This window comes from Accipiter gentilis, chromosome 8 (assembly GCF_929443795.1).
Source record: "Accipiter gentilis chromosome 8, bAccGen1.1, whole genome shotgun sequence".
NCBI lineage: Eukaryota > Metazoa > Chordata > Aves > Accipitriformes > Accipitridae > Astur > Astur gentilis.
The window spans coordinates 19,516,597-19,644,387 of NC_064887.1; the positions used below are offsets into that span (position 1 = coordinate 19,516,597).

At 38.1% G+C, this 127,791-nt stretch overlaps 3 protein-coding genes and 1 non-coding gene across 11 annotated transcripts; 2 read left to right on the forward strand and 2 right to left on the reverse strand.

The window, feature by feature from the left end:
* Positions 1-548: 548 nt before the first annotated feature.
* EVI5 (ecotropic viral integration site 5) lies at positions 549-93,802 on the reverse strand. 7 transcript variants are annotated; one of them, XM_049807292.1, is made up of 21 exons: positions 76,483-76,530; positions 75,252-75,303; positions 74,763-74,992; positions 69,954-70,143; positions 66,803-67,027; positions 65,703-65,777; positions 64,917-65,042; positions 63,961-64,104; positions 62,840-62,929; positions 62,632-62,729; positions 61,136-61,196; positions 59,376-59,429; positions 56,915-56,947; positions 56,203-56,349; positions 48,911-49,045; positions 46,563-46,703; positions 45,867-46,025; positions 44,052-44,198; positions 38,691-38,786; positions 24,735-24,830; positions 549-1,815 (listed from the first exon to the last, which is right to left on the reverse strand). In XM_049807292.1, exons 2-21 carry the CDS (start codon positions 75,258-75,260, stop codon positions 1,510-1,512), a joined length of 2,562 nt encoding a protein of 853 aa, XP_049663249.1. In that variant the 5' UTR covers positions 75,261-75,303; positions 76,483-76,530; the 3' UTR covers positions 549-1,509. The 7 variants fall into 7 exon arrangements, with proteins under 7 accessions (XP_049663249.1, XP_049663250.1, XP_049663254.1 ...); XM_049807293.1 differs by lacking the exons at positions 75,252-75,303; positions 76,483-76,530 and adding an exon at positions 93,779-93,802; XM_049807297.1 differs by lacking the exons at positions 75,252-75,303; positions 76,483-76,530 and adding an exon at positions 87,600-87,725.
* On the forward strand, positions 90,552-97,910 carry RPL5 (ribosomal protein L5). The gene is made up of 8 exons (XM_049807300.1): positions 90,552-90,661; positions 91,626-91,695; positions 91,781-91,896; positions 93,358-93,492; positions 94,073-94,275; positions 95,206-95,383; positions 97,046-97,134; positions 97,747-97,910. The coding sequence occupies exons 1-8, from the start codon at positions 90,659-90,661 to the stop codon at positions 97,844-97,846; spliced, it is 894 nt and encodes a 297-aa protein (XP_049663257.1). The 5' UTR covers positions 90,552-90,658; the 3' UTR covers positions 97,847-97,910.
* On the forward strand, positions 94,929-95,025 carry LOC126042405 (small nucleolar RNA SNORD21). The gene has a single exon (XR_007507134.1). It is a non-coding gene; the product is annotated as a small nucleolar RNA SNORD21 (small nucleolar RNA).
* A 729-nt stretch (positions 97,911-98,639) lies between the features above and the next one.
* Positions 98,640-119,074, reverse strand: DIPK1A (divergent protein kinase domain 1A). Of its 2 annotated transcripts, XM_049807298.1 has the most exons (5): positions 118,750-119,073; positions 104,183-104,317; positions 103,784-103,891; positions 102,901-103,077; positions 98,640-101,546 (listed from the first exon to the last, which is right to left on the reverse strand). In XM_049807298.1, the coding sequence occupies exons 1-5, from the start codon at positions 118,801-118,803 to the stop codon at positions 100,734-100,736; spliced, it is 1,287 nt and encodes a 428-aa protein (XP_049663255.1). In that variant the 5' UTR covers positions 118,804-119,073; the 3' UTR covers positions 98,640-100,733. The 2 variants fall into 2 exon arrangements, with proteins under 2 accessions (XP_049663255.1, XP_049663256.1); XM_049807299.1 differs by lacking the exon at positions 104,183-104,317 and having other exon boundaries at positions 118,750-119,074.
* Positions 119,075-127,791: the final 8,717 nt, after the last annotated feature.

Sequence of the window (127,791 nt, forward strand, 5' to 3'; positions counted from 1 at the left end):
ACACATGTGCTGACTATCAGTTCCAACTTATGCATGGCTTCTTTTTTTATTAATAGAACAGCTGCAAACATTGCTAAAAAAGAAGTCTTAAGGATTGTTTAATTATGTAAGATGGCAATAATAGCAGCTATTAATATTCTTGACTAGAATGTGTCTGAGAGGGCAAGTGAGTGTTCATATGACAATAATAGAGTATCTTGCTCTGTTCAAGAAGCTAGGGCCATTTTACTGGATCTCAGTTTTCAGGAGTGTGAAAGCAGAATGCTCAGCTCAGCTCTTAATGCTGTGGTGAATCACAGCTATTTGGCAACAGGACCAATAGCTTATTTCCTAGATAGCTCTGCAATGTAAAACTGTAAGAAGACTGAGCTTACATATTTTTACTGCACTGACCATGCTTTCATTAGAACTAACTGTAAGACATGAATAATTTTTCACCTTATTTGAACTACCACTCTAATCTAGAGCCAGCAAGTAACTATGCAGTAACAACTATGCAGTAACCAAGGGCTGTAGCTTAGGAGTGACTAAACAGTAAATGCTGCAACCTTGTTAAATCATGAAAAATTTATTTTCATTACATATATATGAAGGTAAAAGATTTCAGTCAATAGTGTTTTGAACAAGCGCTTCCGACATGAACCTGTTAGTGTAGCTAGGCTGAAACTTAATGTAAAGTTAGTGTTTTGCCTTTTAGTAATTCATTTCTAGTATGTATATACAGAATTCATTTTCCTGTTAGAATACCAGAGACAGTAATATTGCAACATTTACATTCCTCATATAAAATGGTGTCATGTACATTTTCAGCTTGGTGTAGATATATAAATATGTACAAAATAAACATTATTGTAATTAATATATTCAGACCAGGTATTACTTAGCAACATTAAAGCAGATGCACATAGATTTAAGTGAAAATGGTGAAAAACACCTTTATGACATTAGTGACCATTATTTGTATATATAAAGTAGTACAGATAAAGGCTCCTCTTTCAAGCCTTCTGTGGGCATCCAATAACTTCAGTAAAAACAAAAGTAACTGAGAAGCATAAGATAATTATATATATGTGTCTCATGATCAGATGGGTTTACTAGGTTCCATCTTGATCACAAATGGATAACAATGTAAAACATACACATTTGTTCAGAGCGTAAAATATTGCACAAGAGCAATTTCTTTTGAGGAAAATAATTCCTGTGTTTGTGAATGGCAAAAATGGTTCTTATGCATTAAAGAAATTATATATTTGCAGTTTCTAAACCAAGGAACATTCAGTAATACTGTCACAACTGTCATCCATCAACTTCTTCCCAGTCTGTTTTATGGCAATGGTTTGTCATCAGCAAGATTTGGCAAAGAGAGAAGGAAGATAGACAGTACATGTATGTATTTGTCACAGGCCAGACCAGATCCAATAGTAACCTAAACCAACTGCTGGATAGTTTCAGTTACCTGACAATTTCACCCTTAAATACAAAAGTCTTCAATGCTAGTCACAGTGATAATCACACAGTAGTAGAGTAAGATTCCATTCGTCTCTGCTTGGAAACCATCTTGTCTGAATTCCCAGTCTGAAGGGCACTTTCCTCGGTATCACTGTCACTGCTGTCTACAACTGTGTGATCCAAAGCCATCTGACCAGTCCTCCTGTGTAGATGAAAGTTCACCCCACTCTCCTGTATGGAGTTAGTTATAAAATCTTCATCAGAAGAATGAAATGATTCATCATCTCCTGTGAAATGGTTGACAATGTGAATCCCATCAAAAGTGGGTTGGTCTGAGAAGTCTCTCTGGCCTTTTAGACATTTGATCTGTTAGAAAAAGCAGAAATTAACAATTAATCAGACCTGAAGAGTCCAGCAGCAAAAAACCCCACATTCCAAGAAATGTCTCATTGAACTCCTACTAAATTAAATTAAATGCTAGATCTAGAAGTAGCACATTTGATGATCACTTCAAAACTCAGCTGGAATCAGAACAAAGTGACTTCTCACTTCTGGCTGCCCAAGCAGAGACCATGAAAGAACATCTGAAATAGTACTTGGAATTTTCCAAAATTCTCCTTACACCCTGTGCTGGTTTAGAGTTAATTTTCTTCATAGTAGCTAGCACAGGCCCATGTTTTGGATTTGTGATGAAAACAGTGTTGATAATACAGGGATGTTTTAATTATTGCTAAGCAGCGCTTAAACAGAGTCAGGGCCTTTTCTGCTTCTCACACCACCCCACCAGTGAGTAGCCTGGTGGTGCACAAAATATTGGGAGGGGACACAGTTGAGACAGCTGATCCCAACTGACCAAAGGGATATTCCATATCATATGATGTCATGCTCAGCATATAAAGCTGGAGGAAGAAGAAGGAGGCAGGGGGACATTTGGAGTTAGGGTGTTTGTCTTCCCAAGTAACCATTACACATGATGAAGTCCAAGCCCTGCTTTGCTGGAGATGGCTGAACACCTGTCTGCCAATGGGAAGTGGTGAATGTATTACTTGCTTTGCTTTGCTTGTGTGTGTGGTTTCTGCTTTCCTTATTAATCTTTATCTCAACCCACAAGTTTTCTCACTTATACTTTTCCAACTCTCTCCCCTATCCTGCTGTGGGGGGGCAGTGAGCAAGTGGCTGTGTGGTGCTTAGTTGCCAGCTGGGGTTAAACCATGACACACTCCCAGAGTATTTCAGTTTTAAGGCTTAATAATCAAGGTACCTAGAATCGCTAATGACAGATTCCTCCAGGCTATTTACTGCATCTTTAATATCCCCATGAGGATGGTTTATGGTTAGTTTTCTAGAGTGGCTTATTTGTTTTGACAGCACTTTTGGCCTTCACATCTTACTTTTCAGCTCCATTCTTGCCCTTATCACCTAACTTCTCACTTGAGAAAAGCTCTCCCCAATCCCAAAGAGCAGGGTCCTAAGTGAATATTGCCAGTTTCACACAGCCACATTAAAAAACAGAGATATTCTTAGTTCTGTCTACACTGCAAGATCAAGTGTCTTTTCATTATCTAGTTTAGACCCAATGAGATTTCAGATTAAGAAGTATGAGAGAAACTTCTCTTTGTATGGCATAAATAGATTGCAGTTTCAATTTTAAGAGAAAATCAAACAAGACAAAAATGATTGACCAGACCATGGATACGACAACATTTTAACTCAAAATGCACTGTGGAGTGATAAACTATTACAACCATGTATTCAAGTTATTCAAAAGTAAAACCTAAAGCTCTGAAGTGTGGCAAGTCCCCTGTTAATTTAGTGAAAATAACTGCAACTCATGGAAGACATTCCCAAGGTTATTTTTTTTAGAATTTCACTTTAGCTAGCTTTTAGTAGCAACTACCCCAGGATCAGTTTGACAGTCGAAGAGTATTAAGAAAAAAAGTCCTAAGGATGCAGAAAACCATTAAAAATGCATTACAGAAACTTCCTAATGTCACTCTGGAAGCTTAAAAGGGAAGATGTACCAAGTGGTATTTTGTAAGCCACTTTTCACAGTAACAGAGACATTTCAGAAGTCTGAAGCAATATTCACTTTGATAAGTAAAAGGTGCATGTAGGTCCTTGCTATTGAAACCAACAGAAGACTTTACATATCCATTTGGGGAAGAAGGAATCTCCGTAGTTTCCATGGGCTTGTGCAAAAGATGAGAATAAAAAAGGGGTTGGAAAAAAGATCACAAGTCATAATCATGCTAGAAGCCATCAAGTCAGATATTAACAGCATGTAAAAGCTCCAGCTTTTAATGCATATCAAAACATCTCTGTTACAAATATGGGTACGTGCTGGAGATCTAAACCTTGCTTATAACTACACATAGTAATGTTAGTTTTTTGCATTTTCTTCACATACACATAGGCTGCAGTTGTTTCATGTGAAACTTGCTTGTGTAAAGGCAAGCAAAACTAAAAGTTCCATACTTTCACAGCATAATTCATGATGTAAGCAAAATCAGCTTATGCCAAATATTTAATACTGGACAGTAACATGTATCTGGAATAAATAATTTTTACTAGCTTATATACCTAGATACAGAAAGCCTCATACAGAGATTCTTGTATTTAGAAATATTATCCCTAAAAATATTCTGCAATACAGTCAGATTAGCTACCACATGAAGTTTCCAAAACAGCTATCAATTTTAGTCACTAAGAAAATAAAACACAGAAAAACAAAATGAAACCCAACAATTTCTCTCCACCCTCACCACAAAAAAAAAAGCCCTGCTGTACAAGTGACTACAAATTTCATATTAGAGTAAGAAATAAGATGCTTTTAGGTCTACACAGTTAAGTCATTGGTTCACCTGGAATTATAAAGCTGATACTCAATGTTAGTTGTTTTGAATATTCAGAAAGCCAAGCCAATGACCTCAACTGTTTTCCTGAAGACTTCCAACATGATACATTTACATGAATGTATTTAGGTAACATGACAAAATCATGGCTTCATGGTTTTAGGCAGTAGCCTTTCCAAACACCAAATGAGAGTCTATGGAAAATGCTGTTAGTGAAAAAATCATGAATAGACACAGCCTTTGCCAATTTCTAAAGTGAGTCTGAGAAAAAAAGTGTGTTATTTTTTGTTATTCTAGTGAAAGGATGCACAATCTGTGACCTTCCAGAAACTCTGCAGCTTTACACTTGCCTGCCCTTTTTCTCAAGTACTCCTCACATCCAAGGGGACCAGACTGGTAGGAAGAAACATGAATGTACCATAGAGAATATATGCCACAAGTCTATCGATGGTCATACAGTTCCATAACTTCTCTGTCTGCTTGAAAAATGGCCGTCTCAGCCAGAAGCACAGACAAACACCGTAGCATAGAATTTGTATTATGGGGATTGACAGGCTGGATAGCAACACTGATGAAGAGGACATGGGGGTCCTGACACACAGGAGGCTAACCATTAATCAGCAGTGTCCCCGAACAGTGACAAAGGCTAACAGCATACTAGGCTGTATTGACAAGGGCATAGCCAGTACATCATGGGAACCAATTCTTATCTGGCACTTCTTAGACTGCATCTGTCCTGTTCTGCACTTGCTACTTCACTCCTTCCTCAGTACAAGATATTCATGCATAGGTTTAGTGGAGAGGCACCAAGACATTTAGGGGCAGGAGCTTTATGCCTTAAGATAGCAGAAAACTGGTTCTTTACTGAAGTGCATGGTGGGAAAAGAGACATTGATCATAACACAAAACACAAGGTTGTGTTTGACTATGAAGGGAAAATAATTGCTACAAGGCTAGTTAAGAATTAGAACAGGTTGTTCAGAGACTGGGGACTCTCCATCCTCAGTGGGTTTCAACACCCAACTGACAAAGCCCTAAGCAACCTGCTTTGAATTTAGCGTTGATCCCGTTTTGAGCAGGCAGTTGACTAGAGGCCTCCCAAGGTCCCCTCCAACCTGAAAGACAGCTTACAATTCAGTGAGATGTGTGAAAAGCATGGGCAGTGGGATGCATCTTACAGTTCTTACGGCAGCCATTTTGAGTTTAAGAAATTGAAATACTTTGTACCCGCCAAAATTACTGTATTTAAAAATGTAAATGCTGTCATTTGAATCCAAATGCCTTTACATTAAATGTCGGTACATTAATTTATCACAAAACCTAGTATTCAACAGCATGTTACTTTTATTTTACAATTAGAAATCTGTCACTTTAATCTTGAAAATACTTAAACCAAGTTGTTTTTCAATTGAAGGTAGAACCCGATTTGCACCTTAATTTTTTTTTTAAACATGAATGTTGATGAAAGCAACTAATCTTCAAAAACTTAAAAGTATCCAGCAGAATAGGTTGGTAACAGCTGTGCACTATTTTCAGTTTTGTATATTTTCAGAGCTGAAGATACTTCAGGGGCACCCCAATCTAATATTTGTTCAGGAGCATTTCTGAAGAAGCCTTATTATCTGCCATTTCTGTTGCAGCAGAAAGGCTTTGCAAGGCTTCTCAAAGCATTTGGAACAACTTGTAGACAGCATGCGCTCCAATACAATTAGATACCAGTGGCTAATGGCAGCCTCTAAAATAGAGGTTTCTTAAAATGAAAAGTTTTGTACTCTCACATAACTTTACAGTCTAGCAAGTGAGGCTCTGCACTTCTAATAGACAAGCAGTATCTTTTTTTCAAGATGGGAACATAAGAACTATCCTACTGGCTCAGGGCAATGGTCCATCAGCCTAATACTCTGTCTCCAATGATGACAACAGGACTTCCATGTTGTTTTGTTTTTAAGGGAAAGCATGTGAATATGACCAATTTTTGCAGTCCATTCCCTTCATATTCCCAAGCCCCCACTCACTTGTCCAGAAACTGTTGTAGCAGATATGAGAGTACATCTCTTCCTAGCTGTTTCAGCATCCATTTATAGATCAGTTGTCCATGACTGATGATTTATTTGCTGTCTACCTCCACAGCTTCCTGTGGCAGCAAGTTCCAGAAATTCTTTTGTTTTAAACTAACCTCCTACTTGTTTCAGGAATTGCTCCCAAATTCTAATAATGCAGGAACAAGTGGTGAAAAGCAGTTCTGCAGTCATGATTCTGAAACTTACATAAACAACACCTCCCTCAGCCTTCTCTCTAAAACAAACTAGTCCCAAGCCTTTTTAGCCTCTCATGAACAGGCAGTACTCAAGACCACTGATCATTTTAGTTGCCCTTTAACCTCCCTACAGACCCTTCTTTAAAATCTCTACATCCATCTTGAGGTGTAGAGACCAGCCCTGCACCAAGGTTTTGTAGTGGCAATATAAACCACTTTATTTTGGTTTACTTCCTACTGAGGCCCAACCTTGTCTTGTCTGTTTTGGCTGCAGATGCACACCAAGCCAATGGTGTCAGAGGACTCTCAGCAAAAACTCAGAAATATCTTTCCCGATTTGTAACTACCAATTCTGTATTTGCCATCATGTAGGTATGGCTTAGATTTTGCAGTTGATTCATTACCTTATTCATACTGAAGCTTATCTGTCACTTTTTTAAGAGGGACTTCTTGAGATTCTTGCCATCAGTGTTTTATTTGAACATGGAAAAAGCTTGAAGTAGGAAGTAAAGCATTATGTCAATATCTTGTCATTCGTGTAGCCAAGCATATCAAGATAATGGGAAATCTGACTAAGGACTTGGAGCGGGGGGGCACGCTGACCCAACCCAAACACCTCCCTACCCTCCCCCTAAACCCTAGTTCTACTCTACCCTTACCAGTCCACCTGAAGGAAAAAGAACAGCCTTTTTTCTTGCAGCCATGTTGAGCAGAGTATGGACTTACACCCCAGGGTCTGTCACTTCTGTTCTCTTTTGTGCAAAGAGCCAGTATTGGTTAAAGCCCTTCAGTTTTGGATCTGGCCCTCCTTCATGTGAGGGGAATTAGACCTCTGTCACCCCAACAAGTGACATTCAAATGAACCTTGGCTGTTTCTTACTGCTTCAGTTTTGCAAGAATCTCAAGTCTTATCACATCTGTAAAAAAACCCAGTCTGGTAAACCCACATGTTTTGCTTTTAATTCTCAAATCCAGGTCGTATTGTCTAGATGACCGCAGCTTCAACCCAGTTTTCACCACAGCACATTCATGTGATCTTCAGGACATTTCAAAGGGTTAATAACATTATGTGACCAAAATGTACATCATCATTATCCCTTCAAAAGCCAGCTGAATCAAGAACAGAATCTTAATAATAATGTTTGCATTTATGTACCTTCTTGTACCTAAAGAATTCAGCATTTTCAAAACAAACTGTATATCCTACTGGTCAACACATGAAAAGTCGTTAATTGTACATGCTCTTAACGGGTAACAGTGTACTTTCACAAATTCAGAAGAGCTGAAAAAAGTCTAACAATCAGATCCTCAGAATAAACTTTCTTACCTGATGCTGACTGCCTCATCAAGCCAGGCATGAAGGAGAGACAGTAAAGAGACATTTAGAAGTTTCAGTACATTTCAAAAGTTATTCCATGTTAAATCATAGAATCATACAATAGTTTGAAGGGAGCTAGTCAGTTCCAAGCAATTTATATTTCTAAGCCCCTTTGTTTTTTAAATAGGGAACATGAGTAAAATTTTCAAGTGCGACTTCGTGAAAGAGAGTTCTACTTAAGCTCTGGGAGGCATTTTTATGTTGTAACCTGTGAGGTTTTTTTAAAGCTAGGAATTCAGTGGTGGAGTGAAGTAAAAAATGCTACTTTCTGCTCCCTTTAAAAGGCTTCAGTAACTGATTCCTGAAATTTACTCAATTCTGAAGTAGTAAACAAGAGCTTTAAAAAGGTTGCCAATAAACATTCAATCTACTCACAGTAGGATAAGCAACCAATACACAAGTGAGATCAAAATATGACAAAAATATGACCACTGCCTTGGGTGAATGAAATTGGTTTTGGCAGAAGGCAGTATGTTAAATTTTTATTTAAAGAATAAAGATACTGAATTCTCAGTACTTCTAGCAAGAGGAATCTAAAAATCAGAGTTCCCTCTTTATTTGTCTCCACCTTAGTAACAGTAGAAAGTCTTTGTAAGATTTCCTGCTTAAAAACCAAACACGATTCAAAAGAAAACTACATTGTTGCTGAAAGTATGATCTAACCACGTTAGCTGAAGAGAAACAACTCATAAGCATTTTCAAATACCCGTCCTATAATTCAGAAAAATATTGTCAACTTGGCAACATGAAAAAGAGAGATTTAGAAGTCAAAATCTAATTACAAGCCAATTAAAAATATCAGTTATTATCTATTAAATTATAATAACATTTAAAATGAATAAAAGCAATTTAATTGGCGTTCTTAAAAATTCCTGAGACCAATGGTCCACAGCATCTAATGACATCCCTCATCATACAGCAGTCAACAGCTGACTGCTGCTTACTGCTGACTCTCTCCCACTGTGATGAGATGACTCCAGTTTAAGGCATATACTAGTACACTATCACTTCTTTAAAAAAGCTCCCAATAACTTCTTTTGGAAAAACATTTATCTCAGAAAATGAAGTAGCTGCAGCATCTCAGACTGAATGAATGGAAAATATGTTGTCATTTGGGAGACAAATATCAGTCCAGACAAATATTATGTCCAGTAGGTACTACAATGCAGAAGGATTTCTGCACATGCACACAAAAAGAATGAACAATGTTAAGGTTGCAGGCCTTTTCATGCTACTTTTTCACTTCCATGAACACAAGCAACTCCTTAGATATCTTAAGCTCTCCAAAGCCCATTTTTAAATATATGGTTGTACTTCCACAGTGAGCCACATTCATACTGAAACCATCACAACATGAATACTGCACAAAGGAAGATATCATGAGCTAAACAAATAGTTGCAGAAACTAATATTAGCAATCCATCATCTAAAAGAATTCTTAGCAAGTTTATTGGCTGTACAGCTACAATGCAAATCGAGTTTCTAAAGTTCCCCAACAGAATCAGCTTCCTTATATGAAAGGGACTGCTCGGCATGCATTGTGACAGAACTGCATCAGAGCATTCTAACAAAAGCCATTGCTTATTGATCTTTGAAAAGTCTTGAGATTTAAAAAAACCTTAAATATGGTTTAATATATCCTGCAATAAAGAAGTTTAATGCTAAACCAAACCAACTTTAAAGACATTCTTGCATTTTCCTCAAGCATGAGACAGTTTTTACCCAAATATGTGGATCATATGCAAAAGACAGAGGATAGTCTTTTGAGAGCTTCCTGACAACTTGTATGGCTCTCAAGATTACACGTAAAATAAGATGTTGTGTAAAATAACTCCACAACCCATACTGCATATAATACTACAGCATTCTTTGTTTAGAAACAGCGCCACATTCTCTAACAAATTTAAAAATAAATTTGAAAAAAAGATATGTTTAATTAGAAATGTGTTATCATTGTAACTGTATTAGGACAAAGCTTAAAGCTGTGGCTTTTATTTCAGTGTCAGCGAATTTCCTGTTTCACTTCAGTTAACATTAAGTTTTTTTTTTCTAAAGCCATAGCTATAAATGCAGCCATAATTAGGATTATTAACTTGTAAGTAACAGACATGAGCAATGCCAGACAAGTGTCATTCCTGGAAATTGCTGATGATTCAAGAAGCCCAAACCAACCAGATGCTGAATCCAGGAACTCCCATTTACTCTGCTTGCTCGCATTACCTGATCACTGTTTTCCCTGTTGAGGAAGAGGCCCTAATACCATGGACTCACTGTTTGAAAGATAACAGTCGAGAGGGACTGCATGGGCTTCTCCTCCCTGAAATCCATATGAAAAGCTGCAGAGGGTCATCCCCACATCTCTTACCAAAGCCATTTTGGATTCTCCCATGCCATATCTACCTCTAGAGATATAAAAACTGAATTAGAATACATCTTGTAGACCTCAAAAGATATGCAAGGAATATGTTAAAAAAAAAAAAAAAAAGGAAAGAAGGAGGGGCAGGGAGGAGAAAAATCACAATGAGCCTTCTTTTCCTTTCACTGTGAGGCAGACATGTAAGATATATGCAACAATCAGAGATATCCTTAGTAGAGAAATTCAGGAAATAAGTTACATCTTCATTTATTGCTTTCACATAGTTGTCTTCTTTTTTTTAATTTTTAATTTAAAAATACTAATATTAAAACTCTTCCAGCACAACTTTGAGTCTTCTCAGATTTCCTAAAGATGTTCCGCTTCAGCTTAAGATCTAACTAATTTTGAAATCGATACAATAGACAATCATATTCTCAAATAGGAAGTGTTACTATGCTGTTCTCTTTACTGCTCCTTTCCCTGAGATTTAATTTTGCATCAAAATTGAAAAAATCCCAGCAAATTCACAAGATTTTATTGAAATCAAGTTGTTCAACACATTCTAATGGGTTGTTGAAGAGTCATGGACATAAGGAGGAAAGTGAATACATTAAAAACTCTGGAAAACTATTTCAGGGAAGTTTTACTACAACACTAACATGGACAAAAATACTTTTCCCCCTTGTAGTTCACCTAATCCACAAATATTAAAGTTAGCCTGAAGTGTTAAGGGTGGGGGTTTGACATAAATTTGGGGTTTAGCAGATTGGAATCACCATTACATTGCTTTATGATTTGTCTTTGCTTTTGCCTTCCCACCACCACCAAAAGCAATGTTTGAAAGGCAGTACTCAAGATTCTAATCAGAGTCTAATTTAAGAAATTAGACTAGTTAAGCAAAATCAAGCAAACCGAAATTGCTGTTTAAAAAAATCCAGCGCATCAAGTACTGTGACTTAAGAAAGCAGGAAATGTCTTGATCATGCTTACAAATAACATGCAGTGAGAGCATTTCAAAATCTGTTTGCAAAATTGCTTCCTTTGCTTAGTAGTTAATAAATCGCTTTGAAACATTTAACTTATCACAAAGGTGTATTTATTTTTAAGACTAAGTTTTGTCTTTGATATCCTTTAAATGTGTAAATTCATTTCCTCATCTAAAAATTTTCACCCAACAGAAGTTCCAGTCAGATAAACAAAATGCCAATTTTTAGGTAGTCTAGCAATGACCTCTGAAATGAAGTTGTTATCCAGTCCCTGTAGGAGGAGCCAAGCTGCCCTCCAGCATACTCAAGACTGTCTGGGACCCACCTTAGCACATTTGGCCATTTGTTTGGGACTGAGTTTAGCATGACTAAAATGGGAAACCTGCACAATCAACAAACAACCCTGGTAAGAGTTAATGATTCTAGAATAGTGCAAGTTTAGTGGTTTCTATAAAATAGTATTTTTAAAGAATATAAACTATAAAATACTTTCCTAAAGAAAATTAACTATGCTTTGTATAGATGAGTTCCAAGCTGTATTTGCTTCCTGCTAGCACTACCTCGTATGCTCCCCAAACAATTTTATAATGCTCATATCAAGATAAAAATCAGTTGACAAAAATTCTTAGAGGACTTGGTGGAGTATTTGGCTCCTTATTTTCAAGTGTAATAGAATGAATCTTGGAAAAAAGTTGATTTGATTTGTTAGGGTTTTTAGGACAAACAGAAAGAAGTACATAGAGAATATTAATTTTATATTACTTTCAGTATGGCAGAAGGGCTTAAAGAAGGCTGATTTGCAGTATAACTTAATGGTAGGACGACTGCAACTGTCCATATCCAGTTGTCTCCAGGGTCTATGTGTCTGAACTTCTTGATCCACACTTATCTCAAAACAGTACAACTGTTTCTGGAGTTCATAAATTGAATTCAATCTAATATAGTTGTAGTATGCTCTATCCACTTGTTACAGCAATTGCAGCAAAATACCTTGAAATTGTCAACAAGAGAAGCTGATCAGAAGTCAGAGCAAGGATTAAACTCCCAGGCATGTTAAGCCTGTTGTGGGCCCAAACCAGAACAGCTGTGAATGACAATATTATATACCCAAAGAGATCTAGGCTGCTTTTTTGGTTGTACTGATATGGCTGCTATTGTTAAAAGATAAAACCCCAAAGAGCCTCCAGACTAAGAGGGTTTTTTTTGTTGGTTTTTTTTTTTTTGGCCATCTATAGTGGGATTAAAAGCAACAGTCATGAGGTAGTACATTAGATGAATCTGCCCACTCACCATTATTAACTCTTTGGAATCCAAGCTCATGTATGTGACTAACTACTGAATTCTCCTGTTTAAGGAAAGAATTACCTTTGTTTTTGAAACTCATACTTTTAAAAGGATGACCCAGAGTAACTGGTATACACTGGTATACAACCTGAAAGATTTATCTTAAATGAACTTTGCTGACCGTATCACTAGACAGAGTTCAAACCACTGCAGTGTGTCACAAGTGAAAAGCAAAAGAGCAGCAAGAAATTTCCAAGACTGACTCATTTCAGGCTTCTGGTTTTTTTAATAGCACTTAAATATTTGGCCCCTGTTTTAAACTACCAGCTTCTGTAAGTCATATTCAGTCTCACAGTAACAGAAAATGCTTTACAAAAATCCCCATAGATGTCAGGAAGTTTAAATAAAATCTATGAAATAATTTTAATGCATTAAAGAAACCTCATCTCCAGTTGTCCTGCTATTTATTTCATATTGCTCTGAACGTACTCTTACATTTCCTGACAAGTTTTTATAAAAAGTGTTTTTTCAACATTATCAGTTAAAGAGCACTTGAGCCAAAAGGAAATACGATGTTAGATGTATGTTGTATATCAGTTTTACCATAGATGAGTCTGCCGTATTGTAAACGTGACAAAGATTAAAACTAGCAACAAGTGTTCAGACCAGAAGGTTTCCAGTGAATCAGAACAGGAAACCAATAAAGCGATCAATGGGAGGTCATGACTTTTTGATCACTGCACTGTATGGTTAAAGAATCTGGTTTTGATCTAGTGCCGTGTAATCAAATTAAACTTTGAAGTTCTGTATCAAATATGCAATTGAAATAGAAACAGTGCTAAGGAAGTACCCAACTTTTAAACTATTTTCAAAAGAAATCAGTCTTTGGTAACTATAAGTCAGATTTTATCTATTGAGGGAATTTTTCTGAGATCTGACAAGTTTGTTGTAGTGAGATTGTATGCAATTCCAAAAAAAGTTCTAAGATGGCTTAGCCCTGGGAAGTTTCTATAAATAGCTAGTTAGTAGGTGGAAGGAAAGTTCCCAGAAACTCTTCCTACAAGAAGTTCTAATGAAAGTGTTTATTCGGAGTGAGGACACAGCAACAAAAATATTTTAAACCAGCAGCATGATCACACTGAATGTACTGCAAGTATTATAGCCAAGGAACTACCTAAATCTCAATGCTCCTTCTCCCTAGAGCATGCATCTATAAATACAAAAGTTACTGAAACCTCAAGCATTAACTAGAATGTACTGGCTGATACAGAGACCGAAAACGTACCCATTATGGGCAACAGTTACAGGAAATGATCATTTCGCACTTTTACTCTGTCATCTTAAAGCAGGAGTTAAACTCAGCATTCTTAAATGGACTAAGTAGCATTTGTTTTTGCCTCTGACTGCAGAAATTACTTCCATCTGTGTTGGCTGCCATTCTGAGAGTGATAAAAGAATTTTAGGAGGGGTTTCCACCACATTTCCACTGTTCGCTCCACTTATATTCAGGTAAATTTACAGAGACATATTACAAGCTAATACATAGCTCTTCTGAGCTTGTTTCTCGCATAGATGGCACCCGTGTATGGTTGCTAACAAATTTTTTTGCAAGGAATAACTACTCAGATAAATTCAAACCAGTCAAACCTCAATCCCTCCACTTTTCTATCCCCCAAACTTGATTTATAGGCAGAAACACAGGATAGACCCTGACATAGCTCTAATTAGTACAGCAGACAAGTCACGCAGCTTCAACACTCAAGAGAAGAGCATTATTGCCACGATAATGAACTAACTTTATCTATTATCAGTTTACTTGCTTTGGCAGTCCAGACAAACTCTAAACAGAGACTTAATATAGTTAATTCATCTCTAATGCTGCAATCAAGAACTAGTATATTGCTCAGCAAGACAGATCTGGAGCTTTGACACAGTAGGATACAGTCAGGAAAAAAAAGCGGGGGGGAATGCTTGTAAAGAGAACAATCACCAATCTTCATTTATTTTATCACTGAATCTGTCGGTAGTGGCAGTGAAACAGTTAAGATTCATATCTAAAACTGTTGCCCTTATTGAAGTGAATAAAGTCATACCTATTCCTTTTGAGGACAGACTACATCACTGTCCTGATTACACTGTTCACATTTAGAGGTTTCTTTCACTCATGAGATATGGAAGATACTTTGTTGATGGTGGTGTTACTGGGGGGAAGGGAGAGGAATCAACTTTACCTGATGCAAAGATGAAGATGAGTTTGTGGCGAGATTTGTGGAGTAGAGTACCATCATTATGGAATCAATCCTACCTTTTTGGGCAAGTGTAACATGTCTGTGTTAATTACACTATGAACACCCATTCAAAATTAATTGAACAACTGATGTTCATAAAATATACAGGGATTCCATTGTGCAATAATGCTTCTGCCTGTTGATTGCTTAGTTAAGCCAGATGGTTTCTAAAGCTGGTTGTTTTATTAAGGGCAGGGTAACTAAGTTGAAGACAGTTACTGGAGAATTAAGACTCCTAATCTGTTCAGTTTCACACTTCTGTAACAATCTTGGTATTACCAAGCCAGTTTAACATCTTTGACTCTCAAGGACAAGCTAAATTAAAGGAATAAAGCAATTCACTTTTCTAAAGCATACAGTATATATTTAACTATCCTGTGTAGACAAAGCTGCTACATTAGATTGGGTGTTTGCAAACCACATGACTTCACAAACGCTATCTTATCACATCACAGGTTCCTCAGACTGACCACAACCACTTAAATCAGACTCTGCCAGCACAGAGGCTCTGTAACTTTGACACATGCTAGTAAAGCAATTACATTTTTAGCTGTCCAGCAGCCTTGCAAGAACTTTACTTGTGGGGAGGGAAAAATCTGATGGTCTCTTGTCCAACTGTGCTTGCAAGATACGGTAAAAGAAAAGCACATGATTTATTGTGCTATAAACTTCCACCACAAGTTGAAACGCTTACTTTGTAAATCTGAGAGCTAGCATATTTCCTTTCAGGGACAACATTTTTATCAAGGAAGAAAACATTTATAGAGAGCCACATACTTTGAAAGCATTTGTCTAGTACAACAAACTATTAGAAGGTGTTAATGTGATTCTAGTCCGTATTGAGAATCAGGTGCTTTGCAACAGTTAATACAGTACTTTTAACAAATATTACAGTTTTAGTGAGAACTATGAAGTGAAAACAATGTAAAAATTGACTGAAATAAATCCCACAAAGATCAGCTGGTTTTATGAAAGCAAGTAAAATGACAATTGTCAAGAGATAAATATACATCTGCCTGTACTGCATGGAAAGCAAGTAGTACACTCCTTCCAGATGAAAGAGAGGAAAAATAAGTTGGCAAGAGACTGAGTGGAAGAGCATTATATCTAATTTTAAATTTTATAGGAAGAGTACTAGGCCTTTTTGGATTTGCTGTTCTCTCCTTAGTTCTGATGAAAGAAATGTTACCTATTTCTGTTTCCAAGATACACAAATGCTGATAAATCTGGTCTTCTCTCATTCTCATTTGTTCATTGATCTGATCCACTCTTAGCCATCACCCTATAAATGCCTTCAGAGGAGAACTTTTAAAAAAGTTCTAGTAGGTTGAACTTTAACTAGAATTCACTTCCCATAGTTAATCCTATCTCCATCATGTAAAGATACGTACAACTTATTCATAGCTTTAAAAGTTAAAGATGTGCCAGCACTGCAGTCATGACTGCAACATAGCATAGGCACATCCAAACCAAGCAGCTGGACACCAGCAGTCTGAGTAAGCAGGATGATGCTCAGAGTTATCTACTCTGCTTCTGAATGTATTCTAGGGGTGCTTCAGATAAGAGAACATTTGATTTGGTAAGCAATGAATTTGACTCAAAGGAAGCCTAGTAATGAAATTAACAGAGGAAAGGAATAATGCTTCCTGCTGGTATTCCATGATCAAGCCCAGATGCTATTATTGTGGGAGAAACAGAAGCTAGGAAAGCTGCTAGAAGTGGTCAACCCATCTTTTGCTACTCCGGTGTGCCACCAGCAGCATCCTAATTTTGTGCTTATCTATGGCTGATGCAGGAGTCATCATTTAGCTGCTCATAAAGATAATCCCTCATCTTCTCAGGGGACAACCTGGACTAAACTGTGCTGCGGACCATAATTGCTCACTGTACCATACTGATTTAAGATTATTAACTAATAATAAAAAAACAAGGAAGAAATAATTTGGCAGCTTTAAAACACAGCTTACCTACCATAGAAGTTTTTGGTATTTAAGACTAAGGTAACTTTAATGTGGTTTAAACTTTTCTCCAGCGTACTATAGTGCACTGAATTTTATTCAGGTCTTCTATTATGTGGCCTATATAGGTGGGGTTTCTTTATTCTTCACACTGATGGCTGCAGTTTACTTTCCCTTCTCCATTTTAGTTTCAGCAGTGAAAGCATAGAAAGCTAACCCAAGTTGCAAAACGTATCCTTAATTCAGCCATATTACCAATTACTCCTTTGGTCATAACTTATGCATTATTTATCCTCAAAGTAATTACTTAAAGTGTCTTGAATTTTATTTACACAAGCAAAATCTTTTAAAAGCACAGTATTTAATCTCCAACTTTTATATCTCTTTTCATTAAGCCAATCTTAAAATGTTAGCTCATCAGGAGCAAGATCAGACCATGAGATAACACCTATATCAGAATCTTACTGACTGCATTAGGTTCTTAAAACATAATATCAGATCCATTCCTAGATAAACTACATGTATGTGGGAATGGAAGAGTAGTAAACTAGTGGTCACTACTTCTTTGAATAGCCATCAAGTTTTCAGATACTGAAAACGCAAAATACTGCAGAAAAATCCTCCCTTTTCTGCACTGTTAATATGCAAGAATTTAATCACCAGAATTTCACTTAAAGTTACTATTATAAAGCCTTTTAAAAGCCTCAAAAAATTATTTTGGTGAAATAATAATGCTCCAGTCATCTGTCATCTTGTTCTTTTCCATCAGCCATTCTTAAATATTGTTAACATGGGCATTTTGCAGAGGGTTTTCTAACTGTTGGAACAGTGTGCCACACTAACATCAGGATTTTGTTTTGCATTCAAATACCAAAACCACATGCGTAAGATTTGCACAGTAGAAAACAATCTCATCGTTGCCTCCTCTCAAAATATTTCAAGTAACTATTTGTTAAGAGTATACCTCATTGCAGAGGAACAGGTAGGAGAAAACTAGCTCCATATTCTGTCTCTGACATTGGTCAATAGCAGATGCCTGGGAAAGAATGTAACAATAGGCAAGTATACTTTTCCAGAATGTTCTTCCCAAACTTGGGCAAGTAGCCCATTTTTCAAATATACATGTGACATCTGTGCATCTCTGGGGATTATTTTTTTTTCCCCCATGAACTTAGGCCGTTATTTTTTCCAATCTGTATTAACACAGATTTTAATATGTGGAATGATTTTGGATCTAAAAGAATTTAATCTTTTAAATTTGCAAAAATCATATGCTCTAGTGTTTTTTCAACATACCTCCAGTTTCATTTGAAGATCCTAATCCTTGCACTGGAAGAGAAGTGACAAATGCTCCCTACCCATCTTCTTCACACCACTTACAGTTTTGAGTATTTTATATCCCCCATTCAAATTCCTCGGATGAAAAAATCCCCAGCCATCTCAATTTACTAATGTTGTCTAGACACCAAAAGTAGGTGAGTAGGAATTAGCTGATCCTCCTCCTTAGGGAGGAGTTGCACCAACTGCTGAAGATGACTAAACAGCTAGAACATTATGAGAAGCAAAAGAAATGGCACAACGAAACAAGTCAGTTAATTTCAAAACTTTCTATTTTGCTTCAATTATCTTCCTGGGTAACTTTGTGTTTATTATGCTTTTAGCATTAGTTCAGCCAAGTCCTAATTCAGTCAGTTTTTTATCCCCTGGGAATGGCAAGAGATAAAGAAAAGAAACATCCCAATATCTTTTGAAAGCTCTACTCAAATCTAAGACAAAAATTGCAGATAAATTCCCAGAAACCTCCTTCTCTCCTCCACCAGTCTCCTTGACTCTATAGACGTCTGAAACCTTTTATCTGGAAATCTTTTTTTTTTTTAACCTAAGAATACAGATCAAGAGCAAAAGGTACCAAGATTATTAAGAATATTTTGTATGAAAAAAAGCCAAATAATTTAAAAAAACACCAAAACAAAACCACATCATTAAGCTCTGAGTATTCTTCAACTGCTTCCAAGCTAGAAAAAAAACCCAAAACCAACACTGGATCCCTCAAGTATTTGAAAATGTTATTAAGAATGGATTTTAAAGAGGTATCTTCAGCATCCATACTCCTGCTTTCTAAGGAAAAAAATGCGTGCTAAGTGAAGGAAGCACTAAGTTTCTGTTAGTTGCTGCTCCCCTTCATAAAGCTGTCCCTTAACGCACATAGTAGAATCATAGCCTCATGGAATAATGCTCCGCAATCCCAAATTGTAGAGACTACTTGCTTTTGTGGACTTGAATACATTTTAATATGAAAACTGTCATAAGATTAAAACAAACCTACATTTGAAATACTGTAGTAATATAAATAAGACTGAAATTTTTCAGCAAAACAAACTCATTAATGCATTCCAAGAGACACAAAAATCAGCTAGCAGTATGGCAAACAAACTTTACAAAGTTTCACTTGAAATACAATTTAAACTTAAGCAATTCAGTCCTAAATCACAATGTATGTAAGACTGGAAACCACTTGCTTTTGTCTCCAAAGGTGTCTTGTGGTCTGCCAGTGTAGTTTGTGGGTAAGCATGTCAATTCTAATCTTTTGTACCACTCCTGTAATCTAGGTAACACATACAAGCCTTGCAACATCCAACAGGAAGCAGACAGCTGCTGTGTAATATATATAAAGTGACTGCATGTACAGAGGGGTAGTGCATGAAATGCAGAACTTGAACAGTTTATAAATCATTAAATTCCATTCAGTTTGAATTAAAAGTAAAAAGTGGCAAACTAGAAAGAACCTCCTCCTTTTTCCCCCAGTGATTTATGTTGAAATGAATAACAACTAGTTCAAGATTTATCTTAGTCAGTTTTTCTTAAGCCTTCAACTTAATGGAAACTCAACAGTCCAAACTTTCTACATATTCTTTTCCACATACAGTAACTGCTTTACTTCAGTACTACCTACTGAAATGGGATACTCTCTTGAATATTAAAAATGTTTCACAAAAGCTGCTTTCACGTAAGATTTCGGTGTCTAATCAAAGGCAACTTCTGTGAAGTACTAGCATTCCTTGTGTAGTTCGAGTATGTAACCCACAGTACAGATCTTGCAGTGCCTGTATACTCATGCCATTTATGTTACATCAGTTAAAGCACCTTAACTGTAAGGTCAAGTGACAGAGTATAGTGGTCAGCACATGTTTTTTCTCTTGCGTCACAAGACAGGGCAAGCAACCTTGGGTACTTACTGACAAGACTAACAAAGTTGCTTCACAGCAGCTGCAGCCTGTTGGGTCTACACAAGGGAAAAGCCTTTTAGATTAAAATCCTACTAAGCTAGAAGTCAACAATGCTGCAGAAATAGCTTTAAGAATGGAAGGAAAATGGAGGAAGGAAGGAAATGCTAGGTAGAAAGACTTCAATTAATGAAAAGGAAAATGGCAGTGCGACACAAATTTCTGGAAAGGTAAGCAAAGTGTCTAAGTCTAGTGCATATTAAAAGCTCTGAAATAAGTTTACATCATAACTTCCTGTTTGTGACAATCCTCAAAATTTCAGGTTTTCACACTAGTTTCAGCCTTCAACAACAAAGCCCTAAGGCATAAGCATCTAACAGCTTTGCACCCAATAAAGCAACTCAGCCAGTAAGGATGAAAGGAAGTGCAGCACATGACACTAAATATACACAACTTTTCACAGGATTAGCTGTTGGCTAACTAGAAATACTGCAGTCTCTGAGTGTCCTTTCATTATGTGCCAGCAGATCTTCAAATGTTGATAGGTTGGGTAAAAGATTAAAGCACAGCTGTCAGTAACTTTCTAGGGAATTAACATAAAAATGACTGATGTATTTACTAAAGTTAAAATTGCAAGTTAATAATTGATCTACATATATGTGAACTCTGAGTGAAGTTACGACTGCACTGAGAAATTTAAGTATGAACTCAGCATTTTACATATTAATATAAATTATGTGCAGTATTTTGATTCTAACCCATATTTGGTTACTCAAGTTAGTGCAAAGAGCTGCATGTGAGCAGATCTCAGATGGTGTGCATAGAGTACAAGTCTACAACACAAGTCTTGTTACAATGTTCTCAAAGCTCTAGATTTTGTGTGTTTGCTCTCCTGAAGTGTTCATCAAATACAAGTTTAAGAGCTACTGTGAAGTAGTCAATATACAATTTACCTTACCATGCTACAGAAGTCCACTGATTAGTATAAAAGGAAGCAGGCAGGTATCTTGTTAGAGCAAACCAAAAATCCAATATAGTAATTCCATTTATAGTTAGTTATTTTACTTTATTTGAAAGGTAAGAAAAGAAGGCATAATCATTTCCTATTTAATTTACCTTGTACATTTAATAGCAGTGTGCCTCATTGGTTCAGTTTTGGATGCCATACTACCAATTTCCAGTATATGCAGTTTTACTCAGTAACAAGAACACAACTACTTGAATTTACTACAAATAAGTCTTCTTATAATATGATTTCAAGACTGACTGTAGCATTACTACTCCTAGATGAGTAATAAAAGCAGCTGCAATTTATCCTTTATGCAGCAAGCTGCACCATATTTAAGAGGCATGTGAAATTTTGAGCTTGGAAAAGGAAGACCAAAATTAATCAATGGACTCAGATTACAACAAAGGACAATTGGTTCAAAGTTTTTAAAGGTACAGACAAAACTTTTTTAAAATAAAATTAATCATCTGAAATTATATGCAGCATTCTGATATGTAGCTGATTTAGGTTACCATGCTGGAACGGGTGAGAGAAATAGCTGAAATCTGCGGGTCAAACTTTCCTCCACTACAAAGTCAAGAGGGGTCACAGCAGCAGCCTGTTGCACCTGTGCTGTAGTAAATCCCTCCTCCCCCTGCCCTCTTTTAGTGGGGAGGATTCAGCTTTAGATCCTGGGCAGTAATAGTAACCCTCTTTGCCATTCTTTGGTGTTCCTTATTGGTGTTCCTCACTGGTATTCTAGGTTTGCCCTGTCCCTGGCTACTAGCCTGGCTTGCAAACACTGATGGAACAGTAGACCTTTCCCTGGAACTCTGCAGTTAGGATGGATCATGCTGTTGACACATCTTGGTACCATCACCATCTGATAGATCATATCATAAGATAGAATTGAAGTATCTAGCTCCTCCAGGTTCCACTGATACAGGAACATATGCATTCAGATTGCTGGCCAAAGACATGAAATAGTTTATCAGAAGGCCAGAATATGGACTTAGTTTGCAGCTACTTATATCCAATATAGTATTTGTTCATTATTTTGTTCCATCCTTCAGATGGAGAACCTACAAGTCTTCTGATGTAAACTTCTGTAAAAATGCAGTAATGGAGACAAGAAAAAAAAAAGTTCAATAAGTGGAATCAACACTGCCATGCCAAGACATTTAATCTTGTTTCACACACACCCATCCCACCCCGATCTTAAACTATAATTTTTGCATTAATTTATGTCCAGTTTACAATATATTAGATGGTAACCATGCAGTCACCAAGAACTCTGTTCCTTTACCAGTGCCTTTTACATGTTAACCAGTTGGGAGATTGTGGTCAGCATGTCACGTACACTATCAGCCTATCTTCAGGAAGATGAATTTGCAAATTGGTAACGTTTCTTTTAGCTTTTGCAGAAGTCAAAGCAAAAAGCAGCTAGCCAAAAAGCAAAGAACACGGTCATTAATGGATCGACACCTGAAGACACTTCAGTGCAGATCTAAAAAAGTTGGTTTATTTAATTGGTATTGACTAACTTATACTAATCCTAACATTTAACAATTGAGGGCAAACATTTTTGCCTCTTTCTATTGCCATTTTATTCAGATTTTGCTGTTTCAGGAAGAACTGCAAGCAAAGTTCTTTACTTCGCAGCTACGTTAATCCAAGACTTAATTGTTATTTATTAGCAGCAACTTACCTATGAATACTACATACATTTCAGACTTAACCTGACGTTATCTCAAAATCAGCCTAGTGGGTTATGCTCAAAATAAAGGATTGTGCATGAAGTATTACTTTGCCTCCAAAGTTTTTGAATAAAAACTAGACAAATAGATATGTAATAATAAGGAAAAGGGAAAAAAAGAAAACAAGAAAAAAAAAGAGTCGTTAGTAAACAAGGACTTCCAGGCTTTAAGAAACTTTGTATAAGGAAGCATTCAGAAATGCTGCCTAGGTAGAAAATGTCTACTACATACAGAGTTTCCTCCTACTGTTTCTGTTTATCCTAGAGTGAGATACTTTGTTCCTATAGTGTTTACCTAGTTTGGAAATTAAAAACTAAGCCACAGAAAAAGCACATAGCTGGAAGAAGCCTGCTCTTCTACATGGAATTACTCAAACTCTGCTATTGTTGAAATTCATATTCTCCCTAGCTGGTATTTTCTTTCAATCAAATTGAAGTGCTAATAAAGATTTGTGTAGACTTAACTGTTTAGGAATCACTGGTACTACTCAGTATTATCACTGTTCTATGAACTAACAAAACTCATCTTCATTCCAACCTGTTCGCATTAACTTATAGACATTAAACACGTACAAATTGTATGTCATTATGACAACTGAGTTGGCCAGCCAGGCATATGACAAATGCTTGTATAGAGAAAATTATGCAACAGTTTTCCAACAGTAATTCTACTTTTCCTCCAAAGTAGTGGTTTCTTACCTTGCAAACCTACACTGAGTGGAGGAAAAAGTCAGTACAGTGCCTTATTTATTCATCATGCAAAATATGCAAAATATCTAGCTTTCTAAGATTTCTACAAGCAACTTACTTTCTCATAAGAAACAAAACAAGCTAGTCATAGTCCTTTACTGGAAAAAGCCAGGTTATTGATTTTTAAATTTGTTTTTAAGTAAGCTTAATGATTGGTAAAGGTGCTGGACTGATGGCCCTAGAGACTATCCTCAATCTATACCATAGACAGCATTCCAAGATCCTCCACTATGTTATAACTCCCAAGGGATTGACCCTAAAAGGTTGAATCCAGTAAGATTGTTACAAAAACACTACCTACACTTAAATAAAGAAAGTACGTGTGTATTTAACAAAAGCAAAAAGCCAACAAAAAAAAAAAAGAGGTTGTATTGCTCTACGATACTACAGTTTTAAGCAACACTATCAGAGCTGTGCGTTAGAAGGCATATGGAAACAGAAGCAGACTACAATGCAAAGATGACTGGGCATTTTGCACACAGTGTAGTAGTAGGTAGAGACATTTCTTCACAATGCAGGATGAACTGAAATGAGCCAGCGAGCACAGTAGTTACATAAGCCATTTTGGTTTCAGGACCTTCTGATCTTTTTAACTAACAGAAAGTTACTACAACTATTAGAGCAAGGAAGTTTGAAGACAGAAATTTCATAGGTTGAAGGTTTTGGCAGTTTAGAACTTAAAAATCTGTTAACTGATATTAAGCAAGCATCCTTTTTCTTTTTAAGCAATCTCAGTACACTACCACGTAAAATTCATCGTCACAACAGCAAGAGCCAAGAAAAATCTACACGTGGACTCTTCTACTTGTACAAATGCAGTTTAGTTTCTAACCAAATTAACCTTAAAAGTTGTAGCAAATAAAGACATAAAGGGGCTTATTTTCATGCATGCAGCCCCAAATACAGCAAATGCAACAGTAAAATATGATCAGCTCATGAGATGAAGGAAAAAACCAAGATGGAACATAAATGCTGATCTCATTTAATGTCAAATCACATAACTAAGCAATTTTTTGTTCTCTCACATCCCAGGATAAGGGCAAGATTCACATATAAGAGTTAGTTTTATTGCATTCATTTAAAACAACATATGTTGGCAAAATCAGGTACTGAAGCTGTAATAACTACTAGATAAGCAAAACCTGCTACAAATGAAAGATAGGACAAAAGATGCAAGTGATCAGAGACAGTACCATTTTATCACTTACCTCATGATGCAGCTCAGCTATCTGATCTTTCAGTTCTCTGATGTACTGGTTAGAATCAGATTTATTAAGCTGCCCTTGAATTTCTCCTTCTTCTTTCTGTTTTGGTTAAAAAAAAGGATCTTATTCAATTTATTCACGGATATACTATATGAAAAATCTTATTTTAACTGTCTGCATATTTTTGTCACGAAGAGAAGCTATTCACAGACACCATCCAGCAATTTTCATTTGGTTGAAGTTACAGCAGGCATGTAGGGGTGTCAACAGCTCAGACCAAGTTGACCCTCTCAATACCAACCATAGTACAGGCAGGATTCTATGGAGGAGCATGAAGAATTAACAAAGCTTCACAGGTGGAATTCACATCCAATGTACATGAGGTTGCGTGTGCAATTTAGTAAAGCATCCTACAGAATATTATCAATATATGGAATGTATCTTAGTGTACATTATTTTCACTAATGTAAAGCTTTTATTTAGTAACAAGGAATTTCCCTTTGTCTCCAAGTGGCAAGTAAACAAAACATCTTCTTTCCTTGCATTGTAGGACATGCACTAGGAAACACTACATATGAAAAGCTTTTTTTCTATCCTAAAAAAAAAGTTGTAACATAGAAAATATGGTGGTATTTATCGTACAGGAGTTCCAGAGAGTGTAGGTGAAGAGAGGTACATCCCCTAGCACCAATGCTGTGAGAGGTACAGAGAAAAATTTTCAAGTAAAAAAAGCCTGAGGAATGTGAGATTTCCCTCATTTGTCAACCAAATGCAGCTCCTAAGTTTCAAGATGCTCAGGAAGGTGTCATCTGCACTTGAATGCCTGCAACACTAACTTTCAGCTTGTCTCTAAAGGGAATCCTAATGTGACTGAACCAAACTTGGCAGATCCGAGATAAATAACCACCCTTGATGGAGAAGGCAGCCCATGTCTTCAGTTTGCTACTAGTAAGTCAAGAGCAGCAGGTTTTGGTTTTTTTCCTAGCTGAGTAATTTCTGAAGCAGCCACCAGCTTTAGAGAACAGAAACACCTTGATTTTATATAAATCTTTACCTTGACTGTAAATCACATACAACCAATGTATTACAGAAATACAAATATAATGGGAATATCTGTTTTCTCTACCAGTAGCTCATTTTGCTGAAGTTTAATTAAAACTTTAGGAAAGCAAACAGTTAATTTCAACAACAGGCAGGGTCAAAGTCATTTGCAAACAGAATTTAAATACCTTTTAGAATGAAAGGTGTCAACTATTCCTCAAAATACAAGACAAAAAGCTTTAATGGAGAGGTTCTTTTAAAATATCCCTCTGAAATACCAACACCAGGACAGAACGAGTACCAGGATGTTAGGGGAAGGGACAATATACCAGCTTCCAAATACTTTTGCTGCATGAAGAGAACAACCTTGAGCACTGACAGTGTTGGCAATCTCAAAGCAATTTCTCTAATTTGAGACTGTTTTTCTTGCAACAACGTATGCATTACAATGTTGTTCAAAAAATAACTTTGTCATATTCACTATTAATTCACAGAATCTGCAATACGGAGGCACAAGATCCTTTAATGTATAATTCCACATTGAACCTAGTTTCCAAGGCAACCCATGGCTCAAATTCACAAAAAAAAATTATTAACAACCTTACTAATTGTTCCTGTCCTAAATAGGTTAAAAAAAACCCCAAAACATAAGCCCATCATCTCTCTTTACAAGGATGACTACTGGTATTGGAGAAACCAAAACAGAAGCAACATAACCTGCAGATTAAAAATAATGCTGTTTACATCTGTATATAGAAAAAGCTTCATTGCTGTCAGAAACTAAGATTCCAGACAATGACAATGACCTTATCTCTTATGGTAGCAGGAATATATGGGAGAAATGCTTGTCTAAGTCCTTTCCCTCTGAAACCCTGACTTTTCTATTTAAGCCTCTTGTTCTGTGGACTCCAAATTCATAGAATGGTTTGGGTGGGAAGGGACCTTAAAGATCATCTAGTTCCAACCCCCCTGCTGTGGGCAGGGACACTTTCCACTAACCAGGTTGTTCAAAGCCCCATCCAACCTGGCCTTGAAAACTTTCAGGGATGGGCATCTACCACCTCTCTGGGCAACCTGTTCCAGTGCCTCACCACCCTCACAGTGAAGAACTTCTTCCCTACATCTAATCTAAATTTACCTTCTTTCAGTTTAAAGCCATTACCCCCTCTCCTATCACTACATGCCCTTGTAAAAAGTCCCTCTCCGGCTTTCTTATAGGCCCCCTTTAGGTACTGGGAGGCTGCTATAAGGTCTCCCTGGAACCTTCTCTTCTCCAGGCTGAACAACCCCAACTATCAGCCTCTCTTCATAGGAGAGGTGCTCCAGTCCCCTGATCATCTTTGTGGGCCCCCTCTGGACTCGCTCCAACAGGTCCATATCCTCCTTATGCTGAGGGCCCCCAGACCTGAACGCAATACTCCAGGTGGGGTCTTGCAAGAGCGGAGCAGAGGGGAAGAATCACCTCCCTCAACCTGCTGGTCACGCTTCTGTTGATGCGGCCCAGGATACAGTTGGCTTTCTGGGCTGTGAGTGCACACTGTCAGGTCATGCTGAGCTTCTCATCAACCAACACCCCCAAGTCCTTCGCCACAAGGCTGCTCTCAATCCACTCATCACCCAGCCTGTATCTGTGCTTGGGATTGCCCCGACCCATGTGCAGGACCTTGCACTTGGCCTTGTTGAACTTCATGAAGTTCACACAGGCCCACCTCTCAAGGTCCCTCTGGATGGCATCCCTTCCCTTCAGCATATTGACAGCACCACACAGCTTGGTGTCATCGGCAGACTTGCTGAGGGTGCCCTCAATCCCACTGTCTGCGTCACCGACAAAGTTAAACAGCGCCGGTCCCAATACCGACCCCTGAAGGGCGCCACTCATCACTGCTCTCCACTTGGACATGGAGCTATTGACTGCAACTCTTTGAGCGCAACCATCCAGCCAATTCCTTATCCACCAAGTGGTCCATCCATCAGATCCATGTCTCTCCAATTAGAGACAAGGATGTGATGCAGCACAGTGTCAAATGCTTTGGACAAGTCCAGGTAGATCATGTCAGCTGCTCATCCCTTATCCACCAACAGTGTAACCCCATTGCAGGCAGCCACCAAATTTGTCAGGCATGATTTGCCCTTAGTGAAGGCATGTTGGAGGTCACCAACCACCTTCTTATTTTCCATGTGCCTTAGTGTAGTTTCCAGGAGGATCTGCTCCATGATCTTGCCACACATAGAGGTGAGACTGACTGGCCTGCAGTTCTGAAGGTCTTCCTTTTTTCCCCCTTTTTAAAAATGGGGGTTATGTTTCCCCTTTTCCAGTCAGTGGGAAATTCCCCAGACTGCCATCACTTCTCAAATATGATGGCTAGTGGCTTAGCCACTTCATCTGCCAGTTCCTTCAGGGCCTGCGAATGCATTTCATCAGGTCCCATGGACTTCTGCAGCTTTGGGTTCCTTAGACGGTTACTATGTAACCATACAGTATAGTACAAAAAAGCAAGATTAAAGCAAGGTTTATCATAAATAGAAGATAGGTGCCACAGCCCTTTTAAAATGAAAGTGTAATAAATAGCTGAGCTTACATTCAAACTGGGTGCACAAGAGGACATGAAACAGGCATTCCCAAGTTAATCAGTATAAACTAACAGCAGAAGCAATAACATTTACTAGCTTAAGTTTGGTGCTGCACAAATAGCTGAAAGCTGTTAGTGTATACTGTATAGAGTATACCATATTGGGAGTTACACACTTTCATATTTAAGTGGTTTTATTGTTACTTTTTATTCTATAAATAACACTGTAAAGTTAATGCAGATACCACAGAATAATTTGACATGTATATTTGCTCATGGAAGAACGGACTCTAGCTCCAATCAGTTAGAGCTGAATGTCAAGCTTAAGCGTGGCTTGCAAGATCCTCATTATTAGCGAAGGGCAAGTAAGTTTCAGTTTTCCTTTCAGAACTACAGATTTTGTAGAGCTGACAATTCACAAAAACGTATTTAGCACAAAAAAGGAACCCTGCAATGTCACTTTCTACAAACATACTTTTCAAAGAAAAGTCATGCTGTAACTTCCTCTTGCAACGTTCAAAACACTAAGTCAGAAGCTGATCCTTTTAACTGGCTGCAACAGAAATCAGATATTTCTAGCTAACTAAGCTTATGTTCTTTAAGCTACAAATTCTCTCTACAATGGGTAAATTGGAAGGACAACACAGGAGAAATTTTAGGACAAGGTATCAGAGTCTTCTTCACAGCTGCTGTTCATCTCTCTGAACAACAGCAAAGATATAGTCTACTTTTTTTTAAAATAAGCTAAGTGGATCATGCCACTAATTTAGTTATTTAAAAGACACTCATGCAGGTGCAGTAACAAACCACTGGAAAACATGCAGGGGTCAGACACTATAACATTAAAATATTTTTAAATTCTTACCAAAATAATCTAATTTAGAGAATAAAGATTGAGGAAGCAGCTGAAAGTTTACATGTTTCAAAGGGACCAAAACATTTATTTTATAAAAAGTAGTTTTATATGTCAGATTATGATCTTTAAGTTACCCAACATTCTTTAAAACTGTGAGAAGAGATTGGTATCTCTCATCAATACATATATTTATTTTCATACAAGTACAAAATATTACTATAATCTGCAAAATTGTTTCACTTTCCAGTCACATTTCATATTTGCATTAATTTCAGATTAATTGCCATTTCCAGCTTCTGAAGTGCATTTGATAATCAAAGGCAAATTTTAACGTGAGCAACTTCAATTTTGTAGTAATGTTCTTTAACACTAGTTTTTCATTGGGGCAGCTTGACAGAAGTAAAGGAAAAATTGTTGGTGAGAAAAATGTCAACTGCCAGTTCCTTTTAACATGACAGAAAGCAGTATTAAGAGCCTTCCCTACTATCTGTTGGTATTTGTGACAAAGACAGAATACTTTCTCCCCAAAATCGTGTAGTTCTAGATTTGCTTCTCAATCTACCCTAAATTATACGACACGTTATCTATTACTTCCCGATTATCTTAAAAAACTATTTCTTACTGTTTTTAATCAAGCGATCTTAATATCATCCTAGAGTCTCTTTCAAGGAGTATTGTCAGGGTGCATCCAACTTGAGATAGTGAAAACCTCCACCACTGCAAAACAAACCCTATATGCTTCCCCCACGCAGGTTAGACTCCCACTTGTACATCATAATTCCAGATGACACTAGATCAGTGACAAAGCACAGCTATATGCCACTGTGATTGGTGAAAGCCTGAGACAGCAAGCACACTCAGGCTCCAAACATTTATGAATACACATGGAAACTGCACAAAGGATTTTATGTTCATATTTCATTTAGTACCTTAATTAAGAAAGCTTGAGCAGCTTCAGCTTGGACTTTTCTGTTTCAAATATAATAACTATATCATACAGATATCATTTCTAACTCTTGAGACGGATCTCTAGTCATGAGGCAACTGAGATTAATATCAGAGTTACTATTTGGTCTTAGTTCAGAATCTGAATTAAACTTGGCCGAGAAATAGAGGGACAGGGAATTAGCTAGGTTGGAAGTGACATGAGACAAAAACTGAGAAGTAAAGATACAAATACTGAATGGAACTGAAACAAAGGTAAGAACCTTAGACAATAACACTGATAGATTCTTGCAGATTTCATCTTCAGCCCACTATCTGCAGGATATGGCTGTTGTGTTTGTTTAGTTAGTTGATGTACTGCAGGGCAACTGAAGATAATAATCTTCCAGGAAAAACTACTAGCCCTCTATCATTCATTTGCTTCTCTGGAGATGCATGTTTTCCATTCTTCCTGTTCTATTGATGCCATCCTTCATTTTGCTTCCAGGTATCATAACCCTCTAAAGAACAGATTAATTCATTTCTCCTCCTAAGGGTCCAATAATATATGTTGAAAAGGTTTCTAGGCTCAGGCAGGAAGAAATTAGTCTTGTATGGATTAAGTCTTGTCTGGCCTCAGTCACCTAAGCCTAAGAACCAGCTATAGCAGATGGAAGCTCAACTACTGAGATCAAAGGGTAACTTGAGCTGGCAAACAGAGGGCTACTTGCCCAAAGGACAGAAGCTTGAACTCTCCGTGGTCCAACCCCAGCAGACAGGTAGGCTGGAGCCCACATTCAGGACATTCTTGATGCCTTTCTTTCTTGTCAATCCTAATATTATTGTTACTGTCAGCTTCTTGCTTCAAATGTTGAGCCATGCAGATGTGCTGGAAAACACACACAGGATGGATTGATTTGGCCAGTCTTTCACAGCTAAACCAAATTCATCTCAACTGTCTTAAATGGTAAGGGTGCTCAAGGGCAAAGGACATAAAAACTATCTTCTGTAAAACCACCAAAGAAAAAAGGGAGCTGACTGCCCTGCTCAAGGCCCTTTTATATTCCGAATCTGGCTTTAACTTTCAATTGTTTTAAATACCTAAAATCTAAGGGTTTCTGTTTCCATTAAATTACATTTTCATATGCTCTGGCTGTAAATTTGTCCAGCTTCTTCATAATAGAATAGACTATTTCAGTTGGAAGGGATCTACAGCGATCATCTAGGCCCACAGCCTGACCAATTCAGGGCTGACCAAGTTAAATCATGTTATTAAGGGAATTGTCCAAATGACTCTTAAACAATGACAGGCTTGGGGCATCGACCATCTCTCTAGGAAGCCTATTCCAGTGTTTGACCACCCTCTTGGTAAAGAAATGCTTTCTAATGTCCAGGCTAAACCTCCCCTGGCACAGCTTTAAACCATTCCCACACGTCCTATCGCTAGGAACCAGGGGACCCTCTCCACTTCTCTCTCCTCAGAGAACAATGAGGTCACCCCTCAGCCTCCTTTCCTCCAAACTAGACAAGCCCAAAGTCCTTCAGTCCTCCTCACAGGACTTTCCTTCCAGCCCTTTCACCAGCCTTGCTGCCCTCAAGGACCTTAAATCATGGGGCCCAGAACTGCACAGTATTCAAGGTGAGAGCACACCATAAGTTACTAAACAGCCCCACTGACATAAGAAAAATTAAATTGCTTTCATGTAGCTTGAGTTAATTTAATTGAGTGCTTCCTATTGTACCATTTACTTCAGTAGGAACCAGGCATTTCACTCAGCATTGATTTTATACTGTGCTTGAACAGTTTTGTCCTACTGTGCTTGAGTAGTTTTGTACTTCTGAAGAAAACACTCAGATCAACTGTACTGGTTCAAAAGTGAATGTTAAGACTCCACTTACAATTTAAAAGTCTTTAAGGTATGAACATCACACCTTTTAGAAGGAAATAGCATAAGCAATTAGTAATCTCTCTATTTTTTTTTTTAAATCTAAGATTATACACAGAGGATGTGGGTTTTTGTTTGGGTTTTTTTTGTTTGTTTTTTGTTGTTTTTTTTTGAGGGGGAGCACTATTACAGAAAATCTGTGGTATTAGGGGAGGTCACGACACAAAGAATAGCTGGTCTCTAGGCAAATAATAGCCATTTTAAGTTTAAAATTAACATACAGTGAAAAAGCTGGATAACGTATCAATAAGCAAAGTATGAGTATTATCAGAATAGCAAAATAATGAAAGCTCACCAATTCTGGAATTTAGGAATTTTGTTTGAAAGCACCCTGCAGTCATATGTGAGTGATCTCTACATCCTTTCCCTGGGGTACTGCTTCTGCATATTGGCACCACTGCAGTGCCTACCCTCCTTTTCCCAAAAGGGTTTTTAGAAAAGTAATGCCAGTTGGTGTTACATTGTAATTAGAGATCCATGATTTCGATTTCACTGTTTCTGAAGATTAGTAACTCCCCCCAGTCTTATCTCTTGCAACAGACCAGCTCCACCAGCACTGGCGGGGTTAGAAAACCCTCTATCAGGGAAGCAAACACCCTAGTGGCCAGGTATCACCTCTGCTCAAGGAAAAGGTTCTTGTAACAGTGTAAGCAGCCAATACACAACCAACCCAACCTCCCGCCTCAGAAGTTATGTATAGAAAGGGAGTAGCACGGGCAGTGAAGCAGGAAATGAGCCCTATAGATCAAAAAAATCAGCTGCTAAAACAGAACTCACTTAGGCCCCTTCAGTTTTGGAAGCTCTCACCTCTCTCAGCCTGCTCTGAAGTACTAGAGTGACTGTACTTGCATGCATATCAAGAGTTACACTGAGAACTCCTGAGAAGAAAAATCTGTTCCCCCAAAATTTGCTTCTTAGAATGAGGAAAAATTCTGCCCACCAAAAATTATCAGTTGACATTCTTGGTTGGAGTATCATACTAAATCCTCCTTTGTCTGGCTTTCTAAGAGAAAGGTACTTTCTGTACCTTAAAATGCAGCAGCAGCAGCAGCTAGTCTCGAGAGACACACGCAATGGCTACTGAGAACTACTAAGCATGTGGAGACCTTCCAAACTCAATCAGCATAGGACCAGGATGCACAGCTGGCAACACAGGAGTGCAAGGACAGACTGCTTCAAAGCATGCTGATCTTAAATACCTGAAACCATTACTGCATAGTACCCCCCCAAAATCAAATATAGTAGTCATAATAAAACAAAGTTTAAAAACAAATAAATAAATCAATCACTGGAAACCGCCTGGAAGACACTGGAAGCCTTAAGCCTGCTTTTGCTGCTCAACCAAGGTCTAAGATACAGAAGATCAGTGTAATCAAATTTCAGTTGCAGGTGTTTCATCCCAAGAGCAGCACAAGCACAAAGTTTTCCAAAACACTCTTAATGAACACATCAGAGCAGGGAAAGAAATACACATCAACAAGAAAATAAGCCATTTTAAATAATAAGAAAGCATCTAAGGTTGTTTTCACTTTAATAACTACAAACTTAAAAACAGAGAAAAACAAAACCAATGGTTTTATAGGCAGTCAAAATCCAGGCACACCAGTTACTGTTCCTCAGAAAACAGTGTACCAAGTTTACTAAAAATGTCTAGAGGGTAGGACATTTCCCTACCACCCTTAGTTTGATCTTTTCTGACTTAGAATTTACTTGGTAACAATCTGCCTCAGCCTCTTTTCAGGGGAGGCTTTAAAATTCTTACTCTGTGTTAAAAGACACTGCATTAAAAATGTAAATTAAGTTTATTCAGAAGGGTAAATGTGGTAACTAGTGTCCTTTCAGTGACTTTACAGTGACTCATTCTAGACTTTCAAAAAACACATCACTAACATCACACACCACTATTGATAAGAGTGAAAAAAAAAGTTTCCTGTAATTTGAAAAGATGGAAACAATTTCTTTACTCAACAGTCAGTACTTGGAAAAGTTATTAAACAGAGGTCATAGAAAGGCTTCATTCTAACGAAATAGTGCTGAAAGTTTAAATTGTGGGGGAGAGAACTAGCACAATCATGGATTTCCTTTACAGTTTTTCTCAAAGTAGCTTTGACATGGTTAGCGATAGGGTAAATGTAACAAAATTCTCTGAATCTACCAGGAAACACATCAAGAGGAAGTGATGTTACCCCCTGTCCAGATCAACCTAACAAAGAGAAGAATGAATTCTTATAGTTTTTGCTTTAAGATTACCCAGACCTAAAAACAGTTTTCTGTACTACCAGTGAGCTCTGTAACTCTGTAACTGAAGCCAGCCATAGATAATTTTAAGAGGATGCTACGAGTCACCAGCCTAAATAGAAATGGAGGGAGAGGGATTAAGCTGCAGAGCAGAGACTGCAGCTGCCCCAGCTCTGCTTCCCCAGACTGCCTACACTTTCACTGGCCTAGTGCTCCTTACCCTAGCCAGCTTGTAACTGACTTGACCTCACCTGAATTTCTCTGTAGCCTCTTCTCTCATTTAGTCTGTCCTTCCTTCAACTACTGCAGGGAAAAAACCAAAAACACCACCAAGGGACTAACAGGACTGCCCATATGCAATCAGAAGGAACACTTACTATTAGGCCAGAAATATAGCGAAGCTTGGTAGACTTTTCTTGGCAGCTTTAGGAAACCACACACAAGCTAAAAGCAACAGGGTTTTAAAGGCTGAAATCAAGAATTTAAAAGCATTTGCTTGTTGCAGTTTGAAGCTATCAGACCAGTTCAGCTGAAAACAAGAAAGATTCATTCCCTGAGGAAACAAACCTGAGGTTTTGCTGATTGACTATAGATATAGAGGGAGACAATATCCATTCCTTAGCCTTGCCTCTCTACATCTTACAAAAGGATGGGGCAAAAGGGATCAGAGAGTGCATATAGCTTGGCCAAAACAAGTCATTTAGTTATAGGATGTGAACTTCTAACCTTTGTGAAAAAGCAGAACATATCATATTAAAGAGAACAGCTTCTCCCCAGTGTGAAGGTACAAAAAATAGCAGCCCAGCCATCCAAAAATCCATCCGTCATTTGTTAATAATTTGCTCAGATGTCCTGCTCAAAGCCCAGAAGCCTGCTAAATACTTCCAAGTCATGTTTGCTTCCCAAGGGTTTTATAAGCTGAACTGGCAAGTGAGATAAAAATAAGGAGAGGATAGAGGAGAAAAAGGCTGACAAAGTAAGCCTTTATTTATACATAACTTCAGGGTTTTTTTTTGTCACTTCTGGGGCTTAGGTATATGCAACATAAACTTCAGTTACACTTCAATTTTGTGTTACTTTTGCTGTGGAACGACTCAGACATTTCTTTTGTTTTTAGAATATCCATCATGTATTGGACTATTTCTTACACTTCAATATGCTTACAGAAAAGTTTAAAAGCTTAGCATCAAGAACTGAATGCTTGACCAAGATGACATTCAAAACATGTAAAAAATAACTGCCTAACTTCATAATAAACTGACATCTTGCTGCAGAATGACATCTACCATTAAATGATAGAGTTCTATCTCCTTCTCCGTCATTATTACTAACCAAAACTAAGAGCGACCCAGAAACTGTGATTTAAATCTAGCATTTGTGTGTGTAATGTCAGATCAGTTCTTCTGTGGGAGTAGTGATACTCTGTGTTACAAATTTAACACCAGTGTCTTGCACCTACACCTACATGAACATTTAAAAGAAAACTGCACAATTTAGGTTAAGCATTGCTATGGACCATGTGGACCTGGCACTGAATCCCTACAGCTTCTTAGAAAAGCACCATCCCCCTCCAAAAAAAAAAAAAAAAAAAAAAAAAAGAAGGTTATGCAGTAAATTAACTTCCTCCCTTCATCTTTATCAGCTTTGAAACAATATGACAAGCAGACCTATTTGTGATGCTCCGTGTTAAAAGCACAATTAACTTTGAGATGGACACCTATGCTCCAAGACTGGCTAATTGTATTTATGGTATTAAATATTTCATTGCCAGTCATTAGGCAAGTCCAGATTAAAAGGCCCTCTGCTCCCCACATCAGTTCACAGCAATTCCAGTGACAAGCTAAATGGAAGAGAACGGGAGGCAGCTCTTTCTCCAATGAGGAAGAAGTTATCTAGATTTTCAATTTCCTTAAAAACCACCTTTTTTTTAAGCTCTATTATCAGTTGCATGTTTTATAGTTTACAAGCTTTGGGAGTTAAGGCTTTCCAACTCCATTATTACTCTTTTTTTTGGTGCAGGTGTTTCAGAGGCCTTTGAGCATGAGTACCCAAAAAGGAAGTTTTGATCATAAGTTTCGTATTTGCTGGCAAAACACACTGGTCAAAAATATCTATTTGCTTACAGAATCTTACAAAAAAAAAAATCTGTCACAGACCAAAAAAAGCATTTCAAATCACATCTAGAGTGTCAAAAATAAGTAAACTGACATTAGAGGAACTTATTTCTACTAAATCACTTTTATTTTAAATGTCTTCATACCGTTAACACTCAAAACCTGTATTTCACAGCTGTAGAAGTTGTATTTCAAGCTAGTTTAAGTTTGAGATCAATAGTTTGCCAAAAGCCTAACAGGACAAACTCGTTAAATCAGAAACATGAACAGCCGCCACAGAATGACTTCATACTCCAGACTGCATACAGAGCAAGCACAGCCATTCTTATTTGCTCAGAAAATGAAGAATCTTATTAAGAGACTACAGACCAAGAAATCATTAACAGGTGATCATCTAAGAACACCAAAAAGACTGGAACTTGAAATGCACTTTAGTAGGAAACAAAAAAAAACAAGGCTACATAGAATATGAGAAAAACGGAAAAACATAACTAAAGATTGCATCATACAAAGTAGTAATAGTGAAAAGGAAGGAGGGATGATGTGGATAAACAACCGAACGTGAGACAGTGCAATACCATGAAAAAACAGGGACAGTGTAATCTTTGGATGTATTAGCCAGAGTCATAAAATAGATTATGTTCCTGCACTTAACTTTACCTGTCTCATGACAAGACATTATAAAAATCTGCATGCAATTCTGGTACTCATAGCTTAAGCAGATATATGGAAAGGGAATAGGAGAGAGCTATGAAGTGATTGAGCACTGATGATTTGATCAAACAACAGAAAACCAAGTCAGATATATTTATGTTAAAAAATGAACATAATACTAATTGGGTGAAAGCTATCAGAAAAAACAACTGATCATTATGGGATTCACCATTTCTTCATTTCATAAAATCAAGACTAGAGTACTTTTTAGGAGACCCATATCAGTCAAACAATGGAAGCAGGATGGCATTTAAAGGCTATGTTAAAGTAAAAATAATGCAAAATGAGTACTGGCTCCTCACCTACAAAATCCCATTGTTTGAAGTAACCTTTAAAGTTTTGGGGTTTTTTGTTTGTGGTTTTTTTGTGTTTTTTTTTTTAGTAGAATGCCAACACGTGAGTAGAAGATTGACCTAAACTCAGCTACTCTCTCGTTATCTTACTAGATGATAAATGATTTGTATGCAATGCTTACTATACTTATCTAAGTATTTCTAATGTACTGATCACAGCATTATATAAGCATTATGTGATTAAAAGAAATGATTGGTTTATCTTTTAATAAATCTAGCACCTGCTGCACTAGAAAAATATTCAATGTGCAAATTCTTTATGCAAGTTCCATTAAATTTATTTGTTCGTTCCATATATGAAGAGATGAAAAAGATGCAAGCAGTCGAGAAATCACAGGGAAAAGGCGGCTTTGACACAATACAGTAAAATCATCACCTTGAAGGAAAGATTTCAGAGGGAAGACAGACACTAGCAATACCAGTTTAAAAAAAAAAGTAAACTAGAGAGTAACTAGCTTGTAACTTAGGAATAATAACCAAGAAAACCTTTGCAGATAGGTGCAGCAGAATTCAGACAGGATAACAGTATACAAGTATAGAAAAGACAGACTACAGTAAGACAACATGATTTCTCAAAGCCAAGAAAATATAAAGATCAGTCATTTCTGGTTCTCTCATCAAGGGAGCCGTGAGTTCATGGGACTGTGAAAGCTGCAAGAGGAACTGAAAGCATAAGGAACAACAGAGAGGCCAAAGGATACATCTTCAGATCCTACAGTGACGTGGTAGCAGTAAATAACTTTTCTGGTTTCAAGATTCACATAAAGGGAGAAAGAGTTTTACAACAAATCCTCCAATACTGGTCATAGCAGTAAGTACAGAAAAGAATGGTTTCTGGAATCAAAATGTGTGCATTTTTTTGTACAGAGGATGTTTTCAATCTATTAATAAGTCAGAATTACCAATTACGGGACAAAAAACAAATACAGAAGTCTGAGTTTAAAAGCCTGTAGCTGGGTGCTTGTACAGAAGTAATTATTACCAGTTCACAAGTAGATAAGATAGATTTAAAGCCTGTAAGAAAGATTTAAAGCCTTGGCTTATAAAGGAGGCACATTCAGCAATATAGCATTATCCCACTTTGCAAAGCAGTGGCTTGTATTCACAGTAAGTTAATAGGGAAAAAAAGTGGAGGAAGAAAAAACCACAAAGTACAAAAAGTAATCAATATCAAGTCACACATTTAATGCCATCACTTGTTACCTGGATTTCTAATTCAGCAATATGCTGTTGGAGTTCAGCCACAGCTGCAATGCGGTCTGCCTCACGGAGCCGTACTGCCATCACTTCTTCTTTACTCTGAAAGTAGTAATAGATTGAAGCTAACAAATAATATCAGTTTCAGTTGATTAAAGACTGTGCACTGCTTTTACCCAAAATCATGTAAAGAAAACTTAATACACTGCTGTGTGAAATACCCTACCTATTGATAAGGTATATTCTAAAGAACACAAATTTAATTTTAACCCATAGAACTGTGTAGTCATCTAATATCAATTCTAAACTATAATAATCTAAAAAAAATAATAATCAGTGTAGTTTTGAAAATATGCTGTTATCAATTTCCAAGTCCAGAAAACAGCTATCTTGTGTTCCAGAAATGTTATATTGTAAATTAAGAAAGAGTATCAACAAAAAACCAACTCATGCTTCAACTTTTGACTTTATATATGAACAGCAAAGCTGTACAAAAGTTATTTCATCATTCTCTTTGAAAAAAAATTAAAAAAAAAAAAAAAACAAACAAAAACCCAGATATTCTCAACCTTATTTAAGTCCAGCTATCTTAATCACAATATACAATAAAGATTTACAAGACAGTTTAGAATAAAATTCTAATACCAGTAATCTACAATCAGACTCCTGGTGTAAGTATAACCTGTAAATTTGCCTATAAATGATAGGCAATTTGAGTTTAGACAAGAGAGAAGGAAATTTCCTTATTTCTATTTGATGGGGCAAGTCCTCAAGACTTCAGCACAAAACAATTAATATTGTATCAGCAGCAGCTTCTCACAACCACAGAGAGAAAGAAGTATAGATACTGAGTGAGCAAGACTTCCAGCTGGAGCACAAGTAATTCTGGGGAAGAGACAAACTAGGCTCAGGTGTACCTACTTTTATGGCAGACTGGTATAACTGCAAACTGTGGTTACTGCAAATCAGTTCCAGTATTTCAGTTATTTTAATGTCTGCTTCAAACTGACATTACTTAACCATTCTTCATTAGAAAGTTTGGCTGAGACTGAATTGAATATGCCAAAGCTTATCTACAGCAGCTAGTTGAAAACATGCTGTTTGTTTTGAAGAGGATTCCTGTAATGAAGATACATCATCTACAGGATCCAATTAACAGCATTTGTAATCAGTTGAGTCCACTTCAGAGGAATCCATCATGTGCTAGCCAAAGTTTAGCCATTATTGCTAAATTCTGCTGCTTGATTGCTTGAATGAAGCCAAACCCACAAGTCCACAGGATTGCATGCATTTAACTGAAAGCTGAAGGACAGACTGGCTTGGTTTAAGTTTGGTATCTGAGATCAGTCAGTAGTGTTGCTCGAGATGGCACTGATGCTTTATCTCTGAAACAGAGCATGTTCTCAGTAATTACCACAAAAGTTGATATAGTAGGAAAGACAAGACTGGGTTGGGGGCACAAATCTTACGTTGTAAATTCTTTAGCCAAACTGATTAGAAAGATCAGTGCTGTGGTTCAAGAAATAATCTGAAGTTCAGTCCTTGCTGTAGAAGCAATAGTCAGATAAAAAGGAGAAAACATAACAGTACACAGTGTGTACACAGTGACAGAAAACAGTTGCCGTATAGGTGGTAGTAGATGCAACTTGCTACAAAAATTTTAATTTCTGCTTATGTATTTTAAGCTATTCTTTAAAGAAAAATACAAGCTCCAGAAACAATGTGCCAGATTGTTCTGCATATAAAAACAACTGAGGAGTTGAAAATCCAAATATATCTTTTTTTGATACACCTCTTCAAGTAGAAATATCGCTACGTAGCCAAGATGTAGTGACAGAAATAAAACCAGACCATCATTTCAGGTGACTTGAACAATAGGAAGGAAAAAAAAAACCCACCACCTTAATATTTGTCTGTATTGCTCCATGACATTACCCAAAAGATGACTGAAACTTTCATCAGTTTTGAATACAAAGTTGTTATATCAATAACATGTTAAATAGCTTTATTTCAGGAATTTATACAGCAGTACTGTCTTTTCAGTTCAACCTGCCTATTATCATCTGCATTTCAAGCCAAATCTAAGTTGGTAGCAACACTATTTGGTAAAATTACAGATACCGAACCTACTTCTGAAAGGACTAAAGCTATGACAAGTCTGTTGTTACTGCTGGAGGGTAGCCCTTCACACTTGTAACATATGTCTTACATAGTAGCTATAGGACACACTGGTTTCTTGTACAGGTAGTTACTATAAAAAAAAAAAAGCCAGTAATGTTTCAAGGTTTTGGTTTGACAAGCATAACAATGTTTCTCTTTAAACTTCAGCTGTTGTTTTTTTTTCTTTTAATTCACTTCAACATTAAAATCTCATTTTCCTCACACAGTGAGATAATCGTAAGCAATCCCAAGCAGGAATTTCCTTCATTTATTGCAGTACAGAGTTGGGGAGACAGGAACCTAATACAGTCTCTTCTATAACAACAAAAAGTGAAAGCATTTGGCATGAATCTCAGATTAAGCTAAAAAAAATCATACTTCCAGTAGTTTGAACGTGGAGAGTAAGGGACAGAAAACAGAATGACAATCCTTACAAATCAATTGTCAGAGGACAATGGCTTTTTATATCCTCTCATTTTTCACTTAGCTGTATATTATAGAGATAGAAATTGGTAAGTTTTTCTTAAGTTTGAAACAGCAATAGGAAGTTCAATACCAAGTTATGCCCCAAGTTAAGGAGAGGAGAACACTTAAACTTGTGCATATTGTTTAACATGGCTTAATTTTGTTGATGACACAGCGTTCTTATTAAATCTGTAAAACATTGCTGAATTGTTTATATAAATTATTAAAGTCACAATGACAGTTCACAACAAATGTCAGAGGCAGCGGGAAAAGGGAATATGAGGGTAAACTACATGAAAGAAAGGTAGTTTCCAACAAGTTAAATTTGAGCATCTTTCAATACAGTTAGCAGAAAAACCTTGTATATTTAAACAGTACAGAAGCCTATATGGTATTATACTAACCCTCATCCCAAGAGGTCACACTCTAGTTCACAGTTAAACAGTGGAACTCCAGGTAATGTATATGCATCAAATCAGTAATACTTCATTTTATATCATAAATGTCAACTTGGAAAACATATTACAATGTAAACTGTGATCTTTTTCCTATCAGTGACTTCAGGATCTAATGTTAGTGTATGTCAGTACTGCTACTTCACTGGCTATTGACTACTGCTACTTTCAGAGAACATCTAAAAAATATGACTGGTGCTTTGTCTATTACTATCACACTTTTCTCTAACCCATGTTAGAACATAACATTCCAAGCACATTATCCCAGTGAGAATAGTCATGTATATTAACACATTAGTCAGGTTATAGATGTATTACTCTTTTTATAGTCAACAAAAACTTCAGAATATTGACTACACCCTCTCAATCTCTTAAGGATTAATGAGGAGCTTCAGTATCAAAACCCAATCAAACAAAAAAGTTATGGGTTATATGAAGAGACATGTCATCAAGATCGTGAATAGTTAAAAAAATCAATAAGAATAATCTCATTATTAAAAAAATAGCATTTAGGAAACCAGTGATTATGGTGAACAAAAAAAAAGTCAGCAGAAGCAATTTCTTCTAGTTAAGATTCAGTGTCTTGTTTCCTAAAAGCTTGTGATGGAGTTGATGAGTCAGTATAAGTTACATCTTCACTGCACTTTAGATTCAGATTCCATTGGAAACAAATCCAACTGGTAAGACAGCAAGAAAAATGAAAACCTAAAAAAAAGCCTGAAATACCTGGAGTACATCTCAGTTATTTACTGTTCTTAAATTTCTTTAAAATGGAACTGAACAACAATAAAAATCAGATTCATTTTGCTGAACTATAACTAAGGCAAAACTAGCAAGAAATTGCCAATTACAAATTACATACTGTGCCATTGAGTAATGAACACAAGATCAGCGTTTACTACACAACTAAATCGCCTAGATTAATGTATTGCCTTGGAGAAAAGAAATTACAGGAAGAAATGAAAATCTGTAAAAACTAGGAAGTGCGATGTTAAAGCAAAACTATACATATTAATAAGGATGTCATTTCACCTCCAGGCTAAGTGACAGCGATAAACCACTCAAGCTACATTCTTGATTCATACTGTCCGTGGAAGCCTTTGATGCAATTGCAGCTAATGCAGTCTTTGGGGTACGTATGGTATTACAAGCAAAATGTACATATATTGAATAAAATTGAAAAACAAACACTCAACCACTAACAGCATTCTGCATGAATGAGAATAGAAACAAGTAGTGCACATAAAAAAGGTTCAGTTAGGTTAAACGCAAAACTAAGATGTGATCATGAACAAATTATGTAACAGCATCTGCTCTCAAGTTGCCAATTCACAACCACAGTTTAATAAATGGTATTCTCATTATTCATCTCATTACAGTACTATTTTTAACATACTACTAAGTATTTAGAAATTACTGGCTGTTCAGCACTAGCTGATTTCATAAAAGGCTATTCATACATCTTCTAGAAATAAGATTTAAGTAAAAAGTTGTTTTCCTGTCTCTAGCAAATAATGTCTTAACTATAGTGATTTGTCAACTAATAGTGCCCTTTTTTGAAGTAAATCTCAGTAGCAATTTCAGGAAAATTTTCAAGAAGTTAATAGAAAAAAAGCTTGTAAGACGTATCCTTTATTTCTTGTCCCTGTTATGCACGTGCAAGTTAAAGACATAAGTTATTAGTAAATGGTTATGGATTTAGTTACAAAATTAACTAATTAAATCTGAGATTCAAACTTCAGATAGGGCTCTGTATTGTGCATCAACAGTAATAAAAACAACTCTTCTGCCCAGTGTTTTTGGGCTGTCCCCTTTAGGTCTGATTACTATTAGGCAATGACTACTCTAAAACTCCTTTCTGTAGGCCTCCCCATGCAAATAGTACTTTTACTCCCTTTTTTTGAATCTAAACTAATTCTGCAGGAATAGTTGGTACTGAAGTAATGAACCTCTTCTGTCACTAAAGACACTCGGAGTACACAGTGATCAGAATCTGTTGTGTAAGAGTGTTTTTTTATATATTATACACAGACGCTTTTCTAAGTAGAACCACACTTTAAAGAAAAGTTTATCTTTGTGGGACCACAAAGAAGCAGCTCTGTCAAAACCTCAAGTGATTTTTGTTAGATGGGAAATTCAAGATGATATTGTCAAATCAGTAAAAGAAAGTTTTGGTTTTGTGATTTCTACTTCTCAGTTAAGACACAATTCTATGCAACAATAGCAAGACAAGACTAAAAATACATATACATTAGCACACAAATAGTTTATTCACAATGTTGTTTACCTTGCATTCAATTTCTGCTTGTCTACGTTTTGCTTCATTCAGCTGAGAAAGAAGTCCTTTGTTCTGTGCAGAAAGATACTGTACCTTCCCCTGTAGGTTGGTAAGCTCTTGCTCTGCCCTTCGTAAATGGTTACTATTGATCTGATTCTGAAATTTATGACAAAAAAAAAAAAGGAAAGCAAATGCATGTTAAGGAAAGATCTTTGATATTAATTTAACTCCCCAAAGTCTGACAAGACTTATAGATCATTTACTATAAAAAAAACTTCTGATGAAAAAGCATTCAGAATTTTCTAAGTGTAATCAGAAAAGTTTGCATGACATTTGGTTTATGACCAGGATATTCAAATTGTTCTTAAACAACAGATGACTCATTGTAAGAACATTATTGCAAAGCTCCAGTACATCTGTTTTTCCTAATCTCTTGCTTAGGTAAGGCAAAGATTTTGTGAACCTGTATCCCAACTACAACAAGCTGATGCATCCAAGAAACACCAGATATGTCAGAAATAATACATGCACATTTCTCCATCCAGTGAATTGCTGAAAGTAACATGGCACCTTAAGATCAGTGCATTAGTACAAGTCACACCATTTTTATTTGAAGATGTGCATAGACCAGTACATAACACAAGAACCAATGCATTTCTGTCAAATGATAGCTAAACAGCATAGGCGTATACAAAGATGCTTAACACTGAAGTGAGAAGGACCTAACGATCTTGTGACTTTAATATATGTAATCCAAACAGCAGGACACCTATGCCCCCTACTGACTAAAATAAATACACAGATGGGGAAAAACCAACAAAACAAAAAGCACACCTTAACTGTAGTGAAACAGTATTAACACTTCAATGAAAATTTTAAAGTAGTTGGTATAGAAGTGGTGCCTTTGTCAGAAATAAGCCACCATGTGCCTTGTAGTGAGCTTATCTCACTTCAGTAGCACATCCTTACATGCTCTCCTGGTTTCTGGGATTACTGAAGCTTGTCAAGTGTTTTTGTTTGTTTAGCCTTTTGGACACAGGTCTCCAAGTAACAGTTATGTTTAGCACGTATTTCATTGGAATATTTCTCAAAAAGCCTGTTACAAATACTTCTCAATCAACAGCAAACTGTGGTTATTGATTCAGTTGAAAGTTCACTAATATCACATGAACTCACCAACTTGAGCGCACTTTCATTTCAGATTTGTTGACTTAACAACTTATTCCCTAGTTACACAAAAAAGATCTTGGCAGACAAGTTATTTTTGTCTTTTCTGCAGAAATCTCAGCAATGGTGAATCATGCTTTTCTTTTCTGGCACATGAAAGGTAAAGCTTCTGCTAAAAAAACCTGACAACATGCAGCTGTTTTGCTGAGAGTCCACCATTCAGTAACCAGACTCATGACCGCACTAGGTAGTCTAATATAAGCAATTTCACCAGATGAAAGAAAACACTGCCATTTAAAGAATTAGAACTACTATTACCAGAATCATCAATTAGGTTTATGAAATTTAAAACACCTTTAACATACTTTTGTTGTTACGTCAGTTACAATTTAATGAATTGATTCACACACATTCAGAATCTACCAATTAGTCCAAATGAGAAATTCAGAAAGCTTAGTCCTGGAAAAGACTAAAGAAGAGATGTTAAACTAAGTTGGACTGTAGGCACTAGATTTTCCCTCCTAGTCTAACAACATTAAAAAAGTGCATTTTGGAACTAAAGTCATGCCTGTAGATGGTAAAGATCATCATTGGACATCTGACACCAATTTTCCAGCATTCAGCTCAATTCACACATGCTAGCATTCAATAACATACCTGCGTTTCCATCTCCATCAGTCTTTGTTTGGTCTCTTTCAGTTCAGCCTGAGTTTCCGCTTCTCTTAATCGGACTGTCATCAGCTCATCCTGTAGCTCATTCACTGTGTTTTTTCTGGGAGGGTCTTTCCATCTGCCAGTGGTACGAGCTAGATGACGCTAAAAAAAATATACCATGGCATTGCTGATAATGCTTGATCTTTCCTGGTGTTCTCTTATTTCATTTAAGGTCTCAGAGTTATATGGGGACAAGTTGCAATAGTGCTCCTGTTTGTCCTAAAAACTAGAAATCTATGGAAACTTACTAATTTTAAGAACAGACAATTAAAAAGCTGAACACAGCCATACCGAACTACAGTAAATCAGTGAATTGCGAGTATATCCTGAGACTTTTGCGTATTTCTAGCTCTTAGTAACATTTAGTGAAGTAGGAGTAGTGATTAGGTACTTCCTTTCCACCAGAATGAGCTGGTAGCACAGGCTCTCTACCATCTATAACAACTAGGGACCAATTTATAACATACTTTTGAAGTCATATTTCTTGTGGCAGCTGCATTTACAGATTTTCTCACCTCAGTGGCTTGATCCACAATCACTGGTTTCCACTTGATCTCTACATCTCAAAATTTCTTAGTCTTTTGCTTTGTCATCATTCATTGCAAATAAAAATTGCTAGAAGTGTATTGCTACCCATACCTGCCAGTGCTCCTCCAAATCTTTGACTTGCTGCCTTAGTTCTTTGAGACCCATCAGAGCTTCTGCTTCTCTTAATTTTACCGCAATCAGTTCTTCTTGTAGTCTAGCAACATTTTCCTCATCAGGGAGAGAGCTGTTCCTCTGCAACAAGGACCATCCTCTTAAATATGTATTTGAATAAAACTGTGCTTAGTGAGACCCACTCCAAGAATACAGACATGGAATGATAACTCTTACTACTAAGCAAACATTCTCAATTACACATCCCTTGCAAAATGAAATCCCTTGCAAAATGAAATCCCTCAAAAATCTAAGTTCCTGGATATAGCAAACGTGTATAAGTATCTTCCAAGTGCCAACTACAGAAAAAAAATTACAAGGTAGTTTTAGGCATTTGGACTTCCAGACTTCCCCAGATGGTATCCATAACAAAGCATTGTTTTCACTGTTTTGCAGACATCATCAAAGATAGGGAGATAAATCTGAAAAATTTTGAGCTAGTTGATAAAAGCAAAGCAAACAAGGAACTGAAATTACACCTTTAGAATTATAAATTTTGTTTAGACTTACAGGAAAAATAATAAATGGAAATTTATTTTTGGGGAAGTAGGTCATCTGCCTTGGAAAAGGAAAAAAGATATGTTGATAAAGGAACCATCCATTAATATTTATAAACCACAACCAGTCAAGAAAAGGTCTTACAGATGAAAGCACATGAATGTTTACAAAAACACATTAAGAAAAAGTAGAAAGACTAGAGAAAGCTAAACAGAAAACAGAAACACACATGGCAGGAGTGACCTGGGGAAAGTAAAATAGTGATGAAAGCATAATAATGGAAGTCTGGGAAAAAACAGATGGGGAAAAAAAAAGGACAGTCTGCCTAACTACAATATGCCTACATCAAATCATTGGTCACCAAATACTTGAACTGTGCTTCATCACTTTCTACTTTATTTTGCAGTAGTAATTTTCAGAAAAATCAAGTATTTTTGTAGATATGTAATACTGTGACAGTTGCCAGGTTTTCTTGAGAATTGAGAGTAAAGAACATTATTAACATTAACAGAACACAGCACAATAGCCATTTATTAGCATCTCCACGTTTCAAAATCATGGGATCCTATTACTGGCAAATACAGGAAATGATAGGGTGTGTTTCTGAATGTTTACATTGCTGTCAATATAGCCATGCAAGTCCTGGGTTATTGAACAGAATTTTCGCAGATTACATGACACATAACTAACAGCAGTAAAGAGCTGTATTTGTAGGAATTTGAGGGAGTTAACTTCAGTCGCTTTCTCATTATGACAGACTGAAATACTACTGTACATCTGAGTTTGTCTGGTACACTGGAATTTCCCCCACTACTCCATTTTTTTCACATTTAAGTTTTCAGTGAATGCTGTCTTCATGCTGATGAAGGTTAGATAAAGAAACAGTCTCTTTTTGAACTCTGAAAAATACCTTAGATCATGAATTCTTATCAATATTCAGTACTGTGAAAACTACCACACTACTAGACTGTCAGACTCCCATCAAGCCCCTCAGGTAATTAAAAAAGAAAAATCTCAACTCCAGTGGGTTAATCTAATTAGCTAGTAAGTTTTGGCCACATTCTTGAGTATACAGCTCTCTAAAATTTCCATGAGGAAACATTTTCCAAAGCCAATACAACAGGATCTGAAAAGTATGCTTTATGTTAGGTCAGTTAGTGGGGGTTTTCTTTCCTTATTTTCCTATTTTACTTTGCATTTCTTTCCTTATTTTCCTATTTTACTTTGCAGTTAAGTTTTTCTTCAAAGAAAGGTAAATGTTTGACAGTTGCATTGAGTACAGCTTGAACTCTGGCATCAGTAAGTTATAAGCTGTGATGGCACCCAAAAAGCAGTAGAGATTTTGATACTAAACAGTGGAGCTATTCTTCCTCTGCCCATAATGGGACAAAGTGGGAGGCACTCAGGAACTCAAGACCTGGGAATGGTAACATTAATTCTTTCTTCCTCCCCTCCCAAACTATTTAGTTTCACATCAACTCAATGCTCACCCTAAGCCTACTGCTCTTGTTGCACAATATAATTTTGAAACAATTGATGTTTACTGTAAAGACTCCACCAGAATCCCAAGTTTTCCACTGCAGTGGCTTCAGGACCAGGAGAAAAAAGTGATCTGTTTTTCACAAACCTTTCCCAGTGCAAACAGATCTTAGGTTTTTTGCTATATTAAGCATCTTGCAATCATGAAAACACAGAAGAGAAGATTCTAGAGTACAGTTATAAGAAGAATTACAGGGACCTGTATTCTGTTTCTAGTGCTATTTTACACAGAGGGTCCTGGTTTGATTTACCTTTTCCATCTCTAGAACTTTATCTTGCATCTCCTTCAGGGCACAATGGGATTCTGCTTCACTCAGCCTGGCTTGGACCAGCTCTTTTTCCAGCTGTAGCACAAAGTCTTCACTGTATCGTGAACTGCATTTATGCTACAAAGTTTGCAGAAATATGTTTAGTATGAAGCACGGATGGTTTGAAAGGGGTTTTATATGCCAAATTTGGAGTGAAAAGTACATTCAAATGCTTAACATTAGGAACACTAGCTTAAGATCAACAAAATTGCTTACCTTATACAAGTCTATTAACATGTGCATCCAGACTGCTAACATTAAGAACCCTAACGTTATGCCTCTCAAACAACTGCACCTCCACACAGCCAAATGTGTGAGACCAAACCAAGACCCCTATTAGTACTGATGAGCAACAATTCACACTTTTGTCTCATTGTTACCCAAACTGAAAAATTCTTAAAGGATCTGTGATTCTTCTGTGATATGCAGAAAAAAGATGCTTAGGGAAGACTAGCTAATTACAAAGTTAATACAAGTATCTCTCTCGATACCTACTCACTTAAACTCCAATTCAACAGAAGCCTTCCATAATCTTGGATTTAAAAATAAAGCCATGTATGCTTCAATGCACAAACACTTTGGCTTGCCTCTTTCTTCCACTCCAACCCTTGGCTCTCGTTTGCTCACACTATACATATTCCTTCCGAGATTCTCTTCTACAGCAAGCCCTCTGGATTTAGGAGAAAAGTCCAGGCACAAGTAGCAGTATTAGCTAGCCCCTTCTAGACAGACAGCATAGGCCCAAGCTACAAAGAAACTTGATTCTTTCCATACAGGACTTACTCCAAGACTACCCCCAGACAGCTTTGCACACCCAAACACATTCCCTCAGTAATAAAAGAGCAGTTCAGAACTTAAGGTAACCCTTTCCAAACTTCAGGAGGAAGGGAAAAAGCCACAGTTCTGCTCAAGTAAGTTAATTCACTGTTAACTTATTTCTTGACTGTTGATTAGCTGGAATTAAAAGCAAGATCTATCCTTTCACTTGCTAAAGCACAATTTTATGAAACTGCATGTTTCAACAGATGCATCCAACTGAAGTCATACTAAGCATTTGTATTCAAAAGCCCCACTTAACTTTTTCCTCCAGTCAATAGTTACAAAGTAAATTTTATTTATTTCTTGGGTCACTTTAAAATGACTTGAGATTCACCACAGATTGTCAGGCTTGCTTGACAGGCCATGCCATAATCAGCATTTAAATTTCTGGTTTAGGAAAAAAAAAAAAAAAAAAAAAAAAAGGGGGTGTTGAAATCCCTGAAGCACCATTGCCTAGCTGCTGAGTATGCATAGCTACCCTGAAAATTAAGTTTAAAGGGAAATCATTTAATACATCTTTGGTGCCATTAACTAGACTGTGAAGAATAACTACTATACTTGGATTCATAGATGAAGTTTCATGCAATTAACAATGCAACTTTAAAATCCATATAGTCTTCAGTATACTAAAGATACAACTATTTCTTACTTTATTTTATGTTTGCATCAAACAATTTAGATTTCTGCATATAAAAACAGCTGACAAAATTAACAGAAAAGTCTTCAGTGCCATATGCTTCTGTTAGGGTATGACATTCCCTGACCTTTAATGCACAAACCAAAGGCAAACAGGACAAAAAAAACATTTACAACATGTAACTACAAGGTCAAGGAAATGGGTTTTCATTTATTTTTATACTTCTAAATGCCAACTAAGCCTTTCATCATGACTTAGAGTACAATGCAAATTCAAAATCTACACTAACCAACCTCAGTGTTACCAGTTGTAGCATTTCATATATATATATATGTCTACAGGGAACTATCATGGAGGGAATATATACAAAGCATTAAGAGGGAAATATAGCTCATGCAGGCAGTCTTTAGTGTCACTGAGACTATCCATTTAAGCACTCGTCCTACTTAACTGTGCAGTTGAATAAACACAAAACAACGTACAAAGATCATAGTATATTTAATATTAATTTTCCCTTATACAATACTAATTTAATTCATATTCTTTTCAACCCACATAGTGTCTTTGCCTCAGCAAGCAGTGGAGGTAGCCCTGATTTGAGTGTAAGGAGAGGATGGGTGGACAAGGCTGATGCATTTCTACAATTGCTTCATGTGATATGGGAGCATGAGTAGCATATGTAATAACATGCAGACGCAGAGAACAGGCAACAGCTCTTTCTTATTCCCTGGCTGTTTGTACAAGTTCATCAGGTGATACACACAGCAACTTAAATGGACTCTACAGTTCTTGTTCCAGATTCTGCTTATGATACATATAGAACAAGAACAAATGCAGTGTTCTTTCTTCTAGGTAAGAAGTCCTCTTGTACTTTCCAGGAAATTGAGAAAAAACAGCAGATTTGAAGAGCTGCATACATCCTGATTTTCCAACAATAAGCAAGTGTACTCTAAATCATTTTGGACTACAAAAAACTAACTAATGCTTGTCAAATAATAAGCAATGGAGAGTGTAAGAAAAGTTACTTATCCAGTTTCAGGCACAAGTCATGCCTTCTTTAAATCTGTCTTCAGATTTCAACTGCTTAAGGAATATGTTAGAAGTACTTATCTATTTAGCCACAGGAAACTTCAAATCTAGTCCTGACAGACTGGAAAAAAATACAGCCAAGATCAAAACAGATTTAAAAAACAATATTCACAAGTTCAAAGTTGTGATTTTTGCTCCTTAAAAAAACAACACACAATTTCAATAATTTAGTATATAAAGGTAACACAAGTTTATAGACAAACAATGTTTGAAAACTACTTCAAGAGCGACATCTTTAGCAAAATATCTGCTTTTATGTATTTGCCTTAAGCACTAGAATTTGTGACAAAAACTACAATGTGAATCCAGATTTCCAGGCACCAGCCAAACATTTTAACCACAGTAACACTGTTTTTCTTGGCTGTGTTGAAAAGATGTCTGTAATATAAAGCACTAAAAAAGTAGTTCTACAGCCATTTACTTCTGAAAGAAACAAGTCCTTGTTTGGCTTCACACAACTGGATTTATTTTCCCCTAACTTCTTTTAAAATCTCAGAAATAGTAAGATCTCACAGACTGACACAACCATTCCTAATATTATCTTGGCCAATGACAGACTATTACATGTAATTACAGAATGCTTGCCCAGCTAACTTTGTTTACACATATAAGCACTAACTGTAGTACTTCACTAAACACAGTATTTTTATTTTCTGCTTTTTGGTTGCAAATGAGAATGTAGTATAAAAAAAGTATATTGCAAAATAAAGTGAAGCCTTCCATAAGGATGCAACACTCATTTACAAGCATATATTCCCTATATCAATTATTATGCTCTTAATTATTATCAGTCATTTTAGCATGAGTTCCCAAAAAGAAACTATGCATTATTGAGTTGCTGTAACAATAACCAAACACATGGCTATAAATTACCTTGCGAAATGCATCTGCTTCCATCTGAATGTTTAGTCAATTAAAATTCTATCTTTACATAATACACTTGAAGAGCCTATTTAAAAATAAGATGTGAAGCAATTTTAGCTTGAACTGCCTCTTATTTCTCAGATTCAATTTTCAAACATTCAGACTGATGAACTGAGTAATCATTGAAAATTAAGAGTATCATTGGAAAAGACCAAGATTCATGTTCTGGAGGTGTTAGATTATTCATTTTTATACATCCAGCAGAAGCTACCTTTTTCATTTAGAAAAAACAGGAAAAGAAGAACAGAGAAAAAAAAACTTCAGCACATGATTATCAGGACAAAGTTAGAACACTCTGATTACTCTCACCCCTAACTCCTCAAATACCATCGTTCTTACCATGCCTCAAAAGAAAACCTTCTGTATTCCGTTGAAGTCAGGCACAGCTTCCCCCATGCAGTTCTTGATTTACCAGCAGTATGAGGAAGGAACCACCTTCCTCTTAATCTTTTGGTTACCCACCACGTCTAGAAGTCTTTGGCAAGTTTCTATATTTAAAGATTAGACATGCCAAAGACAGATTAGTACCATTCTCTTCAAAACCAGTCAGGCAAATATTTAGGTAGCTGAAGCACTGACTCCAAGAGCACTTCAGAATATTGTTAGCTTTACAATTATTTTTTCCTAGTTATCAATATAAAAGATTGTACATGTTAAACACTTTTTAAAAACCTTACACTGACAGAGTTGCTCTCTAGCAAGATGTAAAAGTTCGCATCCAAAGTAAAATTAAGTGTGACAGTTAATATGCGATTTATTATATGATCATTAGTACTATTTTCAGGTTGGCTGGGAGAAGTACTACAGCAGAACTTCACTTCCTTTCACTAAGAAACAATGGTAAGAACCACCTCTCTAAGACTCAATACTTTGTAATGAAGTCATTCTGGTTCAACTAAAAACTCCCTATAAATACTTCAGCACAGGAAAAATTAAAGTTGTACATAATAAGGGCTTCTGGTGTTGGACTTCAGTCAAAAGAAAACTCTTCTACCCACCTCTATTCAGCCCTACAAGGAAATGCTGCAATGAAGAATTTCTTCATACACACACACACATCCTGTATGCACTTTCAATACTTACCTTTAAGGCATCCAACTTATGCCATCAAATCTCATAGAACAGATAGAATAAACCCTAGATAATACTTAAATACAAATGCATAACCTTTTTACAAGGGATATGTTAGCCTTCTTAGAAATAGTACAGTTTAGATAATTGTTTTGCTACCAACAAAACAAAAAACCCTACTCTTATTTCTCCTGCCTCATGATTTACAAGTAAAAGTGGGCTGTGTTTTGTTTTCTTTTTTTTAATTCCCATAGTGTTGTTCAAAAGAGGCAGCCACAAGTATCCTTAGGCAGTTCTTTTCATACATTTCTATTCAGAAATTCATACCCAAACTTTACAGTTTCTATCATGATGAAACTGACAACTCAAGATTTGAAAAGAGGTAGATTATAAAATATGTAGGATAGATACTGTACCTTTAAATAAGTACAGATGAACTATGCAGCCATTTATAAGTTCTCTGTGCAATCATTTTTGCTAATCATACACAAAACTGAAATAATTGGAGAAAAAAAACACATTAAAGCAAATACTCATAAGACAATACAGAAGAGTATTGCCAAGACCAAAGCTACCAGCACTAGGAAGTGGCAAAAAGATTTATCAGTGTACTCAAAGTGAAATGCCAAAATTCGAAAGAATTTCATGGATTTCCACTAGGTGGTGGCCTAAGCGCACACAGCCATTGACATTTGCCGCTCCTACATCCATGCTCGGAAACAACGTTAAAAGCCCGTTCAATTACAGATCTTACTAATGCAGCAGAATCTAGGGAACTACTAATTGAAAACATATTATCTCATTCACCACGTTGTCTAAGTTAATTCAGACTCAAAACCACAGTACTATTCCTTACACTTCAAAATTAGTCAGCTACTAGGTGCAAATCCCTCTATAACCACATGGATTTACAGTTTCAGTTCCACGCATACTCAGACTATTTCCTACAGTCATGTTCAGATTTAAGTGGAGGAAAACAAGGCTGCAAAGCATGCAGGCTCTTAAATTAACTGCCCATTCTTGCATTTTACTTATTCATCTCTCCTGCAGTACCTGTCCAATCTTCTGCCCTTACAGCTCCAGTCCAGCCAATTTTGCAATCCACAGTTATCTATAGTTTTGCTCAGGACCAGTTCCCATGCCTAACCAACCTGCCAGGCTTTCCCATCATTGCTACTTAATAAGGTCCCCAGCATAATTAAAAGCATTACCTTTAAAAGTCACATTACTTATCAATTAACCAATAGATAAATATAGCATTTTAGTCTCTTTTAATAACTTTCAATTGAGTACAGGTAATTAACATGGATGCCTCCAGAAACACATTCCAAAAGCACGTGTACTATTGTAATCAGACAGTAAACAGCTGGCTACCCATGTCTATAAACATTTCTCATTTTATTTCACTTGAAAGATTACAACATATCTAAATTTTGGAAAGCATCACTAAAATATCCCCATCTTCCTAATCATAATTTCTCCATGTTTTTTTCCCTAAAGAAATTGCTGAAGTTAAATAAAAAGCAGCACTACACATTAGAGTAACAGCTCATTGATAACTACTTGCAACTATTCTAAAAGATGTAAAAAAATTACACTGAAATGCATTAAACAGACATAATAAACTATTTCTGTAATGTTGCATTTAAGTTACGATTTCTTTTCAGTCTAACAGTAAATCTCATCTCCACCTTCCAAGATGAGATACAAGTATTTCCAGAGCTTTGTTGGAAGATGTGTAAAACAAACTGCTATATTGCCTGTAAGGGACCTGGTAAGCAGCTGCAGTATGCTGTAGTTATAAAAAATTGTATTTCATACACCTGAAATGCCTAGGGCTTCAGACAAGTACTTGGATACCACTTACTTAAAACAGTATGAACACATTCACATCAACACTGCTAGTGCACAGTTTATTCAGCAAGCGAAGACTGCTGAAACTCTTTCCTTCCCTCTCTCAAGAGAAGATACTGAGCACTTTGTAAGCAGCTTAGAAAAAGTAACTTCAGTCTTACAGTAACAGTCTGAAGTCTTGTACAAAATACTACCGAAACACATAGTACATACAAACACAGTACTACACACAGCTGCTAAAAGTTATTTTCTGCTCTATATGCATATAAACCCCCACCTTTTAATACAGTCCTGTAGTTCCAAACTCGGGGACAATGCCCTCCTATTTTTGCAAGCAGCAAATTTAAGCAAGCTAGGAAAAAAAATACAGGTACACAGAAGAAACGTTAACATGGAAGAGACTGACTTAAATGAGAAGCTAGGTAAAGGCATTATGAATCTCAAATTTGAGTATTCAGAGGGATGCCATTTGCAGTGGCTAAATTCTTAGCATTAGGAGCTACCAAAGGTTTTGGGGTGGGGGGTTTGTTAGTATTTCTTCAGTGGTGGTGGAGTTTTGGGTTGTTTTTTTGTCATTGTTGAGTTTTTGGCTCGGTGTGTTTTGTTGTGGTTTGTGGTTTTTTTATTTTAAACTAATAACTTGCATCTATCCAGGGTTATGAATCTCATCTATCAGTTAAGAACAGACCAAAATATCACTTAGTCCAATTTGTGTAATTTTAAGAATGCAAATCACAATGAACAAGCATTGACAAGGACAGCACAGAGACCATGTCATGATGAGGAAAAATAAACACAAGTGAGTGAAAAAGATGAGATGATGTGCTGCCAGGCTCCTTACCCATTGCTGCTGCTGTTGGAGCTCCCTGATGGTATTCTCAGCTTGCTCCAGTTTAGTAATGGCCTCATCACTCTGCTGTTTGATGGTGGCCAGCTCCCGTTTTATGAGGTAGTTTTCCTCAGCCTCCTGGGCCCTTGTCACTTGTCCCTTAGGACATAATTTATTTTTTTTTAAGCAGTTGAGGACAAACCCAAGAAAGACTGCCTTTATGATGCTTAGCTGCTTATTTCATCAGATTGGTTTTGCAAAGAGCATAGAGTACAATTGGTAGAAAATTTTAGGACAAGGTAGTACTAAACAGCTGCTTTAGTACTTTATTACAAAGTTTAGCATCCGTTTAGCAAGCACAATTGCGTACTTGCATTCAATAAAATTCCTTTCATGCAATATTACTCAGTTGTACATGCACAGATTTAAGTTTGCAATATTCAATTTCAGTGTTAATACAGTGTCTTAGAATCCATTTGTCATAGGAATTTGTACCAAAATTTTACATTAGGTTAGGAAAATTATTATAACGTGCAGGTATTGGGTTTATATATTTTTAGTAAACAAAATTAAACAAGTTTCTAGCAAGAGATTAGCTCTATATTTATTCCAAATCAGCAAAGCAGGGACAGAGTACAGCATGCAAATATGCATGCATTAAAGCAGTTTGGGGTTTTTTGAGAGTAGGAAGAGAGTCATACAGTAAAAGACTAAAAGACTATACCTGTATCAATCTATCTGCCAAGGAAGCACTTTCCTACAAAGGAAAAATTCAGATAGGAATAAGGAAAAGAAAAAACAAAAAACAAAGGAGTGATAATAGTGACAAAAAAGACAAGAGCTGAGAGAAAGAAAATGCCCAAATTCTACCCATTTTCTGTACAAACTCTTTTTGCAAAATTAACAACTCTTCATATAAATTAAGGTAACTCAGCCTGAAAGTCCCAGGAAGCAGCCTTTTCTGCAATAGATTTAACACAGTCCATCTTTGATACAAGAAGGCCTCAAAGCCAGATTTCCATAACACTTAAAAAATCACCTACAGGAGACTGGGTATTTTTATCCCAATGGCTTGCTTCCCTAATTAACAAAAGTTACTGATACATATTCTGATACAAACTAGTAGACAGATGCAAGATGGTCTATGGTCCATCCACAACACGAAAGGAAGGCATAATTTGAGCACAAAGGAAACTCCACTAAGCACTGAGGCATTCATTCATGCAGAACTAAAGCTTCCAAAAAGATGAAACAGGAAAGTTAAATGGTGCAAACTGACAGACACAAGTAGAAAATTTCAACTATGACAGCTAATATTTTGTTTTACTGAACTCTTGCAGTAACTCACTTGAGCAATTCATAGATCCTCTTTCCTTGCCACAGTTTTGCAAGAAAGAAATTTTCATTTATGCACACTGACAAGCACTATATTCCCCCCCACCCAGCTGCACATTTTATTAATTTCTACTCTATCACCCTTGAAAGCAGTGCAATTTTTGCAGATGCTACAACAGATAACAGATCTATTTGCAGACTATCTTTGCCCTTGGAACTTTTATTAAAATTAAAAGTTCAAACTGGTTGATAAGAGCTATTACTTAGCAGTTAAGGTAAGATGTTTGTCATTAAGGTACACTAAGGAAATCACAACTAAATCATATAGGTTAGGATAAGAAAAAAATATTTTAAAAGTAAGTTTACAACAGAAGAACTGAATGTGTTTGTTCACACTTCATGATCTGTTTTTCAAATGCTGTGATGACAATGATCTTCAGAAATTCTTAATAATAGGTAATATTTTCCCATTTTGAAATGTTCTAATTCCAGTCAGAATGGGATGCTCTGAAAGTGAATTCTGAAATTTTAAGTACAGAATTTGCAAAAGCAGTAGCATCTGACAGTTCATCATGGACTTCCTAATAAAAAAAAAAAAAAAAAAATCTGATTTCAAGCCTCTGCAAGTTAAGTATAAAACAGGGATATTTACTATTAATTTGCCAAGAGCATTGAAGTGATTCACTACAGCTTTAACTTCTTAAAAAAGTCTGCTCTTTTCCGTTAATTTTATCAGCACTTCAATATTAGAAACAAAGATGTTAATAAAATTGTATTTTTGTCACAACTTCCACAATATGTCCTCGTTATGTGCATTTATCCAAACTAAATTCAGAAATCAACTAATTAGAATTTGACATAGATTGACTGTTTTTCCAAGAAACTGTAACAGATTTAACATCTGAAGTGTGACATCTTTCAACTATGTCACTCTAAATCAAATCTTTACCATTTTCTTCCCTGTGAAACACAAACAACTGTTTGCAACTCACAAGAGCATTCAATTGCATTTATTGAAAGATAGTTGCCATTCACGGTTAAGATGGACAAGCATGTTCTCATTCTAGAGCAGACCAGCTCAGATGCAATCTGTCATAGGAAGCATGATACCAGAATATAGGAGAGGCCATTGAAGAACAATGCCTGCATGTTGGCAGAGTATCAACACCAGTTATAACGCATACTTTTAAAGCTATATCCAGTTACAAAGAAGCCTCACAAAACTCTATTCCAGACTAAATCTGTCAGAAATAAGTCTTAAAAGATATCCTCCCCCCTTGTACGCAAAATTGCTACAAAAATTCAAAACTACATAAAACAAATTAATGGCAGCAGACTTCCTGTACTGAATATGAATGCTGCAACAACGCCCCTCTACTGCTGTATTTGCTAGCAATTAAGTAATCTGCTTCCATCTCCATCTCTCTCCGGTCATTAGTAGGTCTGTCATTTTGCTCCTACATAAAAACACCCAGCAACTTCATATTTTCAAAATTGAGAATCTCTCACAATAACCTCTTTTCCACCCAAGCAGTCCACTATTTCATGTAGTCTTCTGGAGTTTGAGCAGATGCTTCTAATTCAGAAAGAAAACAGTACAACAAAAGTTGGGTATGTCAAAATGTTTGATTTCATATTCTCTAAGAGCCAGACAACAACCACACTTACAAGCACTGACCCTAATTGCTTTGTTATTGCCATGTTATTTGACTAAGCACTGTTAGTAAACACCATAGATTAGCAGGAAAAACAGTAAGCTATAATTCTGAGATTTCCACTTCATATAATAAAATTGCCATCAATTTAAGTATAAATTAACACACATTAAATCTAATCACCAACATACTTACTTTTTCTAATGTTTCAATGCGCTGTTTTAGGAGTCTATTTTCAGTTCGTAACCTCTGGAAGGTAAATAGTTCAGAATTGTATTTCTCAAGTTATGAATTGGAAGTCTGATAAAAGCCAAGCAAGCTAACAATGTTTTTATCTCATCACATCTATGAAAATCAATATAAATACAAAAATAATTAGTGACCCCTTTAACATCCTTTTGTATGATGTACTAACTCAAAAGATGAGTTTAAACAGCTTGATACTGCGAAGATGAGAAGTCTTGAGTTATACGAAAGCATCTGTGTTGCATTAGATGAAAGCAGTTTGTCTGCAGGTGAACCACAGGGCTTAACCACACATGAGACTTGACTGCTTCCTCTTCATAAACAGAGCCGGACAGTCTTCACGGTTAAGGGACATGAAAGTGCACTCCCTGCACTATAGCAGGCTAATGAGATAGCTACAAGGTTTCCTTCCTTTTCCTCCCAATAATTTATGTTAAATTATATAATAAAGGGTATTTAATCTGTAAGGTTATACTGAGAATTATTTACCTCAGATGCCCCAGAAGTGAGAAAGAATTGTACCAAATTACATATTTTACCAGTGCATTTCCTGTAAATTTTAGCAGTCAGCATTCAGGTGAAGGGATCCGTATCCCTAAGAACAGAGCCGTGGATATCAGTTCAGTAATGCTTTACCCTGCCAGGCTGAGGCAGACTCAACGTGCTGCTTTTTCCATCTCCCTAAAATAGCAGAGCTTCTTAGCAGAAAAGAGTAAGTCAGAAATGGTTTATATAAGATCCCAAAGCAGGGCCTAGAAACAGACAGCTCTGGGTTGTTGGGTTTGTTCGGAGGTTTTTTTTGTTGGTTTGTTTTTGTTGGGTTGTTTGGGTTTTGTGGGGTTTGGGGGGGGGGGGGGGCGGGGAGCAGGGAAGGATTTGAAATAAGTTAAAATACTAGAATCTAAAGATACAGTTGTCTTTCAAATTATTTTATTCCGCCCTATTCTGCAGAGAGCTGTCATTTGAGTCCTGCAAATCTTCTGGTTTTGGATGCCATTACAGCAGGTCCTAATGCTCCTAACTGCCTAGCTGCCTGTTACAACAACAACAACAACAAACTGCCTAAAAAAGCCTGGAACACGTTCGTGCTCCCTGGTGCATGTCACTGAATTTTTCTGATGAACTGATGCCTTAGAAACTGATATTGAAAGGCAAAATTACTAGCAGTGGACAGGAAGAAGGAAGGCTGTACCTCACTCCTTCTATTAAGCTTTATATACTACACTTGCCCATCATTTCTCCCACTGCCTTTTTTCATGGAACTGGCTAAAAACATGACACAAGGAAGCAAATCCAGATCAAACACCATGCTGTGAAAAACAATGTGAAAAAGGAAAAAAAGCAGCAAAAGCCTGTTTATGTCACAAAAGCAAAAAGATGCAGTGATTAAGTACATACAGGAAGTAGGTCAGTTATTAAAAGGGAAACAAACTGCACTTGCAGGGTGGATTTTTCTACATTATGTATCAATTGCAGAAGCTCCAGAAGAAAGAGTGACTGTAGACAGAAGAATCTTGGGTCCAGTGCATAAGAAAAATCTAGACCTCAAAAATCAATGATAACCACTGAAGAGCATTCGGATAAATTCTACCTTCACATATGTCTTATAAACCTCTTGTGTGGGACACCTACATCTAAACCAGCATATTTGGCTACATATACTCCACATCTAGGAATTAAACTGATACATAAATTTGAGGCTCTCTTACTTTAATTTCAACTTGTTCTTCCATTTCTTTTGTCTTTATTGTAGTGTATTCCTTTTCTAACCTAAAAATTAGAAATAGTAAATTATGATTACAAAAATTGCAGATAACTTACTTGTTGGTGTAGTACCTAACAAACAACAGTAGAACAGAGATACAGATTATTGATATTTCCTCGAAGTGGCCACTTGAAATGCACACTTGTATATATTTAGACTGGACATTAGATTTAAACACAAAGAATTCTATAGATATGAACAGATCTGAACCAGCACTTCTGAAGTGCAGGTGCTTGCTTGTATATGTTTACAGTGGTAATGATTTGGAGCTACTCCGTAATAACCACTCAATGTAATTATACAACAATCAATTCAATAGATTCAGCCAAAAGAAAACAGAACTTGGAAAGCCTCGAAGACAGAAAGATGCAAAGAGATTTCAGACAAATATCTTAAACATATAAAAGAATTTTGGTCCCTCTCCACCAAACACAAAATTGTCCCAACTGAAAACGGCAGCAACAAGAAGAAACAAGCTCAGATAAACAATACCTCTACAGAAGGCAACCAAGGAAGTTTAGACTTAGAATGGTAGGATTTTAAACTACATGCACTTATATTGGCTTTCAGAGAAAATATTTTTCCTGGGAGCTTTATTACTACTTCTGTTTCAGGGAAGACTGGTCACTCTACAGCACTGACCATAGGCTGCTGACAGAAGGATTGGCAAATTCAACTTGAAAGACCCTAGCACAATCAGCAGTGTAAGAACAGTGAATGTACAATACATTACAACCAACCGGGGAATCACCAAAGTTAATCCTGGAAAAGCACAGTATGTGCAGCTTGGCTTATCAAAACATAATTTACCAAAGGCAAAAAGAGAAGACATGCAACTAACCTTAAAAAAAAAAAAAAAAGGTAGTATTATGCTCAGGATTTCAAACCCCAAATGAAAGTTATTTTAAAATTATCAACGGTATTACAAAGTTTCATCAATTTATATTTTAAACAGCACTAATCTTGACCATACATGCACTCTTTAGCACTGTGAATACTTTTCCAGCTCCCGAGAACTAGTCTTAAGAATTTAGGCCAGATCATAAAGTTTAACCTCCTTTCCCTACTTCACCCTGAAAAAACCAAACAATCCTCCCCTCTTCCCCCCCCAAAACCACAGATACCCCCAAACACTGCTTTTTCTATTCAGATCCTGTTTACTGAAGTGCTGAAATTCCCCATAACTTGCAGCTTTCCTCAAAAGCTTTTTAGGTTATTTTTGTAAATGAGATACAGCCTTATTATATTTAAGAAAAATAGCAAACACTAGAAGAATTTTCTTGCAGACAGAACTTCAGTTTTAACTGTTTATAGTATAAAACACCAAAAAATTTAAAAATGGAAAATTCAAAGTTAAATACTGATTAACTAGTTTTAAAGATAAACAAACAGTAGCTCTTAGCAACAGTACAATCTATTTTCTCAAAATGTGATACCTACTTTTTCATCTTTTTTGCATTGTATTTGACTTGGTAAGATGCTTGGATTAATTTGTCTGGACCACTGTCAAACTGATGTGGAATGACCTTTTGAAAGTGCTAAAAGCAGAGCACAAGATTACATATAATTAATAGCTGCAAGCAAATACACATACACGCACATTACACATTTCAGACATCTCTTAACACTTATTGTAGCCTTAATTTACCTGTAACATTCCTTCCATGTCAAGTTGCAGTAATTCTGCTTGGTTCATCTGAAGTACTGCTAAACCTACTCGAAATACTATCTCTAAACCCTAAAAACAAAAGTTAAGAAATATCCAACAATTATTCATGGCATTGTCAACAGTACAGACAGATTCTATTTACTAATGTAGGAAATCTCACCCAGTTTCCCAAACAAGCAAAAGGGCTACTGAAAAATCTCCCAACAAATTGGTTCTGGGTTTCTTATTTTGTCCCAAGGACAAGTAGTCTGGCTATTTATCCTGATGCCACACACTCCCCTCAGAGAGGCTAGTGCTGAGGTAAAAACTCTTAAGTGACAAGTATTCTCTCTGTCAGCTTTATCAAACATTTTAAATTGATCTAGTACAAAAAGCCCCAGGTACTTCTCAAAAAAAGCCATTTTAATTTCAGAGACATGGTACAATCAGTTAAACTATTTAAACAGATACAAGGGAATGTCTTGCTTATGTACACTACATCTTGGACATTCTTGAGTGTAAGCTGAAAGGATCCACCTTTGACTTACTATTTCCTAAAAGATGATTGCAGAGAAAAAGCATAAATAGATCATAAACTTTGGTTTGTTACCAGTCACAACCATGCAAAGCTCTTAATCCTACATACAACTTGGGTGTCTCTGTACCAGTGACACTGAATAATTCCATAAATTTCTTTGGCTACTGTTCATCATCTGGACAGTAAGAGATGCCAACACTCCCTCTTCTTGGTCTGCCTATCCCCATGGAGCTTTAACTTTGGCCTGAAAGCAGCATTACTTTCTACCCCAAACTTACTATAACACCGAGAAACTGATGTCCCTGTTGTATGCAATGCTACTGCATTGCATCCAGAACTGACAGATTTGGTAGCTCTTCAACAGGCTTAGAGTACAAAGTTGCATACAGGACCTACATTCAAAGATTTAGTTGCTCTTCCTTGACAAACTACATAGACATCTTCCCCTACAAAATAATCTGATAAGGACTAAAAAGCAAGACTATTTGAGATTTGCTCATCATAACAGAATTTATACCACTGCCTAAATAACTACTTTGAACAGCTACTCTTGAAATAGAACATCTGAGTATTGAGTAGTTACCTCAGACATAAAGATATCAAATATTCTCGTTGCAATTGGTAGTGGAAAAGTTGTAAGGAATATAGTTAAAAACCATGACGAGGCATACATAGAAGTGTGGAAACTCTGAGACTGAAAGTGCACATAAAGCTCTGGAAGATGCTCCTGGAAAAGAAGAGGAAGAAAAAAATATACATTAAGCTACTGCTGGTAGTTTTAGCATGTCCATGTTTTTGACAAATTTTGAATAAAAGAAGAAAAGAACTGATATTTAGTATAGACAGCAGCTTCGTAACACAGGACTAGGAAAGATACTACTCATCATTACAAAGAACCATGCAACAGCAGTCCCAGTATAGAATGCCCTACAGCACTTCTACCCCACAAAGCACAGATTACAAAAACACTTCCCAATCTTAGTAGGTATTTACAAGCTTGTGACTTCCTAAATCATGTCTAGAGTGGGCTACAAAAAAGAGCTGGAAAGATCTAGGGTATGGCCAGAGACCTATACCTTATTTTCCTATGTAAGATCCTGCCCCTCATCATCATGTTAGGAACTGGATCACAAAACACAAACCTATTTGTCTCTATCAGCCTGACCAGGAAGAAAAAGTGTTCTGTGTCCCAAATCTGAACAGAATTTTAATTCCATGTATGAGGGTGTCTCCCAGCTTCCATCTTTTAAAATAGCTATAAATTGACTATGAAAATACTGACTTTCATAATCTTCAATTCTTAGGCTTAAATGGTAGCAATACAAATCCTCATGCTTCAGTGTTTAAAGCCAGCCACTGTCTGCCAAAGGTTAAAAAAGCAGACCACACAGCCACATGCATTTACTTCTGAAGTTCTGAGACTAACTACTGTCAAGAGAACAGCCTACTAGCCAACAGACATGCCTGCTTTTGAACTGTAATTCTCAAGTCCTTATTAATAGTTACTGAATAGGAAGTTTGATAGATTTTTGTATGTACCTGTATCATGCATTCAAACTGGTACATACAAAGGCCCAGTTCAGCCATGCTTGGTTTAAAGAGTTCTCGTAGTCTGTAATCTTGCATTAATTTAACAAACACACAGAATGCCTCTTCTTCTGGCATCTATATTAAAAATAAAAAAGCACAGTAAAAACTCTGGACAAATGTAAGGATATAACAAGAGTAAGTGCCTGGGAAGGTTTAGGGGTCTTTTTGTATTTGTGCATGCAGTAGGGTTTTTGTGGGTTTGTTTTTCTGGGGTTTTTTTTTTGGTTGTTGTTTTGTACAATTACTATAATGAACTTTTGTATATATTGAATTCTATCAAGTGATTTGAAAACTGAAATGGAGGTCTGCAAGTTTCTTATAATATACCCTACATTGTCATAAAACAAAAAGCAGTAATACAAAGGCAGCTTCGAGATTATCAAATCAACTGTGAAATTCCATTTGAACTGAGGAGATTCAATATAACAGAATTGAAATGAGAAGTCTGTTAACAGTTGAAACAATATTCACCAAAATGGCTTGCAAGTCTGCAGTCCTACCTTAGCTCCGAGAAATAAATGTATTCTCCCACTCAAAGACAGTATCTTCTTGGCAAACAGAACCACAGAGAATAAATCTCATTTGATTCACAGAGTAAACAGCTGCCCTTGACAACTCCATTGTAACAAAATGATGAAGGAAAACTATTATAAAAATTCACAATAAACCACCACAATATATTATGCATTCAAGCAGGGATTTTAAAGGTTCACATATTTTTAGTATCATTTTTACCTGCATAAGCAGTAATCCAACTATAAAAGCGCTTCCTTGACAGTATCCAACTTCTCGATCCACCAAAGAATAAGCCTGGGAAATACAGTTTTAAGACGCTCAACAATTAAAACCTCATTAACAATAAAAAGTAATCATAGTTCATGCTGTTGTTTTGCTAATAAATTACTCTTCCTCTCCCAAATCCGGTGAGGACAGACATTCTATTCAGAAGTTTTAGTCAGATATTCTAGTTGCTACCTGCTGCTACAACGGGGTATGAACTCTGCTCTCTGATAGCCTACAAATCTAAAACTAAGGCATACCTTAAAAAAAATGCATACAGTTTTCAACTACAGGAATTTGCCAAAAGATAACAGACAGCTGGCATACAAACTGCACAATGTTACTACTTTTATAGGAGACAGACCAGACAACAACAGTTCTTTTTCAGAAGAATTATGTGCTGCAGTTTTATTTACAGGTGGAGGAAATGCAGTGACTTCCATACATATTGCATCTTCATTTTAGAGTTATGGAAGTCACTATGATTTGGAAATCGCCAACTTTTCTGTTGAAACTACGGTGTATGGAGAAGTCTGTCCTTCAAAATTTAAGCTCTTTATACAATGAAGAAAAAATAACGCAAACTTAATTTTATGGTAGCATTCTTATTTTGTGCTTGGGCGCTGTTAAGAACTGCACATCAGCTTGTACCTGCCATTTGCTGCTACCCCTCGCAGGTTCACAAACACTTGAAAACTGAATGCTAGTTCTGATTTAGTGTTCTTGTCTTGGTCAACATTGTTTACTCCATTTCACAGCACACTTTATTCCATTATACTGTGAGCAGTTAGCATGTGACTTTGTTGTAATGCAAACTTAGTAAGTTTTTTAAATCTCTTATAAAGTAAAACAATTAACTATAGGAATACCATATTTGAAAGCTATCTTTGAAATTGGAATGTAATTTGTTAAACCATTCCAGTGTCAAGTAGAGTAAGTTTAAAAAACAAACACACGAAACTGATGCAAGTTCACTATATACAAGGCAAATTATTTTCCAAACTTTTGTGCACATTCTTGCTAATGTATTTTCAAGGGCTAAAATACTGACTTACCTTCATTACGTTGAACAAGACCTCCTGTCCAAGGCTGTCTTTTTCTTTAAAAAAATCATGTTCAGGGTATGTTCTAGCAATGTCCCTTCTTATTAATTTCTCACAAGGAGATGTCATTTTCAAAAGCTCTGAATACTGATCCTTAATTGGCATGCTTTGAGCACTGCATAGAAGTTGCCAAACAATTGCTCTGAAATGATGAGGTATCCCTTTTCGAACAAGCTCCTAAAGCACAAAAAGACACAAATTCATTTATATTTCCTGAAAATATAAACATAAGCCTACAGAACAAAACACTTCAACATATTAAGTTCCTCACAACTTCAGAAAATGTTTACGTCATGTCACAAACCAATCATACAGTTTATAACGTGTAAACCTCAATTTTAGTTTAATAGATTGTTAATCTAACAAAAGTAAGGAGACACTGAATCATTTTTAGTGGCTCAGTTAGCTAATGAAAGTAGTCCCCTATTCACAGTAAGCTACTTGAAAAACTGAATTTTTCAGTAATTTTAAACAAGAGCTCCCATTAGCCAGAAATTAATACAGTTATTTTTATATTTCACAAATGATGACTGAAGATAACACCCTTTATATTTGCAGTGACTGAGATATAAGAAATCACCAATTAAAAATTATTTCCAAGACAGGTAAATGATAAAAAGTGAAACTAACTGTAGCACAACTGCAACAGAAAAATTGCACAGTACTACTATCAGAAGTCATTTGACAAACTTGACAAGTTGTGTCTAATTTCTCTGGTGTGTCAGTATTTCCAAGTTCTTTTAAGAAAGTATTTAAATGTAGTTTCAGACACTGGACCAAGAACACATTAAGTTTACATCTACTGAATTAACTAAATTTACTTCATCTTCCCTGAAAACAAACAAACAAACAACAACAAAAAACAACCCCCCAAAAAAACCACCAGCTAGGTAATATACAATTCAAATCTTAGATCAGTAGATCTATGGTTCTGATACATGGCTTTTCAGAAAGCACAAGCAGAAAGTAGTCTTGTTGCTTGATCTGAAAACTGAGAGAAAAGTATGATTCAGAAGTTTACAGACTCTCTTAGTGGTACTTCTGCAACTAGGATCAGTCTGACCCTAAAAGATTGTCTCTTCAAGGCAAGAGGGTTCCTTTAATAATTTTTTGTACCTTAAGAACTGCTATCAAGTATTCTGTCTCCTAAAGGATAGTTTCTTTCACTAGTATTCATTCTGAAGCCAGAGTACTCTCCTATTCTGCAAAGCTTCCTCTTTCTTGTTTGTTCCAAATATTTCTCCTCCTTCGCCAAACATTAAGATTAATTAATGCAACAGTGATAACTTTGAAAGAGACTCTTGCTTTCAAGTTTAGGTTTTGTTAAGCTTGAACACTACTGCAGGAGTTTTGCATCACTGACCTCAATTTTCTAATATCCCCAAGATCTCCAGCCTACTTCAGAACCATCCTCGAAACGTCATTCCAACTATTTGTCCTGTCCACAACACAACTGTGACACCCTGTGTTATTTCTTAAAAGATTTCCAACTCCAACACAACAACCCTAACACATTGGCTTTCCACATCTGTCTCCAGCTATCATTTGTCAACAACACACTATCAGATTGTAGATCAGTCATCTAAAGCCTCAAGGGCTACTAATAGCAAAGCATTAGCAAGTGGATCAAGAAGATACAAATTCTGAAGTGGATCAGGAGATACAAGGATGGAACACATCACTTCTGCAGGAAGATATCCACACCTACATCTAAAACTTAAAATACTTGCCAGATATCTAATAACTTAAGACCAGTTTTTACAGCCAAGACAAAAAAATACCTATACTACTTAAGTCATACCTACTGGCACAATCAGGAAGTATGGATGTTCTGGTATTCCATTGTAAATGGAGAGTGACACAGTTTAGGCTGACTTTATGCAAACAAAACAATAACAAAAAAAAAATATTGAGAATTATTTAACCAGCAAATGAAAACTCACTAGCAATGTAATTAAATATTTACTGAAAGTTAGTCACATACTCCCCAAATTATACTTGGCCAGCTGTAAAAACAAGTGATACTTGTGACACTTTAAAACATTCAAATGGAGGCAGTTCAAATGAATTCTATCCAACCAGATCTACTTATTACTATCTCATTTCTCCTTGCTCTTGCCGGGTTCATGTGGCCTTCTTTTCATGGCCTTTTGGGACCACCTTTCCAGAAACCGTTTTCCCTATGCAAGCAGGAAGTCTTGAATGCATTTTCTTCCCTTGTTTCCTCTCTCAAGTCATGTTCTCTCTTCACAACTGCTTCACATAAAAGATACTTTACTTTAGCCCATTGTTCTGCCTTCCCACAACCTATTCATAGACACACATTTCAAACTGCTCAAAAGACCCTGAAATTTGTATTCTGCACATAAAACTACAGACTAGAGCCAATAAAGAACCAAAGCAGAACAGACTTGCCTACGAACAAAAAAATCCCACGCTGCTGTTACTTGCTGCCTCTGAAACATGGATATGTTCAAATGCCCTAGATGCTTTTTAGTTTGAATTTAAAGTGTAATTGAATTCCACTTCTGCACATGTCCACAACTAACCCAGACTGGACACACACTGGTCAAAGTTTGTTCGATCCACTCAATTTAGAAACAATGTGTTCTTCTGCTTAAGGTCATCCCTGGGGTCAAAACACTTGGCATGCACAAAAAACCTAAACTCATCAGAGCCTCTTACAGTAGAATTATGAGCTCTTCTAATAAGAATGCTTTAAAAAGGCAGCTGCTCAGTGGGAAAATAATCACAGCATCCAGCTATCAGATGCCCTTATGTGGTTTTTCAGTAATTCCATTTTGGAAACATGAAGCAAATCTTCCCTATATTCACAGAAATCTCTCATTAGAGGTAGACTGAAAGCTTTAGTATTCAAGATACAGTAAATGCATCTAGTTTTCACTAAGAGACAGTTGCTGGGCAAAACTGTTACCAAGGTCTGGTAACAGTTACCAAGGAAGCACTAGGGCTTAGGGATGGAACAGATTCAACTGGAAGCTTCTATTACATATTTATTTAAAAAAATATAAGACCAACAGGAAGATAAAACAGTATCACTTATACTACAAATATATCCTAAAAAATAGCGTCCAACTACTACCTTAACTTGCTTTTCTTTCTTTTTCCGTACATCTTCCCATTCATTCACAATCCTCCCCCACAGGATCCATGAGTCTTCTTCAAGATGGCTCAGATTGCTAGAAGCTGATGAACTAGACACAAGAGAAGATCCACTATTTCTTCTCGACCCATTTACTGATCGCAAGGATTTGCTATCTGTTTCCAAGAGTCTGCAAAGACAGCACACAAAAAACAAATTCAAATTCTTCTAATCACAGGACCACACTATTAATTGTTTGTTTAGAAGTCAATTCTTCCAAATTCTTTACAAAGGATGCACCCAAAGGTTCAGTGGAACAGTTTTCCCAATATCCATTTGTACTAAATTTGAAAAGAACTGGTCAATGTTACTGTTTCTTCTTGAGACCTCAAGTAATTCTGCAGACAGAAGAACAGCTCACATTGCAACATTTCTAGAAATGGATAAAAATGTCACATCATGCATCAACAACACTAAGGGAAGTTAGATTTTAATACAAGTGTTTTGTGGTCTTATGATCTAGATCTTAATACATAAAGATACCAAATCAGAGAAAGTACGGAAGCATTGCAAGCCCAGTGCTCTTTTACACATTCATCAACTGGAGATTAATAGCCCTACAGGGAAGATGCACAAGTTTTGGTTTGAGGCATAAGTGCCAGCAAGAGGGCTTTGATTTTACTAGCAACATAAAAACCATAGCTGTTGTGCATCAGACTGACAAAAGGAACATAAGGAAGTTAAATGTCCTCAACAATAGTGTCAAATGTCAAAGTACTGCAAAAGAGACAGTAATTTTAAAGAAAAGACAAAAAAATTAGCCTCCTAACAGTCTACCTGACAATGTAAACGCAGACAGAATAATTAAAACCTGGAGCAATTTTAAAACACCTGACATTTGCTGACATCTGTTCACAAATCAACATGGTGTTTTATAAATGCATGGGAAAAATCTCAGACCTAAAGAATGAGGACCAGGCAACAAAAGTGGTTAGTATAGCCGATGAACACATAACTGAAGTGTGGAGTTCAGATGCAAGAACTTCTAGGGTTATCAGGCAGCAAGGTATACATAAAGATGTGCCAAGTGCTAGACAAGCTGCTGAAGAGATTTCCCTGTTAGCTTGTTGCTATGGTCATCAATTTTCCAAGGAGCTGGGGACTCCAGGCAAAAAGGCATGCTTTGGTTATCCTCAACTAATATTGAGCCCCATAACCAGGGGGAAATTTTTTAGACAACATGTTAGGTAAGAGCAAGAATTCAGACTAACTTGAAAAAGTGTTTTGCTATACCAAGAGTTTCATTTGTGCTTTAACTTCCAAGAATTCCAACGTCTGTAAAACAGAGTGATCTGGTTGAATAATTTCTCAACGCACCTGCAGAAAAGGTAACATGCCCCCTCCCTGCCCCCCCCCCCCCCCCAGCATTTCAGCAGGGTCAGGTTAGGTTTTAGATATTTAATAAATTATAACCTGAGTTATACTGTATCTGAGAATGTACACAAATCTCAGCATACCTACAGTTTTTAAGCTGTCAACTACGATGGAGATATTTATACTAGCTCTCCCTGTTCCCAGCTTTCACCTGCTGGTATTTATGGAAGTTGGGGGAAAAAAGTAAGTTAATTCATGAAGACAACAAATACAGACTTTGCAGTAGTATTTTGTCTGGAAAAGGATTAAATCGTAATGCCTTTGGAAAAAAAAAAAACCCACAAGATTTTTCAAGAACAATTTTAAGTTAGTCCATATTAATGGAATGCAGAAAAATCTTCTTTTGAGGAAAAAATAAAAAAAAAAAAACATTTTTAATGTTTAGAAACCTGGCCTATACTGATCCATAATGAAAATTTACAGTTTGGAGCTCCTCCTCTCCACCTGAGATAGTGCCTAAAGATCAAATTCGAAGTAATCACAGAGGAAAAAAAAGCACAGAATAAACATTACAATTATAAAAACAAGGTTCTAACTAGTCACTTTCAGCTTTCATAGCCTTCTATAAAAGTTACAGTAAGTTTCTGTAATGTGACCTTACCTGGATAAACTCATTGTCCTTAGATTTGAAAATGACAAGTTCTTTTTACAGTAAGTAGCAAGTTCTGTCGCATTTAGTCACTGTTTTCTTTCACATAAACTTTATAAATGATTTACTAATGCCAAACAGCTCCACAAGGACTCTGGACCAAGCTACCTCGTTATTCTGAGGGAACTTTCAGTATAATTGGATTACAGAATGCTACAAGACATAACTTGATAGAATTTGAGTTCTTTCCCTTTCTAGCTATTTAACTAATTAATACTTCCTTATTGAAAAAAAGCCAACAATGAAAAGGAAACCTTTAAAAATATCCATCACCAGCAATTCTTCAAGCAAGCAGAAACAAGAATAGTTCCCTGTGTTCAGAGTACAATTCCTTGTCAACAAAGTGCCACTGTGTTAAAATGCAGATTCAAACTGTTCTGAGACTACAGTGCACCCAGCATAAGAGCATCAAATTTCTGTATTAAAGCATAATATCTCACAAAAAGAGATACACTTGATAGGATAGCCTCTAATTAGAATTCACACACAAGACTAATGTGGGATTGAACAACAGGTCTGACTAAAATTAAATAAAATAACACAAGATTTGCTAGATTATTTACTAAATGAAGAAAGCTGACTTGAAAAAGAAAGCCTAGCAAGCCCAAGCTCACATTCTTCTTTCAACAAGCAAGCTAGTCTGTAGGGTTTAATGAGATGATTCTGGATGTAAAGACATTATGTTCCAACACAGATAAGCGGTCCAAAGAACAGGTATAACTGCTTTTCAAATAAAAGTTAGTCAGTCTTGAACAGACTGGAATGCCTGAGATTAAATGCAAATTAACTTTCTTAAAAGCACTCTTAGCTCATTTTTTTCTTCTTTTGATAAATTTTCATTTGCACAGCAAAAATTACATATAGATCACCTTTGAGGGAGACAATCTCATAAACCACAAGGAGAAGAGGATGAGGTGGTTCTAAAAGCTGCCTTCCATTCTCAGTCAAGAACTAGACAGATACAACAAATTCCCTTTAAGTTGTATTGCTATTAGGCTGCAGAAAACAAACATGAAAGAAGACATGCCAGGTGACACAATGGCATTAGCTCCTCCTTCTCCCAGTTACTCCTCTCCTCTACTGACTACCCTCATAACTAAATCAGCAGTGTAAAAAAGAAACAAACAAAAAAAAAACCCACCACCAAAAAAACCCAAAAAACCACGGAGTACCTCAGCTGCCTCAGTGCAAAGTCCAGCACACTAGCAGAAGCTGGAACAGAAGCTAGATTGAGCTAAACTTTCAAACTCCGCACTTAACTACAGCACAAGGGACAGAAATCTTCAGTAGGTATCACAGCCTTGCAGCTATCCACTAAGTCTAAAACCTATTTGGAGCTCAAGTTCTCCTTTAGAGTCAATTTCTCATGAACTACTGAAACATACTTGTCAAGTATAACCAAATTTTGCAAGAGGCCAGACAACTTAAAAGTCCCACCTCAAAAGTGCAAATAAGTATGGGTTCTAGAAATGAGAAATCTTACAGTCCGATTTTATTTCTTAGTGAGATCGCCAATTTGCAGCCACTATGCACGTCAAGAGCAACTGATCCAACTGAAAGTTGCATCTTGAACTGTAGATGGTGCAGATAAATACACGCTCATGTTGCTTACTATACGAAAAAAAAAAGCCAGGATGAACAGAAAGGACAGATTAGGAATTTACTTTTCATGAAATTAAGAGATTATGCATCTGCCACCATTAATGTAACAGCAGGAAGATGGCTGTTCTATCTCTAAACATAGCAGGTTATATAGTAGAAAGCAAGAACTGGGTAAAAATGGAAAAAAATACAGAAAATGGAATTCAGAAATCTTTAAGATTTCAAGAAGCTAACAGAAATTTGTCCTGGTTTCAGCTGGGACCGTTAATTTTCCTCCTAGTAGCTGGTACAGTGCTGTATTCCGGATTTAGTGTGAGAACAATGTTGATAACACACAGATGTTTTAGTTGTTGCTAAGTAGCACTTATCCTAAATTAAGGATTTTCCAAGTTTCCCATGCTCTGCCAGCAAGCAGGTGCACAATAAGCTGGGAGGGAGCACAACCAGGACAGCTGACCCGAACTAGCCAAAGGCATATTCCATACCATAGGACATCATGCTCAGTATATAAACTGGGGGAGTTGGCTGGGAGGGGCATCACTCAGCGGGTAGTGAGCAATTGCATTGTGCATCACTTGTCTTGGGTTTTATCTCTCTCTCTTTTTGTTATATTATTTTTCATTACAATTGTTATTATCATTTTATTTCAATTATTAAACTGTTCTTATCTCAACCCACAAGTTTACCTTTTTTTTCCTAATTCTCCTCCCCATCCCACAGGGGGAGGAGGAGTGAGCAAGCAGCTGCGTGGTGCTTAGCTGCCAGTTGGGGTTAGTTTTGGTCTAAGAAGGTGAGGAGGTTATATGAAAGTCTTATCCCTGAGGTACTCTATTTTAAATTGAATGCTGAAAATCACATGGGTCCAGTGTAATTTCTTAGGATTAGAGGCAGCTATAAACAGTCCTGTAAAACCAGGAGAGAAAAACACCTTGTAGAGTTCCACAAAAACTAAACTTGTAAAAATATAGCACAAGAACACAAGTTCTTAAACCTTGGGGCCTTGAAACTGAAACGTGCCACAAAGTTTTACCTAATGCCCCTTTAACAGCCTATATGATGAAATTGCAATAAGCCAATTTCAGTCTCATTACTATACTTTGAAGACCAAAAAGTTTTCCACTCACCTGTTCTGTTCCTCAAGTTTTGCAAGTAATTCTAAGTCGTCTGGACTCAGCTGTGTTGGTGAGGACGGTGATAACGCGGGTGTAGACAGAGTGGTAGAGGAGGATGTAGTGTGTAATGAGGCAGATGGACTTGCCACCTGACTGGCCATTTGACTGACGGTGTGCGATACAGTGTTCTTCACCCATGAGAGAGTAGAGCTCAGCTTTCCTGCAACCTTGTCTGTCGCCACCTGTGATGACAAAGAGAAGAGGATGCAGTAGTTGTCTTTTGTTAATACCTTTTTTTCAGTAAAAGTGCTGCACTGAACAAAGGAAAAAATATACAATATGCACAAAGTGACATCAAGATTATTTGTTTCTCCACAACACCCAAGGCTGTCAGAAGCAACACAAGCATCAATAGCAATACAATATTATAGAAGTAGTAACATGCAAGTACACTGCTAATCCACAAAGAGAGACTCGAAGGAATTCCTGATGTATACTCACAGAGCTCATTTCTGCAGTACAGAAATACCACAGGATCCAGGATCAGCTCAGACTTCCCATTACAAAAATAAATAGAAATAAAAGCTTATTTTAAAACATCTTGATAAACTAACAATGGCACAGAAACTACAAAAATAGATATAGAAACAGTCAACTATTTTTACTGATGCACACTGGACCCGTACAAGTATATCAGTATAAACACTCCAGACCAGGACACAGGAGCCGAGGCACCACATTTCTAATCCACATCAAAGCCAAAGATCCTCTAGCATCTGCCAGCGTGCAGAAAACAGTCCCAAAGAATTTATGTCCATGAATCTACAACAGCTCCTGAATGTCTTACATTAAGGCCTCATGCTGCCAGCTCTTCTCCTTCCTCACTTTCTCTTCAGGTCACCCCTACAGCAAGTGTCCTTGACTCCTTATCCCACTACCAGCACCTGGGGTTTGAGAAGGGTCCTGGAGGAAAAGTGAGAGGTGCTACTAGAGCAGAAGGGAGCTCTAAGCAGACAGTTGGGGAAACTGCAGGTCCAGCAATGAGGAGGTTAACTGGGGCTGATCATACTGTGCTGCTACTTCTTGACCAGTGTTACAGGGTAATGCAGCCTAACAGATTTACTGGTCACTACAGAATAACCAACAGCAGCCCCTGGGGGTATTTTCTGATTAACCCCTCCCTAGAGCTTCCTTCAGCAACGGAAAACGTAAGAGGCTTTGGCCTACAGTGATTGACAACAGAGTTCAATTCTTCCCTGGCCAAACTTGGAGAAAATCTAGATGTACCTTAAAGGAAGAGCTAGCTACCTAGCAAAAGGTTAAAACTTTTCAAAATCAAGGTTGAGGAGGAACTTCCTTTGAAGTGGTGCTACTGGCAACTATTTATTTTGACCTTTGCTGACTTCTTCAAAACACCAAATCACTCAGTGGTTGTCACGAACAACCTGTCTGCAGTACAGCCTATACAATAATTGCTAAGATATTAAAGACACTGAGCTACAGGAAAAAATCCCTTTCCGAGATCCTCTAATAGAATCTAATTAATGCAGAATTTCAGCTGGAAAAACTCCATCTCAGCACACTGCATTTATCTGAAGCACAGTATATAGACTGACTGGTTGCTAAAGCAGAAGCTTTTATATAGATACAATACTACAATGAATTTTTTTGTGAATCAAATCCAGCACTGTTTTATTTTCACATCATATCAAAAGCAAGACACACCGAATACCTTCAGAAAACAAGAGGAACACTACAGGCCAAACACAAAACAGCAGTACTCAATCTTCCCGCTTTCTCTCCACCAGCGACATGAGACTTCAGAGCTCTCCTAGAGGACTGTGAAGAGGTTTCCCATTTCCATATGCTTAACATTCATTCTGGAAATGGTAACAGATTTTGCTAGAAATCTTCAGATGCAGGGATACAAACCCCAGGTGGGAATGGTAAGGTCCCAGCGTAAGCATCCAAAAGGTTCCAGTTGGTTCTTATGTCACTGTTAGACAGGAAAGCTCAGGTATATCAATATGTTGGGGTTTTTTTTTAAATAAAACAAACCAACACATGATCTTTTGAAGATAATCTTTGATAAATCACTTCAAATACTAGCAACCGACACCATTTCTTATACAAGAACTGAATAAAAATTGCTGGAGATTTCAAAATCTTAAGTTTAATACATGCATTAATACTACACTCAGTCAATATCCTTTATTCTCTATTGCTATGAAAGGATAAATTATTGCTGTTTCACTCTGAATAAAACAGCATTATGATAAAGGTAACTCATACATCTCACTTAAGATTATTTTCTCAAAGGCTTTAAGCTGCCTAAAATATGACAAGTAATGCAACTATTGCAAAAATAAATGCTGGCAGAAACAGGGCCAATCTTAACACCACAGCAAACATGACTACCATATGCAGCAGGTTTTAAGAGTCATCCATTCTAAGAATCTTACATAAAATATTAGAAAAGCAGTGATTTTGAGTAATACCCTATGTGACAGAAACAGGAAGAGAAAGTATACAATCAGTTTTTATCTCTTTACAAAGTACAATAACTAGGAAGACTTAAGGTGAAAAAGTAAATCCAAGCTGAGTCTGGCTTAAACATTTTGAAGCTTATATGTCACATTAAGATAACTGAAGCAGGAGGTGGGTGGGGGACAGAAATCAAGAATCTTACTAACATTCATCCACCAACACATCACTAGGCATTAAAAAATTAATGCCAAGGTTTGTAGAAGCCAATTATGTGAAGAAGAATAATAAGAAAAAGTATGGTCAAGAAAACCATGCAAGACAGCAGTTAAATCAGAACAATGGGTCTAACAATACTACTATTTCTAAAAGCAGCTCAGAGTTTCATTAAACTGTATTCAGAGAATTAGTACCCAAAAAATATTCTTAAGTCAACTATCTGAAACCATTAACACACACAGCAAGCAAAACGTACACTGCGAAGAGCAGATATTTGAAGGCTGACAGTGAAGTTTGTATCAAAAAGAATTCATCCGAGGAAAAACAGCTATGGCAGTCACCCAGGGCCCAGCTAAATTGAGAAAAAAAAATTCTGTTCTAATAGCTAACTAATAGTCAAGCCTACACCCCTTTTGCCAGGCTTTTCCAGGGTTTCCTAAAAATCTAAAGCCAGCTCTCTTAAACTGTCAGCATCAGTGAAGACTCCTGGACCTAGACATGAAGGCATTTAGCTATCAGTTCGTTATCCACCTCCCTAAATACAATAGAGTAACAGGATTTTTATATTTCATCATTTCACCTATGTTAATTTCAAAATTTATATTCAGTGACAGAAGATTTCATAGAGTTATTCTTTGACAAGTGACAAGGCCTTCCAGAAAACAGGTCACACCACTGCTCCTATCAACACACACACAGTGCTCCTACACCTACCTTTCAAACTCTTCCCCCTTCTCTTGATAAAGAATGAAAATCCCTGCTATGTGTCATAAGCTTTTCAACTCTACGTACACCGTTCCATCTAAGAGGGTAGTTGTACTTAGCCGTCACTTAACTACAGACCACTGCTACTTCCTGCCTTTCCGCTGACAGTCCCTCCAATAAGAAATCTGTGTCCCACTACTAAGACAATACATAGACTGTACGGAAGTGAATCCTGCTGACTCCCACTACTACAGCAATACACACATGTAGTACAGAAATTAATCCTACTGACTCCCAGAAGATATGTACCTCTTTCCACTGACAGCACAAAGGAAAGAGCTAAAGGTTTCACTCTAGCCCCTTCAGAGAAACTGGATCTCCCCCAATTAAAAATCACAGAGCTATCAAGTTGTTGAAATAAGTCCTTCTGCCTTTAGTTACACCAATGAAAATAAATTCAGTATGAATGATGGCAGACACTTTCACCGAGTATCACCAACTCCAGGAAACACAGGAAAATCTGTATGAGCATTTGGTTTAACACCTCCCTGCTTCAGAGACGTGATTTTGCTTAACACAGCATTCTGGAAAGACTGAAAAAAAAAAAAAAACCAGTACTGTTAAACCTTTAGTCTTTTCTTTGCATTTTTGGATGGAATCTCCTCAAGGCTTTCCTAAACAAATGTTTCTTTTAAAAACTGGCTATTATTTAACCAGTGATATTTCTGCAGGCCTGCTGCAGTGTCTCCCTTTTGGCTACAACGAGGATACTCTGCCCTTCAGTTATGAAGTGTCCTTCCCTTTGCTACTCTTCGTTATTGTGGAAAGAGATCACAGTCATGTGCTGAGCTGGTTGTAGCATTAACAAGGCCAGCCAGATACACCACAGTGCCCATCCCAAAATCTTAGCTAAGTCACAGTGACAAATCTAACTACACATGAGATAGGACTTTTGCCTTTGCCATCACCCTCTCACTAAGCATATACGCACCTATGCTGCTTCCACTCCGGTCTGCCTTACCTTACCACTGGAGCACTCCCACTTGGGAAGCTGCTCTACCTGGTGCCCTCCTGTGCTACACCAGGTACCGCAGGCAGCAACTACACAGACAGCTCAAGCCCTGACTCTGCTCCCAAAGTCCCAACACTTACCAGGTCTATACAAGCTCTCCATCCCTTCAGCTAACCAGCTCAGGCTGGAAGCCCCCAATTAATGGTACTCTTTGCTCAGCTCACCTCAACCAGTTTTTCAGCTATGCAAAGAGAATTGGTTTCCTTTTTATTCCCACCATTTTTTCAGATGCCGAAATTCAAGTTATATTTGAAGAGCATAAAAGGCAACCTACGTTGCCTGGGAAGCATGCCAAATCATCCAGAGCACCATCAAGATGATCAAGCCATTACTAATTATTACTAACGTGTGATCAAAACCAGACTCAACCCATTTTAAAAATGTGGTTTTTCCCCAGAGGGCTCTCACTCAACAACCTGCCAATTAATCAGACTTTGAACGCAAATGCTGCTCCTGGCCCACTCCTAGGGACACCAACACTTTCCACCGAAGATGGCCAGGTCTGCAGACAAGCAGGCAGGGGTACACCTTCTTTACCTATTGCAGGAGGACACAGGGAACTGAGCAGACGTCATCCAGCTCCAAATCAGGCTCCAAGCCATATTAACAGCTACACTGCTCCCTGTTTGCCAACAGACCAAGAGCACAGAAAGAGTTCATTTGCATCTGCCTGCCTAAGACCATGTAGATACCTCCTAAATATATGTGTGAATTTTTTAGTCTGAAAATGTTGATCTTTAAAAAGATAAGGGGGACCAGACTTAACTACTAAAGACTTTCTACTCCGCTGCAGTTTCCAGTGAGCAAAACAGAACTACCAGCAATTCTCTCCCATCTGGTCAGTCATCAGACAAGGCACAGACCTGTCTGCTACATACTTTAAGGTACTGCAAAGATAATAAATACTTCTATTGATCTTATACACAGATACATATGACATGCTGTTTATATATGCCAATTAAAATACATAAAAGTCAGTAACTCAACTTTATGTTTAGTATCTTTAATTAGCTGCTGATTACAGTGCTTTATTAGCAAGAGGAAGTACAACACTGTGTTCAGTTGCTCACAGGAATACTGCAGTGGGGCAGCATATAAAATACTTTTAAGTAAGGCTAGCTGAAGGTAGACCACAGCATCCCACATTACATGCAATTATGTGAATCCCCTTCCCTGAGAATCCCAAGGTATTGTGCAGCACCTTATAGTAAGCCCAAAAATGTTACCACCACATATTTTTGCATTTTCCAGACAGACAGTATCTGTTTTTCTAAAAAAAAAAAAAACAAAAAAAACCAAACAAACAAAAAACCAAAATTATTCAGATTTATTTTAAAAAAGGTATTTCACTTACACAATGAATTAGCCTAATACCTATATTGTGCTCCAAGTTACACATCCTGTTTAACCAAAATACTGTCAACTATTCTTACCGTATGACAAAGTAAAAATAACTGCAAGCCTTACACAAACACTACTGTATATATTATATGCTCTCTGGTCTTTCTTCTCTTCCTGGAAAGAGAAAGAAATGGGAACTTCCAGAATACAGGAAGTAATCCTCATACTATCCTACATATAAAAAAAAGTCTCACATATTTGGGGCTGAAATTGTGTACATGATTTTCAAGCCAGTTATATAGCATTCCATGGACCCAGTCTCCTCCTTGCTTCAAAAAAGTTAATAGCATTCTAATATCTGAAGAATAAATTAAACTGACTCAGTCAATGACATATGCAGGAGAGGTAGCTGGTGAATCACGCTGTTATCACGCTTCCTGACAAGATAAAATCCTGATTTAGAGCTCAAACATGATTTCACTATAACCTTCATCTAAATATTTTACACTACAAATTCATATAAATGATTTCTGCTGAAGTCTGAGGAAAAAGTCCCAATTTATTCCCATAGTCCTGGTCTTTCTTGTAGTATCACCTAACAATAGTCAGGAGTATCATGGCTAGCATTCACCAGCTTCCATTTAACTTGGTATTCACTAGCTCTCCAAGTCTTCCTAACACAAAGAATAAAGCAGTCTAACATTTTATATTGTGTAACTCCTAAGCTATCAGAAAGCTTTCTGTAGTATCATTTAGTAAATACACATTCTTTAAAAGTCATCCTCAGACTCTAACATGTTGTGGTTTTGATGGTCCCAAAAAATCTGAAAGAATAAACTTGAAGCTGCAAGTTCACATACACAACATAACAATCTAATACATAAGGTGTTTTAAGGAGACACTTCATCAGCAATGTTATAGTGATCCACTAAAGGTTGAAAACATTGCTCAAAGTCATATGAGTAACATTTCAATCACTGACCAAATTGCATTGAATTCTATTGAATTCCAAGAACAATTCCAGGTTTTTAATTACCTCTGAACTCCAGTGTGGTTTACAATCTGTCAAGCATTGTCCCAGTATGCTAGCTGAGGAAACAAACCATGGTGCTTTTGCAGACACTATCTCCTGTATGTCTAAAGATGATCCTTTATCAAACAAGTTTCCGATCTGACAGAGGAATGTAACAACCTCCAGGAAACCACAGAGAACTTCTTTCAAGGGGAAAAGAATTAGATACAGTGCTTTTGTACAAAAGATGGCTGAGAGCTCCTCAGAGCTGCACGAGAAAATACTGAAGAACTACAGTAAAAACCTTTAACAGGGAACTTCCTTTGTTTCTTTGTTCTCTTAGACCTCGGTTTGGGAAACATCTTTGTATTTGAGGTTCAGCACGCCAAGTTACATGCAGATATACTTGAAGGACCATCCCCTTGGCTAACAAAACAGAGGGAAAAATCAGATTAATCAGCTAAAATAAAGAACAACTCCTGCAAAGTCAATTTATTCATGCATTAGATGGGAAGACTTAATTATTTTTTTTCTTTTCAATAAAATGCAACTCAATCATTTCACTGGAGTTCAAGTATCATCAGGCATTATAAAAAAATAACACACACTGAAAGACACATATGTTTATCATTAATGCTCCTTTCTACAAATTTTACTTTCCCAATCATTCCCCAATGCCTAGCTTCCTTAATGTTGCCTTTAGCCAACTTCCTCCTGGCAAGGAGCCAAGACTAGCATCTAAACTACATTAGAGCAAAAATAAACAAACACAAGTATATAAATGCAGTTAAATTTACTAAAAGCCTTAGATCCATGTTTTGGAAGGAAGAAACAACTAAGTCATTTTTTTAAATGTTCTCTATGCGTTAATTAAAATAAATGTTTTTAACACAACTCTTCATTAAAAAAGTATACAAAATTTGCAAGGAGTTGAATTGGTAAGTTTAAAAGGATCTGGTATCTGACATGAAAACATAGCATTCCATGCAACATTTGTTTTTATGTACTGGCAGCCCAAGTATTTTCTAGGTGTAATTCGCCTTGTTTATAGAGATTAAACTTAAGACACAAGCTACAGCCTAGAACAAAATGCTCATCTCCTTTTTACCAAGTTGTTCATGGTTCCCTTTCCAAATAGATGTATGAAACAAGACTTGATGGAGAAACCAAAGAACATGAGCATGGCCTTATGGAATATGGTAATACCTGAAACTTTATGCATTACTTACTAGAATTTTAAACAAATAAGGTGACAGAAGTTGGCAAGACCCTACCTTCAGGATATTACTCTTCTTTCCTTTAAATGACCAGCTAAAAGGTCAACTTTCTATCAATAACACTCAAATTCAAGAGAGTAAACCAGTTTCTACATGACTGACTGATAACCAGCTTTACTTTTGAGCTACAAACTCATTGCAACCTGCAGCTGCTGACAGAGAACAAGAAATAAGAGGTAAAAGTTTTAGAAGTGAGAAGTGTAACCAATTTAGTAATTTTCACACAGGAAAGTTGTCTAAACTATTCAGTAAACATAGCAGATTTAAACACAGGTGCATACCTCAATAGTAAATTCTTTTAAGACAATCCATACCAACCTCTGTGGTCTTGCAGCAATATTTAATTTTGCCCACCGATTTACTTAGTATATCCATGACATGTCTTGACAAGCACTTACAGTGTAAATCAAAGCAAGCATATTTTTTTGGCTGTAGGAGGGTCTTCCTCCATGCTATCGAATTCTTTAACAGTGTTCCTGCAGCTTTTTCTGAGCACAGCACTTAGAGAAAACTAATTTTCCACAGTTATTGACTCAAGAAAAGGGAGATAGCTCTTCAGAGAAATTACGTAACTACTCATCATCAAATGAAATCAGTTATTTTCTGGTTAGTTGACCACTGACTTTTATGCTTTCATTTGGAAATAGGGCCTACTTTCTTCTTTCAAAAAAGCCTACTAGTGGAAAATTGCAAGGAAGCTCAATGAAACACAGATGATTTTTAGTGCCAGTCTGAGACCAATAAGATTATGTAAAAATCCCAAGCCCATTTTATCATGGTTTCTAAGTGTCTTATTACAGAATTTTAACTTGCCTTTGTCATTTTGTCTTTAGAAAGACTGATCACAATTCTTTTTCCAAAGGGCTGAGAAATACTTCCTAAAGCTTCAGCCAGACCTATAAAGTTCCACCACTAATACATTCCAAGGGGGGGGGAATTACTTTGCTTAATGGGTACTGGTTTTTAGCTCTGCTGTTTCAGAGAGCATGGAAGTTGGGATTTTTTTTTATTATGCCTGAAAGCAGTTCACTGTTTGAACTATAATTGAACTATATATGACCAAGAATACCTGAAAAACAAGAGAGGTAAAATTAACTTCTATACAACGTCACTCTATATAGTGATGTGGACACTACATGTCCAAAATGTCTAGCTACAAGTTTCTGACACCCATTTTAAACGACATTAGATAGTTTTACCCTTCTATAACCAAAAGTAACAGTAAGCTCTTCTAACATCATCTTAGTTACAAGTGCACGGTCAACTTGTGGCAACAACAATCCACTACTAAAAGACTGGCCCCATCTGCCAGTCTGATGAAACCAAAGAAAAAATACATAGTTAATTCAGTATAAGATACTGGTGAGTCAGAATTATGTATCATCACAATATAATTATACTTTTTTAATTTAAAAGAAAAAAAGGATCAAGAACACGTTATAAGGTCATCAAACAGGTATTTAATGCTATGCTAGAATCGCTAAGACTTAGTCATGACAGTAAGGCATAAGGAAACTCAGGAGTTTTAAAAGTTCAATAGCTTACCATGTAGCAGAACACATTATAACAACCTACTACCAAAACATTAAGTTTGGGGTTGGTTTTGTTGTTGTTGTTTTGTGGTTTTTTTAAAAGATTAAACTGTGGAAGTAAAACCAATACAAATCTGACAAGATGACAGATTCTGGTAACAAAACCAATCAGACATAAGTAACATTTGTTCAGATGAAAGAAAATAAAGATATTTGGTAGCAGCTTTTGACTGCTTCCCAAGTTGGAAACTAATACAAAAAAGGTTAAGTGTCCACAGTAATTCTGTCACACCACCTTACTTTTTGTGCAGAATAAAGCCCAACCCCAGTATTGTACTACAACCCCAAATACACAATAACTGCCTCATTGGGATTTAGCATTACTTTTACACACAATTACCAAAGGTGACAGTTATGCAGCCTTAAATAACACGAAGACCACAGCATGATCGCTGTCAGCATGACCAAAAGGCGATCCCATTCTTCACTGCCCGAATCCTACAGCAGGCACAACACTTCCTAGGCCCTCCCCAAAACACCACTTTATGGCTAAGTGAATAGTTTCCAGAGTTCACAGGAAGTTAAACAACATTAAGAGTAATTAAGGAAAAGCTGCAACTCACTAAATCACTTCTGCTGCTGCCTTGCGAGAATAGTTTCTGTGTACACGCATACAACAAAAACACATCACAACTGCCTATAAAATGAGCAAAGCAAGACAAGAGCCCCTGCACTATTCCTAACCCACTACCAATTTATTCCAATCGCCACTTGCTGGAGAAGGAAAGGGCGCGCTGCAACTACAGACACTTAAGCAGACAAGACTACAATGAAAGCAAGACAGTAATCCCAGTTTCAAGGAATCAAAAACTTACCAACAGATGACGTTGGTTGTTACAAATCTGGAAGACACAAGTCTTTAATTCAGCATGCTATCTACAAACTTAAGTGACATATTCAAGAGCTTCAGAGAACATATCTAACAACTCAAAATTACATGCTACTATAATATTTACTATTTGCGTGGGGTTTTTTCAAACTGTAACTATTTTAATTGGGTCTTAGAAGAAAGTGAGTTAAGAGTACGTAATCAAGGCAAGTATAAGTTGTTTGAGAAAACAACATTCATAAAGTCAGGATTTGTTTTCATTTTTCCTATTCTCAGACTACCAGAAAAGATTTTTCTTTTAAACTATGCATTTGACACTTAAAATGACACCTAAAATATTAAACTGGAATACTTCTCTTCCTTAAGTATTAGAAATTTACTTATTTTTTCTACAAGACAACAAACCAGGAAGAATAAGAAAATGTAAACATAATATTAAGTATGTATACTCCAACTTAGCTGTTTTCCCCCTTCTAAATCATGATATTAGAACCCTGAATTAGCAAGGTAAACAATTTCGTCTTCCAAAATTCACTGACAAAGGCCTTTTCTTCCAATTTTTATTACTTCCCCATTCATTACCAATCCTACCCAGAGAACAAACTGACAGTAATTGTTTAGGCACGTCACTTCCCCCACCCCTTCTCTTGCAAACTTTGAAAGGTTTTCTCCCATCTCCTCCTTTCCACAAACCCCATTTCTACCATTCCACTCTCCAACCATCTCCTACTCACTTGTTCAAAATCAAACAAGTCCACAGAAGACAAACCAATGGAAAAAAAGAATAATAAAAAAAAAAATCCAAGCCACCAAGCTGTAGCTCAGGAAGTCCCTAAGCCTCAGCCTGCAGGAGGCTAGGAAGAGATATGGGGAGGAAGTAGGGCTGTTCCATTGAAGCTTTCTTCTCCAAACAGCTGCTGCTCTCAGAGGTAGTTGGGCTGGGCAGACATTCAGTGACAATCACTACAGCTGCTCTCATCCCAGTTCATCAAATTCAGGCAATGCTGATTCATAATACTGAGTGCTTTCCTCCTGATCATGACCCTCTTTCACTGGCCATCTCCGTTTCCTCTCCTAATCCTTACTTGAAAAAGTAATTTGTATCTACAGATTTCGAAGTAAGCCTTAAATCTTTATAAGTGTAAACACAGAGCTGTACAGTCACGATCAAAGCAGAAACCACACATTGAAAGAAGAGAAATAAACAGGCACATTTATGCAAAACACTTTTTAATACTATCTACCAGGAAAAAAAACCAAGGTCCAGTTACCTACTCCTTTAGGCAGATAAAGTAAAGCGAATTAAAAGACAAAAGGAGAAAAGTTTTGAGTTTTTTGACAACTGCTTTTGGAGATAAGTAAAGCATAATTGAATACTGTCAGTTCTTCTCTCTATGAATCTGCCTCCTTTCTACATCTTTTGTATGTGACCTTTGGGGAAAAACAAAAAATTGTCCCAGGCTGACGTGAAAGACTATGTTTTGATACAGTCAGTGTTAATGCTAGCTCAAGCTGGAAATTCAAAATGGTACGTCAACTTCACGTTTGCTGTAAAACTGCTCTGATGAACAACGCGGAAAATTAGCGGGAATTATACGGAACTACAGAAAAACGACACCAGGAATTAAAGCTGGAATACGTAACACGTAGGCGGAACATCAATATCGACTTTTTACCCTTATTATATAAGCACGTTCGTGCAGATGCAGCAGGAGGTGCTAGTAAATGAGCTCTCCGAAGCAGCGCTTGAAAATCGCCTCTCAAGAACGAAAGACCCACAGGTTCCTGCCCGAACGTGACTTCCATACAACCGCGGAAGCAATCGCCCTCCGCAGACACGCCCGCCGAAGTCTCCCTCCCGCGGGCCGAGGGCCCCTCCCCACCGCCGGCACCCCACGGCACTTCCATCACCGAGTTGCCAGCTAACCGCCCGCGTCCCCGCGGCAGCCCAACCGCCGCCGCCGCGGCCTGGGGCACGGAGGGGCTGAGGCGCGCCGGCCCCGCAGCCCCCGAGCCGGCGGCCGGGCCGCGGGCCCCGCGGCCTCCCGTCACCGCCGGCCCGCCGGTCGCCGGAGGGGAGCGGGCTCTCCCCGCCCGGCAGCGGCGCGACGCCGCCCGCCGCGGCAGGAGGTCCCCGGGCCGCGGGCGCTAGGCGGGGGCGGACGGCGGTGCCCGCAGGGCGGCGACGCCCCGCCGCGGCCCGACGGGCGGGGACGGGACGGGACGGCGCGCCCGGGGTCGCCGCGCCCCGCCTAGGCCCGGCCGCGCGCCGCCCCCGGCCCCTCAGCGGCGGGGGCGCGGGGCCGGCCGCGCCTCACCTTGGAAGCGTTGCCCGCGGCAGGGAGGTGCGAGCATCGGCGTCCCCCGCCGCCCGCCGCCGGCCTCCACGGAGCTTCCCCCCCCCTCCCCCCGGCGGCTCGCCGCGCTCCGCCGGCCCCGGCAGCCGGGCCACGTCCCTGCCCGCGCCACGCGCAGGCGCACTCCGCCCGCCGCCGCCGCCGCCGCCGCGAGGGGCAGCCCCGCGCCCCCTGCCCGCCGCGGGGAGACCCGCCGGCCCGAGACGGCGGCGGGCGGGAAGGGGCGGGCGGCGGCTCCGCCTCGCCGGGTTCGCCGCCGGTAACGGGCGCGGCAGCGCTTCGGGTAGCCGGGGGCGGGGTCGGCCGGCGGGAAGGCGCCGGCGCTGCTCCCGGGCGCAGCCACGGCTCCCCCGCTTCGCGGCGGGGTCCGGGCTCGGTGCCGCTGGGCCGGGTGGCAAGCTGCCCTCGCAGCCGCGCAGGTCGCTCGTGTCCTGCCTTCTCGCAGGTCCCCCCCGTTACGTCTTCGCTACTGTAAGGCCCAGCCCCCGCCTCGCCTGGCCCCGCCACCCCCCCGCGGCCCCGCCGTTCACAGCGACGGCAGAGCGAAGAAGCCGCCGCACCGCCTCGACACAAGGCGAGGGCGCGTCGCACCCGCTCCGTTCAGAGTTGGCTTTTTTGGGGTAGACGGAGCGTCTGCCCGGGGATTGCCACAAGGCCGCCTCCACGTCGGAAGCCGCACGTAACAACGCGTTCTCCGGGAGCACCCGACAGCCTCAGGCCAGGCGGGCCCTTCCTCACGAGCGTGTGTTAGACACGTTTCGGCCAGGTGCCGGTTAGGTTACGCGAACAGTTGAGAGACTGTCTGCCCCGAGCAGCTCCCCGTCTAATAATGGGCTCGTTTGCCATCGTCCTTCTACAACGAAGGATAGAGACTGCTAGACAAAACCGCACAGAAGTTTTCATTTCTAAGGATTCTAATAAAATCATACTTTAAAAAAAAAAATCCGATGCCACCAGAATGCATACAATACTCTACATACTGCTTTATAGCCAAGTACGCAAAGAACACGCTCTTAAAAAAAAAAAAAAGTAAGCAGCAATGGCAGGAATAGGTTATAGACAGGCCTCCAGCATAACATTTTTTTTTTTTTTTTTTTTTTTGCTTCAGTAAGGCTATCACTGTTGCAAATGACAGTAGGAAAAGTAAAATTGCTACAAGTGATCACACAGGTCAGTCCAGTCACAGACAACAGCCTTACTGCCTTGGGTCCCCTGCAGACAAACAGGGAGAGATGCTTACAGGAGATGCCACTGAAGTACCAGTTTCATCAGTCAGTCTAAGAGACTTCTTCCAAATAAAAGACACTGCTCTAAAAGACCCACATGATACCTTACTCTCCAGACCATAGTCAGGTAAAAACGCCACATACAACATAACAGAAATTGAGAAACAGCATCAGAGAAAAAAATGTAAATATACTTTTTTCTTATCAATAAGTCTTATCAGTAAGAAGTATTTTATTAAAGCATTGAAAATACTAGCTTTTACCTCAACAAGTTCAGAGGCTCTATGAAGAGCAGTCACCCTTTCCACAAACATTATCACTGAAAGGGAAAGGAGAGATTTGCCCTGAATTTGTAAGTGATTCAGGGGTGGGGCTAATAAGCTCAGCTGGAGCCTCCTTGTTTCGCAGGGTGACAATGGGCAGGAAAGCATGCGGAGTTGTGAGGGGATAACAGGCTGGTTTTTGGGATGGTGAGCTATTTTAGGAGCAAAACGTCTTCTTACGGAGAAGACCAACAAATTGATTTTATCGTTTCTTGTTTAACAACAAAACTAATGGAGTCTTGCTTATACCCTTGACTGTGAGGCATTTCTCATCAAAGTAATTGCCTAGCAGTTGCCAGCAGGCCCTTATTGGAGAGCACAAGTTTATATGCTAGAGAGTAGCTAAGACAATGTGCTCCCCTAGAGTTACTTTATGTAAAAATTGAAAAGCATGTAGAATGCTGAACTTTCTAAAATGCAGACTTAGTTAAATAATTTCTGAAGCTAGCAGATACCTACCTGGTAGGAACCATGCTGGTACTTGCCCGGCGTAGGAGACATTTATTATTTCTTTCATTCTCTTGAGGTCATTTATACCAAATTAATAACTTTAAAAAAGACTGGTATGTGTATAACAATTAGCGTAGGTTGTTGGGTTTTTTAAGTAAAGTCAATGAGGATAACCAGACAAACGCGTCAGGAACAAAAGATGCTGGCTTTGTGCATTCTTCTCTGACAATGTCAAGAAATCTGATGCCGCTTGACCTGTTTGTCCCAGGATACATACGTGTGTGTGTATATATATATATATATGTGCAAGTATATATTCTTGCTTTAATTCCTCAAATATCAACTATCCCAAGCACCTGTAATTTATTTTAGGAACAGCATTCGACTGGGTTTTGTTTGGTTGGATGTTTTCGTTATTTTCTGTTTGACCAACCGTGGGAATTTTCCTGAGAAAGCGATGGGAATTAAAATCCTATAACACTTCCATAGCTGGTGATCTGGGGGATCAAATCTATTGATTTTTCTGTTGTCAGCATGCCTCTGCCGGGATACGTCCCTTGCAAATCCCTGCTTAGGCAGTTACGAAGGAAGACTTGGAAGCGACGGCGCGTTACGCGTAGGCATCAGATGCCGGCAGCGTTATTTTTCCTCTGAAGTGTACTTCCCTCACCTGGCCCGAGGCACGACCCGCTGCCTGCAGACAGGACGAAGGAAGCCCCGCCCGCGGTGCGCCGGCCCGACCCCACCCCGCAGCGGCCCGCCCCCGGCCCCCGCCCCCGCCCCCGCCCCGCCCCGCCCCGGTCGGGGGGCCGCGGCAGCGCCGTGCAGGCGCTCCCCCAGGCCGGCAGGGGGCAGCACGGCGGACGCCGGGGACAGGCCGGTCGGCGGCGCCCCGCCTCGCCGGCCAGCCTAGGAGCTGCGGCTGCGCAGTGGGCGCGGCCTTTTCCCCCCCTGCTGCGGAGCGCAGTCGTTGTGCGGAGCGGGCCCCGGCCTAGGCCTAGACCGGACAGTACCTGGCACGATGGTCAGTACCGGCCCCCGCGGGACCCGCGCGGCGCGGGGGAAGCTCTGCCCGCCGCTCTGGGCCCGCCGCGCGCCTCTGCCCGCCCGGATGGAGCCCGATTGGCTCGGGCCCGGGGCCGCCGCCGGCGGCTCCAGCGTGGCAATGGCTGCCGCCAGCGCCGGGGCTGCGCCGCGGGGGCGGCTCGGCGGGGCCCCGGCGAGGCCAGGCCCGGCCCGGCCCGGCCCCGCCGCCGTCCGCGCTGCCGCCCTGGGCAGCGGCCTGCCGGCTGGCTGGGCCGGGCCCGGGCCGCGGACGCGTGGTGGCGGGCCGGCGTGGGAGGGAGCGGGAGGTGGGCGGCCGGGCCGGCGTAGGAGCGGGCCGGCGGGCGGCGAGTCCGTGTCCGACGGAGCCCCCGCTGTCCGGGGGGCAGTTGGCGCCTGGCGGGAGGGTCGGGGCGTGCGGGAGCCTGAGCCCCCGCCCGCCTTCCTGCCGCGGCGTTCCGCCTCTGAAACGCGGGCAGGTGCTGGGCAGCGGCCGTCCCGTCGGGATGTCAGCAGGGCTCGTTGTCCGAGCCGAGCGGCGGGGGGGGGGCTGCGGGAGAAACCGGCTCCGTGGCACAACTCGCCCGGGAAATAACTAACTGGTCGTGGGGGAGTGCCTGGGAGTGAGCACGGTTAGTGCTCCGGCCCCTGCAGAGAGGCGTCCACCTAACAAATACGGTTTTTGCTTTTCTCCTGAAAGCGTGTCAAGTTATGGGGAGAAGGATGTGTTAGTTCCTGCGGGAAGGATAGAAGTTCTGGGCTTTGATGCGTTGGGGTTTTTTCCTTTTTTTTTTTTTTGTGATGCTTTTTTATCTACATGTATAGGGAAACCTGTTGTTTTGCTCCTGATTTCACCACGGTTTTAATTATAGCACATTTAGTGAGAATGGTCTTGGCTTACACAGTTTCATGTTAATAACATCTGGTTATATTTCTTATTCAAGGGGTTTGTGAAAGTTGTCAAGAATAAGGCATACTTCAAGAGATACCAAGTGAAATTCAGGAGAAGGAGAGGTAGTGTTAAATTCCCTGTAACATATAATTAAATGTCATTGGTGAATATCTCTACTTCTTTCACACGTGTTTTCCACTTTTTCAGAGGGAAAAACTGATTACTATGCCCGCAAACGTTTGGTAATTCAAGATAAAAACAAGTACAACACCCCTAAATATAGGATGATTGTGCGTGTTACTAACAGAGACATCATTTGCCAGGTAAGGTCTGTGGTGCTTGCTTCTTACTTAACAGCCTTCCCTGAGTGAAATAAACTGAAAGGGGGATGGTGAAAGCACCTGATCTGAGCAGTTTTTATATTGTAAAATAGTTTCTTAGAGCAGAACAATCTTTAACGTTGACACAACTTCAGTTATAAACCATATTCATGATACAGAATAAGTTTTACTAGTGTCGACATTTTTCAGCAAGGTTATTCACAGTGTGAGATTGTACTGTTTCAATGATGGTGAGGTAAGTAGAAGATTTTAGGGAGAGGGCCTATTTATTTAAAGTGCCTTGAAAAGAGGGCCTTTTTGCTTGACTGAAGACAACAAAGCTGACTATGTGACCTGTCAACCTGCATCAGCTATTGCACTGTATCTAAAAGCGCCTTCTCTTTTTGAGTTTGTTTTTTTTTTTCCTGTGATGTTATGTGGATCATATGAAGCAGCTAGGCTTTCTGATGGCTTGCCTGTGAGATTAAAGGAGACTGGCAAATAAGAATAGTAGGCATTTTTTTCATGCTTAGTAAGTTTGCAGTTGTGTGTTGCATCATATGCTGTTTCTTGCTGTGGTTCACTTTAATTTTCGGAATGTTTTGACTAATTTTGAAGTTAAAACCAGGCATGTTTGTTCTATCATAAATACGTGTTGTTAAGCTCAAAAAAGAAGCAGCTAGAGAAGTTTAACTGTTGTTTCTTTTTTCATAGAGTAATTATCTGTTGAGAACAGTGGAGAGTGCTGGTTTTACAGTCAGTTCAGACGAAGCTTTGTGACCTTGACGAGGTTGTTTTATCTTTGAAACTCAAAAATCAGTGGTGACAGGCGCTTACCATCTGACTGATAGTCCCTTTCCAGTATGTAGGAATCCTGCAAAAAGGGGACAACTTTTGGATGTAGAAAGGAGGTGTGGGAGTCAAAAGGAGAAGGTTCTGTATGTGAAATGAACAGTAGAAACACATCTGATAGTACTGCTGTCTCACAGGAGACCCCTGAGATGATGAAAATCTCAGACCCAATAATAAAATCATTCCATAAGGTTAGTAACAATGTAATCACAAACTCGGTATCAGATGCTTTTTGCATTTTTCTGAGGTGTGTTTTATACTGTGTTGTATGAGAACTACATGCAGGAAGTGGGACAGAATCTGTCCACATCCATAATGATTCTTTGAAAGGTTGCTTTTGTAGTCAGTTTCCTGGCCTCTTGATGTATGTGAAGAGGTAAATAAAAGTTGTTGCTGGCATACGCTTTCTCTGGCCTAATACAGATTTGAATTCTTTGCGTCTGTACTTGAGTTAATTGTGCCTTTAACACAGCCCCTTGAGCTTACATGCAAAGGTTGGTAGTTTGCTGGACATTTCTATACAGAATTCCTATCAGCTTAAGTAGATGTCAAAAAAGCAATAAATCAAGCCCAGAATTATTGTGAGAACACTAACATTTGTTTTGTTGTCAGATTGCCTATGCCAGAATCGAAGGCGACATGATTGTCTGTGCTGCTTATGCCCATGAGCTGCCAAAATATGGTGTGAAGGTTGGCCTGACCAATTACGCAGCAGCGTACTGTACAGGTCTGCTGTTGGCACGCAGGGTAGGTATCTGTCAGATTGTCTGGAAGCTGCTGCTCTGTTTTTCTGGTTTTCTTACAAAAGGGAAAGCCCAGTTTCTTAAGTGGCATGTTAGAATAGATATCTGACTCTGTGGGCCTCTCTAAATAATAACTTTGCTCTTTACCATATAGATTTGATGGCCTCTTGTGACTGTCAAGTCACAGTGAGAAGTATGACAGCAGTTTCAACTCCAGCAGCCTGCTTTTAAGTCTCAACACTTAAGTTTGGTGGAGGGAGGGAGTCAGGATAAAAATGTAAGAAATGTACCTTTCAGAGTTTGAAAACGTATAAACAGCATCCATCCATTTTCTATACGAGCTCTTGAGTTCACTGGTGTACCTGTTGGAACAAAAAGTTGAAACTTAACAGATGTGCTTACAGTGGTGGTTGCTAAAAGCTTTGTTATTAGTATGGGGTGTATAATTTTTGTGAAGAAATTTGTTAAAAACATGAAGATTCTACTGCAAATTCATGCTTTAAGGTGATTGTGATTCTTCGTTTTGTCAGTAAATGGAATGAATTTGAGAAGTGCTGCTTTTTTTTTTTTTTTCCTTCCCACAGCTTCTGAATAAATTTGGCCTTGATAAGATCTATGAAGGCCAAGTTGAAGTGACTGGTGATGAATACAATGTGGAAAGCGTGGATGGAAAGCCTGGCGCTTTCACATGCTACCTGGATGCAGGTCTTGCCAGAACTACCACTGGAAACAAAGTCTTTGGTGCTCTGAAGGGTGCAGTGGATGGTGGTCTGTCCATCCCTCATAGGTAATTAGTCTGTTTGGAAGAATTCCTTTAGAATTAACCTGAGATGCTTCTGTATGTGACAGGGTCACTTTATGTTGAAATAATTTTGTTATGATCTGGGAATGATTATGTAGCCTAGGTTCTGGGGTGGGGTTTTTTTGGTTGGTTCATCGGTTGTTTTTTAATCCACAAGTGCAATTTCTGATAGTGTTGCTGGGAATCTTGTAACTATCAAGAGATGCTATTAAACTTCAGAAACTAAAGAGCCATCTTGTTATTTTACTAAAAATCATCAAATGATTGAATGCATTTAAGTAAATATCCTTTAATAGTCTCTTGTTTTAAGTCTTCAGCAAATTGTGTATTAATTTCACTCTGAAAATCTGTACATATTGGGTACAAAACCATTGACATTTGCTACAGTTGTCAGTACAATAGTAGGTCTGAGCAGTCCACCTGTACTTACAATTTCCATGTGGAAGTTTTGACAATTCCTGTCATAAGCTATGAATGAACGAATGAAGATTTTTGGCAGTGTTATCTCACTGATATTACAGTTGACTGCTGCTTTCTGGTAGCAGCAGTGGGGGAAAAAAATCTGTTGTGTATTTTCCTACCCTCTCCCATGCTGTCCTAGTGGTTCTTGACTAATTGTCCATTTTTTTTATTTGGCTGCTACATGATGATACTCCCAATGACTGAACACTCTGTAGTTGGTCCATGGTGTGTATATGATGTACTGCACTGTTTCAAGACGGGACTGATGGCAGCTGAGATAACTTAAAATTTCTATTTCTTAATTTGCTTTATCTTCATTTTTAATTAGAGGGTCCTGTCCCTCAGTTATCTGTAGAAAAATCTGATGTACTAGTTGTTTCTGTAAGGAACCTAACCTCTGAATTAGTGTGTTTGGCAATATATCTTAATCTGACTGTAACTGCTGTTTCACAGTACCAAACGTTTCCCTGGTTATGACTCAGAAAGCAAAGAATTCAATGCAGAGGTTCACCGCAAGCATATCATGGGCCAAAATGTTGCAGATTATATGCGTTACCTGATGGAGGAGGATGAAGATGCTTACAAAAAACAGTTCTCCCAGTACATAAAGAACAACGTAACACCTGATGGGGTAAGATTTACCTGGCTGGCTCTTGTGCATTAATAGAGATGCTGATAAGTCTTGTGTAGGGACTTATCTAGTAATGCAAATAAGCTTGATATGTAAAATAATGTGATTCATGTTGTATGTTATCAATGCAAAGAAAGTATTTTTTCCTTTGTAGATCTTTTGAAAGTGAGATCTTTTTTCTTGCTGTGAAGCTTAACATTCTGCCTATAAATCTAAGCTTACAGGACTGCATTCTAAGCTGGACTGATTCCCTTCCCCCTCCCCCCTCCCCCCCCCCCCCAATATGGAAATTAACTTAAAGTTTCTATACATGCTCTCTACTCAGTCCTAATCCTGCACCACAGCCTGTCATTTCTGCAGCTGCGGTGGCTGCAACTGTGAGGATGTGCTCTATGTCTAAACTGTTTCATGGTTTGTGTGACCCTATAGGTAGTTCTAGGTCCCAGGTGAATACAGAACAGCCCAAGCTAGCTCTAGTGTAGAAACTAGCATATCATGAGATTACAGAGAGTGTAATACATCTTATTGTAGTGCTACTTTTAGAGTACTGCTTACAAAACACTGGAAGATACACGAGATTAGCAAGGTGCTTCTTTCAAGTGTTGAACTCCCTTCAGATGGCTTGTCTTGCGGCCTGCAATATTCTTGCTTGGTTTCCCCACTTACTAGTTGTGAAGCTTGCAACAAATGTTCTCCTGTCCCCTTTTTAGGCGATGCAAAACTTGTCTTCATCCTTTATCCCTTTATTGCTATGGGGTTTGGGGTTTTTTTGTAAACTTAACTAATTGCTAACTAAAAAATAAGTAATATATTGTAAATGCCAACTCCATCTATTTTACTAAACAATATTTATAGCTTGTAGTGCAATGAAGTGAGTCCAGGACTTATGTCAACAGCTAGACAGTTATTCTTTATACATCTAGAAAACTTTTCACAGCTGGGATCTAGTGATCTTAATTAACCACCAGCAATGGTATTCTTAAAATTGGTGCCATTACAGAGCCATAGTTGTCTTTGGGACAGAGCAGCATTATTGCATCCTTGGGGATGATGCAGGGACTGTTATGGTTCTTGCAAGACTTGTTAATGTGTAGCTGCTTTCACAACTTAGACTTTTTCTCCCTCTTACTAAGCAACTTTGTAATGTGTAGGGTCTGAAAAGTGTTAAGATTACATGTCTGATGACAGACTGTGTGTGGAATAATTTTGGTTCAATAAGTAAACATGAGGATTCTAAGTAGAAGTAAAATAACTTTCTAGACTGCCTTTTAATTTAAATGCAGGGAAGCTATGGCACTGAACATAGGCTTCAGAGGAAATTAGTATTTCAACTGCAAGATGCTAGCCTCTATTTAGGAGACTTGTAAGTCTGTAGTTGCTCTGTGGCCTTGATTCCCTAACTGTAAAATAACAATGAAATTACTTTTTCCATTTGTAATTTAAATTGTAACATAGTGATCATAAGAATCTCAGTATACTGTGGCAGTGATCTTCTGTACGAAGAAAGTGTTTTAAAAAGTTAAACACAAAATTAAAAGCTGTATTGTTATGATACCAGAGCATGCACTAGAAACTGGTAAGGGTATCTTGGATTTTTTTATACGATCCTACAACTGGACTATTATATGGAGAATTTAACAATTTTTTAATTATTTTTTTAAGATGGAAGAAATGTATAAAAAAGCCCATGCTGCTATACGGGATAATCCAGTCCATGAAAAGAAGCCCAAGAGAGAAGTCAAGAAAAAGAGGTAAAACTCTCATCCTCTTTAACATGAATGTGATTTTTCTGTTGAAGATAGTTTAGCTATATTAAAACAAGTAATGCAATCCACTTTCCAGTTTTCAAAACTCACTTGTGTTTTAGAAAGATTGAGACAAGCATTTCTCTGTAACTTCGTCAGGAGTTAACTTCAGCAGTAGGAATCTAAAATTTTAAAAGTAGAACATGCTTGTGGCCTGCATAGCTGGAACTCTTTAGTGTGTATCATCAGGTCTTAGTGTTTTCACTGCTTCTCTTCATGTGAGGGGAGGCTGACTAATTTGTTGTGACTAAACTATTTTGATTTTTCAGGGGTCTGGGAGAAAAGAAATCAAGGCACAGCTATTGCATTGGGCTCAATATTGTCTATAGTCACAAAAGAATACTGAGCTTGAGGAATTAAACTGCTGCAGTCTAACTATGCCTTTTTGTGGTGCCCTAACTACAGCCTTAAATCATGAGGAAATAAAGCATGTTACAGAAGTCGGAATATGTTCTAGCATAGCACTCTTAATCACAGCTCTGGTGCACTGCAGCTTGCTTGACCACCTCTTTGCTTATTTCTGTGTTGGATGTAACATACACTGTGCTTACATTGCAGATGGAACTGTCCCAAGATGTCCCTTGCCCAGAAGAAGGATCGTGTTGCTCAGAAGAAGGCTAGCTTTCTCAGGGCCCAGGAGCGTGCAGCTGATAGTTAAGACAACTTCCACAATTTTCTATGAAGCTTTGGAAAAAGTGGCAATAAATTTATTGAGTAAGCAACTGTGTAAGACTGGCTTATTAATATATCTTAAAGATGCAGAATATTTTTTATGATCCAGCTCTTCTGCAGTCTTAAAGATTTTTTCTCCCCTTTCAAAGTACTGTATGACTTGAACTCCTTCACAGAGAAGTGACAGACTTGAACACCAAGGCTGCTGCATTAGAATAATCTATTCTATATCCTATTTCTATACGAAAATCACTTTAATATTTGGTGTGACTGTCAGACCCTAGATATAAGAACCTGCTGCTTCTGACTACAGAAAGATTAAGTTTTTAATGGGTTTACCTGTCCTTCACTAATTTTTTTTCAGCATATTTAATGTTGGGGGGGGAAATCTGTATGGAGCTTAAGAAAAAAGAAGTAGTCACAGTAGGATTTAAAGCCTCTGCCCAAAGACAGCCTGGGCTTTCAGGAACACAAGTGGCAACACTACTTAAACTGTACCTAACACTGGAATACATGTCTAATTGAAGTATTTAAGCTTCCCCCAGTAACTGAAGTAAGCATTCAGTTCTAGGCTGTAGCTGCTACTGAAACAAGTACTGTTTTAAGCTGAGTTCTTCACAGTTAGTGATTAGACAAAAGTGAATATTCTTAAGTTGCATAGAGATGCTTAGTTAGAGGCCTTCACTTGCCCCTATCCCTTATTTTCTCCTACATCTCAGTTTCATAGGCACTTCTAGTTTCTTTATTTCCCATTAGACTTACTCAAGTTGCTTGTCCACCTAAAACATGAGTCAAGGAGGCTACACAGAAGAATGTTTTGCTTTAAGGTACTGACAGAGGGCAACGACTGCTATTGAAAAAGAGGCCTGTGATTTATTGTAAACAAAACTCTATGTTTTTTTTTCCCAAATGAAAACTCCAACTTGATGCAACAGCAATAAAACTGAAGGTTCTGTACAACAAACTGCACTATGAAACTTATTTTCCAGTTGTTTAAAATACCCAACATCATTATGGCTTCAATAATCTTCTCTGCCCAAACCGTAGTAACAATTACAGTCAGATTTTTCCACCAGGAACATGACCACTTCATACTTGAATGCAGTGCTAGCTACAAATACTTACTAGCTCATAGTTGGCAGATAATAATTCACAGTAGCATATTAATTCTTAAACTAAACAGCTGATGTTTACAGAACAGTACACTCTCAACCCAAGCTGCATACTATTACATATGGTATGGAGAAATTACTTCATATTCAACCTGTGTTTTGGTTTAATCATTGAAGGAATGCATTTGATACAGGATACCTAAAGCAATTAATGTCAAATATTCAAATAAAGCTTGTCCTTCTTACTGATGGTGAAAATTAGGGGGCCAGGATTTAGCAATATATGGATGACTGCCATTAAAATCATTATGGATAGAACTACTTCATTCCTAAAACATGTATAAATTAAACATTAACAGATAAGTGTTGAGCACAGTATTAAGGTGTTTTGTGGACATCCACTTCCACATAATTGTTTCTCAGATTTATATCTATGTTCACAACAGGGATGCAGATTAAAGGTGGTACAGTGGTCATGCCATGTGGAGTGCCAGGATCAGATGGTGTTTATTTACTCATGACTTGAGACTTAACAATGACTCATAGATGCTACTAGAAAAAAAAGAATTGAAACAGACTACAGCTCATTTATGTTCCACTTCATTCCTAGCTGTTACTATCTCACAGGCTCCCATTTAAGCAATATTCCATGATCCTGAACGATCCAGCTTCTGTCCTACAGTTCAGGTCTAGCTCTGGCTTAGATACTTCCTGCAGTAGTTCAAGAGTATTTAAGTAGAAGGCTGTAGCTAAATGTGGAAGAACAGTAAAGAGTCAAGACTTTATCCACAATTATTGTTTCACACATGCATACAGTAGATTCCTACACTATGCAAGCTTTCTTTTTTAACTGTTAGGACATTTCTACTACCAGTATTTTTAAAAAGTAATTCAGTTCTTATACAATAGCTTAGTCCACAAACTCTTTACTTCTCAATGTTTGCTACAGCTTAATTTGGGTTAAAGGTTTCAACTAAAGTACAGTAATCCACAGTTTTTGAAACAGATGTTGATATTGCTGTTAGACTATATACATGATTTTAAGAAATAACATATTCTAAAATTCTTGGCTCCCAACATGGTTCACTGTATAAGGACTTAATTAAAAAGTGTTGAACTACTTAAACATTCAAGATGTAAGCATGAGGTAACAAGGTGTAAACAGAATCTGATTTAGGTCTCATATTACAACCTGTCAGTTCTAGAATAAAACTCTAATTTTCCACAGTTTAAAAATTATTTATGTGCAAATTCTGCCATGCCAAAGTATTAGTAAACTTCAATCTCACAGTTCAGTTTATTCACAACAGCAGCTTGGACTCAAGACACATTATTTGCAGTAGTGATGGTTCTTCATAAAACTACTTGGGATAAAAATCTTTTGCAGGTGTTTCACAAGTGAGCGATGATTTTCACAGAGTTGCAAGGTGTTCCATCAGTTGATGTGGTGGCACAGTGAATACTTTCACCCTGTTCCAGATCTGACAAAGTACACAAAACAGTCAAGCATGCAGGGTTTTTGTTTCTGTAACAGCACTGGAACACCAGAAGCACTTCAGGCCTCCGCCTGATCATTCAGTGGCATGTTCATTCTTTGAGAAGCCCTGTCATAAGGTACTGACTGAAGGGCAAGAGTCAAAGAGCCATTAATGAAATCTGAGTAAAGAAACATCTTTAAAAAATGCTGCAGATTGTTTTTATCAAATGTGGTAGGCCACCTCCCATGGCAGGCATCAATATTATCTTCTGCTGGTGGAGAAGCTAAGAATCATTTGTATGGGAAATTTTTTTCCACAGTAAAGTTTTTAAGTTATTGAGTATTAAAGAATGCTCCATTTCCATCTGACTTGCTGTGACTTTAAGGGCAATACACAAGTACAGTTGTTTTTCTAGTTCTTCATGGATATCAGAAGGAGCACCACGAAGCAGATAGTCTTTAAGTAGCTGACAGGCTTTTGCTAAGTTTGGCTGAATTACTTCTGTGGTACATCTCATTTTGCTTTGGTCACATAGAGTTCTACAGTCTGTACCATAAACACAGTCCAAATCTGATTCACACTGACGATCTTTAATTATTTCCTTCAAATTCATTTCTGGCACAACTTTTCTCATGTCCATCATTTTCAAATCATATTTATCATTATATCCCAAGTTTTTGGCACTTGTATCACACATAAGAAAGTTTCCATAAGGTCCATGGAAAATATCTTCCACAAATTCTAAAAGCCCTATAGCTATTTTTGCCTTTCTTGGCCACGATGGAGTAAACCACTGGTCCATGCTTCTTCTGAAGCCAGCGGGAATGACAAGTTCTATAATCCATGGAAGGCTGATTCCATAGAGAGAGGTATATTCAACTCTTTCAGTCACATAGAGATCCCCACAAAAACCCATTAGCTTGGGAGTATGTTCTTTATCCTGCAAGATCACCATTAACAGAAACTCATCTAGCTGCAGAAGTGCCCATGCAGATTTCGCCTCTGGCAAAGAAACTCTACCATCTTTGTTTCCATCAGCAAAAGATAGGATGAGATTAACCAGTTCTGAAAGATTTCCTTGTTCACCCAATTTTGCCTAAAAGCAACAAACAAAAATGATTAAATATTAGTTCATTAACTACCACCAATTCACCTGTCATTCTACCTCCTGTTATTCTCCTTCTGTGGATAGTATGGTAGGGTATGTTATGTTCTAGTTTTCATTAGTTATAGATGTTACAGGACTTGCTCTCAGATGCCCAACAAGCTTCCTTTTTGTTCTGTTTACAAAGGCACCAAGTATATGATCTTCTGAAAGTAATAGTGTTCTTTGCATTTCAAAATGCAAGTATTAAAATTCAAACATTGATCTTGATCAGATCAGTCTTCAGAAAAATCGTGTCACGTAGCTTGTTAAAAATTCTCTTAGAAAAAGTATGTAGAATTCAAATGTTTAGATCAGGTTTAGTTTTCAGCTGATTAAACCTTACAGGTGTAAAGAAATTACACTACCAACAACTACATTTTGGCCAACTATAAAAAGTACCAAGACACACTGGGTACAAATCCCATACAAGTGTACTGAAATACTTGATTTTGTTATTTGATATAACTACCTCCATTGTATCAACACAGAGAAAGAAGCCATTGCTGGTATCAGAATTGTGACATTTTCAACGACCACCAATGCACACAAAAGGTCAGATAAACTTTCCCCAAATTCTCCTAAAAAATACTCAAGAACACCTGCTCCTCACCCATTCTTAGAGACAAAGCTACTGTAACGCATGACAACTGTTACCAGTTTTACGTAATTATGTTACATGTGTGTGCCTGTGTACACACACATGCTCACTCAGCTAGAACAGCATTATTTCCATGACTGGGGACTTAGGAGCTATGACAATAGCAAAAGAATTTTAAGAAAGAAAACCCAAAATCAGTATTGACACAGCATCAAAGTGATTATATTATGAAAATTCTGGGGTAGCATTAAGGCAATAGAAATAAGTATTCCATTAACGTAACACAGAAAGAACTGGGAGAAGTATGGCTGCTCATTGTAGTTGGAGAGATTCCTGCTGCTCAGTTAACATAGTAGCTCTTCCCAAGCATGAACAGTTTTCAAATTGTGCTTCAGTCTTGTACTTGGTTACAATAACCCCAAAAGCAACAAAACCCCCCCATATTTTTACCATATTTTCTATAAAAATAGAAGTGAAAGTGGTAGACATGCAAGATGCATACCAGCTTCCATCTGTTAAAAAATAAGGAAAAAAAAATGATAGTTACTTCAAAAACTTCAAGATAAGCATATCTGGGAAAAACTGGTTTTGTTCTGATTATTTTTCTAACATGCACTTGAACAAGGCTCATACAATAGGGCATTTTCTCCAGCTGCAGGAAAATAAGCCTTTCTATCAAAATAGAATAAGCAAGCATATACTTACTTTAAAAAGCCCATATACCATTTCTTTGAATTTCTCAACAGTAGTTCCTCTTGTTGGTTTATCAAAGAGGACTATTTCCTTCCTTGGTTCTGGGTCAGTACCAAAATCAAGTTGAGCAGCTTCTTCCATCTGGCATTTTATAACACCTTGCAGATTTCCCCAGATTCCTAAATACATCTATGCAGGAAAAGAGGGAAAAAGGTAAAAAACACTGTAGAAGTCCATCATCTAAAGACCACCTGTACTCCAACCACTACTTCAAGAGTCAGGTGGAAACACAGAGTAGAAAACAGAGTCCTGCATACAGACGATGCACAGAGCACATTCAAACAATGGCAACTTCAAATACAATACACTACTGCAGGTACTTAGGAGACGCTACTGTCAAAATACAAAGACAGCTTGATAAATAGTATATTGGCATTACTATCACCTTTGCATAGGTTGTGAAGAGGCTGCTGCTTCTATTTGGGAAGCAGAATAGCAGAGTAGTAGTACGCTGTACAAAAGTATAGTTATTCTGCCAAAACATGGAAGGATCCAGTATTTATCTCATATATATATGTTTCTAAAATATATGTACTAGAAAATAATAATATACCCCTCTACATATAGGAATCATATATATTAATAAATACAGGTATATTATATATTGGCGCATATTGTATATTATTAATAATATATATTATACCTATATATTCTACATATATAGGTATAATATATACATATATAAAAACATGCTCTGCATGTCACAGCAAATAAAAGTTTGAATTATTCTGTATTAAACAGATAGAGCTTGCTGACACTAAGGTCTACTTGATATTCCAGACAATGACATTTCAGTGGGAAATAATAAAACTAGGCTGGATGAGTAAAGCCTTACCTGGTTATTGGGCTTTGTTGACAAACATTTTCCAAAATACAATGTTTCTTTAGCGCAAAGACTGCTACATGCTGACCCATCAATAACTCCAGTCTTGTATTTATCACACTGAAACAAACAGGGAGAAAAATATTTAACAAATTGCCCAAGAAAGGAGGCAACAACTGTATCTCTCCCAACACCCAACCCATGAAAGAAAAATTTAAGAAAACAATTTTAATAACCTTATACCAAAACAATGTTAAGAAACATAACTGGCTTTATCTGTAACTGAAGATGTAATCTTACTTCAGCATGATGGAATATCAGAATTTGATTAATTTACATGTGGCACTGACTGAGCTGGCTGTGGAATTAGTCAGGACAAACACTTCAGAAATCTATGGTAAACATACTTACTATTATTTTCCTACAGTCATGTCCTCTGCATAGTTCTGTGTAGGTGGAGTACTGAACATACATAACCCAGCTGCCAATAAATACTACTAACCAAGAAATGAAGAGATACTTCATTCGCATGTATGAGAAACGTACCTAGAGGACACAAAGAGAAAATATTCTTTGTAATTCATTCAGCTATAGTCAGAATGATAGAAACAAACACGATTTACTATTTCACCTTTAAAAATCTGACTTCCACAGTGATAAAGTAAGTGGACTGTATTACATGGAACACTTGCTTCCTTCAGGGGAGGTGGAAGAAAAATTAAGATACAAATAAACAGAAGAAAAGGTGACAGACCCTCAAGTCTGCAAGAACCAATTTGATCAAAATCATAAACTATCAAAGCTCTACTACTTCCATTTTTCTCAGAGATGAGTCACTTGTGTTCTACTTCTGGTAAACCAAATCCAACAGACCAGGAATGTGGTCAAAAAATAATCTGTGTTAATGTATAAATATAAACAAGGAGCAGGGTGGGTATCAGGGACAGGTTCCATGGACTGAAGTCTCCCACTCCTTCCTTGAAATGACACCATATAATTATGCAAGTAAAATTGCTCTGTACTAGCCTCACCTTCAGTGGTCATTCCCATAACTGTATGCAAGACTTTACTGTTGTTTCTGTGACCTCACATTTACATTTTTCACTAGTGACAGAGGAAAAAAGTATTTATAATAAAGAGTTGAGGGAGGGCTAAGTGCCTTGTAAGGGAGGAGGCACATTTTGATCATTCCCCCGTTCTGAGTCTGGTGTGCTAACAGTTTGATTTTCATACATCAGGATTAAAAAGAATTAGAAAATCATTATCAGCTTTAGCAACAGGATATAAGGAAAGTGCATGAGAACAGCTATATCAGGTCAGTATGAGATCCATTTCTGTTAGTATCCTGATCTTCAGCAATAGCTATAAATGGATGCCATCAAAGAATGAGAACATATAATGTATATGCCAAATGTGCTCCCATTTTCCTTTAGAAGAACTTGCTAAGCCAGATGTGATTTGCTATATTTAGTAAATCTCAAACCATTTATCCTTCATGAACTTACCCAGGCTCCCTTAAAATCTACATAAGCTTTTAGCATCCACAACACCCTTTGGCAATTAATTCCACAGGTCTACCATCCACTGTACTGAGGTCAGGGACTGGACTTAATTTTGCTTAAATCTGGTTCATGTTAGCTTTGTTTGAGATCCCCTAGTTCATGTATTGGAAAGGATAAGTTATCAATTTCTGTCCACTCTTTCCACATCTGTTATGATTTTGTAAGCCTCTATCGCACACCTCCTGGCCAAGTCATCTCTTTTCCAGATTGACAGGTCCTAACTTAACTGTTCCTCATGAAGAAACCATTCCATGTGTTTGGAAAAGGTTCCAAGAATGGTAGTAATGATAAGCAGTTTTGCCATCACATACATAGATACCAAATTAACCTCTCACACACATACTAATTTCAGATGGCTCCATCTGCATGGGCAAAAAAGCACTGAAATAATTCCAAATTACTACAATTCAGTAGTAATTATCTTAAATCACAGTAAATTGAATACATGCTGTCAGCTTTTAAGTATTTTATATTTTAGAAAAAAATAATGTTACTAAAGCAAATAATCTTCCACAGATATAGGAATATCTTCAAAGATGCATTTCCCCTTCTAAATATATAATTTATTTATTTTTAAGGAAAGTAAGATCAAAGAAACAGTTCTAATCAGTTGAATGGTAGCTTGGTTTAACACCTATTCCAAGAACTGACTATTTCAAACCCTAACAAAAAAGTATAATCCCTAGGTATAGGAGTCCAACTCTCAACCTAGAGTGGTTCCAACTCTTCCACTGTAATTGATCTTGTGATTCAGAGTATACTTTCACACAGGCTGTCGCTTCATCCGAAGGCTAAAGAAGTATATCTTGACCCCATATATTTCTGTAAGGAACAGCAAGTCTCAAAGAAAAGAAGGAATGCAAGAAACAGCACAGAGAAACAGCTAGGAAAGATGATTCTATATGGCTCAGCCCTTAAGTTTATATCCTATTACCATTCCATTTTATAACATAATGATTTTAAAAAATAAATGGGTAATTGTGAATCAAGTGGAAGGTGCACACGATGTATTTTAACACTTTCAAATGTAAAAGAACAGGCCCAAATGCCATGTGACTCATTCTGTGAGAAAGACTGAGAGCCTTTTGGCTGTATTTTGAAAGAAGGGGTAGACGCCTCTTATGCCCAGACGATCCTAAGATACAATGCTGCCAAAGTCAAAGGCCTCAGTCCAAGCAAATCTTAATCCCCACCCCCTCACCCTCTACCCACCCCCCAACAAAACCACCAAAAGGCCCAAACCAAATAATGCAAGAAGTTAACCCAACAAGTTACACAGAAAAGCCTGAGCATGCTGGTATGGCCTTTAAACAGTTCTGGCAAAAGTATTTCTCATGATGCTTTACATCCCTTCAAAACACGAAGTACCATGAAATTCCATATCAAAATAGTGTTTGTGGTTCCAAGATGCTAACAAATACACATCCACAGTCTCCAAGAATGTAAATTTAGATAAAAAAATGGGTGAATGCTTCTCCTGAGGACAAGCAGAAGCAGATTAACCCACCCAAGGCCTCACAGGTAATGACTCATACCTAAATCTAGATCTCAAAAGTCAGTCGACAGCTCTAACCACAATTTCATATTTCTCTCCTTCTACAGGAGAAAAAAAACCGTTTTAAAGTTGTCCTTATGTGATCTACTGAAGCTTGTTCAAATCTGCACATTCTTTACCTTGCTCAGCACAATACTTAAAAGCTTCAGTAAAAAATTAGGAACATCACTAATGTTAATTTAGGAACAACCTTAAACTTCAGACATCTTATTGAAGTAAATGAGAGTTGTAACATGCGTGTATAGAAGTCCAACACAAGATGCCCGACTTGAAAGTGGATGTTTACTTTCCATAGGATCATATATATTTACACTTGTCCACTTTATCATCTCAAAACTTCTTCTTTCTCTTCAACACCAGTTCTTCTGCCTTTGAGTAAATACTGTAGTTACAGCCCAGCATCTGGAGATTTAAGAAAGTGATTTCTATTTTCTTTAATATACCAAGCTATAATTTTCTGTATTTCAGCTGAAATATCACAAGATGATCTGGTCATACAGCCACAGGAACTTCAGTGATAAGCAAATAGTTATCATCAAAACTCATTAGTGTCATATTCCAAGTTTTTCTGATTTTCAAAAGCAGAACCAAAATACAACAATCACATCTTTGGACTTACTTAGACTGCAATTTCACCATACAAATTGTTCAGTATGGTACTAATTGCTTTGTCCCCACCTCTTCGCATCTCTATACCAAAGCCCATTTTTGTCATAATTACACCCAAAGAACTGTTTGTGAGTCTATACCACAGATGAAATCAAGGAGTTGACCTGATTCACAGTACAAGCCTGCAAATAGTTGTGTCAGCCCAACCACAGGATAGCACACCTTGGCAAGACCAGTAGTAATATTCTGGAGTCATTTTGCTAACATTTTAAACCTATTTGCCTTATTTTTAAGTCTTGTTCCTCCACTGTCTGTGCTGCAAGTGAAGCCAGTTTAAAGACCACCACGTACTGCAAGCAATTTTTTTTAACCATTCATATTGTAGATTGTTGGAGAGAGCAAAATGAATATTCCTTTCTGTAATATACATAGTATATTCATACACCAAAAAGTCACTTAAAAACCAAATCATCGTACCCACCCACAGTAAACCACGTTTATAGAATTTTTAAACATCCATGATTAAGTCTAAATATTAAGGTTTATTATTATTTAATGTAAAGGGTTTGTTCATGCTGTCTAAGAACTACTATCAGAATTTTGAAAGGCTCGTGCTAGTGTAGATGTCTAATAGCTTAATGAAACTACACATATTTACATTAAATATAGGTTAAGAGGAACATAGAATACAAGCACCCAAACCCACATTTACTGGGAAAAAAAAAAAGAAAAAAAAAAGAAAAAAAGAATACTTTCAAAGATTTGGGCCACTTTAATAAATGAAGTGCTTGAGTACCCTCTTATTTATACGTAAATAGAGAAGGAAAGGCAGGAGAGCACTGTACAGGAACATAGGATTGTCATGCTAGACTACATTAATGGTATACCAATAAAGATGCTTTGAAGAAAGGGGGGGGGGGAATCCCATCAAGGAATTATCAATGCAAATTTAGAGACAAAATAATCAAATATTTCATCACAAGTTGTTGATGTAGATCACGTTTTCTTCAAAATAAAAAGCTTTCTTAACCACAGGTGACTGAAAGCTCATCATATGCACCATTATTTCACTGCTGGAAGTCTCTGACAGACACACCTAGGAGAAGTGAACTTTCTGTAACCAGGAGCTTGAAATGCCTCATACCCTTGGTCCCTCCAAATCAGGGCTGAGGTTAGCAAGGGGCCAGTGTTAAAACAGAAAAATTAATAAATTTGTATCTAATCTATGTTTAAGCAGATTATTTCTGTTTCCAGGACAGCTAGCTCCTCAACTGTTTAAAAATTTCAAACTCTTTTCCAGCTTTCATGAAACTAAGCAAATGTTTTATTGTGAACAATCAAGAGTTCAGCTGAGAAAAGTAAAATTGAAAACTTGATACTGCTTCAGAGTGAACTCTCAGCCACAAGCTGAAAGCTTGGAAAGCTTATGGAGGGAGACCCGGGAGGGAACAGAGCAAGTGGGTTCCAGAAGACGGCAACAGGATGAACAATATCACCTAGCTTTAAAATGGAAGGACAACACAAAACTGCAGATGTAAATAAGTCAGTTTTTTTAACTTGAAAAACTCCAATAATTTATGAGTACTTATAAAAATAGGACAAACAACCAGCATGCATTACACCCTTTCCTCTTGGAAGTAATTCCAGAAAGCTCAGTTCCAAAACACCCAAAGGTTATTCCAATCTATGCAGCTGCGGTCCTGCCGCATGCCTCAGCTGTGCATCCCTATTCCTTCACTCCTTCACACACACTCACTTGACATTGTCTTAAAACTACCTAGTTAGAAAAGATAGATACAACTGCTTTTATTGTGGTGATAAATCTTGACCAGATAGTTCCTTCAACCAGCTCTTCTTTTATGATATTTCATTGAGAGTGTTGTAAGACAGGAATAGTTTCTGCTATTTTCCTCAGAGCCACAAAGACCTTAGTTGGAGTAACATGTAATTTCCTCTGAAGCATGGTATCCACAATATGGATACAAACTGGATGGAGTACAAAAGGAGACCAACAATAATGCTGTGTGGTTTACAGCACATTTAGAAACAGCTTAGAAAACGTATGAGGAAGCTGGGGGTAGGGAGGACAGAATAGCCAAGAAAACAAAACTGACAAGCAAGGGGCTGGGTAGCAACAAAACAAAGAAATACCATACATAAGCCTTTCCCACGGAAAGAACACTACTGAAATGACAGAACTGCAAGACTTTCAGTGCAATTTCCTAGCTTAAATAAAAAAAAAAAAAAGAAAAAATACCACACCTACATGCTTACAACATGAAGAATCACAAACTTTCTTGCAAACCACACTACTTGAACAGACTGATGAAAAGCAGAAGTCATCCTACATGGGAACCAGCAGTAAGTGAGAACTGATACTTTACCAATGGGTTCAGAAACACTTCCCCCACCATCAACCCCTACAGAAGAAAACTGAAATCTTAGCTCAAGCCCAGGTGGACTCAGCCTCATCTAGTCTTTCTTCCAGGGCATTTTCTGTATTTAGTCACTTAAAATGTTCACTTACTAGTGTTTTTTTCTTTCTAGTACCCATCTCAAACTGTTTGCTTAGCCAGACTTAGTGTCCCCCTCTTGAACCACACTTTATCTGCTATTCTTCATCTTCCAGTTATTTCCAGTCTATTTCCATCTGATCCTGCAACACTGTCCTCAGTTCCTGGCTTCCTCCACTGTCTTCCATTCTCAAGTAAGTTTCCATCACTACTCAGTGCCTCATCCACTTCAACTTCTTCAGCACAACTTTCCTACTTCAGAATCCTTGTCCTGAACTACTGCCCATGTACAAAATGTGCTTGTCATCCACAAGCATCCTTCTTTCACACCTCTGGGAAGCTAGCAGAGGTGGTGTGGCAAAGCACTAGGGGAGTACCTCTCTCCCTGTTCTCACTTCCAGAACCAAAAGAAAGCTGTAAGGAGAACAGATGGATTCTTTGCATAGTTTAGTTCTTATACCCACACTACACAGAATAAACCAAAACAAAACCAGAGAGATCTATTCTTCCCCAGTAGATCTGTCCCAGGCAGAGCAGGTTACCAGCCCTGAGGCAGCCCTCCAGCAGAGGTCTCTTGAAACACAGTTTTGAGCTGAGAGCTGAACCAAACCAGTAGATAAAAACATTTAAGGTACAGGATTGAGGGATCGCCTAACCTAGATCAGTTTTGAGCATACAATCAGATTTTCCTCAGTCCATCTAGAGAACACAATGGGCTTTCTTCTTTACTGCCTTCATATTTTCTGCTGTTTGAAGGATACATAATGGTTTTAGCACTCACAAGTAAGGACTACTATAGTATAGTCATGTAGGTTCAATGTCTTCTGTAATAATTTACTTATTTTCATTTGTTCTTATACCACCTAAAAACTCATGGTTTCATAACCTAGAGTTTGATTTTTTTTACTAGCTTCAACATAGTAATAATACCAATGAGTGCCTTGTAGTATAGTTCCTGAAATTATCTAACTAGTTGAGTCATTCTTCTATTTTTACTTTGGCCTAACATTTCTGTAACTAGATACAGCATCAAACAGAAAGAATGACCTTCTTTGCCTTCGCAAGCACAATGAGATACAGCAGCATCTGAAGAGAGGTGCTAAAGCTATTTGTACTTAAAGCATAGTATTTTGATAAAATAAGATCATATTCAATTATTGATAACTATGCGATGAAGGCATGTTCATTAGGGTTTTTTGCTCATCTTTTTGTCAGGATTGACTTCTAGTCAACTGAACAAACTGCTGCCCATTATTCCCACTTCCACTCCCTTGCCCAAATCCTCTGGCAAAGATTACCACCACAGAGCAGAGTCTGTAGAAACAAACACAGTTTGGTCTCATACTCGAGAATCATCCTCTACATGAAAAAAAACATTTTCACTGGAAGTTTCTAGTAGTCAAACAAATAATGAGCTGGAGTAGCTAAGGTATGGGCGCATGCTCACTCTGCCACTTTAGTTGTATGTATAGTAAACTAACAGACCATGGGGTCAGAAGAGCATCTTGGACTACTCCAACAAAACTCCACAGAGCTCAGCTGTTAGCCCCCTTACTGACTATGTACAATTAAGATGTGCCAGGCTGAAATGAGAATACCTGCACTGGCAAAGGCTGACTCAAACCATCCTTAACTTCTTGCATGCACACTGTCACAGAGTTAAGAAATTCTATTTTCCATCTAAATATATACTACCAGTGTAGTGTTGTGAACCTAACCTCAGACAACATTTCATCATGTATTTCATAAAGTAAATAAACCCCAAACAACCATCACACACACACACAGAACTTGAGCAACAAAACTCTTGAGCATCCAATCTGAAAAGGATGTATGTTTTTAAACAGCTTATGGTATTCTACCCAAATTTGCTGCCAGAAAAAAAAGAAAAGGAAAAAAAAAAAAAAATGATCTTGTTTGGATTTTTAGGTAAATCCTCTTCCTTCCTACCCAACCTCCCATGTTCCTTACTCAGCCTAGAGCTGCTGAGATAACATTATATAGAGCAAGAAAGAATGGTAGTCTCCTATCTTCAATCTAGCACTTGGCCTACAGCAGCTGGAAAAGCTGACAGGTGACACTCCTACACATAAAAGCTTTCTCCAGAGATGTGTTAGGGTTTTGGTTTTGCAGGGTTTTTTTTTTTGGTTTTTTTTTTGTGTTTTTTTTTTTTTTTTTTTTAAATAAACCTCACTATAGTACAAGCATCATATTTTAAGAATTCATTAACAAAGCTGGGTGTTTTCTCTATCATCTCATGTACTTTAATTTTCAAGTGTCTTTTATTTATGAAGTTTAATTATGTTCCTTCAAATTAACTTTTTTGATTCCTACCGGAAGTCATCTCATATCTTGACATAGCCCCTGCACATTCTTGAAGGAAACACTTTCTCTGCAAGTCCCATTTTTTCAGATAAGTCTAGGTACTATTTCTTTCAGAAAGTAAATAAAAGCACCAGTTAAAAATAAGCTAAAAAATGTTACCAATCTAAGCAGCATAATTTAATTAATTTAAAACATTTAAGTTCACAGCTTTCTCCTTTTAGCCACAAAAGGGCAGGCTGCAACACAAGGGTAATACCAACTATGTAGATCTTGGGGGGAGGGGATCAAATTAACACAAAGTGTATTCAATTACAGCATTTCCTACTTTTTTTCCTCTTCGAGACTGCTATGTGGAAACAAACTGCATCCAGAATATCTATTCTTGCAATATAAAAGAACCTAACATACATCGCAGCAACACTAAAATTCTGTGCCGAGGAAACACATGCATGGACATCAATGCTTACAATCATGCTGATAAATGTTCAATGTTAGATTTACTTGGCTTCTTTAGGGCAGGGTATAAGGGACCTATTCATGTGTTCCAAGTCCCAGTTTACCCCATATCGCATTCTACATAGTATTCCAAGTATTTCCTTTAAGTTCTATTATCCAAGTTGGAAGACAAGGAACATAAGGGGAAATACTTTTTTTGCTATAAAATGGACATTGCCCCAAAACAAAGTAATCAAATCAAGACAGAAGCTATAGCAAGATACCTCTTTTCTTCTGATAAGCTCCACACCTTCTGGCAACTTTAAGTGCTTTCTCTTAAATGCAATTTTTAGTTTTATTTCTCCAAAGAGAAATATGATTTCCCAGATACTATCACAATTTGAAATACATTCCACTTTGATACCCAACACCATGCATAAAAACAATCTGTGACAAAAATTGCATCAGTACAGAGTTTCTGGGTATGTTTACTTCGACTTACCAGCATGTCTTCCAGGGCTTTCTAGCTCACAGAAGCAAAACCTGGATCTCTAACTCCATCACACACACTTTCAGAGATTCAAAGTAACATGAGAACTTATTTTATTTTGTGACATTCTACCCACAAACAAGAAAGGATACCAAACAATGGCAGGCAGTTTTCAGTGATTCAAGCAACATCTGTGTGAGACAGAAGCTCATAAAACTTAAAAACAAAACAAAAAAAAAACACAGGTTGCAGATTATTATGAACAAGCAACCATAAGAAGGACACAAATGTCATTTACAGATACTAAATGCAAATACAGGAAGGATTACTGTTCCACAGCTGCAGTCAGTCTGGAAAATAAGCCCGCAGACAACAGGATGCTTGGGGCAGAGATAGAATAAGAAAGATAGGAAAAAAGTATTTGCTTTTCTTTAATTTGAATTTTGGTTTTAGACATGAACCTTTCATTACTATTCAATTACCCAGTCCTTACTAAAATATTGCAGAACACCTACAGGGAGAACTAAAAATTATTTTATCACACCCTCATTTCTGCAGATAATTCTGACAATGGTCTTCCTAAAGCCTGTCACAAGACTCTTCTCTACAAAATGTCTTCTGTTTTCTGTCTGAAAACTCTAATAAATTAACTTCCTTCAGTATTTTGCCACACATACCTAAGAGGAAGCTCCTATGAATCAGGAACCATAGCAAAAAAGTGCTAATGATTCTTTCATCTATTTGAAATATAAGATACAGTTATTTACTTTAGAGACAGGTTTTGTTGTTTTGTTTAGTTTTTAAACTATTTCTAGTAACCCTAAGATTGTAGAACATTAATAATGTAGCACAGTACTGGTAAAACCTGAAAAAGATCAATAGAAATAAATGTGACAATTTTAGGCAAAGCTGTTTCATGTGTAAAAACTGCTTGAGAACCAAAGTTTCTGGGACAACAAACCTTCTCAATTCCTCAAAGTTTCTTGCTGATCCCTTCCATCAACGTTTACAATACTAAACTTTAAACCAAAGTGCTATTTAATGCGATTTTGTATTACATGCATACCATTTAGTACAATATCAGAGACCAGCAGTGGTCTGCAGGCCTTAGGACCACTGCAGAGTATTGACCATATTCATAATACATGAGAGAATACTGTATATATGGGTTTATCTAAATTTGTCCTCCTTCTCAGGCAGAAAGAGAATGTGTTTGGGCAGCAAATCCTCTCCAAATGCCATCTGACTACATCACATACTTGGCAGAAAGTTCCAGAGTAGCTAGATTTATTTTGGTCTCAGCACTGTGCCAATCCAGTCATGTAGCTTTTGATTTGTGAAAGACTTATGTCCTGCCAGTTCAGAGCATGGACAAGAGCATACATCTGTTTACAGAAGACCACAAGGTTCCACTCTCTTTGATTCAAAGGGAATTACTTTTTTAATAAGGACTTCCTTATGTTCAGCAAAAGGCTGAACCATACATTCTTCGCATACATTCCCCCTATCAAATTTCCATTTCCTCCCCAGAAACGGTCTTGTGAGTGTAGACACGCTTAGCCCACTTCATCTAGAAATGTCAGAACTGATGTGAACGTGCTGTACTAATGCAGCAGGGAGATGGATTTACTGAGCCTGGTTAGGTCACATGTGTGCTAATGCACCCTGAATACAGTGGACTTACTGCACATATGCTACGCAGACCATTTGAACATTTCCGAGCAAGAAGTCCCAGACAGAAATCAGGGAGCAATACATATAGACAGACTTCATTTGGAATCATGACAAAATGCTAGGAAACTTTTAATAAGAACATACTCAGGGCAACAGAAGGACTGAGAGTTCCAAAATTATCAAAAAAGGAAGAAAGTGTTCAAAACCAGGAAACACAATTTCTCTTCTCAGCTCTACTCTTCAATCAAGACTTTTAAATATGAGCCAGGGAATGCAAGAATGAAGGAAAGCACTTGTAATGCTTAAAAGCATATTACAGAGTTGACTTCTTCCATCACTTGTATATTCTACAAAGTCATGTGTGTTGAATAATAAGATATTCATCCCTTGGAACAGAACTGGAAAACCACTTCTGGCAAAACTCAAGCCTGGACGCACTCCAAAGCACATGGAGAGTAGCGGATCAAAATGTAACATAACTTGCCAGTTTTCTGGTAAGTGTACTTTTTTATTTAAAACATTTTTATTGTTAGAGTATGAAAGCGTTTCTTTGTTTAATAGTATAGCGAGCTTAATTCTGTAAAGTATTCCACATAACCATAGCACGCTAATCTCCAAATCTGAGTTGCTCACTCCATTTGTTTTACATACTAGCAATAGGAAAGAACAGATTAAAAGAAAGTTGTAGGTCAATCATGTTAGAAATCCTGTTTTGTTCTCTATTCAGGTTGGTTTATGGATCATAGGATGCATTTCAGGTAGGCTGACATGATGTCTGAGAATATCAGCCCACACCGCCTTGGATGCCATGTACTGGACACATTCAGATTTTAAGAGCAGACAGTGCATACTTAAGATTATGCTAGTGTCTCGAATTATTTGTATCCTGAGTAATCAAATTGAGCAAACAGAGTTGGAGATATCTTCTGAAATAAAACAGAATAATGACCAAGATGGAAAACAGGACATTTCTCCTTAAAAAGTTAAACAAAACCAAAACCAAAACAAACAACAAAAAAATTAAAACCCTAGAAGAAAGAGATTACATAGAACATTTCTGTTATGTAGGGCTTTAAAACCTGTTTATTCTTTGGCCCTTCAAAGACAGTCTCTTATACATTACTGAAGTCCACAGGACATCTCTAAAGAGTCTGTAAAGTTGGCTCAGTCTCTCCCAAATTTGGGACACTAACCTCTCCTTGCAAAACGTAAAATCCCAACAGTATTAATCACCCAATTGCAAGATCCTATAAATACAATTAGATTTTTCATTTTGATAGTATTTAGTAGTATTTTAAAGTTTGTCAGGTTTGGGTTTTCTTGTTTGTTTATTTGTTTTACAATTACATGATTTGCAGTCTAAGCAATGAGAAAATTTTATATCTCAGAGTTACCGTTTTGTGACAAAACTTTAACATTGCCTCTGTGGGTCCCTAACCACTAGGTTTTGGGGTGAGATATATCTAAGAGTTAGTGCTGCTCCTTTTACATGACCTGACACTTGGCAGTACATCCTTCTTAGCTAGAAAGATCATCAACTGATCACCTATGGATCTAACATTCTGCATAAAAGCTAAAGAGCATGTAAATTAATAATAACAACAATAGAACATTTGCCATAGAGTATCAGTTGCAAACCTATTACAGCAGAAAAGCTAGAGCAGGTATTAAGTTCCGACTCACAGAAACTGATGTTCTGTCAACTCACTTCACAACAGTTTTCAAAAAGTCTGCAACACCAGCCAACAAAATTTGGAAGTCACTCAGCAATACCACCCATTGTACAACCATCTTCCCTGGTGTGCTACTTGAAATATTGCATAGCAATACTACACAAATCTTTCCATCCTGCTCATAGCTACATCTCAGTGAGTTACAGTCTAGCATTTACTTAGAGAGCATTGGCTTCTTTGGAGACAAATCTCAACAAAGCAGTTGCAATTAGTATAGTTAAACTATGATTGCATTTGCCATGTACCAACAGTAACCCACAGTGACAAGAAAAGCCAATATATTGATAGCTTGCTGCCATTCTGTGGATGCACCAAATATCAACATACATTCACTGTTTAACACAGAAAAATATGTTAATGTTCACAAAGCCGCTATTAGATCTCCTAAAACAAATCTGTAGAATATTCAAATGCAGCTTCCAGTATAAGAAAGCACAGTGAGATTTTTTTTTTTTTTAATCTGCAATAGAAACAAATATTTAACTATTTTGGCTTTTCTAATAAAAGCTTTTGCTCTCTTCCTGTTTCTCAGCAGATTTTAAAACAACATATTTTACTTGAAAGGCCTTAAAGTAAACGTTGAGAAGAATGGAAAACAATGTTATCAGACATCACCATATAATGATCAGAGAGACTTACCATCAAGGCAAAGGAGGCAAACAATTTGGAGAATCCTAATTTGAAAGGTAGCATATAGATCATTAATTCATTTTTATTCGTATCAGAGGCTTTCTGCTATGGGAATCCAAATGCTGTACAAGTATCTACTTCAGTAAATAGATCAAGAGTAATCTTTTCTGGTCTAAAAGCCAAGTGATACTGACCCTGATTTGCAGATACATATCATAAAGCAAATACTAAAGAGGGTAAGATTATAGCTGTATCTGTACACTTCTCCTTAAATGTTACATCCAATTTCAGGTACTTCCAAAATGAGAATAAGACTGAAGAGGTTCCAGACTAGGAGGAATTAAAATATTCCAGACTTAAAAACGCATCAAGATGTTTACATTTTTTAATCCAATGATCATAAAGCATTTCATAAGATATCAACAGATGACGAACATATAAGAACAGTAAATATTGTATTTACCCCCTCCAACTCAAAAAATGCTCATTTTAGTTACAATTTAATTAAAAGATAATGCAACAGATAAAAAGGAATCCTAGAGAATAACCCTCAAAGTAACACAAGGTCACAACTGACTAACATTTCACAGAACTTCCCACTACATTATAGCTACAGTACTTTCAACCAAAACATCCTTACACAGGTAGCTTAAGTAATACAAACATGTACCCGTGTATGTAAACACAGAAGTGTGTCTATGAACGCATACACAAACGCATGGAGCAACTAACTACTGGACAGCAGAAGAAAAGTGCCCGACATTAATTCTTTTAGGACAGGTGAAAAAAAAAAATAGGTCTGTTCATGCAAGCTATAGTCCATCCTCTGATGGGATGGATATCCACAGCACCGGCGACAGGTGTAAAGAAGAGATATGTGGAGAAAAGCATAAGGCTTCCTCCGGGCCCTGGCAATGCCGCCGGTGTAGCTGCCCAACCGAAAATCTCTCGTGAGTCCGAAGGGGCCGAGGGAGCCGGCGAGCAGGCTGCCGCGTAACAGGTCCTGCCGCCGAGCAGCGCGGGCCCCTCGAGGAGGACGCTCCGCGGAGCTCGCTGCACCCCGGAGGCGGCAAGAGAAGCTCGATCCGACCGGCGGGAGGGGCGGCAGCAGGCACCGCGGCCCGCCGCCACCTGCACCCGTGCCCCGAGACCTGCCGCCAAGGGGCCCGCCGGCCGCGGCTAGCGTCAGCCCCGGCGCCGCAACCTCCCGCCGGCCGAGCCGCCGAGCCCCAGCGCCCCGCAGCCGAGCCCCGTCCGCCGCCAGGCGCCGGCGGGAGGGAACGACGGCCGCGCCCGCGCTGTGCCGGGGGAAGCGGCGAGCCCTGCGGGGGGCGCCCGCTCCTGAGGTAACTTCGCGGGGGAGGGGCGGGGGGGGAGACGAGAGCCGGGAGGGAAGGGTGCTGGCGCCGGCCCGACCCGGCCGCCGCGGGGGACGGCTCGCTGCCGGCCTACCTGCACGTAGTGGGGTTTCCTGAGCCAGGCCCCCGGGAAGAGCCGCCTCGCCATGGCAATCACACATCCCCGCAGCGGGCGGCGATCGGAGGCGGAGCGGTGAGGAGCGCTTCCCCGCCTGCCGCTGCAGCCGCGCCGCCGGCTCGGCACACGCGCGGCGGCGGCGAGGGAAGAGGAGGCAGCGAGCGCGGCAGCCGCCCTCCCTCAGGCACCGGCGGCCGCCGAACGACAGCAGCTGTCAGCGGGCAAAAAGGGCGGGCAGCTGCCGCCCCTGCCGACGCAGAAACCGGCTCGCGCCGCCACCCTCTGCTTAAAGGGAAAGACGGCAGCAGCTGTGAGGGAGCGGGGCGGGGCTGAGGGGCGAGGGGGCGGGGGCCGGGGAGGCCACGGCCCGCCGGGGCCCGGCGGGCCGTGGCCTCCCCGGCCCCCGCCCCCTCGCCCCTCAGCCGCGTCGAGCCGGTGGGGCCGTCAGCGTGCCTCTTCCCGCTCCCGGGCTGTGAGGGGCAGGAGCGGCGCTCGTCGAGCCGAGAGCCGCCCCCGAGTTCCCCTCCGCGCTCACGTCTGCCAGAAAGTGCTCGGGCCCCTGTCTGGGGACAATTATAAAGAAGTCAGTTAATAAATAACGTGTCTCATTGATTGCGAACAGGCTCCCGTCGTTTACTGGGCAGGGTATTAAAACCAGCTGCGGGCCTGTTACCGTCTAAGAAAAAGAGTATTTCCTCCAAAATAAGGAGGGAGCATTTGCCTGCCCCCGTATTAACACAGATGGGGGGCATCAGTCTAATAAAGCGGGGAAAAAATTCTCAATTGCTCCTTCACCAGAGGATCTCTCAATGCTTCGCATGCTATGAGAAGTTCCAGTCCAATTGAAATCAGTGGGAACACTGTTAACTTCCAAGTAAAATCGCCCTTTCTTACAAAAAGTTTTACTTTTGTTCAGCCTTCTTGTGTTTATGTGACTTGTTTTGCCACAATGTGTTCAGCAGAGTCAAAGTCAGAAGCTGGGAGTCTCCTGTTCAGATGCTTTTTGGCTATGAGACTTTGGGCAAAAAGATGATGCCACAGTGTGCAGATAAAAATAATGAGGAGATGAACGTAGCGTGTTATGGCTTTTGGTATTCAGTACGCTTAACAAGGAAGGCTGCTTTGTTGAAAACATGGGTCACAAAAATACTGCTGTAAGAACAAGTTACCTTCTTCTGGCAGGGCTTATTAAGGAAAGATGTGTATCTGGAAACCAAATGTCAGGAGCTCACAAAGTAGTAGAACTCTGCAGAATTTAAAGAGACTTGTGCTTTAAGATGCAAGAACAGTCTGCGACCGCTTTTTGAATAATATAATCACTGCCAGAGTCACTCTGAAGTATAAATCTGAAAATTAATTAGTAAGATTTGGCACTCCTGTAAAAGCAATCCTGGCTTTAATAACAGCCAACGACTCTCGCAGTAAGGGTGTTTTCTTCTCTTCCTATTCAGGCAGGCCCAGATGGCCGCGCTTTCTGCATCACCTCCCTCTACAGTTCAGTGGTTTGCACAAGTTTAGCTAGATTACAGGCACGCAACAGAAAGGCAACAGAAGAGGAGACCCCAGAGCAGACATTTAAATGTTTTGCTGAATAATCTCAAGCCATTACTTCATCCGGTGCTCTATGCCAACCCTTGGAATGACAGACTGGAAATAATCGTGAAATGTGGGTCTCCCACATGGCTGGCAAGGATCTAAATGTTTCATTCCTGTTATGTCTGGATCCAAACAGTTCTTGGCATATGTTCATTAGGGGATATATTTTTCACTTAGTACATGAGATCTTTGTCATCTGTGAGATCAGGGGCTTTATTCCAGCACTGAAGTGTTTAGTTCTTCTTCAAGTATTTTTTGTGCCCAGGCTCTGATAAATGCTAAAATAAGGCCATTTCAGCTCTTTTCAGCTACCTGTTAAACACAGAATTCCCAGTTAAGCCTCAGTGGAGGCAACTCCCATGAAAAGCTAGGCCATGTAAGCCAGAACAGTAACAGAAAAGGTGTAACATGCACTGACTTGGCATTCAGTGGGTGTGCAAAACCAAAGGAATATTCTAAAGACTGGGAGGCAGATGCAGAAAAGCAACAGAGGTAAAACATAAATCATACTGATGTATTATTTACTGTACAGCCTTTCCATTCACACATGCCTTTCCATTCTGCAGTTCACACATTATCCGTTTTTGTATGCCAATGCCAAAACTTTCATATGTTTTAATGCCTAAGCAGTATATGCTGATTTATTACTACCTGTTAAGCTTCCTATCCAGCTATATCAACATTGAGTGTTGTTATTCTAGCGTTCAGGGTTTGTGTATAAGATAGAAATCAGCTGGCTGATTATACAAGTGCAGTGTTTGTCACTCACAATGTCAAAAGGTAAAAGTGATTTTACAATACCTTCTTATCTTCACCTTCAGTTCTATGACAACTTGAAGATTATTGCATACTAAGAATAACTCAGAAAAACCTAAGAGAGGTTACATGTGCTGAAGTGTCCACAAATTCTGGACATATAATGAATGACAATATGAGACTAATGAAGAGAATGGAAAACTACAGAGAAGAATCTGAATTCTTCAAGATACTCAGTATAATGTGCACCTTTAAAAATATAATAAAGAATTTTATCCAATTTCTTTTGAAGGAAAGTCTGTGTTACTTGAGCAAGTAATACAGGTTTTTTAACATTAAACAAAAGCTAAACATTAACTTATTGCAATGGTGCTGGACTTGCTTCTTACGCAGTTATCTGAAGCAGCAGTACCCACATACCGACTTAACTCAAATGCCGTCACAAGAGACTTCATGGGAAATCCTCAGGGTTCACACACTCTCCCCACCATCGTATTAAATGCAGGGAGCCTCTGGCTAATGTTAATAATCACAAGACTTCTAATGTTCATAATCACAAGACTTCTCTTTCTCACAGCAGCTTTACTAACTCCCAGTCTGCCTACCATGGCTTCCTGGATTAGTGCTCTTACTCTTTGGATATGTCTAAGAAATACTCTATGATCCTGGGCAGTGCCGCAGTTTTAAAGTATTACAGCACCAGTAGGAGTGGAATGCCCTAGTATTTGCCAGTTGCCATGGTTTGTAACTACTTTTAAGAAATATATTTACACGATATACAACATGGCAATGATTTAAAATAAAACCACCTGCATTTCCTAAAATAAAGTCTACAAAAATTTAGAGGTTTTTCTCTCTTAATATTAACCCGCTGTCAAGGTGCTTGCTCAGAGATCTGTCTGGGAATCTGTTTTTATACAGACCCTACTTCCTTAGGAGGCCTGTCTTTCTGGAAGAGAATGAAGATCTGGGGACACATCCAACCTTTAGACCTAAACTTTCCCTCATGTTCCCTTCAGAGTGAGATTCTATTTCCTTCCCCTCCTGCAAATTTCTGTGAACTCTGATTTAATCAGTATGTTACTTTAATTTTATCCTAATAGATTATTTCCTATCACATTCAAATTCTTATAAATGCTAATGCTTGTAGTGCATGAATAGGTGGAGCCATCTCTTACCCAGAAAGCAGACAAAGCCTGTTAAGGATTCCCTTGTGGCTTAACTTTTTATAAACAAATCATTCAGCTATTTGAGGAAACAGACTCTTCCAGCCAGCAGGTTTCATTTCTAAGGCTGTATTTACATGGTCACTTTAATCTCACATAAATCCACCCTGCTGCAGAAGCAGATGGTGTCACCTTCTTCTCTTGCTCTTGCTGTTGATACCTACCTTTTCCCTTGTGCCTTGGGCTGGCACAACCATTTCTGTTGTATAAAGAACTAGATCAATGACCTGAACTAAAAACTAATCTTAATTCTTTTTTCCTCTGAGTTAGGTTAGAGCCAGTCCAATTCCTTTCATCAGTAGCTTGGATTTATGCCAGAGTAAAGTGGCTGTTTGTAACCACTGAAACTTTTATCTTATATAAACATATCTATATCAAAAATCATGTTTTAATACAGTCAGATAAATGACATAAATGTATGTGACTCATTTGTAGCTCTTGACTGAGATTAGATCCAACTATTATCAAACGTTCAGAGATGCTTGTGGTACAAGTCTTTGCTTTGAAAGACGCAATGTCTACTGTTTTTTCTGGTATATTGTTTAAATTCAAAATGTACTAGAAGACATCACAGTTAAAAGGTCTTAATAACATAACATGTTGAGAGTAAATAGGTCTTCATAAATTCAGAATAGAAAGCTTTATATATTACAGTCCTTTATATGTTAGAGGACTGAGGAAACTCCAGAAATACTCTGCTCAGAAGAAAATATTTGAAGGTAGTTATTACCTCATTAATGGTCAATTGTAAGCAAATGCTAAACAACAGTTCACATTTGTGTTCTCATTGTTTCAAAGTCCACAAAGACAACACAGTTCAGATTCAATCAACCAATAAAATTAAGTTTCTTTGTACCTATTTGTCCTTTCAACTCTATTTCCTCTATTAATTGCTGGAGTTAGGAGGTTCAAGAATTTTACTCAAGATTAATTGGGGTTATATGTTAAAATGCGTGGTCAAAATACACTTGCTAGCATTAATCTATTCCTGGTTTTGAAATAACTTTATCATTTTCAGACAACTTACTTTTGCCTAATGATTTTTAAAATGTACCCAGCTTCCAACATGGTTATTTTGCTAAATTACCCATGCTGTTCCCTTTTTTGAATTAGTGGCAAAATAAAGCTATAATCTACTATGAGCTTCTGTTCACATTACTTGGAGTAAAATACTTGTTTGTTCTGTTTATCTTATGCTCATGGTAGTCATCTGTTAAAAAACCCAAACATTTTTATAATCGGAATGTTGGAGTCTTAATTCCTACTTATGGACTTTCCCATAAAGATAAATATAGTCTAGCTCGCATTTTCTTAATGCCCTTACTGCCATTTCCCAAAACTTCTTACCCTGAGTTACCACCTCTACCTTCTTCCTTACTTTATAAGGTAGCTCAGAGAGCTAGGAAACATCCAAGTTCTAGCCCACACTCTTTCAAAAATCCTACTTAGGTTCTAAAGACTGGATTCCAGTACTGAAGCTAGTAGACGTTGATGTAAGAAAGTCAATGATAAGGAGATGTCAGCAGAATTCAGTTCAGAAAGAAGATGTTCATTTTTAACTCCTAAGGAAGTTTAGTATTGGAACAAATTACCTAGCAGGGTAGTACATTTTTCAACACGTGGTGTACTTAATTAAGAGCTCTGACTTAAGCACAATGTGGAAAACAGCTGCAATGGTTTAATGCATTGCTACCCCCAGCTGTCCTGCCATCCCTTCTGCCGGAGGACATTTCCACAACAGAACTGCTTCAGTTCACAGTCTAGCATATTTGCCTTAATTGCCTGTGAACATCAGGTCACGCTACAATGCTGGACCGTGAACCTCAGCTAGTGATGTACAGATATGCCCTGCCTTCTGCCAGCTAAGGTACCAAGGAGAAAAATGGGCAGAAGAGCAACCACAGGTAACGGAGCTGCTATGTGAAGCCCTTCCCTCTCTTGTCCTCTACTACTTACACTTACTCTCATGCTGTTCTCCCTCTTCTGCCGGGCAACTGTTTGTGTAGCTGAATGGTTAACTGTTTGCTGAACCCAAATTAAAAATAACCTGGAAAAAGAAAAAAGCTACATCAGTTCTCTGGTTTGATTCCGCATGCCACTGCGGACTGTCATTCACAAATGCAGGAGTAGGTTGGCATTCGGAAGAAGTGGCAGGAACAGGAACTGCTTAAAATTGGTTAAGAAGAAAAGCTCTTCAAATCTGTCCTAAAACTGATGTCTTCTTAAAATACATATTCCAGCCCAGTGATTTGCTGGGCAGAGTGAATGAATCATTGTGTTATGTAGGAATTTGAACTGATCATTCCTTCAGGCCTTAAATCATACATAAGTAAATCTGCTTCAGTTTGCAGGCTTTAATGAAGCTGAGAATCCGGGCCTGTGTGCAAGAATTAGTACAATGTACTGGCATGCCTTATCCAACAGTCTTCTTGTTATTGGCAAAAAAATTACTCAAAATGTAACACTTTGTCTTACTTGTTTTGCTACATTTAAAACCTGTATAAATGAAAAGCAGAATTTTGTACTGAATTGTTAGAGGATTCTGACTGCACCCTGGAAAAGCAGTAACAATTAGCAGAAATCTTCAGGAAATAAGTATTCCCATTTAGGAAACCTCTAATTGTAAGGATTATAAATTTGTAAGGTCTAAATCCTTTTTTTTTTTTTATTGGTATTATCTTATTAAAATTGGTAATTCTGAGGTAACTTGTAATACATGAACTTTCTTAAAAAGCTTATCACCTCTTATGAAGGAAGCACCAATACATTGCTTAAAATCCAAGCTGTTTACTAACTATATGTAGAGTTGATCTACTGAAGTATTCACCATTGTTTTTTCTAGATAAAACAGTTTTCACTTCCCTTTAAATAACCAACAAAACAGCCATACGGTTAAGTATATTCCTGGCATGGAGCAGGTGCCTTTCTTTGATCCCTAGAGTAGGCAGTCTATTGAATGTGTATCAATTAATTCCTGTAGCCTACTTTATAGAAGGTACTGTGGGATTGTTGATAGAAAATATCCCAGTAGGCATAAGGTATTAATTGGATTATTTTAAATTCGTCAACTTCTAAATTTCTACAGTACTTAGCAGCAATTCTCACTAGAATTACTAGAATAAAGTAAAACTATTTTATAGTTAGAATGATTATTTTAGAGTTAAAAATGCTGTTTTAGGCAAAGTATGGAACTGCATACACACACAAATTTTCTTACATCATTAAAAATACCCAAGCAGAATAAATTCAGTAGTCTAAAATATATTCTTTGAGTTCTTCTCTGTGTAATAGTACACGTTTCTGAACAACAGATGTTTTTGATCCATCGATACAAAATAAATGAATGACAACGCAACAACTACTAGGTTACAGCATTTCTAAAGGTGTTTTTTCCCCTAATTGAATGACAACAAGCAATTTGGAGAAGTAACAGTTTAAAACTCTTTAAGTAAATGATCAAGCTTATGCTAATATAGCATACAGTATTACATGTATGTATATGCTTCATTTAACTTTGGGGAGGTTAAGTATCACTGCAGTCATAGATTGACTACATCATATCAATATACTATAAAAGTACCTTGTCAAATTAGTCTTATGCCTGGTTCCTGCAAGGCTCTGCAAGCCTGGCTCTGTGCAGTGCTGCAGCTCTCACTGACCGGTTCTGCCACAAGGTTTTTCAGCAACACTGAAGTTCAGAACAGAAGTATTTTTCCCCTGCCCCCTCCCAGCTCATTTTATATCTGTGTCACAGTCATCCCTGCTCCCACACCCCCCAATCTGGATAAAACTGTTTTGAGACAGTCTTATAACCTAGACAATCAATATTATTAATTTTATTTTTTTTAAATTAGAGGTTATTTTTAACCCAGACTGTTTCTGTGGTGAAATTCGCAGCACAGCTGAACAAAGATCTTGACTGCACTAAGGGTGCGTGGAGAGCACCTGAGAAGGATGTTATTGTAGGAACTTCTTAAACCAGCCCAACTGCTAAAGAAAATGCATAGTGGAACTGCAACTAAAGTAATTTTGTTATTTGACGATACGGTATGTGTAAGAACATAGGCCTCAAAGATGTCTTTTAAGGTTGCTCTGCATGAATCTACACCAGAAGTCATGCTATGTGATTCTTTGCTTTTCCTTTAAAAGAAACCAAGGCTGCATTTTATGTACCATTAAGGCTATTAAAAATAGCTGTAATTTGTCTAAATATATAAAGAATAAACTATGGCAGTTAATTAAAGCATTTATTAGCTCAGAAGAAACACATTGAAAATATGTCTTTTGTGATAAACTGAATATATTCAGTGCTATTATGGTGAACAGTGCAACTGTTGTGCATGTCCTGAGTTCTCATTGTACTCTTTCCAAACAGAGTATTCAAATGACAACACCATCACACCTGGACAGAAGCTGTAGCAGATAAAGCATTTTCTTTTGACCGAGCAGCTAAGCAGACCCTTTTCAGATCTTTTATATTACAAAGTAGTTCCACAAAAGGAGATTTAATCCGCAAACCCACATTTCCAACCTACAAAACCAATTTGGGTTTGGGATTTGGGATTATACCTGCAAAAAATTAGTAGTGGGTGAGGTAAACTGAACAGGTCTTTGAAGACACAGAGTCTTTGTTAGACTTTTGCACCTCTAATAAGGGTTAACTGATAGCTGGTCAATGCAGTCGTATTTGGCACAGGCAGTGCGATTTCTCTGAAAATATCTCAGAAGACTACAGATATTTATTTTCTATTTTGTCTTGATATGTACTAAATAACTTGTTATTGTTTAGGTCAACTTCGATGTGAGATTTGCAGAGTTTTCATTCAACTTACTTTGTGACTGCCTCTATATACACTAACAAACAGACTTACTGTGTGCTGACATCAAAGCTGACTTTCTTTTACCTATGTTTTATCCCAACTTCTTGTTCACATCCTGCTACTGCCCACATAAAACCCCTTCTGTACACTATTGTTTGAATCTGGACTCATTTACACAACTGAGGATATAGGTTTATGTCCACTTTTACTTCAAGTCAAACTCTAACCACAACTATTGTTCCCCATCAGAAACTGATGGTTACAATTTGGTTTAATTTAAAATCAGAACAAAGTGGAAACCACACAACTTTTCCATCTCTTTTTTTTTTGTCATCCCTTTTCCTAGTCATCATGTATGATTCAAAGTGATTCTAAACAGAAGAATATTACATATTCAGCCAGTGATTAATTTGTACTAAATTTGCTGTTTCTGATTAAAAATGTTTTTAAATAAGACCTTGATTTACAGGTCTAGCAAGTAAGAATGCCCATTTCATCACAGGGTATCCACTGGTAATTAAATCACACCAGTAATTTTATACAGCATTGTATCTTTACTAGTATGATAGCACTGTCACACACGTTTTACATCCTAGAACCTGCAGTAAATTAAAAAGTCC

What these genes read in the sequence shown, in the direction of transcription:
- EVI5 (XM_049807291.1), bottom strand. An exon ending in TCTTGTTCAACGTAATGAAG is followed by an intron (nt 65,778 to 66,802) that starts GTAAGTCAGTAT and finishes TGTATTTCCCAG; the next exon opens with GCTTATTCTTTGGTGGATCG. An exon ending in TGGCAGATAGATTGATACAG is followed by an intron (nt 56,350 to 56,914) that starts GTATAGTCTTTT and finishes TTATGTCCTAAG; the next exon opens with GGACAAGTGACAAGGGCCCA.
- RPL5 (XM_049807300.1), top strand. An exon ending in ACAACGTAACACCTGATGGG is followed by an intron (nt 95,384 to 97,045) that starts GTAAGATTTACC and finishes TATTTTTTTAAG; the next exon opens with ATGGAAGAAATGTATAAAAA. An exon ending in AGAGAAGTCAAGAAAAAGAG is followed by an intron (nt 97,135 to 97,746) that starts GTAAAACTCTCA and finishes CTTACATTGCAG; the next exon opens with ATGGAACTGTCCCAAGATGT.
- DIPK1A (XM_049807298.1), bottom strand. Translation starts at nt 118,803, where the DNA reads ATGGCGAGGCGGCTCTTCCCGGGGGCCTGGCTCAGGAAACCCCACTAC. An exon ending in CAACAAAGCCCAATAACCAG is followed by an intron (nt 103,078 to 103,783) that starts GTAAGGCTTTAC and finishes TTTCCTGCATAG; the next exon opens with ATGTATTTAGGAATCTGGGG. An exon ending in TGGTATATGGGCTTTTTAAA is followed by an intron (nt 101,547 to 102,900) that starts GTAAGTATATGC and finishes TGTTGCTTTTAG; the next exon opens with GCAAAATTGGGTGAACAAGG.